The sequence below is a fragment of the Myotis nattereri genome (genome assembly GCF_964212035.1).
Source record: "Myotis nattereri genome assembly, chromosome: 3".
Lineage (NCBI taxonomy): Eukaryota > Metazoa > Chordata > Mammalia > Chiroptera > Vespertilionidae > Myotis > Myotis nattereri.
The window spans coordinates 200,278,209-200,399,786 of NC_138077.1; the positions used below are offsets into that span (position 1 = coordinate 200,278,209).

General features: G+C 50.5%; 6 protein-coding genes and 1 pseudogene across 14 annotated transcripts; 4 read left to right on the forward strand and 3 right to left on the reverse strand.

The window, feature by feature from the left end:
* Positions 1–4,928: 4,928 nt before the first annotated feature.
* On the forward strand, positions 4,929–11,163 carry ZNF683 (zinc finger protein 683; the record flags this gene model as incomplete). The annotated part of the gene is given in 9 exon segments (XM_081086101.1): positions 4,929–5,042; positions 5,911–5,929; positions 5,932–6,017; positions 6,059–6,113; positions 7,932–8,614; positions 9,463–9,591; positions 10,629–10,923; positions 10,926–10,958; positions 11,045–11,163. Coding segments are annotated over 9 exon segments (1,533 nt in total).
* A 1,317-nt stretch (positions 11,164–12,480) lies between these two features.
* On the forward strand, positions 12,481–41,402 carry CRYBG2 (crystallin beta-gamma domain containing 2; the record flags this gene model as incomplete). The annotated part of the gene is made up of 22 exons (XM_081087199.1): positions 12,481–12,587; positions 14,590–14,659; positions 16,175–16,902; positions 22,076–24,614; positions 25,007–25,054; positions 25,145–25,257; positions 25,405–25,534; positions 27,469–27,608; positions 28,435–28,561; positions 28,768–28,803; positions 29,141–29,277; positions 29,431–29,557; positions 29,856–29,995; positions 30,079–30,205; positions 30,684–30,716; positions 30,843–30,955; positions 34,955–35,084; positions 36,440–36,579; positions 36,954–37,077; positions 38,965–39,123; positions 41,058–41,217; positions 41,314–41,402. 22 exons carry the CDS (start codon positions 12,481–12,483, stop codon positions 41,400–41,402), a joined length of 5,517 nt encoding a protein of 1,838 aa, XP_080943325.1.
* A 750-nt stretch (positions 41,403–42,152) lies between these two features.
* CD52 (CD52 molecule) lies at positions 42,153–44,048 on the reverse strand. Its single transcript, XM_081087219.1, has 2 exons — positions 43,985–44,048; positions 42,153–42,607 (listed from the first exon to the last, which is right to left on the reverse strand). Exons 1-2 carry the CDS (start codon positions 44,036–44,038, stop codon positions 42,365–42,367), a joined length of 297 nt encoding a protein of 98 aa, XP_080943345.1. The 5' UTR covers positions 44,039–44,048; the 3' UTR covers positions 42,153–42,364.
* A 5,912-nt stretch (positions 44,049–49,960) lies between these two features.
* Positions 49,961–50,439, forward strand: LOC308516303 (large ribosomal subunit protein uL23-like; annotated as a pseudogene). Its single transcript has one exon. The product of its transcript is annotated as a large ribosomal subunit protein uL23-like (transcript).
* A 1,256-nt stretch (positions 50,440–51,695) lies between these two features.
* On the forward strand, positions 51,696–72,920 carry UBXN11 (UBX domain protein 11). 7 transcript variants are annotated; one of them, XM_081087206.1, is made up of 15 exons: positions 51,696–51,756; positions 55,167–55,269; positions 56,177–56,205; positions 56,798–56,896; positions 58,196–58,296; positions 58,747–58,801; positions 59,163–59,239; positions 61,576–61,699; positions 69,006–69,223; positions 69,427–69,504; positions 70,511–70,628; positions 70,751–70,854; positions 72,224–72,297; positions 72,368–72,508; positions 72,596–72,920. In XM_081087206.1, the coding sequence occupies exons 2-15, from the start codon at positions 55,199–55,201 to the stop codon at positions 72,768–72,770; spliced, it is 1,464 nt and encodes a 487-aa protein (XP_080943332.1). In that variant the 5' UTR covers positions 51,696–51,756; positions 55,167–55,198; the 3' UTR covers positions 72,771–72,920. The 7 variants fall into 7 exon arrangements, with proteins under 7 accessions (XP_080943332.1, XP_080943333.1, XP_080943336.1 ...); XM_081087207.1 differs by having other exon boundaries at positions 69,009–69,223; XM_081087209.1 differs by having other exon boundaries at positions 51,699–51,756; positions 56,180–56,205; positions 69,009–69,223.
* Positions 72,921–73,477: 557 nt separating this feature from the next.
* On the reverse strand, positions 73,478–76,041 carry SH3BGRL3 (SH3 domain binding glutamate rich protein like 3). The gene is made up of 3 exons (XM_081087220.1): positions 74,797–76,041; positions 74,032–74,199; positions 73,478–73,928 (listed from the first exon to the last, which is right to left on the reverse strand). Exons 1-3 carry the CDS (start codon positions 74,842–74,844, stop codon positions 73,863–73,865), a joined length of 282 nt encoding a protein of 93 aa, XP_080943346.1. The 5' UTR covers positions 74,845–76,041; the 3' UTR covers positions 73,478–73,862.
* Positions 76,042–76,265: 224 nt separating this feature from the next.
* CEP85 (centrosomal protein 85) lies at positions 76,266–111,092 on the reverse strand. 2 transcript variants are annotated; one of them, XM_081087200.1, is made up of 14 exons: positions 110,941–111,092; positions 101,494–101,571; positions 97,658–97,810; positions 93,622–94,316; positions 92,712–92,845; positions 92,173–92,290; positions 90,185–90,370; positions 85,824–85,976; positions 85,465–85,616; positions 84,061–84,172; positions 83,114–83,164; positions 79,960–80,067; positions 78,329–78,554; positions 76,266–77,968 (listed from the first exon to the last, which is right to left on the reverse strand). In XM_081087200.1, the coding sequence occupies exons 2-14, from the start codon at positions 101,546–101,548 to the stop codon at positions 77,808–77,810; spliced, it is 2,304 nt and encodes a 767-aa protein (XP_080943326.1). In that variant the 5' UTR covers positions 101,549–101,571; positions 110,941–111,092; the 3' UTR covers positions 76,266–77,807. The 2 variants fall into 2 exon arrangements, with proteins under 2 accessions (XP_080943326.1, XP_080943327.1); XM_081087201.1 differs by lacking the exon at positions 110,941–111,092 and adding an exon at positions 105,187–105,200.
* Between the last annotated feature and the right edge of the window lie 10,486 nt (positions 111,093–121,578).

Below are 121,578 nucleotides of genomic sequence, written 5' to 3' on the forward strand. Positions count from 1 at the left end.
AAGTCAAGGTGGGTGCAGGGGAAGTTGCAAGAGTCTTGAGGCCCCTTCTGCAAATGTGAGAGCTGACTCACCCTATCTCAGGATCTCTCCACCCTAGGGTGTGAAGCCAAAGCCAACTCATTGCATCTGATAGACTGGCAGCTGGGGACATGAGCTAAGTGGGTGTCAGGCAGAGGGAGGGAGGTGTCAACCACAGAGTAAAGTGAGGTGAGAGCACTGTGGACTGGGCTGAGCTCCCCACCCTCAGCCCTGCCCTTAGAGTCCACACACAGACCCTTAACCCTCTGGACCAATGATGGACCCAGACCCCCTCCTGGACTCCTTCTCTGGTGCCCTTCAGAAATATCCATGCAACAAAGCTCCGTGACCCACACACGAAGCTGGCGGGTAGCACAGCTGGCTGGCCTCAAGACTGGCATGGTAGTGGCTACAGATTGGAGAGTTTTTGAGGTTTTCAAAAAGGAAGTAAGGCTTCTGCCTGTAGTCTTATTCCTTCTCTTAATTACTTGACCAAGCCAGCCTGACACCTTGGCTATATCTTGCTTCCTGAACCCCCACCCAAAAATAATACGCCCTGATGCTTGTACATCACTTCCTATTTCAGCAACATCCAGCAAGCCTTCTGATAACTGGATGTAAGTTCCAAGGCCTGGGTCATGTTCCTATGGGCAATATTCCCAACAACTAGTCCAATGCCAGATGCATAGTTGGCAATCAAGAAATGTGTGAATGGCCCCAGCCACTTTTGCTCAGTGGTTAGAGCATCAGCCCTTAGACTGAAGGATCCTGGGTTCAATTCTGGTCAAGGGCACGTACCTCAGTTGCAGGCTTGATCCCTGGCCCTGTTCAGGGCATGTGGGAGGCAACCAATTGATGTGTCCCTCTCACATCGATGTTTCTCTCTCTGTGTCTCTCCCCTTCCCTTCCACTCTCTCTAAAAGTCAACAAGAAAAAATATCCTTGGGTGAGGATTACCAAAAATATATATAAATAAATAAAAGAAAGAAATATGTGAATGAACAAGTGAGTGAATGAATGACAGGCCCTTGAAGTGCTTGCAGGGTGCCGGATGCTAATTCCACTTGTTCGTTTCCCCAGTCCTTAACTTGGGTCTCGTCCATCTTGATTTTCCTGGGGGTCCTTTGGCTCCCAAAGGGAATCCAGACTCGACTATACCACAGTTGTGGCCCTTTTTACTTCTTCATCGGTACCCCTCCAGCAACTCTTCCCTGAGCTCTCCTTCCCCTCCGGGGATATCATAGCCCCAACTTAGGTTATGTGACTTTGAGTCCATCACTTTCCTTCTCAGAGTGTCAGTTTTCTTGTGTGTAAAGCGGGGCTAATTGCATCCATTTTGCAGGGTCATTGTGCTGACTGAGGTAAACAAAGCATGTCGAAGTGCTTGGCAGGGTTCCTGGCACGTGGAGAGGGTGGAGCGCTTAGAGCAGTTATTATTGTGGTGTGGAGACTGGGGAAGACTGCATTGGATGAGACCAATGGTCTCCAAACAGGCGTTAATGAACAAAGCAATAAAACGGAACGTAGCCCTAACCGGTTTTGCTCAGTGGATAGAGCGTCAGCCTGCGGACTCAAGGGTCCCAGGTTCGATTCCGGTCAAGGGCATGTACCTGGGTTGCGGGCACATCCCCAGTGGGGAGTGTGCAGGAGGCAGCTGATCAATGTTTCTCTCTCATTGATGTTTCGAACTCTCTATCCCTCTCCCTTCCTCTCTGTAAAAAAATCAATAAAATATATATTAAAAAACAACAACACCGGAACGTAGTTCTTCTCTAAAAGTGTGTGCTGCCCAGATTCTGGTCTCCCAAAGTGAGCCAGAAAGAGCCATCACAATTTAAACACTTTTAGAAAGTTGACTTGCAGACACTCGCCTACCTAGGCAAAGACTGATGTCCAATATTAACAATATAACCCACATTGGTCAAGTGCTTGCTATGGACCAGAGCTCGATGTGAATGATCTTGAGGAATCTTCAAAAGGACCCTGTGAGGCAAAAACTATTATTATCCCCATTTGACAGATGAGAAAAGAAGGACAGAGAAGTTAAATGACTTGCCATAAGGTCACAGAGCTAGGGTTAAATCCAGCAGAGCTAATATTCTTAACCACTCTGCATATTATCTCTGAATGGAGGTCCTTTCCAGTCCTGTGTGGAGCAGAGAAAAATTGGAGTCCACCAATAGAAGAATGCTATCTATTATGTCCATTCCTGCAGAAGAGTACTACATAGTCAAGAAAAAGCAGGAGGCAGCCCTAGCTGGTTTGGCTAAGCGGATAGAGCATTGGCTTGCAGACTGAAGGGTTCCAGACTCAATTCTGGTCAAGGGCACATGCCTGGTTGCAGGCTTGATCCCCAGGAGGGGGTGTATAGGAGTCAGCCTATCAATGATTTTTCTTTCATTATTGATGTTTCTATCTCTCTCTTCCTCTCCCTTCCTCTCTGAAATAAATTATATATATAAAAACCAGGAGGCAGATGTCTGTGTTCTGGCATGAAATTATGGCCATGGTAGATTGTTGGATAGGAAAAGCTGAAGAACAATATGCATCGCATAATTCTTTTTTATCTAAAGCAAAATTTAAAAGTCCATCTGCCTGTTCATAGGTTCATAGACAAATGTCTGGAAGAATAAACACAAAACAATTCCTTTGACCACTGGGAAATTGTGGAGGGGAGCTTCCATTTTTTAAAATCTCTATTTGTTTTATATATTCATGACTCACAAGCATGCATTTTTCTGTGTTCTTGAATTACCTCTTGGGGCATCCACACTCTATCCAGATTAGAGAAAGGATTTCCAGGAGAGGGAGATCAGAGATGGGACAGGAGCGGGAAGACGTGTGTTGCCTCCTGCCCTCTCCTCTGTGAGATCAGATTCCCGCTGTCTTCTCTGTCTCACCCAGGATCCTTCTGCTGCCTGCTCTCGTCTCTGCCTGTTCCTGTCCCTGCTGTCACCTGTCTTCCCTGTCATCCTCACTGTCTTCTCTGTCTCACCCAGGATCCTTCTGCTGCCTGCTCTCGTCTCTGCCTGTTCCTGTCCCTGCTGTCACCTGTCTTCCCTGTCATCCTCACTGTCTTCTCTGTTTCAGTTGGGCCCCGTCCCCGGAAGGACCTCAGCTCCAGCCTCTGAGCCCTCTCTGTCCCTCGCTTGCTCAGGGTTCTCTGAGAACCAGATAGCAACCCCCTCCCCCTCCTCACCCTCAGACACTGACATTACTGTGGCCCAGTTCACAGTGGCCCCAAAACCACTTTCTTTTTCTTTATTTTTTTTTAAAAGCTCATGGCTTTCTTTCTTTCTTTTTTTTTTTTTTTAATATATTTTATTGGTTTTTTTACAGAGAAGAAGGGAGAGGGATAGAGAGTTAGAAACATCGATGAGAAAGAAACATCGATCAGCTGCCTCCTGCACGCCCCCTACTGGGGATGTGCCTGCAACCAAGGTACATGCCCTTGACCAGAATCGAACCTGGGACCTTTCAGTCCACAGGCCAACGCTCTATCCACTGAGCCAAACCAGTTCGGCCCCAAAACCACTTTCAATGAATGACAAACACATGCATTTGGGCGGAGTACATCTCTATGCCCGTCATTTTATTATTCAGTCTACGGAGAGCGTTTGCTGCACATAAAGCACCTCTGACCCCTTGTAATAACTTGGTGTCCCTGAGGGGGCACTCAGCCACCAACTGAGAACCACTGACTGAGAGCTGAAACGTGACCTGAAAACAGGAAGGGACGCTCAATACGTCCCTAACGTGTTTCCAAAACAGAAACAAAACAAACGAACAACCATCACGGTGTCCTATAGAGTGGCCACGTGTAGATAAAGGCTGGTGGGCACCCCCCAGCACACACTTGTCAGATCTCACAGGCCCTAGACTGCCTGCCTGCCCCCTTCTTCCTATTTGTGGCAAATAAATAGGAAGTCAAATGTAGCACCTTCCCATCAGCTCTTGCAGCCACTGGGGCTTCAGCCACAGGCAGCGGCTGCCCCAGCCGCCAGCCCTCCCCCCTTCCCCAGCCAGAGGGGACCCAGAGCCAGGTGAAGAGCCTCAAGCAGGAGGCCCTCCGTTGGGGTGTTTGCTCTGAGGCCTGGGCAGGGCTGGAAGGAGTTGGGGAGGAGGGAAGGAGTCTGTGTTTTGGTGGGCGCTGGGGTGCCCAGGAGCACGTGGGGTAAAGAGGGAAGGGTAGTTCCTGCGGGAAGGGAAGGGCCTTGGGACATGTGTTGAGCTCAGGTGGCCCCGTGCTTTGCGACCTTCAGTGAAAGATGGCAGAGAAGCGAGGAGATGACTGAGCAGACAGCTGAGCTCAGGGCATCTTCCTGGCAGCCACGCTCTTAGACAGACCCTGGTGAGAGAGCTGAGGGGGCAGTCTGGGTGGCAGGGCTTCGGGACCTCCTTAGCGCCCAGAAGAGCTGTGTGGATGAGCGGATGCAGGGGCTCTGCTTGGTGGAGTTTCCCTTGGCGGGGAGCCTGTGGTGAGTAGTCATGGAGTCATGAGTCCCTCCCAGCATGGAGGAGAGGGGCTTCCCAGTGCCCTGTGGCCCCAAGGAGTCTGGACTATTCCCTCAGATCTCTGAGCTCACTTGTGAATAACCTTCATGAAGACCCTCCTCTCTCCTCTCTTCCTCACTCCTCACCTCTGATTGGCTAGTCTCCACTCGAGCCTCTTCCCGCACCTACCAGGAGCACATCATTGGCTTCTAAATGTCAGCACTGAGAGAGTCCTTACACATCAAATAGTCCAACCCGCCCATTTTGCAGATAGGGAAACTGAGGCCGGGAGGGCAGTGACTGGCTCAAGGTCACATGATGGTTTAATGGGAGAGCCAGCCCTGGAAGCCATGCCATTTGGAGGACCTTTACTGCTCACCTGTGACTGACTTGTCTTCCCAGCAGGTAGTGGTGGCATGAAGGGGGGACCTGCTCCAGAATTGGGTTGTTGCCACAAGACCGAGCCCCTGAGGAGTACAGGGAGTTCCCTGTCCCCCAGCCTGGACTTCCAGTCCTGCCAAGACGACCAGGTGAGGTGGAATCACAGCCCTGCTTATGGAGGGAGGGGACGTTAGGAGGAAGTGGGGGAAATCTGGAGGGACCTGAGTTCCCATTGTCCCCTGGTTCTGAGCACCCCTGCCCCAGTGCATCATGGGGATGGGCCCTTGAGGTGCCAGACACCCTCTCCTGTGCCCTGGGGGCCAGACTCTCCTGTGAGCCATGAGAAAGGGGCAGGGCCACTGGAGGCTTGGTTGTATGATTGTGGCCTTGGCCTTAGGACCCATCTTGTGGGGTTTGCCATCTTCTTTGTTGTTAATCCTCACCGAGGACATTTTCCACTGATTTTTAGAGAGAGTGGGAGGGAGGGGGAAAGACAGAGAGAGAGAAACATCAATGTGAGAGAGACACATTGATTGGTTGTTTCCCACACTCATCCCAACTGGGGCTGGGGATCGAGCCTGCAACCGAGGTACATGCCCTTTATTGGAATTGAACCCGAGACCTTTCAGTCTGTAGGCCGATGCTCTAACCTCTGAGCCAAACAGGCCAGGGAGGGTTTACAGTCTTGATGAGGATTTTCTTCAAGTTGTCCTTGGCTCCATTCAAAACAGAGTAGATGGTCTGAGACATGGTGGGACCAGGGTGGTTAGGAAGGGAGGTGGGAAGAATGCTAGGTAAGGGGCTCTAGGGGCAGCGGGAAGGTGATCCTGGGTAGACATGAAAGTCCCCGGGGAAAGGACTCTCTGAGTGAGGGAAAGGGAAGCCATTTGACTGACAGATATGGTGAGGGTGAGTGGCTCTTAGCTTCTCCTCCTGCTTTGGAAACCAAACTAGGGGTGGGATCATCCCAGGGACCCAGGAGTCACAGCCCCCAGCCCCTTGCCCCCTGCCCTCCAGGTCTTCCCAGCCTGCAGGCCGCTCCAGACACAGTGGACATCCATGGCCCATCCTGTGCCAGTTGGCTGTGCCCCCTGCCACTGACACCAGCCAGGCCTGCCCTGTTGGCCTGCCCCCGGAGCCTGGATCTCTACCTATTTCCCTGCAGCCGGCACCCCAGGGCATAGCCCCACAGGGCCTCAGAGAGGACTCCCAGAACACGAGTAAGTCCAGGCGCCAGGGCTGCACTTGGTGGAGGCTGAGGTGGGGGCGCTGTTAGGCTTCAGGGGGGAGGGGGAGGGGACCCAGTGCCACTGGTACGGACAGAGCCTCAGGCACCCTTGACGAGCACACTTTGGCCTGGAGCCCTGACCTAGGGGTGCCGGGGGCTCTCGAGGTGGTGACCCCTGAGCCAGAGGAGGTGGGCAGTGGGATCTGGTGTAGGCTGTAGGATGGCACCTGCCCGCCTCTTTGAGCCAGAGGGGTCTTTATCATGAGTGAGGGGCACTGACTGGGAGTTGGGGTGGAGTCCGGTGCTGCTCTTTTAGTGCAAAGACCTTGGGAACATCAATGAGGCCAGTTTCTTCTTCCATAAAAGTCAGCTCTCACTATCCCTATGTTCTAGGCTTGTTGCATTTTAATACGCCATTCCCTTAGGCCAGGGGTCCTCAAACTTTTTAAACAGGGGGCCAGTTCACTGTCCCTCAGACCGTTGGAGGGCCGGACTATAGTTTAAAAAAAAACTAGTCAGCTGTTAAGCAATAGGCAGGGGCGGCAAAAACACCCGGCGGGTCGGATGAATGTTTTCGGCGGGCCGCATGTGGCCCGCGGGCCGTAGTTTGAGGACCCCTGCCTTAGGCCACTGTGACCTCCCAGAGGGCAGGGACTGTGTGGTTGTGCACTTTATCCCTTACCCCCACCCCCTGTAAGAGCACGGAGCAAAATAGCTCAGTATAAAGCTGGTTGAGTGAATGAATGAGAATTCAAGCAGACTATATATATATATATATACACACACTAGAGGCCCAGTGCACGAAATTCATGCACAGGGTGTGTGTGTGTGTGTGTGTGTGTGTGTGTGTTCCTCAGCCGGCCTGCACCCGCTCACAATTCTGGACCGCTGGCTCCTAACCACTCTGCCTGCCTGCCTGCCTGATTGTCCCTAACCACTCGCCTGCCTGCCTGATTGCCCCCCTAACCACCCCTGCCTCGACCCCCGCCATGGCGGCTTTGTCCAGGAGGATGTCCGGAATGACGTCTGGAAGGTCATTCGGCTGCCCGATCTAATTAGCATATTACGCTTTTATTATATATATATATAGTTTTTACTTCATATCACTCCTGATTAGCTCCTACCTCACTGTCTGTTGTATCTCAGTCCCCTTGCAAAGCTCTTCTCTACTTACCTCCTAAATATTCACCTGTTCCGGAACTCAGTCCAGAGCCCTCTTCCCTTCCCTTCTCTCCCTCCTCCTCCCCTCCTCTCCTCTCCCCTCCTCTTTCCCTCTGCTCTCCTGTTCTCTTTAGCGTGGCACTGTGTGCTAGGACCTCCTGCGATGATGGAAATGTTCTATGCCCGTGCTGTCTAATATCATACCTCATACCTACTGAGCTTTTTTAATGTGGCTAGTGCCACCGAGGAGCTGAAATTTTTATTGTATTTATTTTAATTAATTTCAGTGTGGACACATCTCAGGTGTCCATTTTGGGCACAGCAGACCTAGTGTCATCCTCAGGTGATATCATCTGGGCCCCAGGCACCCAAATTTATATCTCCAGCTCAGACCTCGCCTTGACACTCCAACCGCCCACTGGACTGCTCCACGTGGTGTCTAACAGGCTTCTTCAGTGGTTTCCTGTCCCTAGAATTGTTCTGCACTGCACCAATACTGGCCGCTTTTCTTGGCAAGTGTGATTGCAGACAGGAAAGTCCAGCGAGAGGAAAGGTCTTGTCCAGTCGCCAACCCCAGGGGGCAGGCTAGATGGGAGCAGCACTTTGGCCCAGCCTGTGGGGCCCTGACTGGCTTCCCTTTCCTTCTCAGAGCGCCAGTCACCAGGGCCACATGCCAGCTCCACTGATGACGACAAATTCACAGCCACGTCCCATCTGAGCAGGGATAAGATGGGAAGCCAGCAGGAACGAGCTGATGAGGAGGCCCCCTGCCCGTCCTTCTCTCCCCACAACAGCTCTTCCCCAAACCCCTGGCAGAATGGAAAGTGCTCCAGCTCCTTGGCTTTCTGCTCCTGCCCCCCACCCATACCCATCTCCAAAGAACTCCCATTCCTCCTTCACCCCCTCTGCCCTGCATATCCACTTCTCCTGCCCCCACCTTATCTGTTCACCTATGGAGGCCCTTCTGTCCAATGCCACCCTTTCTTCATGTTGCCCCAAGATACCTCCTACCCCACCAGGGCTCTGCCCAGTGTGCTGATGAGTGTCAGTGAGCCTGGGCACCACAGCTCCTGGGGGGAGACCCTGCGTCCCTACCCAGGGTCCTCTCAAGCCTCTGTTCAAATCCCACTGTCCCAGGCCTCGATTCCAGGCCCTGGAGCTGCCAGGACCTACTCCCCAGCACCGGAGCATGCTGGCAGGGCGGCTCCAGCAAAGCGGGCCCCACTGGGCTCCCAAGCAGCCCTGCCTTACCCGCTGAAGAAAGAGAATGGCAAAATCCTGTACGAATGCAACGTGTGCAGCAAGAGCTTCGGGCAGCTCTCCAACCTCAAGGTACCGTCCTCCTGGGCTCCAATGCCCTCCCCCAATCCCCAGCATCCCAGCATCTTTTAATTTAATGGTGAATTTAGACCTTGATCACGGTCTCTCTCTCAGCATCTAGTGCAAAGTCCTTTCCTGAAAAGCCATTCTTTCTAGATTCCCAGTTATATCTCCTCGTGTTTGTTTGTTTGAAGTTCAGTGGGCGAAGGAGTAGGTCTCAGTGAGACCCATAGAACTGAGGACCAGCCTTTGTCAAGTGGAATCTCACAAACCAGCGCCCAGTACCGTTGGCGTCCACCAGGGGGCGACCATGGGCACACCTCCATGTCAGCAAAGATGAGCGCTATGCATAAGTTGGCATTGCTGAAGTTGAGGAAAGGTTATGATTATTGAGGGAGATGCCTTCTTGATCCTCAGGCATGAGTTCCCAAACTTTAATGAGCTTCAAACTACCAAAAGAGCTAGTAAACATGCAGATTCCTAGGCCCCAGCCCAGGGATTCTAATTCAGATGGTCATCGTGGGGCCTGAGAATCTACATTTTTAATGTTTTAATGTACTTCCGGATGCTGCTGATGCTGCTGGTCTGTGGACCACACTTTGAGAAGCACTGCTCAGGAGATACATTACCCCTTACCTGGCCTTCTGACCACTGCCACCTCCCTCCCTCAGGGCAACAGAGAGGGGGTACCTGGGGGATGGAAGAGAGGCCCTGAGGGGGGAGTGACAGAGAGGCAAGGGGCTTGAGAGGCCTTGATGCCAGAATGAGTTCCTGTGGAGATGTGGGTAGAGGTTCAGAGAGGACCCCAGGCCCTGCTGGGCTCTGGGCAGTTGGCAGCTTTCCTCCCATACCTGGCTCAGGTCCATCTGCGCGTACACAGCGGGGAGCGGCCGTTTCAGTGTGCCCTGTGCCAGAAAAGCTTCACCCAGCTCGCCCACCTGCAGAAGCACCGCCTGGTGCACACTGGGGAGCGGCCCCACAAGTGCCTGGTGAGACCCTTCTCCCCCCTGCACTCCTGCAGGCAAGTGAGGAAGGAGTTCCAGACCCCTGGGGGAGGGCCCTGTGGCCTCCATTCCCAATCCTCCTGAGATGAGGGCGGGGCAGGGAGGGAAGGGGAGGAGCATGAAAATGACCCCTCTGAGCCCCGAAGGGCCAGGAAGTAATATTGGAGGTCAGTCCTGGGGTCTGGGGTGGGGAATAGAGGTGTAAGTCTGTGCGGGGAGGATAGTAAAGGTGGGGGTGGATACCTATTACCTTCTTTCCAGTGCTGCTGGAGAAGTTAATGGCAGAATGTGTACAAAGCACACAAACACTGCATATAAATATCATCAGCCCCAGGTTGGCTCTCTCCCTCTTTGAGCCTCCACAGTCCCACTTGGGAGCTCAGAAGGGCAGGGACTCTTGCCCTGTTTGACACAAACAGAAAGGAAGCAGCACAGTGGCTGTGAGTCTGAGCCACGTGGGTTCAAATCCTTGCTCGGCCTCCAACTTGCTGTGGGGCCTGTGGCCAGTGGTCCGCTCCTCTGAGCCGCTGCTTTCTCACTGTCGTATAGGGGCTGCACTAGTACTTAGTCATGCTTCCTCAGGGTCCTGGGGAAGACTACGTGAGACCAATTCCTAGCATGTGGCTGCTCCCAGGAAATGTTCATTATACCCACGAAGCGGCGGCCCCACTCGTAAAGGTCGCATGTGATTATCTCGTTCAGTCTATCATACCGATGAAGTTAAGTATTAACAGTCACATGTTACCAATAAGGTGGACAAGGCTCAGAGAGCGGAAGTCACCCATACAAGGCCATGCAGGGAATTAAAGAACCAGGATACCAACCAGGTCTGCCTGGCTCCAATGTGCCAGACACTGTGGGTCCCAGGGTGGAATCCTGGGGTGGTGTGTGTGTGTGCTGGGGGGAGGGGGGGCAGCTTCAGAGTCTGTATTACAGGGAAGCGGGGAGGGAGTGGGGAAGGGGAGCAGAGATCCTGAGCCAGCTGGGGGGGCACAACTGATGCCAGTGCTCATTCCCTTCAGACGTGCCACAAGCGCTTCAGCAGCTCCAGCAACCTCAAGACGCACCTGCGCCTGCACTCAGGGGCCCGGCCCTTCCAGTGCAGTGTCTGCCCGAGTTGCTTCTCCCAGAACGTTCACCTGCAGCTGCACCATCGGCTGCACGCTCCACTGCCCTGCAGCCTGGCTCATACCCACCTACCTCTGGCATCTCTCACCTGCCTTGCCGGGTGGCACCAAGGGGCACTAGATCTTGTGATGGTGCCATCAGAGAGGCAGGTGGGCCAGGAAGCTGACAAGATTAAGGTGTCCTCAGCATCTCCGGGAAAGCAAGGGCAGCCAGCCTGAGCAGGGGTGTCAGGACTGCTCTGGGAGGGGCAGGGGCAGAGCGATTAAAGGATTTTCTCTATAACCAGCTGAGGCCTCTTGAGCTTCCACAGTGGAGGGGAAAGCCGCCGTGTATTTGCCAGACTTCACAACTCACCTGCAGCAGGTCAAGACAGGCAGGAAGAGCCTGTGCTGCCCACACATGGAGTGGGTGCCTGCAGTCACTACCTGAGGCTTGGGTTTGGGTTCTGCTCCCTCTTGGGACCAGGTCCTTCATCTCGGCTCACCGATGGACAGTCCAGCCTTCCAGGCCTCTGCAAGGTGCAGACTGTGCTGCCAAGAAGGGGCAAGTTGCTCTCTCATCTGTCCAGATGTCTGTCTGCTGTTTCCCATCGCCTCTTGTCTTAGTTCTTAGGAGGCCACGGTGCCCCTCAACTGGTTACTCCCTGCCATGCATGGCCTGTACATGCCAAGATTGAGCCCCCTGTGTGGGTAGATGGGCAGGAACACAGGATGTCAGTGTCCACCATGACCCAGAAGCATGATGTCCCATGTGCTAGGACCAGTCACCACAGAGGGCAAAGGGCTAAGGAGTGCTGGGCTCAGGGAAGGGGTAGAGGCCCTGCAAGGACTATAGGCAGAGAAGAACCGGCAAAGAGAGCCTGGGGAACTGGGACCCTCCTGCTGGCCTTTCTCTCTGCAGTCCTAGAGGATCCCCTCAGAGGGGCAAGGTGTCCCCTACCCGCACTCGAGAGTTACAGAGGCAGCAGCAGGTGGGAAGGCAGCAGCTGGGAGGCAGCAGGTCCAGGCTATCTCACAGCAAACAGTGGCTGTAATTAAACAACAATAGCTGGACATCTGCCAGCAGGGCGCCATTCCCAACCATGTGGGTTTCAGAGCGGTTTCCCCAGGGGTCCTGGTGGAGATTATGGCTGTGTCCATCTCCAGGACAGAGAACCGGAGAGCCCACCACTGCTGACAAGGGCAGGGTCGGCTTCAGCCCCCACCGGTAATCAAGGTCCCGGTTCCAAGCCCACCCAGTCACCGCTTTGGCCCCCCGCCAGGTGACAACCACGGGTAAGGCCCCGCCCAGTCGACGAGACCACGCCCATTCCAGCACACGGCCCCGCCCCTGCGTTCTAGCCCCTCCTTCGTGGGGGAGGGAAAGACCCTGCGCTCAGCCCCGCCCCCCGGCCCCAGCTCACCCCGATGCCTATTTCCCCGCCCTCCTCGTGTAGACCTGCTTCGGGGGTGGCGGGATCTGCGGGCCCTGGCGCCCCCAGGAGACCCCGAGGCGCGCGGGCAGAGCCTGGGGGAGAAGGGGCTCTGTCGCCGGGTCCGGGCGGCCCCTACAAAGCGCACTCGCTGCCCCCGGGTACGGGCAGCACCTGGGTGGGTCCCCGACGGCACGCGGGCGGGCGGGACCGCTGTTTGCTCTGGGGGCCGGGCCGGAGTAGGCGGTTCTCCGCACAGAGCGGATCCGGGTGGGCCCGGCGGCCCGAAGCGGTCAGGTGCGCCGACGTCCCGAGCCCGGGGCCTTGCCCTCGCCATGGCCGAGCGGCGCCAGGGCCTGGGGCTCCGCCTGGTCCGTCGCCTGGCCGGGCTAGGGGTGCGCCGGGGGAAGCGGACCCCGGAGGAGGCCAGAGCCCGGGATAGGTGAGGGATGGAGGAGGGCCGCGTGGGTGCTCTCGCGCGTGTGTGTGTGTGTGTAGCTGTCTGTCGGAGAGTGTAGTAGATATTAAAATACGCGTATGTGAGATGTGAGTGTCTCGGAGCATAAAAATGTGTCGATTTTGGATGTGTAAATGCGAAGACGGCCTTTATAAAGTCCCTGTGCTCTTTGGAAACTTTAAAACACCTTTTGCGATTTCCTTAAGTCAGGCTGCTTTAGCTTGACCTCCCTCCCATCTAGCCGCCTGCAGACAATTTCTTTACGGAGGAGAGTAAAGGCGATGCATGACTCCTTCCGCCTGTGTGGACTTTGATTCCCACATAACAGGCCAGTTCCCTCTGGTCTTCCTGAGCCTCTGTTAGGATTGTGACCGGCTCCTGAGTTGTCTTGGGCGGCACTGCACTTGCCCTTGTTGCCACGGCGAGGTTTTCCCTGTCATCCCAGGTCGCAATAGCAATCAGCCTCTCTTTGCCACTTGCTTAGTGGCTCACTTAAATGATCTCATTTCATCCTTACAGCAGCTCCATGAGACAGGTGTTCAGTGTGATTCAGACGTGGAAATGGAGGTTCAGAGAGGCAAAGCGCCCTGTCCACCACACGACTGGGGAGTGGCGGGGCTGGAGGACAAGCTTGGGCAGTCTGACTCCAGAGCTCACCCTGAAGCCCCGGCTGCTCTGTTGCCTTGAGAGACTGAAGGCCTGCAAGCCAGGGGGCCAGAGTCTGTCCTAGCCTCCGCTGCCACTGGCCATGTGACTCGGAACAAATGACTTCTTCTCTCCGAGCCCATTTGCTGGCAGCTGATGTTTGAATGGGAGGAAAAAGGGGCTGTGTATGGCTAGGAGCTGGAATCGAGGACCCCAGTAGCTCCTGGGCCTATATCCCAGAAGAGGGTGGGGTGTTTGTGTGTCTGTACAGTTCAGTTACCCAGCAATTTGTTCTGATCTTATCATGACACAACTGTTTTCAGCTCACCTTGGGAGGAATGGGGGCGTGGTGGAGGCAGAGTGAGGGGAAGGGTTTGTACTGCTCTCTCACCCCAAAGAGAGAGGGGAGGGGCAGGGAGGGCCTAGCCACCCTATGCTGGGAAGCCTGAGTGAGCTGGGGGGTGGTGCCCACACCCTGCTAGTGCCATGCCCTACCCCGCTGGAAGACACGCCCTCTCCCTTTACCCTGCCTGGCAGAAACCTGCCCTATAGGCCCAGGTGGCTCTGCCCCTCCCTTTCCCCACTTGAGAGGAGGTGGGATTGGGGCATGGGTGATTCAGCGGTGTGGAGGGCAGGGGAGGGACTGCGGAGGCTCCTGCAGTAGCAATGACACATCCCGTGTACGCACTTGGATTCAGTTCTCACAGTTGTGAGAATGGAACTGAGGCACAAGCCTCCGATTCCTGCTAGTTTCCCGGGGTGGGGGTCAGAGTGCATGGAGGAGGCAGCCAGCAGCCAAGGCACATCCTCATCTTGCCCCCCATTTGTGTGGTGATGTCCAACCAGCCTTCGGAGTAGGATGGTCCTAGTGTCTTACTCCCAAGGCTCATTAGTCATGTGATTCTAGGCTTCACCTCTCTGGCCTCCGTTTCCTTGCCTGAAAAATGGGGCACTAATATCCACCTCTTAGGGTTATTGTGAGGCTTAAGGGAGATCATGTAGGCACAATACCCAGTGCTAAGCCTGGCATAGGGAGTGCTTCAGCAAATGGCGAGCTTTTGAATTACAGGGCACTGTCGCTTTTCTGTATTCTGGCCCTGATACAGGCCTAGTCCCCACTTTTCTCCAAGCCCAGCCCTCTTTCTCTGTCTCTGGGGGTGGAGTGGACAGTTGGGGAAGGGAGCAGAGAGGAGGCTGCTGTACAAGCTTCCCCTTTCCCCAGATTTCAGGAGCTCATCCAGGCTGTGGGCTCTGAGAGAAGTGAGAGAGGCCGCTGGGTCAAGCCTTGGGGTGGGAGAGGAGAAGGCTACCTCACTCCCTTCCCCCTGTGCTTCCTTTTCAGGCCCTGGGGTGGCCAGAGTTGCCCTGACCTGGCCCAAGGCCAGGGCAGCACTAACAATGTCAGCCTCAAGGTAGGAGAGAAGGCAAAGGGGAGGCCAGGAAGGGGTTGGTGGGGGAGGGGCAGGCCCTGAGAACCTTGACTCGTAAGTCAGGCAGCTGGAGTTCTCTAATCCTCCCTTTGTCACTTATTCACTGGGTGAGCCAGGGCAGATCACTCCTCACCTTTGAACCTCAGTTTCTCCATCTGCAAAATGGGAACAATAATGCCTCTCAGGGCTGCTGTGAGACATGAGGTAATGGATGTAGAACATCCAGCATGGGGTCTAGATGCTCAGGAAACATGGGCTTCCTAACGCCGGGCCCCAGGGAGGCATGTAGGGTCTCCGCCTGTTCCCAGGACCCCCTTTTCCACACTTCCTGCTTTAGCTCGACCTCCCTCCCTCCCATCTTTTGTCCTTTTAACCCACTTCCGGGCATGGACCCCCCAGGGGTGATGCTGGGCCAGTGACTTAACCTTCTGGCCACAGTTTTCCCGTCTGAGCCAGGGACTGGGCAGCACGGGGTGTCCTCCACTTGGAGTTGGCTCACGCAGCCGTGTGTCTCTCTGTGGTCCTGAATACCATTAGTAATTACTCACATGTAATTGAGTACTCGTTATGTGCCGGTGCTCTGCATAGATTATCTCATGAAATCTTCACAGCACTCCCAGGAAGCGGGTACTGTTATTATCATGCCAATTTTACACATGGGGAAACTGAGATGCAAGCGGTACTGCAGCTAGGAATTGCAGAGCTAGGCTTCAAGCCCGGGGTGCCTTGCTCCAGGCCCCCACAGGAATCATTGTCCTCTACTGTCTCTTGAGGTGTTCAGCCCCTGGTGAGTGAAAGGCTGCACCTATTTCACAGATGAGTAAATGGAGACATTTGGGATCAAGGGTCCCTGCTAGAAGGAATTTTGACCCAGACTTGGCTCCTCTGTTGTCAGAGCATAAATACCTCCTTGAAAACTGGGTTTTGGGGTGGTGGGGGGGACAAAGGAGGCAGTGTCCTTATGGGTCTGGGATCCTGGGCCCTTTCCCCTCACCCCCACAGCCAGACTTGGCCCCAGGGGAAACAGCAGACACAGGTCAGGTGTGTCCCATTTTCAGGGGAACCCTCTTCCCTGACTCCCTCATGTCCCAGGTACATCTCTACGCCCAGGTGTGCCTGGGGATCTCAGGTGGAGGGTCCTGGGGAGGTGGCTGCAGGCAGAGGCCATGGGCGCTTGAGGCAGGCATGCCCACGAGCCCCTAATCCCCAGGGCAGCTGGGGAAGCAGCAGCTGACCTGAGAGTTGGGCCCTCGTGTGTGACTTTATTCATGTCGGTGTCTTCTCTGGGTCTCTTTCCTCACCGTAGAATGGGAGGCGTGAGTTGAGTGGGGAAGGGTCTTCCCGGAGCTCTGCCCCTTTGCCCAGCTCTCATGGCCCTGGCCGCCTCCCCTAGGACAGCTCTGCTTCTCCGGTGCAAGGAGGGCAGTCGGGGTGATGAAGTGCCTGGAGGGCAGGGGAAGATGCTGTCACCAGGCCGCTGCCTCTGCTTTCCCTCAGACCCAAGCCCAGAGCTGCTCAGAATGGGACCTTCAGGAAGGGAGCCGAGGTTCCTGGCTTTGGAAGCGACGACACAGCTCAGGAGGGCTCGCTCAGCCCCTGGGGCGCCTCCAGAGGCCAGCTGTGGGCAGCGCCTCTGACATGGCCAACTATCCCTCCATGGAGCTGGAGAGCCCAGCACTGGCAGCAGACCCCGCTGGTCCCAGGCACCCCTCATGCCCCGTGCCAGTGCCTGGGCATTTGGGACAGGAAACCCCAGACTGCACTTGCCTGCAAACCTCATACATGGCCCCAGAGGTCCCTCTGAATCCTGAGCCACCCAGCACCGTGGAAGACATGCCGCCCCGCCCAGCATCCTTTCCCAAGGCAGAAGGGGCAAAGGGCAAGCCTGCCACCCCAGGGCCAGCACTGCCAGAGCCAGCCCAGATCCTACCGGAGCGAACCTCTGCCAGGAAGACCCGCTACCACATCACTGTCATCCTGCAGGGGCGTGGGCTGACACCTGGGGAGGAGGGCGGGGAGCCCAAACCGGCCCAACCAGCTCTTCACCCCTTCTGCCCTGAGGAATTCAGGGCCTGGCTGGATCCTCCCCAGGGGCCCCGCCCCATCACGGGGTGCCCAACTGACCCGCCCCAGGAGCCCCGGCTAAGAGCCCCACGGCATCAGAAGAGCACGGCCCAGCAGCAGGAGATCCAGGCCCGCTGGTCACCTGGGTCCCAACACACACGGTGAGTACAGGTCTGTCCCCATGTGGGCCGGCCGTGGGAGGAAAAACTAGCCTGGCTGTCCTTTCTGGGGTCTCTGCCTCACCTCCAGACTTCTTCAACTCCAGGCCCATTCATTCAGCTCCCTGAGCATGAGCTGAAACTGCCATCCCCTCCCCACTCACCTTGCCTTCCTCTCCCTCCCCTCACCCACAGCCTACCTCCTGAACCCACTGCTGCTCTCCTCCCCCCTCCATCTGAGGAGGGGGAGATCCTTCATAAAGAGGCTGGGAGAGTGGTCACCTTCCCCTCAGCAACACCCACCACTCCCTGCTTCTGTTCAGGCGACCACAGAACCCACCTGGGAATAGGCACTAGCCAAGGTGCTGGGTGTCCTGGGGCAAATTGCTTAACCTCTCTGGTCCCTGAGTTGTCCAGTAGATTTTGTAGCTGGAGATGAGGTAGTTACAGGATCATGCTTTGAACTCCAGAGAGACGGGCTGCCGAAATAGCAGGGATGCTTATTAATAACACCTCAGTCGCAGCAATAATTACCTTCCAGGCTCTGTGTCAGCGGCCACAGGAACGGGCACTGAGATTCCCAAGCCTCGATTTTTATGTGTTTTGAAATGATTCTCCCAAATCTGCTTGGTGGGCTCAGTGGTGAAAGAGTGGGTTCCCTAAAACTCACCTGAGCAGGGGTGAATATGGCCCTGGGGCACTGGGCCTCACACGGGGCTCTGAGAAGTTCCTAATGTGGTGGCAGCTGTCATTTATGGTTTGTTTTCTAAGCATAATCCTGTTTCATCCTCACAACAGCCCCATGGAGTAGGACTGTTCCTGCTCCACACCCCCATGCCCTGATTACAATAGGAAACTAAGGCTCAGAGAGGTTCTACCACTTGCTCAACGTCCACTAGAAAGTGAGGGGCCTGAATTTGAATGCGGTGCCTGTGCTCTAATCATTGCTCTATCCTGCCTCTCACAGAGGCCTCGTTGGCCCTGTGCAGACGAGGGAAGGTTGAGTGTGGTTGCTGTGCGGACTCCAGGGTTTTCTCTGACCCTGTGGAGGTAGATCTGGCGGCATTGTGCCGGGATGTCCGGGACTCTGGATGGGAGGCAGGTAACTGGTCCTGCGGCAAGGATGAGGGAGATGGGGGAGCGTGGCTGGCTCAGATCTGCTCGGTATCCCAGCGGGGGAGAGGGCTGCCGAGTGAGGGAGGGGGTGGAGGAGTAGGCTTTGGAGAGAGGACAGAAGCAATAGGTTTAGCTGAGGGGCTGGGGCCTTACCTGCTACTCCCCGGCTATTTCTGGTCCAGGTGGATAATGACAGACTCTGGCGGGAGGCTAGGGTGCCCTTAGAGAGGAGGAAGCGGACCTCCAGGGACATCCTCCTCCCATGTCCCCAGGGTTTCTGGGGCAGGATTGGCGAATATAGGGGGTGGGGAGGCAGGACACAGTTGGGACTGCAAGTGGGAATGCTATGCATTCAAGGTTGTGTGTCTGTGTTTGACCGTAGGCTGTGAATTGACTGTGTGCGTGCATTATGAATGTGTGCCTGTGCCATCGTGTCTGTGACTGGTGTGTTGCTGTGTCTCTTGAGTGTTTGTAGCTCTGACTGTGTGTTTGACTGTGTGTGTAAGTCAGCATACTAGTAAGTGTCTGTGTTTTTGTGCCTGTGCTACTCCCTGGGTCTGTGCCGGTGGCTGGCTGCGTGTCAGTGTGTGCCGATGTGACGCAGCATGTGTTTGTGGGATGTGGGCCTGTAGACTGGTTTGGCCTAGTTTGGGGGTGACTCACAGGTAAGCAGGGAGAATCCAGGACTTGTTGGGTTAGACAAGGCTCTTTCCCACACTCCCCTCCGCCCCTTCCTCAGCCTCTCCCTTCTCAGCCCCACACCTTGTGTGGAGGTCACAGGTTACCCTGCCAACCAATTCACTTCTGAGATGGGATCCTGGAGAAGAGAGGGAACGGGCACTTCTGCTGGGCTGGGTCATTGAGGTGTGTCTTCAAAGCAAGGACAAAAAGGGGAGCTATATGCAGGCAGATTCCAGCATAGTGTGAGGAACATTCTAGCAGTCCTGGCTGTCCAGGGATTGGTCAGGTCAACTGTCAGATGGTGACCTCCCTAGCCCTAGAGGTGTGCAGGCAGAAGCGAATGACCGCATGCTTGTGGAATGAGTGTCTATCAGGGGTGTTGTCCAGGGGCTGGGCTGGGGTGAGAGAGGCATTGCATTCTGATTATTGGGAGGTCACTGACAATATCTAATTTGACTATCAATGGCTTCCTGTGAACCGGATTTCCTGTTGCTTTGCCAAAGCCTATGGGGCCTTCCAAATGTGGTTCCTGTTTTTATGGTAATTTGCTGACCCCTGGACTCCCTGGACTCTTCATGGGAAAGTTGGCTTTGGATGAACGGAATCAGGGACTAGGGCACTGATGGCGAACCTTTTGAGCTCGGCGTGTCAGCATTTTGAAAAACCCTAACTGAACTCTGGTGCCGTGTCACATATAGAAGTTTTTTGATCTTTGCAACCATAGTAAAACACTTAATATATTTGATATTTATTTTATATATTTAAATGCCATTTAACAAAGAAAAATCAACCAAAAAAGTGAGTTCGTGTGTCACCCCTGACACGCGTGTCATAGGTTCGCCATCACTGGACTAGGGCATCCCCTAGCACTTAGCATTGAATGAATGAATAAGTGAATGAGTGAATGAACAAATAAATGACTTAGAACCCTGGCTTTGCCCCTTACTATTAATGCCATTAGGGACAGGGAATCTCAGCAAATAGCAGTTGCTATTATTGTTTTTCAGAAATGAAGAGGAGACTCAGGGGGAGTGAGGGGGTGAAGCTCCATGTGGGGGAAATCCCAGCAAGGACAGGGGTTCTGTTAGAAGAAAGGGGGCTCCTTAGTGAGAACGGGGGAGAGGGTCAGGGCCTCAGTGAAGGGCTAGGAATCCAGGGCCTAGCGTGTCTGATTGTGTCCTGCTCTCAGGAATTCTGCCTGGGGAAAGGATTGGGACTCCATCTCAGCCCACCACCTTTCCCATACACAAGGCTTTTCTGGGGCCACTCAGACCCTGTCTCGGGCCAGGCCACATGTGTCATAGCTACCAGCGGTCCCTGAGTCAGGCCAGGCTTCCCTAGGCCTCAGCCCCTTTCATCTCTGCCCCTCATAAAACCTGAGTCACTGCTGGGGCCACCGGGCAGGGTCAAAGTTCTAGGTTCCACCAGCTTAGTAGAGAGGAAGATAGAGATGGGGGAGGGAAGCTGGGGGCATGGGTCCATTTCTGGTCTTACCTTCCTTTATAGGGTCTAAGGGATGCCTAGTGAAGGGGAGGAGCGGACCCGAAGACAGGTTGGGCCTGAGGCTGGGGATGAACAGGTTGACTTCACTGGTCCTTGGGGCCTGAGAATAGGATTGCCCTGGTCAGCTGCCCTGGTCAGCGTGACTTGGAAGTCAGAGTGGAGGCTGGATGGCCCCTCCAGGCCTGCTGTAACCCTCTTTGAAAGCACATTTCCAAACCATTGCATCTCAATTGGCCAGGTAAATACATAAGGGAGTTTTGTATGGTGATTAAGCACCCAGGGCTGGCATTCAAGACTTGCCTCTTGCTACTGTGTAACTCTGGGCAAGTTTCTTAACCCTCGTGAACGTTCCTCCTGCCCTCATCTGCTAAACGGGAATGTTTGTTCATAATTTACTAATACCGTACTCTTTAGGAGTTATCAAGTGCATGGAGTTCTTTTGAGGATTCCATAGGGCAATGGACGTAAAGGAGTTAGCAAGCTGTTTGGCACGGAGTAAGCCCTCAGCAGATGGCTGTTGTTGTTGCTGTCACTATTAAAACAGGTTCGCCAGAGAGTTCCTAGGGAGCTTAGAAGTCTCCTCAGACAGTTGTTATAATCACCCCCTATTTAATAAAGGAGGTAATGGAGACCCAGAGATCAAGGAGGTTCAGAGAAGAAATAAGACCTTAAAAGAGGGAAGGTAAGAGGTGCTCTGCGGGAGAGGACCGCAGGCACAGCTGGATGTGCTCAGAGCCTTGGCCTCGGGGCCAGGAGGGAAGATGCCTAGACATGGGCTTAGCTTCGACTTCAAACCCCGGCTTGCAATTTTGCAGGAGCATCACCCTGGGCCAGTCACTCCTCTTCTCTGACCCTTGGTTTCTTCATCTGTATGATGGGGGAAACACTCATAGAGGAGAACATTGAGGGAAAGTGCATGCAAGTCCAAGTGCTGGGTCCCGAGGAATTTCCCTAAGACCCACAGATGTACCCAGAAGGCCACGCTGCATGCGGGTGCTAGTACACACACGCACACCTGCTAGTGTTTGCTCACAGTTCTCCCAGGGGACACCCCGAAGTTTTTGAGCCAGCATTTTAGTTTATAAGATGAGTTTTTGTTCTTTCTCTCTTATTTTATCCTGACAATAACCCTATGAAGCACATACTCTTATTTTATAACACTAGAGGCCTGATGCATGAAATTCGTGCAAGAGTAGGCCTTCCTTCTCCCGGCTGCTGGTACCGGCTTCCCTCTGGCACCCGGGACCTCAGCTTCGTCTGGAAGGACATCTGGTCTGATTAGCATATTACACTTTTATTATTATAGATTTTGTGGGTTGGAGCCCTGATGCCTGAAGGGGAAGAGTGGCCACTCAGGTGATCTAGCTAGTGAGTGGCAGAGTCAGGGGAAACCCAGCTCTGCTCAAGGCCAACGTCTACCTTCCCTTCCCTTCCCTTCTCTTCCCTTCTCTTCCCTTCCCTTCCCTTCCCTTCCCTTCCCTTCCCTTCCCTTCCTTTCCCTTCCCTTTCCTTATAATGGCAGGAACAGGGTCAGAACAATTGCCTAGTTTTTAGCTTTCTGGTTTTCCAGTTTGGGGCTCCTGGAGGACTAGAGTCCCAGCCCCATCCATAGACCAGTGGGTCAGACCATATGCCTTTCTCTCCATCCAGGCTCAGGCCACAGCTTCACCCATGGAAGGACGGTGGTATAGGGGATCACCTGAAAGTGGGGAGAGGGCTGAGAGCATTATGCCCATTTTATAGATGAAGAAACAAAGGTCACATGACTTGCCTAAGGGTACCCACCCTGATCTTGGCAGAGGTAGTTATTCTGTACTACAGGGAGCCACCCGCACACCCTTGACCCTGTCTCTCTTTTTCCTGGCACCATCTGCAGGGAGCTGGGCCACAGGGAGCCAAGGACACTTCAGAACAGGTTGCTGGGGCCCAGCATGGAGGAGGCAGGTGGGCCCCCAGCTCGGGCCGAGGCCCGGGTGGTGAGTGCCAGGCTGACATGGCGACAGCGGCCCCCTGCCAAGGAAGAGGTGAGGCATCACTTTCACAAGGTGTCCCTGGTGTCGGAGGCCCGGATGGAAGCCCCCCAGGAGGAGATGTTTGAGTACAGCCCCCGTGGAGACAAAGTCAATGGCTTCGCTGCAAGGAGAGAAGAGACTGTGAATCATCAAGCCCCCCCGGTTGGGGCTGGTTCCAAGAGCTGCCAGAGCCATGGGCCCATCTTTTCCAAGAAGTACACACTACCCCCCAAGGAGAAAAGGCTGGTGAGGAGGCTGAAAGAGGCTGTGGACCAGTGTGATGGCAGCTCCCAAGACCCTAAGACTGAGCCACCACGCCTGGGAGCCATGGCCAGGACGGAGCTCTTGGTGCCCCTGCCGGGGCCCCGTGAGCCGAGCCCCCACCCATGTGTGAACCGTGAGGAGCGGCAGGTGACACGCACTGTGCGGACCACTGTGGTGGTAGGCGGGCATGTGGACCGAAGGGTGACCAGCTCTGTGACCTTGGAGCCAGTGCTCCCGGGCGAGGCCCTGCCAAGGGGCCGTAATGCTGTCCGGGCAGTGGTGGTGGGCCACAGGCCTGAGGGCTCGCCCAGCCACAGTCAGGCCCTGGAGCTGCTCAGTAGCCGGCTTCCCAGGCCCAGGGCTTCTGTGTCAAGGAGTCCAGGTCTGGGCAGTACAGAGGGCACAGCCCTGGGGCAGCTGCCTGCGATGGGGACAACAGAGCCAAAAGGCAGATCTGCCCTGGCCCCTGTAGGCATCCCTGAGGGTGCTCACCCACCTCAGAACCAAGAGGTCCCTGCAGCCCATCCAGACCCAGACCAGGGCCAAGCTCTGGGTGCCAAGGCCCATAAGGTCCCAAGGGTGCAGGGAGCCTCCAACCCCACCCAGCTCCCTCTCCACATCTCTCAGGGCCAGGCATTAGTACCCTCTTCTCCCAGAATCCAGATCCATACCCCCTCCCCGGGCCTCGACCACCTTCCTGAGCAGCCTGTGGTGCCCACTCACCCCAGGGCCCAGCCTGCTCTGGATCCCAAGGGACCCCAGGCCCTGCCCTCTGTAAAAAGGGAAGAGCTCACAGATACCCCTGCTGCCACCATCATGCCCAGGGTAAGGAATGAGGTTGTTACGGTCCCTGGAGAACCCCCATCCCCTACAAGAAGACAGGCTGTCTCTAGCCCAGACAATCTTTCTGCTCCATCTTCCCCAAGGAATAAGGTTGTTCAGGGCCCTGAAAATGTCCCTATCTTCTCCCTCACCCAGAAAGACATAGTACAGGGCCCTGATGTTCCTGCGGACCCCTCCCCCACCCAGAAAGAGGTTGTGCAGGCTCCTAGTGCTCCCGCTGCCGCATCCCCCGAACCAACCAAGGTTGTCCAGGGCCCGGAAGACAGGCCTAGCACCCAAAAGGAGGTTGTCCAGGGTAGTGAAGGCAGCTTTGGCGCTTCCCTCACCAAGGAAGAGCCTGCTCAGGGCCTGATTGCTCCTGCTATCCCATCCCGCCAGGAGGATAAGGCTGTCCAGGGCTCTGAAGGGAGCCCCGCCTCATCTCCCACCCAAAAAAAGGTTGTCCAGGGTCCTGCTGTTCTCCCTGCTCCCTCCTCCTCAGTGGGCAAGGTGCTCCCCAGCCCAGGAGGCCCCGCTGCCCCAGAGCCAATGGAAGCAGAGGCCAGCCAAGAGCCCCGGCTTATCCCGGGCTCCACTGAAGACAAGATGCTCCCGGAGCCATCGACGGAGGAGGAGGAGCTGGTCCTGGCGGCTGACCTGGAGATGTTCCTGGACACCCTGCGGAGCATGGAGCCCCCCGAGATCCTCCGCACCCACCGGCTGCCACGAGCCCCCCGCTCCTCCTACCTGGCCATGTACGCCACGCTGCCTCCGATCGAGGAGGACCAGCCCAGGCCTTGGGTGCTGGGACCCAGCCCCCAGGAGGTGCCAGCACTGGAAGAAAAGGAGGAGGAGGAGGAGGAGGAGGAGGAGGAGGAGGAGGAAGAGGAGGAGGAGGAGCAGCAGCCAGAGAACCCCTACCTGAGTGATGATGAGAAGCTCCAGCGCAGGCAGGAGAAAGCTGGGCCCGGGCCCTCCTGGGACTTCCTCCCTGCCAGGCCCCCCCAGGCCTCTTACTCGCCTCTGGAGATGATGAAGAAGCATGTCACAGATGCCAAGGGCTCCCAGCCGGAGCCAGGGCCAGAGCGGCAGGCGGGCACGAGGCCCACCTCCCGCCTTGAAGGCAGTCTTTTCTTTGGGGGTAGGGTGTCTGCCACCAAGGAGGCCCCCCCCTCGGAATCACTAGGCACAAAACTATCCGCTCTGCCTCCCCATGGGGCACCAGGGCTCAGAAAGGTGCCAGGACAGCCGCCCCTGCTCTACAGTGACAGGTCGCCGCCAGAGAAGCCCCCGTGCGCCAGGCCCCCTGAGGGCTGGGTGAGTGAGGCCGTGGGTGGCCAGGGAGGGTGCCAGGCCTCACCAGGGTTTGGATGGCATGAGGACCATGGTACTGGGGGGCAGAGTCTTCAGATGCAGAAGTTTGGGCCTGAGGTATGGCTTGGTGTGATCCTGTGCAAGCCACGTTTCCCTGTCCAAACGGAAGAGGTTTGCACGGTCGGTTCCAAAGACCTTAATGGCTCCAATCTCTTGGAAGCCGGAGAAGGGGAGTGATAGGGGGCCAGCTCCTGGACAGGGTGGGTTGGGACAAGTGTGGTGCCCTCTGTGGGGGTGGAGGCTAACAGGGAGGATGTGGGTTGCCTGGGATGGCAGGTGGTGGGAGGCAGTAAGCAGGCAACCTATTAGACTTCTTATCACTGCCTCCCTTCCAGAGCCCGGCATCGAAGACCCAGGGCAAGCTGAACACCAGGCCAGGAAAGGTAGGGGGTGGAGGGCAAGTGTGTGGGCGGGGCAGCAGGAGGCCGGAGCTCAAATCAGAGCCTGAGGACCCCCCTCTGCGTTTTGTCCAGGTGGTCCTCTTCTCAGAGCCCGGCTGCCAAGGCAGCAGCAGGGAGGTTTGGGAAGACATTGCTGATGCCTCCAGCTGGGCCCACGTGGCCTCCATAAGAGTGGTCCGAGGCTGGTGAGTGCAGAGTGCTGGGAACCTGGGGCAGCAAGCACAGCGAGAAGTGCCCAGCCAACCTGGCAGAACCCCCCTGAGCTACCCAGAGGTGCTGCCTTGTGGGTACATCCTCTCCAACCCAGTGACCCTGGGTCTCTGTGCCCACAGCTGGGTGCTGTATGAAGAGCCAGAGTTCCGGGGCCGGAAGCTGGTCCTGCCTGAAGGAGATGTGGAACTCAGAGCCGCGGGGCCCGCGTGGAGTGTCCACGGCATCGGCTCCCTCAGGAGAGTCGTCCGGGTAAGCGGGCTGTGGTTGGGAGCCAGATGTTGCCCTGTCCCCCTGGGCCCCGGGCCGGCCGTGAGGAGGGAGTTGGAATCTCAGGGACAGAGATTCCCACTCGTACTGGGTTGGGGGCAGAGGGGGTTTATTATGGACTCGCCTATAGATTCCAGACCTTGGAGTCAACTGGGGAGTGCTAGCCTGGCTTGGGGAGGCAGGGGCAGGCGGAGGCCAGGCCCCAGCGTGGGAAAGCAGCCTGAGGAAGTTTGAGCTGCCTCTGGAGAAGGACTCGCTAGAATAGCAGAAACAGGTGGGGTGGATATGGGTGCTCCCCTCCCCTCAGAGCCCAGGGCTCTTAAGCCCACAGTAAGACCCAAGGTGCCTTGGACAATTGTTCATTCATTGGCTCAAGCATGCTTCATAATGTCTGCTGTGTGCCAGCCCCCAGGCCAGGCAGTGAAGGCTGGAGGAGACTGACCTCTGCCCTGCAGGACTCAGGGTCAGGCTAGGGTCTCAGGGTGGGGTTCGAAGCAGGAAAACCATATAATCAGATTAGCAGTTGATAAACACCCCTCTGGCTGCCAGGAGAAGAGACTGGGTGGGGATCCCAGAGGCAGGAAGACCAGGAAGGGCTGTGATTTCCAGCTGAGGAGTGCTTCTGAATTTTGAGGGAGGGGGGTGTGGTTTGTAAAGGCATAGTTAATATTACAGTTTCATATTTGTAACGTGGTAGTCTACAAACTACCAAAATTAAGCTTGACAAAATCATCTTGGCTGCTAGGGAGAACCAGAAGAGAAAGCAGGGCCAATCAGATGTTTGTTTTGTTTTAAAAAATATTTTTATTGATTTCAGAGAGGAAGGGAAAGGGAGAGAGAGAGAAACATCAATGATGAGAGAGAATCATTGATTGGCTGCCTCTTGCACACCTCCTACTGGGGATCGTGACCTGAGTGGGAATTGAACCATGACCTCCTGGTTCATAGATCGATGCTCAACCACGGAGCCACGCCCGCTGGGCTGCTTTGTTTCGTTTTTAATGAGAGGAGGAATAACTCTGAGTCCAGAGCTATTGCAGCCCTCCTGGTAAGAGAATACGAGAGCTGATGATTCTTAACTAGGGCAGTAGCCCAACCATGCAAAGGAGGGGTGTTTTCAAAGCCTCTCCAGAAACACAGAAATGTTTGTGGACAGTTTATTGTGATCTTCTCACAATAAAGTCATCGTTGTGTGGGAGGTAATGAGGTACAAGAGAAAAACAGGGGCTTTGAAGTCAGGTGGACCTGGATTCCTTTGATTAATCCAGCATTGGACACTCAGTATATTCCAGGTCTGAACAGAGGCAGGGATCGTACATAAAAGAATGGTCAGTTAGACCTCCAGAAGCAGCTGTCCAGCTCGTCTACCCCTCCACCAGCTGGAAGCTGGGTTACCAGAGGGAAGGCGGAGGGCAATGGCACTTGGCAGGCTCTTGCTGAGAACTTTGGTCTCAGATCCCCAAGGTTCAGGGCGGGACCAGCATGGGCTTTGGTCTTGGGTTGTCTGGTCAACCTTAAGAATACATCCCAGCCAAACCGGTTTGGCTCAGTGGATAGAGCGTCGGCCTGCGGACTGAAGGGTCCCAGGTTCGATTCCGGTCAAGGGCATGTACCTTGGTTGCGGGCACATCCCCAGTGGGAGGTGTGCAGGAGGCGGCTGGTCGATGTGACTCTCTCATCGATGTTTCTAACTCTCTATCCCTCTCCCTCTCTCACTCTAAAAAATCAATAAAATATATTTAAAAAAAAAAAAGAATACATCCCAGTCTATCTCCTGGCTTCTGGGAGACAGTCACAAAGTTTTCCCAGAAGCCCCCCGGAACCCCGGCTGGGCAGACTTGGGGAAGCAGGTACAGAAGTGGGTAGTCTCTGAGGGGTGGTGCTTTACACTTCATTTTCCCACCCCTCTTCTGCAGGACTACATTACCCCAGAGATCAGCCTGTACTCCGAGGAGGGTCTCAAGGGGGAGCAAGTGAAGCTAACCCAGTCCTTGGAGGACCCCCATAGCCTGAAGAGGCCCCTGCAGGTGGCATCTGCCACTGTCTCTGCAGGACTGTGAGTCTGGGCTGTTCTGGAATCCATTTATCATTCGCTGTGCTGGGTGCTGGGGACACATAAGCAAAAGGAGACAGTTCCTGGGCTCAAGAAGTGCTCAGTCTACTGGTGGGGACAGGGAAATAAGCAGATAGCGGCAGTTCAGGGTTCCAGGAGGGGGAGCACGGAGCTGTGGGAGCACAGAAAAGCACCCCACCAGCCTGAAGTCATGGAAGCCTTCCAGGAGGAGGGATGCCTCGCTGGGAGGAGTTGGCCCGGAAGAATAGGTCCCTGAGGGCAGGGGCTGTGCGTGTATAGTTCACTCAGAGTCCTTCCTGCCTGAAGCAGAGCCTGGCATGGGATAGAGGCCCCTAAATATTTGTTGACTGAATGAACAGGGGAAGAGTATCTCTAGAAACGGGAACAACACTTGCAAAGGCCCAGAGGTGAGAGATCTCAGCTTTGAAAATTCAGTCTGGTCAGAGGAAGCAGCCAACGGGGAGATGTGAGGCCCAGGAGGAAGGCAGAGGGGCAGACTGAAGGGCCTCTTTGTGCGGCTGGATTGTGTTGTGAGGCCAACAGGACATTACTGGGGAACTTTAAGCACGTCTGCGCATGAGAAAGAACTCTCCAGCTGCTGTGTGAAGTGAGGGAGGGCCAGGCCAGAGGAAGGGGCACGGATGGAGTGGCTACTGCTCGAGATGATGGGGGCCTGAAGTGTCCTCCAGAGTCCCCTTGACAGAGGCCTCTCCCTCAAAACCTCCTTCTTCTCTCTAAACCTTCCCTCCCATCCACCAGCCTGTATCCCTGGGTATCTGGGGTTCAGCCACCTCTCTGCCTTCCCCAGGTGGCTGCTGTACCCCAAACCCTTCTTTGAAGACACTCCCTGCATCCTGGAGCCTGGAGAGTACCCCACCTCCAAGGACTGGGGTACATCAGACCCCAGCGTGGGCTCCTTGAAACCCCTGAGTTTGGTAAGGAGTAGGTGGCCCCAAGTGGCCTTGTCCTGCAGTCTGAGGGAAGAGGCAGGGCCTGGGAGCTCCTACTGGGAATGGGATTGGAGGAGAGGTGGGGGGTTGGCCATTTTTAGGAGCCTCAGGATCAAGTAAATCTTAGGCCACCAGCCCCATCTGCCTTCCCCCACCTCTGGGCTGGTGGCCCAGCTCTGTCTCTTCTGCAGGGCTGCCCAAGAGTGGAGAAGCCAGGGGAGCCCAAGGTAAGAGTCTGGGTTTCTGGGTCAAAAAGGGCCTTTGGGTGGGTTGTGTGTATGTGTGTGGTGGCTTTTGCGGCCTGAACTGGAGGACAGGAGAGGAGGGTCCTGGGAGCCACAAGCTGGGGCTTGGAGGACGGAACCTGGTGGATTCACTGGGAAATGGCTTTTGATGTGTAAGAACCAGAGGTCAGAGAAGAGATGGGAGTTAGGGCCCGGAGCTCCGTGAGGGCGTGGGAGGGCCTGGCTAGGGGCGGATGCTGGGCAGAGCCCTCCTGGGCTGGCTGGGTGTGTGTGGGTCCAGGTCCCTCCCCACACCGACACCACCATCCCCTTCCCCCAGGCTGTGGTGTATGAGGCCCCAGGCTTTCAAGGCCAGAGCTGGGAAGTGAGCCGAGACATCTACAACCTCCAGCAGCCGGAGGACGGCCGCAGCCCCCGCCTGGCCTCTGTGGGGTCCCTGCGAGTTCTTGGAGGCTGGTGAGGACCCGGGACCCTTCCTTCTACCTTGTCCTCCCCGCTGGCCTCTGCCCCGGGAGCGGGGAGTGATCTGGGCCGCCTGGGAGTGGGGGCAGCTGTCTTACACATCCAGGGGCCTCCTGTGACGGTCTGTCTGCCTCCGCCCTCCCCAAGCTGGGTTGGCTATGAGAAGGAAGGCTTCCGGGGCCACCAGTACCTGCTGGAGGAGGGGGAATACCCTGATTGGTCACACTGGGGAGGCTATGACGAGGCGCTGACCTCCCTGCGGGTCATCCGGACGGTAAGCAAGGGCAACTGGGCCATCCCTCTGCTTCCAGCCACAGCCATGCCCTCCCCCCTGACCCCCTCTGCCCTCCACCCCTTCAATTTGTCGAGAGAAGAATCCATGTTCCATCTCCCTGCTCTCCGGAGCGCCGGAAGTGCTCCCCAGATCTAGTTCTCTCCCTCCTGCTGCTTTCCCCAGGCCACACTGGCCACCTCGTCCCAAAGTCCCTTGGGTCGCCTCCCTGAGGTCTGGTCACTCCCGGGGGTTCCGTGGGCGGGCGGGCGGGAGACGCCTGACTGTCCCGGGGGCCCAGGACTTCGCGGACCCGGCCGTGGTGCTGTTTGAGGCCGTGGACTTCGAGGGGCACAGCGCAGAGGTGAGCGAGGCGCTGCCGGACGTGCAGCTGGCGGGACACGGCCCGCACACGCAGGCGATCCACGTGCTCAGCGGCGTGTGAGTGACAGCGGGCGGGCCGGGGGCGGGCCAAGCGGGGGTGCGGCTCCGCCCCGCTGATCCCGCGCCCCGCCTCCCTGCAGGTGGGTGGCCTATCAGGAGGCGGGCTTCTCCGGGGAGCAGTACGTGCTGGAGAAGGGCGTGTACCGCAACTGCGACGACTGGGGCGCGGGCAACAGCGCCCTCGCCTCGCTTCAGCCGGTGCTGCAGGTGCGGTGGGAAGGCCGGGCCCGGGGAGGGTGGTGCTTGGAGTCTGGGAGGCGCCCACCTCAGCTCTGGTCCCGGAGGGACCCTGCTCGGAGCTGCGCGGAGGGGGCGGGGCCTCCGAGGAGGGCGGGGCTAATGCAGATTTCAAACTTGGGAGAGCTAAGGCTGGGATTGGGAATTTATTTTATTTTATTTTTTTATTTTCATTGATTTGAGAGAGGAAGGGAGAGGGAGATAGGGACATCAACGATGAGAGAGAATCATTGATCAGCTGCCTCCTGCATGCCCCCCACTGGGAATGGAGCCCGCAACCCAGGCATGTGCCCTGACCGGGAATCCAACCATGACCTCCTGGTTCATAGGTTGACACAGCCACTGAGCCACGCTAGCCCAGCTGGTGTTGGGGGTTTTGAAACCAGAGGAACTGAGGGTAGCGGCTGGTACCCTCCTTAAGTTCTGAAATTTTGGTCTCTCCCTTCAGGTCGAGGAGCAAAATCTGCACTTTATCTCTAAGGTGAGGAGCTGGTGGGGCCCTATGCCTCCTCTTCCCTCAATGCAAATCTCTCTCCCTGTTCCCCATTCAACCCGCTCACTCCAACGCCCCTCCTTCACTCTCATCTATTCCCATCTCTGCCCTCAGATTCAGCTTTTCTCAGGCCCCGACTTCCTGGGAGACCACATCTCCTTCGAGGATGACCAGGCCTCTCTGCCCGCCTCTTTCCAGCCCCAGTCCTGCCGAGTCCACGGTGGCAGGTGAGGATGTAGGAGAGGGTGAGGGAGGAGGCTTGGAGGTGCTGGGGGTGAGTGCAGAGAGAGACAAGAACGCTGCCCTGAAGCGTTTCACTCAGTTTGGAAATCCAGGCTGCAGGAAGAGGGCCTTAAAACTAGAGGCCTGGTGCACAAATTCGTGCACCAGTGGGGTTCCTCGGCCTGGCCTGCAGGATTGGGCCAAAACCAGCTCTCTGACATCCCCCAAGGGGTCCTGAATTGTGAGAGGGCACAGGCCAGGCTGAGGGACCCTACCAGTGCACTACTGGGGCCGGGGAGAGATGTGGGAGGTTGGCCAGCTGGGGAGGGACCGTGGGAGGGCTCCAGGGCGTGTCTGGCCTGTCTTGCTCAGTCCCAATCAGCCAGACCCCAGCATCAAGCTAACCAACCAGTTGGAGCATCTGCCACCTGGTGGTCAGTGCACATCATAGCAAGTGGTTGAATGGCCTTAGTATATCATTAGCATATTACACTTTGATTGGTTGAATGGACAACTGGACACTTAGCATATTAGGCTTTTATTATATAGGATGATGTCCTTACTCTGACTTCCTTAAAATTAGCTATTCTGTCCCAAAGCATTCAATCTTCAACAAAGCAAAATGAAGTTTTAATGGAAATGTAAAACTACTAGTTAGTATAGTATAAAGAACCCCAATCTTGTTTCATCTATCCTTCTGCCTTTTTTTATTTTTTAGTGGGGTATTTAAAATTCTAGGCCCAACATAAAATTTCACAGGTAAATACTTCCACATGTATCTCTAATAAGAAAGGACCCCTCCCTCATACACACATATAACCACAAGTTATTATAGCATCTAATAAAATTAACAATAATTAATATCTAATACCCAGTCCATGTTTAAATTTCTCCTGTTGTCTCAAACAATGCTTTTTAAACTTGGTTTGTTTTTCTCAGGATCCAAGCAAGATCCACACATTGCATTGGGCCAATTTGGTCTCTAGTGTATAACAAGCCCCCCTGCTCTTCATTTTGTTTTATACCATTTATTTGTTTGAACAAAACCCGTAATTTGCCCTGTACGTTTCCTATCATCTGTATTTGGCTGATTGCTTCCTCAGGGTGTCTTTTAACTTGTTCCTCTGTGCCGCACATTTCCTGTAAACTGGCAGATAGGGAGGCTTGATGAGACTGAGGCTGTCAGATGGCATTGTGTACTTCTCATTGCATAGCATCCCGAGACCTGTGTCTGCTTGTCCCACTTTTTTTTTTTTTTCTAAATTCTCACCTGAGAGTGGGAGAGGGAAAGATAGAAACATCGATGTGTCTCTCTCACATCGATTGGTTGCCTCCTGTATGAGCCCTGACCAGGACCCAGACCGGGGAGGAGCCCGCAACCGAGGTACATACCCTTCATGGGAATTGAGCTCGGGACCCTTCGGGCCGCAGCCTGATGTTCTATCCACTGAGCCAAACTGGCTAGGGCTGCTTATCCCACTTGTAAAGATATTAAGATCCCAACATCATAAGATTTCCCATTTCCCATTCACCTAATGGTTTTAGTATCCATTGATGAGATCTACTACTTCTTTAGAAGTTACAAAAAGATGGTTTTCTTTTTCCTTTTTGTTAATCCTCATCCTAGGATATATCCTCCCCCACCCTCATCCCCCCACCCCTGTTGATTTTTAGAGAGAGTGGAGGGGAGGGCGAAAGACAGAGAGAGAGGAACATCATGTGAGAGAGACACATCAATTGGTTGCCTCCTGCACGAGCCCCAGAGGGGATCTAGCCTCCAACTGAGGTATGTGCCCTTTACTGGAATTGAACCCGAGACCCTTCAGTCCGTGGGCCAGTGCTCTAACCACTGAACCAAACCAGTTAGGGCCAAATGATGATTTTCTAATTTTTGCTATGCTTTCTACATATTTTAGCTGGAATACTAAGAATTTCCCTTTTCATCTATTTGTTTACCTATACAAAAAAAGGCAGTTTGATTTTTCCCAAGGACAAATGTTCGCCCCTTTCTCTTGATACATTTTTAGAATAATTTCTGAATTGGTGCCCTAGCAACCTCCAAAGCTGACCAATGAAGACTTTTTTTAAAGTATCTCTGTGAACTCATGGGTTTTTATGTATTTGAAACACTTCAATCCATTGGAGTCACTGTTCTTTTGTGTGCTAAAATTGTTCCATTTCTGGCAAACGGGAACCCCTACAAATGGTCTCCTGGGTTCTTTTCATATGATCCCAATAGTTTTTAAAAAAATAACTTCCTTGTTTTTCTGATACAATAAGATGCTCCAGGGCAATTTTGCCTTCTTCCCCCTCCCCCAATTTGGAATCAGCCATTTCCCAAGGAACTCTGGCTCCTTTTAGTAGGAAATACTATTTAGATACCAAAATCTGCATGCTAAATGTTTTAAAATTATAATATTAATATTACTATTAACAGTGAATGCTGTTTGAGGTTTTTATGTGGTTCTTTTTGTCCTCAGGACATTCACCTGTATCCCATTCGGCATGTAAAAAATATTGTATTTTTTGCCAAAACTGGTTTGGCTCAGTGGATAGAGCGTCGGCTTGCGGACTGAAGGGTCCCAGGTTCGATTCCGGTCAAGGGCATGTACCTGGGTTGCGGGCACATCCCCGGTGGGAGATGTGCAGGAGGCAGCTGATCGATGTTTCTCTCTCATCGACGTTTCTAGCTCTCTATCTCTCTCCCTTCCTCTCTGTAAAAAATCAATAAAATATATTTTTTAAAAAAATATATTGTATTTTTAAGATATCTGAAATCATGTGTGGATTTTCTGATATAAAGTTAGGTTCATTTATTTTATATTTATTTTAATCTTTAGGAATATTTCATTTTTATTTAATTCTGTTTTTAATTACACAACATATTTACAGTGTTCCTGTCCTTTCTCTCTGAAATTAATAAATATATATTTAAATATCTTTTTAAAAAATATACTTTATTGATTTTTTAGAGAGAGCGGAAGGGAGTGGGATAGAGAGGTAGAAACATCAATGAGAGAGAAACTTCATCAATCAGCTGCCTCCTGCCTGCCCCCCACAGGAGATGGAGCCCGCAACCTGGGCATGTACCCTGACTGATGGCCTCTTGGTTCCACGTTCAACCGCTGAGCTACACAGGCCGGGCTACATTTAAATATCTTTAAAAAACAACAAGAACAAAAAAAAAAGACATCAGCTTCTGTCTCTGTCCCTGCCACCTTTCCCCCTCCCTCCCCTATAGAAGATTATTTTTGGTGTTTAGTTTACTCATTCATTGTTTCATTTTGAAGATATAAGTAAATATACATTCATAAATTTACGTAAAACTTTCTAAGTCACTTTATATATTTTTAAGAGATCATCCTCACTCCTTTTTACTGCTATATTATACTCCACATTCTTTTCTTTTTTAAAAATTGATTTCAGGGAGGAAGAGGGAGAGAGAGAGAAACATCAATGATGAGAGAGAATCATTGATTGGCTGCCCCCACATGCCCCACACTGGGGATTAAGTCCGCATGTGCCCTTGACCGGAATTGAACCTGGGACCCTTTAGTCCATAGGCTGACGCTCTATCCACTGAGCCAAACTGGCTAGGGCTCTACTCCACATTCTTAGTGTATTCAACCAATCCCCTACTGATGGGCATTTGGGCTGCCTCCACTTTTTGCCATTGCAAACAGTGCTGTAATGAGTGTTCGTGTTTGCACGTGTCATTTTATGTTTTTGGAGGGGGTCCTTGGATTGATTCCAAGAGATAAGATTACTGACTAATTGTATATACGGTTTTGCTTGATGTTACCAACTTTCCCTTCTTAGGGGCAGCATACCTTCAGCCAGTCCCTTTTAAAGTCTGACCTTAGTCACTGCTGCTGCCGTGCCTGTTCGTCCTTGGCTTCCCCTCGGTCAGGGGGTCACGATCAAGCCTGCATCCTCTCTGCCGTGTCTCGGGCCTGGGCAGGCTCAAATCCCCACCCACTCATGTCCCACCTCCCCTTCCCCAGCTGGATCCTGTTTGATGAGAACAACTTTGAGGGCGACCAGCACATTCTCTCCGAGGGCGAATTCCCCACTCTCACAGCCATGGGCTGTCTGGCCTCCGCAGCCCTGGGCTCCCTCAGGAAGGTGCCCCTGGTGAGTACCCCTGTTCAGTTCCAGGCAGTCCCTGAGGCAGGGGGTGCTGCTGGGGGTGTCCCAGGCCTCTTCTCACTGCATGGGCTGTTGGGGCTTGGATCCTGTCTTCCTCAGAACTTCCCCAGGTCCCCCTAACCCCAGGGCTTCAAAGCCAGCTCAGCTTACTAGAGATTTATCGAGTACCTGCCCAGATAGGTCCTGGGAACAACGACATAACTCAGGCACAGCCCCACCTTCAGGAAACCCAGGATCACAAGATGGCTCTGCTGTCGTGCGGGGAGCAGAGGGGTGGGTCAAGGCAGTGGGGTTAAGACAGTGTAATACTGTTATAAGACAGGGGTGGGTCACGACAGTAAGCCAGAATAAGTCACGATGTCCCGGGCCAGATGGAGAGAAGTGACATGGGCCCCATTAAAGAGCTCAAGTCTGTAGGACTTGGTGACCAGCCCTGGGTGGGCCAGCAGTGGCAGCACGAGCCGAGCAGCTGAGGTTTACTGAACACACACCGTGCTCAAAGCCCATGCTCCCGGCTTTTTCAAAAAGGCTTTTCAGCCGGCCGGCATGGCTCAGTGGTTGAGCGTCAGCCTATGGACAAGGGAGTCGCGGTTCGATTCCCAATCAGGGCCCATGCCCAGGTTGTGGGCTCGATCCCCAGGGTGGGCTGTGCAGGAGGCGGCTGATGAATGATTCTCTCATCGTTGAGGTTCTCCATACACTGTATACTGAAGCATCCAGTCCTCACCACACCCGATACGGTTTGTTACTATTCCCATCGCCCTTTTCCAGATGTGGAAACGGAGGCACCCAGAGGTCATGTGACTTGCTCCGGGTCACACAGCTGGTAACAGGCAGGGCCAGCTTCTCCCTGAGGCAGCCCGGCTCCTGAGTCCGAGTTCTTTACAACTGCTCTCTGGGCTCTGAAGGCAGATAGTCCTGGTTCTGAAGCCCGGCTCCGGGGGTTTAATCTTCTCCAGCCTCAGTTTCCCCCCGCTAAGCAGGGATGATAACAGCACCTACCTTATAGGGTTGTTGAGAAGTTAGAATGAGATCAGGTAAAGTGCCTAGCACAGAACCTGGGATAAGCCTCAAATATATGAGAACTACTATAATTAACGGTATTATTCGTATACTATTCTTAGAAGTGCCATTTACTGGGGAGAAGGGCTGAGGGGCATTGGGGGGCCTAGTCTGGCACATGCTATACCTGAGAGCCCAGCAGTGTGCAGGAGTCAGGAGCTCTGTGGGGTGCAGCTCAGGAGGGAAGAAGGCCTGAGTACCCATCTGGGAGTCAAGGGGCTGAGTCTGGGGCCAGGGCTGCCATGGTTTCAACCTTTCCCAATGCCCTGGACCCCCAGCACTTTTCAGAGCCCTCCATTTTTCTGTATGGACTGGAGTGCTTCGAGGGGAAGGAGATTGAGCTCAATGGAGAGGTGCGGAGTCTCCAAGCCCAGGGTTTCAACAACCACGTGCTGTCCGTGCGGATCCAGGGGGGCACGTGAGTGGGTTGTGGGGAGGCACAGAGGGTTGGGGGCTGTTAGTAAGTGAAGGCTGGTTCCAGGTTTCTTCCCTGAGGGGACTCAGCGGGTGGGCTCCCTCCCAGCCAGGAGGGAGGGAGAGGTGGATTGAGGAGGGTCATTGATTCTCAGGCTGGGACCCCAGCCCAGGGGGGAAGGGGCTCTTCAGGACCCTCCTCTGCCCTGCAAACCTCAATCTACTTCCCAGCCTCCCTCTCTCACCTCGGGACCCGAACCCCAGGCAGAGGAGTCCCAGCAGCAGAGAAAGGGAGGTGGAGAAAGTTCTGACATTCGTGCCTTCTCCTCCCCCTTTCTGTCTGTCTGTCTGTCTGTCTCTGGCACTTGCTGGGCCCAGCTGGGTGCTGTGTGAACACGGCGACTTCCGGGGCCGCCAGTGGCTGGTGGGCAGTTGCGAGATCACGAACTGGCTGACCTACAGCGGGACCCAGAGGGTGGGCTCCCTCTACCCCATCAAGCAGGTGGGTAGCACGCCAGGTTGAGTGTGTCCATGACGGCCTGTCTGGGGGTGTGTCTATCTGTGTATTTCCCACACTCAGCATTTGTGTGCTTTTGTCACAATTTCGCCATGTCGTCCTTCCTCTTGAACTATTATCTACTTAATATTTTTTTTTCTAAATCAGCACCATTTTTTCCTACTCTGTCCTTATCCTAAGAAATAATAGTCATAAAATCATGAGTTTAATGTGGATGGGTGATTTTTCATTAATAGGAAATATAATAAATACATTACCACTAAAAAATTTTTTTACTGCCATTAAATTTTTTAAAAATATATTTTATTGATTTTTTACAGAGAGGGAGAGGAATAGAGAATTAGAAACATCGATTCAGCTGCCTCTTGCATGCCCCCTACTGGGGATGTGCCCGCAACCCAGGTACATGCCCTTGACTGGAATCGAACCTGAGACCCTTCAGTCCGCAGGCCGACGCTCTATCCGCTGAGCCAAAAACCAGCTAGGACCAAATTTTTTTTTAGAATATATTTTTATTGATTTCAGAGAGGAAGGGAGAGGGAGAGAGAGATAGAAACATCAATGATGAGAAAGAATCATTGATCGGCTGCCTCCTGTACGCCCCCAACTGGGGATTGAGCCCGCAACGTGGACATGTGCCCTTGACCGGAGTCGAACTCAGGACCCTTTAGTCTGTTGGCTGAAGCTCTATCCACTGAGCCAAACCAGCTAGGGCTGCCATTAAATTTTTAACCATAAGTTTATCCATGTAGGACTAAAAATTATCTCACGTAGTCCGCACACCTCACTTTGGGCAGCACTGATTCCCCAGGTCTGGCCATGTGTCTGATTTCTTACATGTGCGTTAATGCGGAGGCCGGGCCCTGGGTTCTGTGTGTGTGTGCATGTGCTGTCTGAGGGTGTTTCTGTGTCTGTGCAGTCATTTGTGTCCGTGTGTCTGTCGGTGACCTGTGGTGTGTGTGTTTATGATGACACGTGCCTGTGGCACTGTTGAGAGTGCGTGTGTCTTTGTGCGGGGATATTGTGTGGTCCCCACATTCACAGACTCTTAGAACACCAGTGCTAGAAGAAATCCGGAGACTCTCTCCAATGCCCGCATTTTGCAGGTGGGGAAAGAAAGGCCCAGAGAAGTGGGCAGGATTTGCTCTGCAATCTTGGGCAAGTACTGTACTTGCATGGACCTCAGTTTCCTCATCTGTAAAATGGGGGTCATACATACGATGGAGTCGGTTTGAGGACTGAAGAAAAATAATGTACGTTAAGTCCTTAGTACAGTGCTTGAGTGGGTAAACACCCAGCAGACACTAGCTGTGATTCTTATTCCTGTCACGGCCATCACCAAAATCCAAGGTCCCCCCCGATTTGAGGCAGAGCCTGACCTGATAACTGACAGGGCAGTGTCTGCGCCCATGGTTCCTCTTTAGTGGGGGCGTGTGTGCACTTCTGAATACCTACATGCATCCATCCTGTTAGCAAACACAAGTGCCTGGTGCGGAGTAGGCTGGGGGACCCGTGCATCAGTTAGGATGTGTGAGTCTGCATGGCTCTGAGTATCTGTGTGTTTGTCTCTGCTGCAAACTTCTGGGCAACCACGTGGACCTTGGGTGTATCCGCCAGCGTGTCCCTCTGCACACGTCTGTGGGTATCTGTGGACATGGGACTATATGGGTGTGGATGTGTGCTCCGGATGGGGCTTTGGATTTTGTGTGGGAAACAAGGGGAGACGTAAAGGTGGGCCAAGGGTGGTTTAGGGGCAGGAATGAGGGCTTTGGCAGTTGGGATACTGGAGGGTCCAGAATTATGGGTGTTGGGAGCCCAGGGGGAGCATCTCTGCCCTGGGAGCCCTGACTCTCAGCCCCCTCCACTCCCCAGCGCCGGGCTTATTTCCGCCTCTGGAATGTGGCACTGGAGGGGTTCCTGGCAGTGCCAGACCACGTGGAAGACATGAAGGCGGGCCGTGTGGTGGTTGCTGAACCTGGAGCTGGAGGTAGCTGCATCTGGTACTACGAAGATGGGCTGCTGAAGAACCAGGTACTGGTTTGGTGGCTGAGACAAGGACACCAGGGCCCCCGGCATTCACAGACTCACCGTGGGGAGTGCCAGCCCAGTCCGTAACAGGACCCCCCCGGGGTCGGGGAGACACACACTCAGACACCAAGACCCTGGGGAGTGGAGAATGCAGGCTGTGCATCTACCTCTGGGCAATTTATCCTCTTCTCTGGGCCTCGGTCCCTCATCTGCAAAACAAGGGCATTGAACCAGATGCTTCTAAGGGACTTCCCAGCTCTGACGTCCTGTGACAGAACTTGGATCCTAGTAATAACGATAGATTCACTCCACAAACATTTCCTGAGCACCTGTTACGTACCAGGCCTTGTTCTAGGTGCTGGCAATACAGCGTTGAGAACACAGAAACGACGCTTGCCCTCCTGAAGCGTACATCCTCGTGGGGAGTGGCAGAAACAACTTAAATGAGTAAAATATTTTAGCATCTTAGAGGATGCAACAGAACAGCGATTTTCAACCTTTTCATCTCATGGCACAGCATAAGCTAATTACTAAAATTCTGTGGCACACCAAAAAATATGTTTTGCTGATCTGACAAAAAATAGATATCATTTTGATTGATTTACCAACAAATAATAATAATAGTAATTACCTATCCTTTTTGCTCCAAAGTGACTTTTAAAAAAACAACAACACAGGTGCCTATACTTGTATATAAGGGTTTCTGGTATCAAGAATTGGCCAATCGAAGGCAACCTAATTATGTGGCCTGACCAATAAGATGCAACTCTATTATATGATCTATATATTTATGGTTTAAGGCAGGGCATTCACACCAGACGGCTATTGCTGTGTTGGCTTTGTCATTTTTTATTTGACAACCTAAGGGAAAAGAGGTCAGTGCCCCTGACTAAATAGTCAGGTATTGCATGCTTTAAAAATTCTTGCGACACACTGGTTGAAAATTGCTGCAATCGAGAAAAAAATAAATGAATAAAAGGAATAGAAAATATTGGCAGCTCTGACAAGGAGAGCCCTTTCTGGGATGATGACGTTCGAAGGAGGCAGCCATGCAGGTACCTGAGGGAAGAGTGTTCCAAGTAGAGGGAACTGTAAGTGCAAAGGCCCTGAGGTAGGAACATGCCTGGCATTTTCTAGGACCAGCAAGGCCGCCTGAATGACTAGAGTGAAGTGAGTGGAGAAAGGAGTAGCAGATGGTATCAGAAAGGGTATGGGAGTGCAGGTCCTTACAGGCTATTAAAGGGTTTGTCTTTGAGTTAGAATGAAAGGGAACACTATACACCAGGTGCCATGCGAAGCCCTTCACATGCACACCTCTTTAATCCTTAGGGCGGCGGTTCTCAGCCTGTGGGTCGCGACCCCTTTGGCGGTCGCACGACCCTTTCACAGGGGTCGCCTAAGACCATCCTGCATAGCAGGTATTTACATTACGATTCATAACAGCAGCAACATTACAGTTATGAAGTAGCCACGAAAATAATTTTATGGTTGGGTCACAACATGAGGAACTGTATTTAAAGGGCCAGAAGGTTGAGAGCCACTGCCTTAAAGAGTACTATGGGCAGCTTCTATTTTACCATCCGTTTTACAGGGTAGGAAAGCTGAGTACAGAGAATTTAAGTAAGTGGCTGAAAGTCACACAGCCCATCAGTGTGTCTGTGGAGGCTTGTCTGATGCTAAAGCCTGTGTTTTGGGAGGCAGTCGTGGAAGGTTTCCTGGAAGAACGAGTATTTGTCCAGCCCTTTTATGATTTCTCACCTTCACAACAACCAGCACTCAGGGATTCCCATCTCCAAGGAAACCAACGTTTAGGAGGATTAAGAGATTTGCCCATGGTCACAATCCATAAGGATGTAAAGCGGAGTGTGCCGGGGTGTCCTTCTCTGGTGGGGTCCCTGTGGAGAGGAGCAGTGCCTGATGACCTCCTGGGGCCTCAGGTGGCCCCCACCATGAGCCTGCAGGTGATTGGGCCCCCCAGCGCAGGCTCCAAGGTGGTGCTGTGGGCCGAGAGCCGCCTGCCCCGTCAGACATGGAGCATCAACGACTTGGGCCACATCTGCAGCCAGATGTTTGACGGTCGGATCCTGGATGTGAAGGGTAAGGTGGGGATGTGTGCGGGAGAAGGCACCTGCGGGCAGCGGAGTCCCCAGCTTGCTCTGACCATCTGTCTCCCCACCTCTTGCTCCTCCCCAGGTGGCCGGGGCTACGACCGGGACCATGTGGTGCTGTGGGAGCCGACCAAGGACAGGCTTTCCCAGATCTGGACTGTTCATGTGCTTTGACACCCCACCCTCCCAGGCCTGGAGGCTTTCTCCAGGATGAAATGTTTTTATAAGTGTTTGTTGCTATTGTTGTTGTGTAACATGAGTTGTTTTCTAATAGCCTCCTGGGTAGCCTCGTCTCTGTGCACTTGGTACTTGGGAGTGGGGTGAGGATTCCTTCACCTGCCTGGGTCACCCTGCATCCAGGCTGACTTCTTCCCTCCCAGCTTGCCTGGGGCTCAAATGTAAGGCCTCCCTCTGCCACCAGAGGGAGCCCTGTGTCCAGACTTACTAACTGGTGCGTGTGGACTTTTAAGCAGTTACCCCAAACGAGGTGTGCGGAGAACCTGCTCTGAGCCAGGTCTGGCACCCCTCTCACTTAGTGGGAACATGCATGGGGCTTTTGATGCCCCCCCCCACCCCCCATGGGGAGCACAACGACCAATTTACTTTTAAACAAGAAAGGAACTAAGGAAATGTGTGCCTGTGTGTGAGACGCAGGGGCTGTGGGGACACACAGGCACCAGCCCCTTGGCCCCGCCCTCAGGGAGTTCACAGGTCCAGGGGAGGATTCTGATGAGGAAATGTCAGGACTCTGCAAGGTGATCCCACGGGGAGGAGCCTCAGCATTTGGACTCTGGATCGGGGAAGTGGGGTGGGAGCTCCCTGGCACCACCTCCTGCTGATGGGGGCTTGAGTGGCTCCTCGGTGCAGTTGCAGACCTGGCGTTTGGGCCCCCCTGATGTCAATGACCACGCACAGGCCCCAGCTCCAGGTACAGGACAACTTTATTGACCCCCAGCTGGGTGATGCTAACACCTCCACATCAGTATCTCCCTGTGAAGGCCATTGCCCCCCAAGGAACTTTCTGTCAATTTCCACAACTGGTGGTCTCTGGTCTCAACCCCTCCCGAGGACTGGGGATGGGGAGTTTCTCTTGCCATGTCTCAGAGGACACAGGGTTGGGGCTGATGCCTGACGCCTCAGCTGAGGTGGAGGAGCTGGAGGAGGGTGTTGGTCAAGAAGATAAGGACACCGCCACTGCCCAGGCTGCTGAGCGCTGGGGCCCCGCCCTTGATTTTCTTGGTGCCGAAGGTGGTGGTGGTAGGCCTGGTAGTGGAGGTGGCGGCGGCGGCGGCAGCGGTGGTGGTGGTGGAGGCGGAGGAGGCGGGGGAGGCGGTGGAAGTGGTCGGTGCGGAAATGTTTTGCAAGATTCCGCTTTGTATCTGCAAGAGAAGTGGGGCGAGCTCAGGGGGCTTTTGAATCTCATGTTTGTTTAGAGACATATCCCCCACCCAATACAAGAGTCTTCACTTCTCTGTCCCATGATGATGACGTCTGCCACCAGTTCCCATGGAGACGATTGGCTGCTTCCTGCCTTGACACAGTCCCTAGCCCAGGGGTCCTCAAACTTTTTAAACAGGGGGCCAGTTCACTGTCCCTCAGACCGTTGGAGGGCCGGACTATAGTTTAAAAAAGAAACTATGAACAAATTCCTGTGCACACTGCCCATATCTTATTTTGAAGTAAAAAAAACAAAACGGGAACAAATACAATATTTGTATTTGCATGTGGCCCGCGGGCCGTAGTTTGAGGACCCCTGCCCTAGCCCACCTCCCACAGAACCTTCCTGTCATCTCCAGACCACCAGCTCCTCCAGCATGTGGAAGACAGGGGAGGCTGTGGCCCCCGGCCCCTGAGCTTACCAGTTGGGCCAGAGGCTTAACCTATCTGAGCCTCAGTTTCCTCATATTCTGAATGGAGAGAAGAGCACATTACAGTTGGGAGTTGGGGGGGGGGGGTCACATGGGAAGGCACCTGGCAAAGTGTGGGTGGGTGGATGGAAAGATGGAGAGAGTACAATTTCCTCCCTGAGGACATGGCCAGATGGTGATCACACTGTTCTCAATGCTTGACCAAGCTGCAGCTAAAGTTGCTCTTGATGGAGATTAAGCTGTTTTTGATGGTGCTCAAGCTGTTCTTGATGCCTGATCAAGCTGCTCTTGATCAAGAACTTGATGGCTCCCAGCTCTTACGCTGACTGGAGCCCTCCGGGCATGGGATGCTGCTGAAGCTGCCTCCAGGAACAGCAGCTGGTTTTGAGACTTCGCCTGTTTCTGGAGTGCATGATTTCTACCTTCTCTACATTCAGAACACCTAGGCTTCTCTCCCTGGGGGTTCCCTGCCTCCTCCAGAAAGGCTGAGGTTCCACACAAACATTTCCTGGCCCCTTCTAATAAGACCATTGCCCCAGGTTCCTTGTGGGTTGATGCCCCCCTCACTCGGGGCTGTCTTCCCAGGCCTCTAAATTCACCCTGATTTCACAGCGCCCCTTGGGTGCTCCCGTGTTCCTGGCACCCTGAGTGCTCCCAGCCTCAGTTACAGGCTTCTGTCCGGGGGCAGCCTCAGGTAGTCTGAACACAGCCAGAGGGCTGGAAGGCTGGAGCCACACCCCCGTCGTCTTTGGTTTGCCTGCTGGAGCCTTTCTGCCTCTGTTCTCACGGGAGAAGACGGGGTGCCCAGGGGTCTGTGTCCCTTCCTCCAATGCAGGCAGGTCTGGTGAATCTCGGGCAGTGGTGCCAAGGGCTGGGCGCTGCTCTTACCTGAATCATAATCAGGAAGCTGATGGTAAATAGGAGGAAGTAGAAGCCCTTCATCTTGGGAGGATCTTGGTAGCAGCTTTTGGAAATGAGCACGGGGCTGTCTGCAGGCTCCTTTTGGCTGGGCTGTTTTTGAACAGAGAGGCGGGGTGAAGGGGAGAGGAAGGAGGGCCTATGGAGTGGGGTGTTGCTTCCTTTACAGATTTCAGGGTTGAGGACACTGGGCCCTGGCTGATGTTGCATTCTGGGACCCAGACAACTCCCAAGGGGTGGGAGGTAGACAAACAAGGGGCAGCTGTGGGGCAGTACACAGGGCCCCGGGCTTGGAGTAATGCCTACTGGGGATTGAATCTTGGTTTAATTATCTATCAACTCTGCAACCCTAGGCCAGAAACTGTACCTTTCTGAGCTTTTAACAAAAGAACAACCATGGGATTAAGTGCAATATAACCCATTTAAATGTGTGAACACATAGTAAATAGTATATAATTTTTTTAAAAAAAATCCCTAGCTGGTTTGGCTCAATGGAGAGAGCAACAAGGTACATGCCCTTGACCAGAATCGAACCTGGGACCCTTCAGTCCACAGAACTTTATTTCTGCTCTGGCTGGTTTGGCTCAATGGATAGAGCGTCAGCCTGCGGACTGAAGGGTCCCAGGTTCAATTCTGGTCAAGGGCATGTACCTTGTTGCAGGCTCCTCCCCGGCCACGCAGGCAAGAGGCAAGCAATTGATGTGTTTCTCTCACATTGATATTTCTCCCTGTCTTTCCCTCTCTCTAAAAAATCAATGGAAATTTTTTTTAAAAAATCAATGGAAAAATATCCTCAGGTGAGGATTAAAAATAAAAATACTAAGATTGGGGCAGGGTACAGAAGCTACAAGAGAACGGGTTGGGATAGAATTAGGTTTCGCGGTAAGGTTGCATGTGGCTCCATAGGTTCAGAACATTCATATTTGGGGCTGGGGGTGGGATAGTAGATTTCTGTGTAAACCAAGGAGCACCGTATCAGTAATCTGGGCGTCTAGCTTCTAGTAGGCCCGTTTCCTTTCAGCCTCATAGCTCTCATTTCAACTAGGAAGACTATAATGATTATTTTGGAAGTTTCTTCAGACCTAGTATTTTGTGATTTGGGTAAAGAATATAGCAGATGGGTTGTTTGTGTCAATCTAGGATGGATGGAAGGGGGGTTAGTGGAGGGGCAAGCAGGTAACGAAACTTACTTGTCCCACTGACTTGTCCCACGTAATAAATGGTAGAGCTAGTCTCATTTGAACTTGAATCCAGGTCTGTCTGAAGCCACATTCGTGTATGTAACCTATGGGGCTGCCCAGAAGTCTCGATTCCCTGTCCCTTTCCATCCTGGAGGATCTAGATGTTGGCTCTGAAGGCCAGCTCTAACCTCACCTACTCTTTTCTTAGTCTGTTTTGTGCCTAATTTGCATACCAAATAGTAAAAGAAAAACCCCTCTCACTTCCCTTTGGGCCTCCTGTTGCAAACCTCCTGTCGCAAGCCTCGGAAAAACCTGAGTAGGACCTTAGGGGCCTCTAGCCCTGGCTAACAAGAACTGAGAATCCACTGGTGAGAGGAAGTCACGAAGTGCAGAGCGAGGGGGCAGAGCTTTCTACAAATGCATGGGACGAGAGGTAGAAAAACTATAGTTCAAGACCCACCAAGAAAAGGTAAATTCCCTCACTCCCAACTAGGCTTTGGGTTGGGACCATGAAAGATTACATCTGAGGAGTGAGAGTGAATAGGAAACAACTGCCCAGCCCTCACAGAAATGATAATACAAACAATTACATGGAAGATCCAGATCATGGAATTATCAACTAAACTCTCAAAGAGCAATGCTTGGTATATTCAAAGATAGATAAGACAAGACTGAGAACTGGAAATTGCAGAGAGGAACCAAATGGGATTTCTAGAACATAAAAATACAATAATAGAAATTAAGAACTCAGTAACCAGGTTTAACATCAGATTGGACACAAATGAAGAGAGAAGTAGTGAAGTGGAAGCTAGATAGAAAATATTACAGCATCATATATTTCTTAAGTGCCTACCATGGTTCAGGTACTGGTCTAGGCAATGGGTATATAGACGTGAACAAAAAGGCAGAGTTCCTGCGCTTATGGAACTGACGCTCAAACGGGGGGAGACAAATAAAAAATTATGGCAATTTGGGTTTCAATAAACGCTATGAAGAAGTCAAGAGGGCAATGTGAGGAAAGAGAAATGAGAGAACATATTCTAGGTAAATGTTTGGGAAAGACTACTCAGAGTAAGTGTGTTGAGACCTGCAGAACAAGAGGGACCTAAGCATGCAAAACACTCAGCCCACTCCCTGTCCCAGTTTCACAGTGTTCTTTGATGACTGTCCCCAAGGCCCATCACAGTTCCACAAAGGGCAGGTGCTTGATGTGTCCTTGAGCTCAGTGATGGAATGGAATACTGCAAGCGTGAAGGGAGGGGAAGGGGGTTGCAGCATATCTTACAGGATGATCTGCTTGCATTTTTTATCCCCACTGAAAGAGGGCTGTGGTCCAATGGCGCACACAGAGCTCTTCGAGGTAAATCTTCATCCAGCTGTCTGTTCATTCATCCATTTCAGGCAATTTATTGATACCTACTGTGTGTCAGGCAAGATGAATTGAGTGAGAGTCCCTTCCCTGAGGAGTTCACAGTCCACGAGGGAGACACATAGTGAAAAAAATCACAAACCTGAATAAGAAATGCTCTAATGGCCGCAGGACTATTAGGATGTAGAGTGTAATTCTGCTTGGGGGGAGTGGGAGTATTCATGGAGGAGGGAACATTTGAGCTAGTTCTTTTTTTAAAATTTAAATATATTTTATTGATTTTTTTTTTTTTTTTTTTTTTTTTACAGAGAGGAAGGGAGAGAGATAAAGAGTTAGAAACACCGATGAGAGAGAAACACCAATCAGCTGCCTTCTGCACACCTCCTACTGAGGATGTGCCTGCAACCAAGGTACATGCCCTTGACTGGAATCGAACCTGGGACCTTTCAGTCCACAGGCCGATGCTCTATCCACTGAGCCAAACCAGTGAGGGCTTGAGCTAGTTCTTGAAGGACTGAGGAGGACTTTCCCAAGGGGAAAAAGCAAAGGAGGATATTCCCACTGGACGAAGAGGCCTGAACATAGCATGATCGTTTCTGGAACATTGGGAAGGATGGAGGGCAGAACTCATAATATGAAGGCCTGAAATGTCATGCTAAAGGAGGGATTGACCCAAGGGGGCAGTGATGTGAGTGAAGAAGGGGAGGAAGGTGGGAGAGAGAGCTGTTTATTCTGAGGAAATGCATGAACTTAGAGAACCTGTCTGTCCTTTATTCACTTTTACCTCCTAAGCTGCTAGGTCCCAATAAACTCTTCAGTCCCAAAGGGGTCATGACTGATAAGGGTCTTTCAGGAAATGACCTAAAAGCAAAGTGGATTATGTTTATTCTCAAGAGTAGAAACTTCTCACTCCAGGGCCGGGATCTCCTACAGGTGGGAAAACAGGCCTGGAAAGATCCTCATTTAGGACCTCCCTTCTCCCAGTCCAGGACCTCTCTACCATTGTCAGGCAGTGGGCATCCACTGTGGGGCGGAACCAAGAAGAGGCCAGTGGCCACCATCCCAGAGGTCAAGGGATGAACTTGGAAGCTGGACAGATTGACCTCCAGTGTCCTCCCAAAACTCCAATCTGCTGTGAGCCCAGAGACCACGGAAAGATATTCAGAACCCTTTACATTGGGGAATAGAGAACTACAGGTCAGACTAATAAATATTAGATGAGGTCAGACTCTTTTGTTTCCTTAACTTTGTTTTTGGGAAACACCTTTTTAACCATAATAATGTGGCAAGGTCATGGTAAATTCAGTTTACACAGTAATCCTGTGAAGCAGGTTTTTATTAGAATCTCTATTACAGATACAGAAACTGAGGCTCAGAAAAGGGCAGTCGCTTCAGCAACAACAGCCAGCTAGTAAGTGACAGAGCACAGCCTCAGAGACTTAGGTTATGCTGGCCCATAATACAGTCTCAATAAATGGTAGCTATTATTATTTTCCAAATTTCTACAATGAAAATGCATACTTTCATAATAAGGCTCCGACTTCCCCCAATAAATGCTATTAAAATAAATAAATAAATAAAATGGCCTGCCAGGTTAAAGGGCTCCCTCACACAAATGAATGCTTGCTGAGTGCCTGCTTCCGGATATCACAGGGTCCTGGGTAGGAGGAAGGTATGTGGTAAAGCCTGATGCCTAGGTATATGCCAATTCATGCTTCCCAGTCCTGCTGGGTGGGGCAGGAAGCAGAGAACAGAACACAGCAGGTCTCATGGGGCAAGACCGCCCCTCCCTCCCGTCCCTCCCCCCACCCCCGATTCCCATGCTGTTGGTCCTTGCTGAAGGAACACAGCAAGGTCACAATATAAGGTTGCTAATCCCCTGACCATGGCTCCAACCCACCCGGAAACACTTGGCCCTAGGATGACCTCAAGTTTCTTATCTCACACATCAAGCCTCAGAGAATTTTCTCGGAGCAGCTCAGCAGTAAGAGAGCTCTCCCACCTCCAACTTCCGGTCACACTTTGGCAGTGGGCGTGTACCAGCTACAACTTGGCTTATCTTTGCCTGCCTGTTTCACTAAAGGGGGAGCTTCCAGACTCTAGAGACAGGCAGTTCTGGCTTTTAATCTACTTCTACTGCTTTCTATCTGCATAGTCTTTTTTAAAAATTGATTTCAGAGCCCTAACTGGTTTGGCTCCGTGGATAGAGTGTCGGCCTGCAGACTCAAGGGTTCCAGGTTCGATTCCGGTCAAGGGCATGTACCTTGGTTGTGGGCACATCCCCAGTGGGGAGTGTGCAGGAGGCAGCTGATCCATGTTTCTCTCTCATCGATGTTTCTAACTCTCTATCCCTCTCCCTTCCTCTCCGTAAAAAATCAATAAAAAATATATATTTAAAAAATTGATTTCAGAGAAGTGGGAGAGGGGTAGAGAGATAGAAACATCAATGATAAGAGAGAATCGTTGATTGGCTGCCTCCTGCACACTCCACACTGGGGATCCAACCCGCAAACCAGACATGTGCCCTGACCAGGAATCCAACCGTGACCTCCCGACACTCAATCCCTGAGCCACAGAGGCAGGACCTACCTGCATAGTCTTAAGCAAGCCACTTCATTTATCTGTGCTTCAGTTTTCTCATCTGGAAACCTCATAATGTTGGCATTGGGCACTTGGAAGGCACTCATTAATTGGTAGCTAGCTCCCTTCAGCCTCCAATTGGTGTCTCAAGAATGCCTCAAAGAGCCTGCCCTCCCCTGAATTCGGTAGATTAGACAGTCAACGCCGAAACCGGTTTGGCTCAGTGGATAGAGCGTCGGCCTGCGGACTGAGAGGTCCCGGGTTCGATTCCGGTCAAGGGCATGTACCTGGGTTACGGGCACATCCCCGGTGGGGGATGTGCAGGAGGCAGCTGATCGATGTTTCTCTCTCATCGATGTTTCTAACTCTCTCTGTCTCTCTCCCTTCCTCTCTGTGAAAAATCAATAAAATATATTTAATAAAAAAAAAAAAAGAAAGAAAAAAAAAGAAAAAAGAAAGTCAAATCCTATATAATAAAAGCCTAATATGCTAAGTGTCTGGTTGTCCAGTCAGCCATTCAACCAATTAAAGTATAATCTATATATATAAAACCCTAATATGCAAACAGACCGAACGGCGGAACAACTGAACAGCCGAACAACCGGTTGCTATGATGTGCGCTGACCACCAGGGGACAGACGCTCAACACAGGAGCTGCCCTTTTGGGGAGTGGGCCTAAGCCATCAGTCGGACATCCCTCGAGGGCTCCCGGACTACGAGAGGGCACAGGCCAGGATGAGTGACCACCCCCCCCCCCGTGCATAAATTTTGTGCACTGGGCCTCCAGTGGAAAATATTAAAAAGTGCGGCCTTTTTACGAAGATGGTGCCGAAAGCTAAGAAGGAAGCCCCTGCCCCTCCCAAAGCCGAAGCCAAAGCAAAGGCTTTGAAGGCAAAGAAAGCAGTGTTGAAAGGCATCCACAGCCACAAAAAAGAAAAAGAAGATCCACACGTCACCCACCTTCTGACGGCCAAAGACACTAAGGCTCCGGAGGCAGCCTAAATACCCTCGGAAGAGCTCATCCAGGAGAAACAAGCTTGACCACTACGCCATCCTCAAATTCCCCTGACTACCGAGTCAGCCATGAAGAAGATAGAAGACAATAATACACGTGTGATTATTGTAGATGTCAAGGCCAACAGCACCAGATCAAACAGGCTGTGAAGAAGCTCTATGACATTGATGTGGCCAAGGTCCACATCCTGATCAGGCCTGATGGTGAGAAGAAGGCATATGTTCGACTGGCTCCTGACTATGATGCTTTGGATGTTGCCAACAAAATTGGAATAATCTAAACTGAGTCCAGCTGCTTAATTCTAAATACAAAAATTTTACACTGAAAAATAATAAAATAAAATAATAAAATAAAAAGTGCAGTCTGAGACACACAGAAAGGGCTTTCGTGGTCGAGCCCATGTCATGGGTGCCTGAGATCGGAAGTCATAGAATCCCAGACCATCACAATTGAAGGATGAAGATGATGGCAGTTAAAAGCGGGAAATGTTTCTTTCTTTTTAAATACATTTTATTGAATTTTTACAGAGAGGAAGGGAGAGGGATAGTTAGAAATATCGATGAGAGAGAAACACTGATCAGCTACCTCCTGCACACTCCCCACTGGGGATGTGCCTGCAACCAAGGTACATGCCCTTGACCAGAAACAAACCTGGGATCCTTGAATCCACAGGCCGACGCTCTATCCACTGAGCCAAACCAGCCAGGGCGGGAAATGTTTCTTAAAACTTACTCTGCATGGATGTTGGGACAGGTACCTTGCATGAATTCTCTCACTTAATCCTCATAGAAACCCTGTAGGGTGGGTATTACCGCCCATTATATAGATTAAGAAACTGAGTAACTTGCCCAAGGGCACACAAGGCAGGAGCCAGTCCAAAGTCCATGTTCCATGCTCTTAACTACCTAGTTGCTCTATCTAACCCCTTTATTTTACAGATGAGGTTCAGGGAAGGGAAGTGTCTCACAGGAACTTTCACACAAAGGAACTATAATAGGAGCATCCCTTCAGAGCGCTGTCTGGTCAGGAAGTTCTCAGAGAAATTCAGATTTAAGAAACACTTACAAAGTACCTGCATCATTTCAATTCATACTCAAAACAGCCCCCTCCAAATACTGCACGGTTTAGAGGGGAAAACAGGCTCAAAGGGATCATTTACCCGCAAGTCAATTCAGCAAAACAAACAAACAAACAAACAAACAAAACCGGTGGCACCCTAACCGGTTTGGCTCAGTGGATAGAGCGTCGGCCTGCAGACTGAAGGGTCCCAGGTTCAATTCCGGTCAAGGGCATGTGCCTTGGTTGCGGGCACAGTAGGGGGTGTGCAGGAGGCAGCTGATCGATGTTTCTCTCTCATCGATGTTTCTAACTCTCTATCCCTCTCCCTTCCTCTCTGTAAAAAATCAATAAAATATATTTAAAAAAAAACAAAACAAAAAAACCGGTGGCATTTACGCACCCTCCTCCACCGCGGGCTAGTTGCGTAGAGACCCCGCCCCTCTCGAATTAGCCAATGGGAAGCGGACGGGCCTGGTCGCCTAGGAAACCGCGTGACAACAAGATGGCGGTGCCGCGGGCCGCTCCTCGGCCCTGCCTGGTGAGTCCCCGCCAGGGTCGTTTTGCCCGCGGAGTGCTCCACGCATGCCGGGACCTCGTCCCAGAGCACCGAGGGCCCCGCTATCCCAGCGGGCGGCACCCCAGCAGGCCCCCCGCGTCCTGGGAGCGGATCCGGGTCCTACCTACCATGGCCACGCGTGGAGGCGGCGGCGCGGCTCCCAGGGCGGGGTTAGGTGATGAAATTGGTCTCTCCGAGAGCACTATAAAAAATGGAAACCCAAATGTCCACCAGTCCATGAATGAATAAACAGATGTGGAATGTCCTTATGATGGAATATTATTTGGGGATCTAGGGAGTGCTGGCGTGCAGCTTGCGGGCCGACAGGCACTGGGGGCACCCGGACATGGGGGAGCCAACAAACAGGTCGAGTAGTGATGAAAGACGTCAGTCAAGCACAGTCTTGACTTGGGTCCCAAGGTGTAGAGGCAGAGGACACAGCTTTCCCCTCAAAGCCCAAGCCTTAAGGGGGAATCAGTGCAACCTTTAGGCGTCCCAGGCCTGACGAGGAAGACACAGTTTGCCCCCGAAAAGTCCCCAAGTGACATGGCTCTATCCTCAGGGACCCCAGGTCTGAGGGAATCGGAGACACAGCCCCGCGGTCCGGAGTGCCCAGACTGATGGGAAGATAGAGTCGTTGCTCTCAGGGGTCTCCTATAATCCTGGGAAAATGTATCTGGAGGCATTGTTGGATTGGCCTGGAGTGAGAATGGAAAAAGGGAAGTCAATTGTGGGCCATTGTGACAGCCCCAAAGAAGGGCAGTGAAAGCCCCGCTAGAATGGCCAATAGTGAGCATAGGAAGGAGCAGTTATGTGTGAGAAACATTGGAGTTGTACCTGCAGGATTTGGTACCCGATAGGATGGGATTAAGAGAGAAGGAAGGAGAGAAAAATTTTGTGGGGTTGGCTGATGAGGTCCCATTAAGAAGGGGAAAGATGTTGGGTGTGGTTTGGGGACCAGGTTCCCCCCCCTTTTTTTTTCTATGATTGCTTTATTGAGATATAATTCACTCCCTTAAAATGTAAATTTCAGTAGTTTCTAGTATATTCATAGGGTTGTGCAACCATCACCCCAGTGAATTTTAGAACTTTTCATCACCCATAGAGGACACTCTGTATACCCTTTAGCAGTTACCTCCCATTTACTCCACAGCAGCCCCTAGCCCGAGGCAACCACTAATCTACTTGGTCGCTATATGAAATGCACATTCTGGACATTTCATATAAATGGGATCATAACAATATGTAGTCTTCTGTGATTGACTTCTTTCCCTCAGCATAATGTTGTTGTTTTTTTTAATATATTTTATTGATTTTTTACAGAGAGGAAGGGAGAGAGAGAGAGAGTTAGAAACATCGATGAGAGAGAAACATCGATCAGCTGCCTCCTGCACATCTCCTACTGGGGATATGCCCGCAACCCAGGTACATGCCCTTGACCGGAATCGAACCTGGGACCTTTCAGTCTGCAGGCCGACGCTCTATCCACTGAGCCAAACTGGTTTCGGCTCAGCATAATGTTTTTAAGGTCCATTCACTTTGTAGCATGTATTTCATTCCTTTTTTAAAAAAATTGATTTCAGAGAGGAAGGCAGAGGGAGAGGTAGAAATATCAATGATGAGAGAGAATCATTTATTGGCTGCCTCCTGCACGCTTCACACTGGAGATGGAGCCTGCAACCCAGGCATGTGTCCTGACTCAGAATAGAACCGTGACCCCCTGGTTTATAGGTGAATGTTCAACCACTGAGCCATGCCGGCCTGGCCGCATCCCTTTTTTAAATTGTCAAATACTATCCCATTATAAAGTTATACCACATTTGTCTATTCATTCATTCATTGATGGACATTTGGGTTTCCACTTTTTAGCTGCTATGAATAATGCTGCTATGAACATGTCTACAATTTTTTGTGTGGACATAAGTTTTCATTTCTCTTGGGTATATGCCTAGGAGTGGAATCGCTAGGCCATAGGTAAGTGTGTTTAATCTTTTAAAGAAATGCATGCTGTTTCCCACAGCAGCTGCACCATTTACAGCCCCACAAATTACAATCCAATTTCCCTACATCCTCAACAAGACTTAATTTCTGTCTTATTTTATTTTTTCCAACACCATTAATTGCCTTTATGCCCTCTTCCACTTCCACCCACCCCAATTTCTATCTTTTTGGCTAGTTTCTTTTGAGGGGGTCATGGTGGTGAGAATTTGGAGAAAGAAGGGACAATCAGGTCTGGTGGGAGATTATGCAGGCCTGTTTTAGGGACTAAAGGCACAGTGCCTAGGGCTTATTAGCATAATGAAAATGCTCTAAAATTGATTGTGATGAAAACTCTGTGATATGTATGTTATTTTTGAATCCCATGGGTAACCCTCCCTGATGCTATTCCCATCCCCACTTTATACAAAGGAACCGAGGTGGGGGTTACACTGGTGAATGACAGAACCTGTCTAGAACCTGGATTCTTTTTTTTTTAATTTTTTAAAAATTTATTTATTGATTTTAGAGAGGGAGAGGGAGAGAGACACCCAGACACATTGATTTGTGTCCCACTTACGTATGCATTCATTGGTTGCTTCTTGTATGTGCCCTGACTGGGGATCGAACTTGCAACCTTGGTGCATCGGGGTGACACTCTAACCAACCAAGCTACCTGGCCAGGGCCAGCAGCCTGGCTTCTTGACCTCCCTGCCATGTGGACTATGTCTTGGTTGAGTCCTGCCCTTGGGTTGCCCCCCTCTGGCTCTGAGATGTTGGGGTAGCACCTTGGCTCTGGTGGGAGGGGACACTTAAACTTTGTGTTGACCAGCTCCTTGATGGATGGACGAAAGCCCCAGGCCTCTTGGGTAGTCTCATATCTGGGCTCTAAATCTGGGCAAGTGCCAGGCTCCTGGCACATTTCTGCAGCCTGCTCCACCCCCAATGCCTGTTCCCAGGACAGAGGCCTCTGGGCTCCAAGCAGACAGCGGGTCTCTGGGGGAGCGGGTGGATGCTAATCACAGGGTCCTGAGGCCCAGCTGCCTCCAGAATCCTCCGCAGGAGCAGTGGGAAGAAGTGAGGCGATCCCCCCTGGGTGGTGGTCCTTTCTGGGAACGTAACCAAGGAAGAGAGAGTTTCCCTTCCTGGTCCTGAGGGAGTGACTCCAAGGGCTGACTTCTTTTTTTATTTTTCCTTTGTTAATCCTCACATAAGGATATTTCCTCCTTTGCTTTTTTAGAGAGTGGAAGGGAGGGAAGGAGCGGGAGAAAGAGAGAGACAGAGATAGAAGAGAGACACATCAACTGGTTGCTTCCTGACCTGGGCCTGGGGATCGAACCTACAACCCAGGCATGTGCCCTTGACTGGGAATAGAACCCATAACCCTTCGGTCTGACTTCTTTTTTTCTACTCAGGGAGTTCCTGACAACTAAGATCTAGAAGAACTATGAGCTCACCTTTGTCCTCCCTTGGCAAGACCCGGAAGGTGCCCCTGCTGTCGGAGCCTGTGAACTCAGGGTAGGAGGCTGGGCCCCGGGCCCTTGGTGCCCACGCCCCTGCCTCCTCCTTGCTCCTCCCATGACAAGAAGAATGACTCCTGGTGTCTTGGGGAGGGCAATGAGGAGTCACGTAGCCTTCCCTGACCACCTGATCCTTCTCTACCTTCTGAGAGGCTCTCCGTTGTGTTAAGCGCACAGTGGGTTGTGCCCTCTAGTAAGGTTTGGGCTCCATGCGAGTAGCTTAGCAAACACTGGTGGTGCACCTGTTCTGGGCCCTGCCGTGTGCGGGGCTCTCGGTAAAGGGAATTCTTTACATCTGTCTAGCATTTTCATCTTTCCAAAGAAAATATATTTCCCCCCGAGAGAGGAAAGTAGAGGGAGAGATAGAAACATCAATGATGAGAGAGAATCACTGGTTGGCTGCCTCCTGCCCACCCCACACCGGGGATAGAGCTCATAACCTAGGTATGTGCCCTGACGGGGAATCTGTCCTGGTTCATAGGTCGACGATCAGCCACTGACCGAACCAAATAATTTTTTTTTAACTTCCTTGCTCTTATGAACAGCACTTGAATCATCCGCAGACCAAGGGGATCCAGAGAGGTTGAGTGGGAGGCCTGGGGTCCCACACCATTTCAAAGCAGAGCTGGGGCTGGGCTCCTTGACTACAGGACTCTGTCTTCCACCCAAGACTCTGCCCTCCAGCTCTTCCCATCCTTCTCCGCTGGGCGGAGGTGGATACCCTGAAGCCTGCTCGTCCCAGTGCCAGCGTGGGATTGGCGGGTGGATGTCCTCAGGAGGCAGAGGCCCACCCTCCATCACCTTCGTGCTTGGCTGGGGGCTTGGTGCCCAGGGCCTCTCCCCGATGACATTCCAGGGGGTCCTAACGTGTCTGTCTTCCTTCTCCTTCCTGCCCGGATTCCCAGAAGGCGAGGGATAAAACTCTACGGAAACGGTAAGTGAGGGCTCTGCCCGCATGTCTTCCTCACCTCCCGTCGGCCATGTCTCCTTGGGGTTGGGCAGATGGAGAGAGAGCATGGTGAAGACTTCTGTCAGCCAGAGCAGCTGGCCCAGCCTCGGTTTTACCGGCAGCTCCCACCCCTCCTGAGGGCAGGGCTTCCTCTGGGCAGCTCTCAGTAGGAGGCCCCACACCCCTAGCAGAGAGGTCATCCCTAACACTGGAACCCCTCCACCCACCTTGGGGTTGACTGGTGAGTGCTGAGAATCCAGAGGGGGCCAAACCCCACCCTCCTTCCCCAAACAGCCACCTCCAGCCCCTAATACCCGTTTCTCCTGGAACCCCTGTCCTCACATCACTACTCTGACTCCTGCAGGCTCAGATCTTTGCATCTCAACCCCACTCTTGCCCTCACCGTGGTCCCCCAGGAGCCAGGCTGGGAGAACTCTAGGAAGAGGCCTGTTCTCGTTGGATCCGTGCTTGCCAACATCCCGTTTTCTACCCTCATTTGTTTGGGGGGACAGAATCCAGGGCCCCAGCTTGCTCTGGGCCTTAGCCCCAGCAGTGACCTGGGCATCTGTGTCTTCAGAAGATGCAGTGAACGTGCTGAATGATGGACAAGGCTCAGAAGAATCGTTCTCTGTCCCTTCCTGCTATGGTGGCATAGGAGCTCCTGTGGGTAGGCAAGGTGAGAGCAGAGGCCCAAAGGGGTCTGGGTTCCCAGCAGCAGGAGAGGGCCCCAGAAGAGAGAGGCCCAGAGGGGCATGCACCTGCTCCCCGCCTGCTGGATCTGAGACAACTGTTCCCATTTCTGGCTGACCGTGGCCATGGGCCTGCCTCCCCAGACCCGTCCAGGGCTGGGTTTGGCATAAAGCTAAGTGGGCCCCACTCATAGCTCAGGAGGTGTGGCCACGCCCCAGGCCAGGCTGTGGCTAGTGCCTCTGGAGTGAACCTGGCTGGAGTCACCATCAAGTGTAATGTCAGTGTGTCTAAGATCCAGGGTCAGAGGAGTGAAGGGCCTGAGGGTGAAGCTCTGCCTTCAGCTATCTGCTTCCAGCTTTGCAGAGCTCTGGGCAAGGCCCAAAGTCCCCTAGGTAGCCCTCCTCGCCTGGTCCACACCATCCCCCGGGGGCTTGGTGACACTGCGATCATGTAGGTGCCTAAAGGGGGACGGGGCTCATCAGGGCACCTTTCCAGAGGAGGTAGGATGGATCAGGCCGGGCAGAGGGGAGACCTGCACACGGGTGCACACGGGAGGAGCTGGGCGGAGCGCTGGGCAGGGGCAGGGGCGGAGCTGGGAGTCTGTAGGAGCTGGGATGCAGTTAGAATCCTCCGCCAGCTGTGTATCTCAGAGAGGCAACTTCCTTCTCTGCGTCTCCATCCCGTCTTCTGTGAACTGGGCATGGGGACACCCCGGTCAGCACGTTGAGGTGAGGATTGGCTGAGGGGATCCTTCACCAAACACCCGTCCGCTTAAATGGTGGGGAGAGGGGAGCTGAGATGGAAAAGGAGGCAGCATGGGCCTGGCCCCACAGCCACTCGGTCACAAAGCCAGTGTCCTCCCAGCGGGGGACACTCCGTAGTAATCACAGCGAGCAGCTCCTCCACCTAAAGGGCTGGTCACTGCTCTCCGTTCACTTCTCTCCAGTGCCCGTGCCCTCAGGGCTCGCCTGTCCTCTCACCTCTGTGCACAGCAGCAGTCCACACGGTTTGCTGTTCCCTCCTCAGAGCAGCCGCTCGTACCGTTGGACAAATTACTGAATCTCTCTGTGCCTCAGTTTCCTACAGCAGCTCATTTCCTCAGAGGCATGTTGTCAGGATTGCACAGTTGACATGTGAAAGTGCTTGGAGTGGCCCCTCTGACCTAGGTGGCAGCTGTTGTTATTACTCTTATTTCCACTCCTGGGCATCCCTCTCCCCCTCCCAGGACCCCCGTACCTCAGCCTCTGCCCTAGGCATGGGCTCTAGGACCCTGTCTGGTTGGCAGCTGCTGGGACCCACAATGGGGAGCTGCTGAGCACCATGGCAAGGAAGGTGCAGGATCTGGAGGAGCAGGTGAAGGACCAGAACGACCAGATGCTGTCCAAGGTGGGACCCCCGTGGGGACACGGCCAGGGTCCAGTCTGAAGGGGGGGGGTCCAGGCTGGCGTGACCAATGAGGCTACTACTGCAGTAGGTCAGGGTGGGTGGGTTCTACCCTGAACTGCCCACACTGAACTGCCCAGTTGAGGGCCAGGTGTGGCCTGAGCCTGATGGGTCCCTGTGACCTGGGTAGAGAGGCTAGGGGTGTTCTCCACAGCTGGGCAAGGCCCGTAGACCTCAGGGGACCTCCACACCTTTCCCCACCTCGGTGGCACCTCAAGGGTCATCTGAGGTGCAGGAGCAGTGGTTATGCCAAAGGGGGGAAAGGGCTTTAAGCTCCCTGGTGCCCCCCCAGAGACACAAATTCCAGATCTTCCCTCTGGAGGGGGCTCCCTTGGGCTCTTGGAACCACGAGGCCTGCCTGCCCCCCACCCCCACCCCATCTTGTTGCTGCAGGATGAGAAGATACAGTCCCTCGAGGAACTGGTGGCGACCCTCCAGGAGCAGAAGAGTAAGAGGCTCTCTCAGGGGCTGCTCGGCCATCCTGTTGTACCTCCCCTGGGCCCCAAGGCCTGGACAGCTGAGCCCAGGGGGCAGTGATGCTTTTAGGATGGTGCCCTCCAACGCGGGACTGAGTCCCCGAGTGCAGGCGCAGCCTCAGCAGCCTCGCTTCAGGAGGGCGGCGACCTCCTCGGGGTCAGGAGGGCCGCCCTTGTCAGGGTCAGGGAGAGGGGCTCCAGGCCATTCTCAGGGGGTTCCCCGAGTCCTCAAGGGGCAGCTTCTTCAGATGACCCTCAGGGCAGAGCTCTGGCCCAGGCAGGCTGGCCGCCTCCATGCTGGGGCAGCGGAACCCCTCCCCATCTCTCCTGAAGGCAAGATGTCCCTGCAGCGGCAGGAGGAGCTGGAGACCATGTGCGAGCACCTGCGGCGGCAGGTCGGGGAGATGGAGGTGAGAGAGGCAGTGGCCAGGGCCGTCTGCCCTCAGGAACGGGGTCAGAGCCCACCTCTCTGGCCCCTCACCACACCCCGCGCCCGGCCCTGCTCTGGTTTCCCTCCGCAGGGCTAACCGGGAGCCAGAAAGGTGTCCAGGGTGGGGCACACTCCTTCCGGCCTGGGCTTCCTCTTCAGTTTCACCTTGAACCACACTCCCCTCCAGCCATGGGCCCTGACTCTGGTTCTTGGACTACACTGAGCAGTTTCTCACCTGAGGACCTTGGCCCATGCTGATCCCTCTGCCTGAAATATTTCCCCACCTCCCCCTAGCGAGGTTCCACTCATCCTCAGCCTCAAATCAAGGCAGGGCCCTCCCCCAGGAGCCCCTCCCCGACTGAGCAGGGCAGGCTGTGTCCTGTGCTTCCTTCTGCCTCATCTCTCTCCTCCCTCCCCCTAGGGGACCTCGAACTCCACCCTCCTGTCCATTGCTTTCGCCCAGGACCTAGCATGATACCGGCCATATGTGTTCACTGAATTGAACGTGGCATCTCAGTCACCCCGTGTCACTTTCCTTGCCCCATTCATACAGCAAGGCTCACACAGGGGGCACCCCCATGTCAGGGAGGGTCCTGGGGGAAATGATTTGTCAGGGCCCCACCAGAACCTCTCCCTCTCCCTATAGGGTTGGCTTCCAAAGCCCCAACCTGATTTCAGGCGGCAGCAGCAAACCCACAGGCCCTGCCGCAGCTGCGCGCCCTTCCCCCAGGCTGTTCAGACCTGGCTTGTGGGCTTCTCTGAGCAGCTGCCACAGGGCGAGGGTATGGCAGCCCCTCTGTTCATATCATTCGCACATTTATTGCTTCATTAACTTAACCAGCTCATACCAAGTATCCCCTATTTCCCAACCCCTGGGAGGTGGATGTGGTCCCGCCCCCATGAGGCTGAGAGTCTGGAAGGGACAGAGACATAGACAAGTGCACAGGAAGGTGCACAAGTGCACAGATCTGATGACATTGTTCAGCGGGTGACACAAGAGAGATTTGGTCCACTCTGCGGGTGACCTTGGGCAAGAGATCTAGAGGTTGTGAGGGGACCTCAGGGGAAGAGAATCCAGGCTGGAGAGATGAGCAGCTCCACCTCCCACCGTAGAAACTTGGCTCATGGTGGGTGGTTGTGGGAGCAAGAGGGAGAGCCAGACGAGCTGTGGGGATCACATGGCCGCGGGGGGCTCAGCCACAGAGCCGGTTGGATTCTGTTCTGCAGGAATGGGGAACCACAGGAAGGTTTCAGTTAGAGGAGGGGGTGGGGGAGAGGGGCAGGTAGAAGCTCAGCCCGAATTGTCCAGGAGGGAGCTGACCGAGGCTCGGACGCGGGTGGCAGCAGAGGAGACCAGTGGAGTGGACAGATCTGAGCTGCCTGCGGCCGTGGCTGAGGCCCAGGTGGGGGGTGCTGTTGGCCGAATGCAGAAGACCTGGAGGGGAAGAGGTGGGGCAAGTTCATTTTGAGATGCCTGTTCCACGTCTCAGTGGGGACGGTTGGAAATGTGAAACTGAAAAGGAACCGCCTGTGTTACAAAGAGGTGAAGCCGGAAATGTGCCCACTGGGTTTGGGGGCCGGGCAGGTTGGTGGAAGCTGCACCTGAGCCGTGGGCTGAGGAGAGAAAGGGAGATGAGGAACTAGCAGCAGGAAGTGTGGACAATTCAAAAGTTTTCCTGTGGCAGAGTTGTGAGACCCAGCCCTAGGGAGGCTGTGTGCGGGTGGCGGCATCCTCCCGGTCCTGCCCTCCACCCACTCAGGCCGGGTCCACATGGCTGCCCACCGCCATCATGGCTGCCCTCGGAGTGCTTGTGCCAGGCACTGTGCCGGGTACTTGATGTGAATTACCTTGCTGAGTCCTCCTCCCAAGCTTATTGGGCAGGTGCTGTCACCTCCGCTGTGTAAGGAGGACCCTGAGGCTCTAGGACAGTGGTTCTCAACCTTCTGGCCCTTTAAATACAGTTCCTCATGTTGTGACCCAACCATAAAATTATTTTCGTTGCTACCTCATGACTGTAATGTTGCTACTGTTATGAATCGTCATGTAAATATCTGATATTCAGGATGGTCTTAGGCGACCCCTGTGAAAGGGTCGTGTGACCGCCAAAGGGGTCGCGACCCACAGGTTGAGAACCGCTGCCCTAGGAGGTCACGTGGCTTCCCAAGTTTACAGCCACAAAGTGGCCAAGACCCCTCGCCCACCCCCTCTGCCCAGCCAGCTCTGGGAGCTGAGGCCTGAGGCCGGGGACTGGGCCGATGCCGCCTCTTTCCTGGAAAGGGACTGAGCTGACTGTGCCCCCGCATCTCCCCCTCCAGCGGTTCCTCGGTGACTATGGTCTGCAGTGGGTGGGCGAGCCCAGGGACCGTGAGGACTCGGAGGACATGACAAGCTCAGAGGATGACAGGGACTGGATGACAGCCAAGAAGTTCTGGAAGCCAGGTAGAGTAGGGGTGCACCCAACCCCTCCCACAAAGGGAATTCTCCAACAGCTTCCTTTGGGCCGGAAGCATCCAGAGGCCGGCTCATTCCTGCCCCTGCCTCCACGCACAGGTGCCCTGAGACACCCCACACCTCGCCCCTGACACCTCGGCCTCCATCACTGACCACCTAGCCTGCCGCCACTTTCTCCCTCTGGTCTCCCCTCAGACTCTGCTTGTTCATCTTTCAAAGGCCCAGAGACACAAGATGTAATAAGACCTCATTTTTCTCAGGCATCATAGTTTACAAAATGTCGTCCATCCAGAAGTTGTTGCTTTTAAAAGCTGGCCCTCAGTTCCAGGCTCAGCCCCCCCTTGGGCTCCCTTCCCAGGTTCATTCATAGCCAGACCATTGAAAGCCACCTGCTTCTATGGGACTCACCACTTTTTTATTTTTTAAATTGATTTGAGAGAGAGAAAGGGGGAGAGAGAAACATTGATTCGTTGTTTCACTTATTTATGCATTCATTGGTTAATTCTTGGTGTATTGGGATGACACTCTTAACGGCTCTAACCAAATGAGCTACCTGGCCAGGACACCAATTTTTTTAAAATCTATTTTATTGATTTTTTACAGAGAGGAAGGGAGAGGGATAGAGAGTTAGAAACATCGATGAGAAAGAAACATCTATCAGCTGCCTCCTGCACACCCCCCCACTGGGGATGTGCCTGCAACCAAGATACATGTCCTTGGCCGGAATCGAACCTGGGACCCTTCAGTCGGCAGGCCGACACTCTATCCACTGAGCCAAACCAGTTAGGGCACACCACTTTTTATTTAAAAAACATTTTTTGATACATATATACCAATATATATTTAAATTTTAGAGAAGAAGGGAGAGGGATAGAGGGATAGAAACATCTATGACAAACATCGATCAGCTGCCTCCTGCTGGGATTGAGTCGGCAACCTGGGCATGTGCCCTGACTGGGAATTGAACCGGTGACCTCTTGGTTCATGGTTGATGCTCAGCCACTGAACCACACTGGCTAAGGCCCCACTTTTTATTTTTAATTCAATTGCTAATATCTAGAGGGATTCTCCCCGTGGATTTGGGACTGGGACCGTAGAACGAGCTGGCCGTTTCTGAAAGCCAGGCCTGTTCTCTTCAGAGAACAGAAGGTTGTTGCTCCATTCGGCTCTTCTGCCAGATGAACACCAAGTTTTTCACTTATAGCAGCTTTTGCTCCTGGGATTCCCCTCCCGGCTCCTCTCCATCCCCCCCTCCACTGCCTTGTCCCCAGGTGTCAGCCTGCTCCCCCCCCAAGGGCCCCTCGGATCCACACAGCTGGCCTCTTGCCGGCCCTGCTGCTCTGGTTCTCCCTCCAGAGGTTGGACACCAGGTCCCATAGGCCTGGGCAGCTGGCCAGTAAATGGCGAGCCAGGGCATCTGTACTGGGGCTCATTCAAGTGTCCTAGAGCCTGGACTCCTGCCTCAGGGAAGAGGGCCCAGCAGGGGGGAAGCCTTGGGAGAGCTTGGCCTGGGGCTGGATGATTCACCCTCCCCACCCGCATTTGAGTCTCAAATGGATGCTTGCGGGTGCCTCAGGTATCAGCGCTTCAGGGCATTCGGAGACATGAAAGGGACAGTCCTGCTCTGGTCACAACAGGTATTGAGCCCCAGGGCTGAGAGCCCCAGTGACCTCTGAGCTCCTCACTATCCTCTTCCCTGACCCCCTCTGAGCTCCTCACTACCCCCTTCCCTGACCCCCTCTGAGCTCCTCACTATCCTCTTCCCTGACCCCCTCTGAGCTCCTCACTACCCCTTCCCTGACCCCCTCTGAGCTCCTCACTACCCCCTTCCCTGACCCCCTCTGAGCTCCTCACTACCCCCTTCCCTGACCCCCTCTGAGCTCCTCACTATCCTCTTCCCTGACCCCCTCTGAGCTCCTCACTACCCCCTTCCCTGACCCCCTCTGAGCTCCTCACTATCCTCTTCCCTGACCCCCTCTGAGCTCCTCACTATCCTCTTCCCTGACCCCCTCTGAGCTCCTCACTACCCCCTTCCCTGACCCCCTCTGAGCTCCTCACTACCCCCTTCCCTGACCCCCTCTGAGCTCCTCACTACCCCCTTCCCTGACCCCCTCTGAGCTCCTCACTATCCTCTTCCCTGACCCCCTCTGAGCTCCTCACTACCCCTTCCCTGACCCCCTCTGAGCTCCTCACTACCCCCTTCCCTGACCCCCTCTGAGCTCCTCACTACCCCCTTCCCTGACCCCCTCTGAGCTCCTCACTACCCCCTTCCCTGACCCCCTCTGAGCTCCTCACTATCCTCTTCCCTGACCCCCTCTGAGCTCCTCACTACCCCCTTCCCTGACCCCCTCGGATCAGTCCCCCCACCCTTACCCCCCACTGAGCTCCTCATCGCCCCCATCCAGTCCTGCCCTCTCTCCCCTTCCCCCCTGCCAGCTACCACCTCCCCCTACCACCCTTTCTCCCAAACCCCAGCCTCTTTGTTTATGTGGGAACCTCCCTCCCCTGCTCAGGCAGCCACACTGACTCCATGGGCTGCAGCAGCTTGGCTTGTCCTTGGGCTGCCTTTGAGGCCCTGGAAATGGCCTTACCTAGACCCCAGGCAGCCTATACTCCTCTTCACCCTCGCTTCCCCTTCAGGCCAGTGCCGTGTCCCTGAAGTGTCTTGTCCCTTTTCTCCCCTCTGAGGCTCAGCTTAAACAAATGCCCATGGAGTGCCTGCTCTGTGCCAGGCACTGTGCCGCCTGCAGCTGCCCCTGGGCATGTGGGAAGGGGCTGTGTGTTAGAGTCCTCATCGGTAGAATGATTGACGTCTAGGCCACCGAGAGCATCAAATGCCACAGTGCATGTGGAGTGTTCTGCTGGCTGACACTTGGTAGATGGACAATGACGGTTGAGCCAATTGTTGCTTAGCTTTGCGATGCCCCGGAGCGCTCAGCACAGTGCTTTGCCCATGAGCCTGGCATGTTCACACGCATGTGCTTGGTGCGTGGTGCCCGGGTGCCCAAGCCTGGATGATCAGAGCACGTTGGGAGAAGCTCACAGCGGTGCTCAGCAGCAGGGGCCAGAGATTTGGGGGTGGCCCTGGCCGAGCAGTGAATGTGGGTCAAGTCCCCAGAGCAGGGCGTGACTTGCAGGTTTGTGGAAATAGTGGGCCCATTTCCTGTTCAACAGTCTGAGGTGGAGACGGGACATGCTGGGCACTGCCTTGTCTTTCATGGCGGCAGCTGGTCCTCCCAGCGAAGGTGCGAAGAAAAAGCTCAGTGCAGGCCCACCACTCACCTGCTGATAGTGACAGGGTCTGGCCCTCCTCTGGGCTCTGTAGCCCCGACAATGGCACTTATCAATGCCATTGTCACCTGTCTCCTTCACTCAAGTATGGACCCAGGGAGGGCAGGACTCTGGGTATGGGCATAGCCATGGTTCTCTGGGCCTAGCATGTTCTCTGAGCTGCTGCTTGAGCAGCCTCTCTTGGCCAGGCCCAGGCTGGACGCTCTAGCCTGGGTTCAAGAAGTGTTTGGGCCCTGGCCGGTGTGGCTCAGTTGGTTGGAGCGTCCTCCTGCACACCAAAAGGTCACGGGTTCGATTCCTGGTCAGGGCACGTACCCTGGTTGCAGGTTTGAGCCCCTGTCAGGGCACCTGCTAGAGGCAACTGATTGGTGTTTCAATATCACATTAGTGTTTCCTCCTCTTCCTCTCTTGCTCTCTCTCTCAAATCAGTAAAAACATGTCCTCGGGTGAAGATTAAAAAAAAAAAGAAGCGTTTGGTGTGGTTGGAAAGTCAACCCAAATGACAACAGCCTGTGACACTTGTGACAAGGGCCAAGGGAGTGGCTCAGGGGCTTCAGGAACCTGAGGAACCGGGGCCCAGCCTCAGGGGAAGGGGCTTCCGGCAAGGAGGTGGTGAAAGAGCACCCTGAGCCCCGCAATGAGCAAGAGGATGGGGGCTAGTGACACAACAGCACCTGCCACTACTTCCTCAAACAGCCCTGTGCGGCGGGACTGTGATTGTTATTTTATAGACGAGGAAACAGGCCCAGAGAAGGTGGCCCACTGGCCCAGGGCCACACAGCTTGGAAGCAGTAGCCCTGCACTGTGGCTCCGGAGCATGCAGGGAGACCACACTGAGAGGTCTGGGGAGCCCAGGCTCTGAAGGTCCCCAGAGTTGGGCCAAGGAGTTTGGACTTGCTCTCCATGCCTACCTACGACCCTTTTTAATAAAACCATGGGCCCTCAAAGTTGAACGAGGCCTCAGAGATGATCTTGCTGCACCTCTCCTTGGAAAGGGACCCCAGTTAGCGGCACCCGATCCTGCAAGCTGCATGGCCCTGGGCATGTTGCCTCAGGAGGCCCCCTTCCTCATCTGCAGAACAGGAGTGGCGTACCTGCCTCTGGTGCTCGATGTGAACACAACACTGAGTCATTATCTCGGTAGACAGTTGGATTTTGTGGGTAGGATGAGGATTCCCATTATCTGTCCATTCCACGCAGAGGAAAGCTGCAGCTCAGAGAGGAAATGCCTCACTTGACCCCTGACCCGCCTTATCCCTGGTGACCTGGCTGCACTGGGTCAGCTTCTGCCTGCTGTGTGTTGGTTATGACAGGCTCTTCCTGTCTTATCCTCTCAGCCCTGCATTGCCCAAAGCTGCGGTTCCTCCTCAGGGACTCCTTGCCTCACCTGCGCCGTGTTTCACCCAGGACCTGCCCTGCCCGCCCTGCTTTCACTTCTCCACTCACGAGCCCACGGGCTGAGACATGTTAGAGTGATTTTCTCAGCAAACTTTTCTTTTCCCTCTCATTATTTCTTTAGAGATGTTTTTATGGATTTCAGAGAGAGGAAGGGAGAGGGAGAGAAACATCAATTCTAGAGAGAATCATTGATCGGCTGCCTCCTGCACACTCTCTACTGGGGATCCAGCCCCAAACTGGGCATGCGCCCTGACTAGGAATCCAACCATAACCTCCCGGTTCATGGGTCGATGCTCAACCACTGAGCCACACCGGCGGGACTCGCTCTCATATCTTCTTAGCATCCTCCCCTGGGCTTCTGCCTGCCTCTTCCCTGGCAAACACCCCATGTCCTGTCAGCTCCCAGAAAAAGCCCTCTGGTCCCAGGAGGCAGCTGGATTATCAGGCAGTGGATCTGATGGTCCGCCTGGCCCTGCTTGGTGGGGTCTGCTTGGGCCAAGTGGTCTTGGCCTCATCTTTCTAGGCCTCACTTCCCCCCCTGTAAGAATATAGAGACCCGGGAGACGTTGAAGATGAGCTTTTCTGTTGTCATTTGTAGGTTTACCAATGTGTTCTGAGAGTAGTTGTTAAAGGAAAACAGCGTCCTGACATGGTTCTGACTCACAGCAGGGGTGCTGTGTTCTGTGAGTTTTCCTTGGGAGTCTCAGGGACTCCAGGACGAGCCAGAGCAGTGCAGCCCCTACAACAGTAGGGAATGTAAGGAGAGGGAGGGGACGGACACCAGGAGCCTACTGTTTCAACAGCACAAAGGCAACAGGAAATGGCCACCCACATCTGTACTTCCCCCGGTGTAGCCACTGTACCACTGTGGGGAAGGGAATTAGGTCCCCGGAGCCCTGACCCACATCCTGTGGCAGGGTGGCTGTCCTGGTGAAAAACAGCTTCCAAGAAGGCCCAAACAGTCACCGTTTGGTGAGGATTGCACGCTAGTAGTGACTTACTGGGGAACCAGGTCCTTTCAAGGACTGAGAACAGGCCCCTGCCTTCTGCCCTTTCTGCTCTGGCACCTGTCCTGGGTGTCCCACCGTCCCTTCTGCACCCTCTGACGCTTATGCACAGCTGTATGTGCAACACAGTGTTTCAGAATAGGAGGCCAGAGCTTCTGTCAGCTTCTCAGAGGGTCTGTGACCCAGAAATAGTTGCACAACTCACGATCTGCCCCACATCTGTTCTGCCCAGCAGCTGTTTGGACATCTTCCTTAGTAGCCATCTGTCCTCTTTTTCCTCATAGTGCAGGTGGGTGAGAGAAACAGACCCTAGAGCAGTGGTTCTCAACCTTCCTAATGCCGCGACCCTTTATTTAAAAAAAATATATATTTTATTGATTTTTTTACAGAGAGGAAGGGAGAGGGATAGAGAGTTAGAAACATTAATGAGAGAGAAACATCAATCAGCTGCCTCCCACACACCTCCTACTGGGGATGTGCCCGCAACCAAGGTACATGCCCTTGACCGGAATCGAACCTGGGACCCTTCAGTCCTCAGGCTGAGGTTCTATCCACTGAGCCAAACCGACCAGGGCAGCCGCAACCCTTTAATGCAGTTCCTCATGTTGTGGTGACCCCCAACCATAAAATTATTTTCGTTGCTACTTCATAACTGTAATTTTGCTATTGTTATGAATCGTAATGTACATATCTGATATGCAGGATGGTCTTAGGCGACCCCTGTGAAAGGGTCGTTAGACCCCCAAAGGGGTTGCGACCCACAGGTTGAGAACCGCTGCCCTAGAGTCAGCCCCTCCTCTAACTTGCCTGGGGGCCTGGGGCAAGTCATTTTTTGTCTCTGTGGGCCTGTTTCCTCATGTGTAAAACGGAGATAAATAACCCCTGCCTCATAGCCTCTGGGTTGGCCCGAGGTCCATTTTTTTGCAAGGTAGCGCTGGTAACAATAGCTAACATGGACAGAGTGCTTGTTCCCAGCTAGTCCTTACATGGTCATCTTCTTGGAATCCAGCTGCTAACCCAGCACCTGGACAGATCAGATCCTGCTCTTGCCACTTACTCTGTGCTTCCCTAAGCGTGCCATCAATCTTCTCTAACCCTCAGTTTCTTCATCTGAAAAATGGGGCTGATTATAGCCCTACAGCACAGGGTTGGGAGGAAGAGAGAATGGGATAGTAGATATTAAACTCCTAGCACGAAGTATGCACTCAATAGCCCAGCCCAGCCGGCGTGGCTCAGTGGTTGAGCATCGACCTATGAATCAGGAGGTCACAGTTCGATTCCCGGTCAGGGCACATGCCCAGGTTGCAGGCTCAATCCCAGTGTAGAGTGTGTAGGAGGCAGCCAATCAATGATTCTCTCTCATGATTGATGTTTCTATCTCTCTCTCCCTCTCTCTCTGAAATCAATAATAATAATAAAAAGTATGTGCTCAATAGAAGATAGCTATTATTATCTAGTGTTAGTTGCCCCTCCTCCTCCCCAGGTGGTCACTTGAGATGCTAAAGCCACTGCTCATCATGGGAGAGGGCATGGGAGCCAGGGCTGCTAGGGCACATGGCAGCCAAGAAGAGAGGCTCATGGGTGTCTGTCCTCTCTAGCAGCGGATTCATTGGTGCCCCCTGAAGTGGACTTTGATAGGCTGCTGGCCAGCCTGCAGGACCTCAGTGAGCTGGTGGTAGGCAGTGACACCCAGGTGACACCCATGCCCGGTGGAGCACAGCTCCATGATCTTGAGCCCATCCCACTGAAGCTGTACCGGAACGGCATGATGATATTTGATGGGCCCTTCCGATCGTTCCATGATCCCTCCACACAGGTAAGAGTTGGGGGAAGGGAGGACAGTCCTCTGGTGCTCCCCGCCCTGTTCATCACTAGTTGGAGATGGGGCCCAGTTTACCTGCTGTGGGCACTCAGTCCTATGCAGAGCCCCCACCCCCACGTCTGCCAAGTCCTGGGCCAGAGTATGATCCACCGGGTAAGCCTGAGGCCCAGTCCTTACCTTTCCTCTCCCCGCTATAGAGCTGCCTCCGAGACATATTGGACGGCTTCTTCCCTGCAGAGCTCCAGCGCCTGTACCCTGATGGGGTCCCCTTTAAGGTGATGAGCTGCTTCTCCTCAAACCAGTCAGCTACTCCCTAAGTGGGGATTTTGGAGGTGGTGGGGATAAACAGTTTCCTCAGGCATCACCCAGTCTGAGTCTTGAAGCAGATGCCCCACTTCAGGGGACCCAATCTGATGAACTTCAGGAAGGTGAGCCTGCAGCCGGGCCGGGGAGGGAGTGGGGAGGCGGCCATGGCCACAGTTGACATAGCAGCAGCCAAGACAGCCAGTAGCTGAGCAGCAGGCAGTGCCCCCCTGCTGGCACTCTGAAGGCACAGTCCTCAACCACTGCCCCTCCCCCAGCATTTGGGACAACTTGACTGCCTGGAGTCCCTGAGGAGTCTGTGCAAAAGTAGCTGGGCTCCCCCTAGAGGCTCCGGGAGCCATCTGATTGGGATGGAAGGTAGTGCCATTGTGGGGGGAGGGGCAGGGCAGAGGACTATATTGGGGCTAAAGCGCGAGATGGAGCTGGTCCCTGCTGGTGTGTAAGATGAAAGGCGCTGTGATGGGAGCACATGTCCCAGAGGGTGGTGTCAGTTCCACAATGAGAGCATGTGAGGGAATGTGTACCACCATGGCTTGGAAATAGTGGGAGTCATGATCCGGGGTCCATGTCAAGACAGGGGCTCAGGAGGTGTGCCTGCATGGGGACAAGCGAGGTGATATGTGCAACGATGGGGTCTGCACTGCAAACTATAGGCAGCAAAGGCTTTGCCCTGTCCTAACACCCTCATCCCTCCCTGCAGGCTCCCAAAAGGGGCTTCTGAAGAGGATGTCAGGACTGTGGCTCCAGTGAGGGCTTGCAGGAAGGGCCCATATATGCAATAGCATGAACTACAACTCTTGCTCTGCCCCAGAGCCTCAGTTTCCATACCTGTGAAATAAGGGGTTCCATCAGACTATCCCTTGGGCCTATTCCTGGGGCCTGGGCAAGCAGGGATAGGGGTGGAGCCAGCACTGAAGATCTGGTCCTGCCGCCGCTGTCTCCCTTCCTTCTTGTCAGGTGAGTGACCTGCGCCATCAGGTTTACCAAGAGGATGGGCTGGACCCATTCCCAGGTGAGGGCCGCGTGACAGGCATGCAGAGGATTCGAAAGCCCTCAGTCATGGTGGAGCACCCAGGTGAGGCTGGCCCTGGGGCCGAGCCAGGCGGCAGGGGTGCTGTACAGGACAAGGTCCAGGTGGCCGCCTCCATCACCACTCACAGTCCCTCCCTGTTAAGGCTTCCACTGCCCGCCCCACAGGTTCCAGGATGACTCCTGAGAAGTTTCTGAACAAGCTCCCCAAATTTGTGATCCGTCAAGGCGAGGTGATTGACATCCGGGGCCCCATCCGGGATGCCCTGCAGGTGAGGCCAGCCCTAGCTCCCCAGACACACACACACACACACACACACACACTCTCTCTCTCTCTCTCTCTCTCTCTCTCTTGTTTAAAGGCAAGATTTCCTTTTTTTTTTTAAGTTGATTTTAGAGAGAGGGAGAGAAACATCGATCAATCGCCTTCAGCATGTGCCCCAACCAAGCCACACTGGCCAGGGCACCTCCCCCAGTCTTTTGGGGGCTTTACCATCAACCCTAGCCCAGCCTACCAGAGCAGTGTTTTGTGTGGAGGCTCAGACTTAGGGGTCCCGGAGGAGGGTCTAGATGGAGAGATGGGTGTCTCAGATCTGTCCCACTGTCTTCTAGAAATTAGTTGGTGAGGGCTCAGGATGGACTGAGAGAGCAGCTGGGTTGGCAAGGGTGTGGCTGTAAGAGGGGAAAAGTCAGAATTTAGGCCAGAGGTGGGCCCAAGGCCAAGCCTGCCCCCTCAAGTTCCAGCCCAAAATAGCCAGTTCAGTTCTGGAGAGCCCTTCTGGGCCCTCACACTACTCATCTTCCTCTCCTCACTCCCAAGCCTGCTCCTCCTCCTCTGCCTCCACCTGTGACAGGTAGCAAACCTCAGTTTCCCCAGGACTCTCTACCTCCTTTGCCCCACATTGCCAAGTCCCATCTGATCTGTTGGTCCCCAGAACTTCTCCTGAGTCCATCCTTCTCTCCATTCTCACGACCCAGAATCTCTCTCCCACTCAACTGCAGTGGTCTACCCCCCACATCCACTCCTGACCTGCCAACCATCCTCCCCTAAGCAGCCTCCTTTTAAAAATGTAAACTGATCTTGGCTTTTTATTGAACCCTCTGGTGGTTCTTGGGCCTTTTTACTCTTCCCCCACTCCCCACTCCTAACCTTTTCTTTCTTCCAGTCCAACCTGGTTCCCAGCTTCCGTCCCACAAACTGACACTTCCCCAAAGTATTCTCTCCTCTCAGAAGTCTCCCCTGACCTGGGGACCTTCCCATGCTGTCTGGAGTCCCCTTGGCCCCTTCCCTCTCATAGGACTCCTCTTCCTCCAGTCACAGCTCAGGTGTCATTTCCCTAGGGAAATCTCCCCTGACCCACGCTGGCCTCAGCACCCAGCCAGGTCATCATCGGTGTGGGGTTCTGTCTCCCCCACTAGACTTAGGGACCTCAAGTCTTCCTGGGGGGATGATGGGGCAGTGTCCCAAAGCTTCTGTTCCATTGCCTCTGCTTGCACTCTCTCTCACACAGAACACCCCCACCTCTCCTTTAGGCTCAATGGTTTAATCAATTCCCCGTCATGAACAAGCCCCCTCTAGGGGTAGGGGTGGGTGGGACTGGCAGGATTCAGGGCTCTGTCCACTCCATCGATGCCTTCCAGAACTGCTGCCCATGGCCTCTCCCGGTCCAGGAGATCATGGTGGAGACGCCTGCCTTGGCTGCTGAGCGTAAGAGGTGAGGGCAGAGTGGAGGCGAGAACCTGGGGGTTGGGCTGTGGGGGCACTGAAGGCCTCTGGACCCGCAGGATCCAAGAGTCTCCGGAGTCGCCTGAGCACCCGGTCTCCATGCTGCGCATCAAGTCTGAGAATGGCGAGCAGGCCTTTCTGCTAATGATGTGGCCTGAGGACACTGTCGGTGATGTGAGAGCCCTGCTCGCGCAGGCCAGGTGGGTGCGGGGCCAGAATGGCGGATGCAGTGGGTCTCTGGTCCCAGGTCCCACGACCTGACCTGATCTCTTCTGCCCGGACCCCAGGGGCATGGACCCAAATGCCTTCGAGATCTTCAGTGCGTTCCCGCCCACAGTCTACCGCGAGGACGGGCTCACGCTGCAGGCCGCCGGACTGGTGCCCAATGCAGCCCTGCTAATGCGGGCGAGCCGGGCCCTGCCGCCCGCCACTGGACCCCAACCAAGCCCCCAACCCAAATAAAGCGCCCGTCCCCATACCAGTTGCTTCCTGAGGCTCCTCTGTGGGGCAGCCCCTCTGGGCACCAGGGAAGGCTGGGGCCCAGCTGGGTCGGGGAGGGGGCGGCGCCGACCGGCCCTCTCAGTAACTTGAGCCCCAGCTGGCAGGCCTGGCTGCTGGGTCTTTGTCCTCTAGGTTCCTTTCTCCATAGAAGGGTTAAGTGGATCCAGCGAAGGGAAGGCGGGCCCCAGCATAGGCTCAGCTGGGGCAGCCAGCAGATCCCTGTACACAGATATGCACAGAACCACAAGCGGGTGGGGACACTTCAATACTATGCACAAAGGCACGGCTCCCAAACTGGCAGAACTACAGCTGTGTACCCATTCCCATGACACAGCCACACTGAGCCAACCACATGGCCCAGCCACATTACTGACAGACATGCAAATGTGCACCACACACCAGGGCACAGGTGTGTCATGGACCATCACATGCATATGAACTGGAAGGGGACCCACCCACAGTTTCCAGAAACCATTGGTCCACACAGGTATGTGTGTGCTGGACACATCCAAACACATGCACTATCACGCACAAGTGCCACACGGGGGTACAGCTCAACCAACCTGCCCTGCCCACAGGAGCACAGCCTCAGGAGACTTACACCTACCCGCCTTGCTCAGAGCAGGAACTCAGGATGTCTAGGCAACACCAAACAGACAAGACACCAATGGAATGGGACATTTAATTGTCTCTAGGGTGCTCCCAGGTTGGGGATTGCGGGGCCTTTGGCAGAGCCCAGGCTAATGGAACCAACAAAGATGCCCATTAGCCAGTGCCAGGCAGGGTGGCAGTCCCACGGCCAGGTTGAGACAGCCAGCACTTGGGCTGTTGCTTAAGACAATTTCTGAGACTACTGGGTCAGGAATGCTGCCTCTGAATGAGGAGAGGGGGCTACAGTTAAAGGGAGGAGGAGAGGCTTGGGATGGGGGACAGGGCTCCGAGGGCAGAAGGTGCGGAGTAACAGGGAGTTGGTCACAAGGTCCTTCATGGCCCACAATGGCTGGGGGCTGGGGAATGTGGGGAGGGAATGCGGTTGGCCAGCCTGGGCTTGGCTCAGGCCAGTTTCAGGAACTCCTCCAGCGTGTTTTGTTCCACAGCCTCCACAAACAGCTCATAGTCCTGGGGGAGGGGATGAGAGAGGTGGTCACCTGAGTGCTGGAGCTGTGACTCTGGCCGGAGTCCATTTATAACACCCCCCCACCCCCAACCCCCAGGCCCATACCCCACAGTACTGGTCTCCATTAACAATCTGGGGTGGGGTGGCCTTGGGGTTGCCCGCCAAGGCTCGCATCTCATCCCGTAGGGCGTTGTCCTGGGAGATGTCCACTAGCTTGTACTGGATGCGCTTCCCATCCAGGATGCGGGTTACTTCGCTCTGCTGGGATTTGATCTGGGGGCAGAAGGTGGGCAGGGGTTATGAGCAAGCTGGAGGGCTTGGGGTGGAGGAAAGGAACCCTGGGCAGACAGGGAGTGTGGCTAGGAGCTTTTGTCCCCCTGTCCTGACCACTGGGACTTTTGAGGATGAGACAGGCTTGCGGTGGTATGGGATGAGAGAGGGACCACCAACCATGGCGAGGGAAGTCAGAATGAAGGGAAGTGGGATTAAGCTCAGGGTGGGTAGAGCCAGGAGCTCAGCGATGGGGAGGCGGTGTCGGCCTGGGTAGAGGCTGGTAAGGGACCACCCCTCCCTCCCCAGGTCCACGCGGGTAAAGAAAAGGGCAAGATAAGGACGCGGTCTGGGTCGCCTGGAAGGGGGTGCAGAGAATGGGCGTCCGAGTGACGGAGGATGGGCGTGGGCGGCTCACGCTGGGGCTGCTGAAGCCCCAGGATGCGCGATGAAGGCTCTCACGTTGCGGCCGTGAGGCCCGTGGTGGGAGCCGACCCAGGAGGCCGAGCCGGAGCTCCGCGGCCCCCGCCCCGCCCTCGCCTGGGGGCGGATCCCGGCGCCCACGCTCTCCCCCGGAGTGGGCCCCCGGCAAGCACTCACTTCGCGTGACCCGGTGACCGACGTACTGTAGACTCGCAGGCCGCTCATGCTGCGGGCGGACGGACTGGCGGAGGAGCGGTGGTGGCTGCAGCTGCACGGCCGGGAGACGCTGCTGCCGCTCGGGAGCGGTTTCCTTCCTGCTCAGCCCGCGAGTCACCGCGCTCGGGACCAATGAGCGGCGCGGGCAGGGGCGGGGCCGGGGCGGGCCTGCGCCACCCGCCCAGCTCACCGCAAGTCCCCTCCCCCCTCAGGGCTGGGCGCTCCGGGACCCCGTCCCACGCTGGACTGCCGGCTTTGGCCTCTCTCTCCTCGGGGCTCAGTGTGAGGCTGGGGAGGGCCCCGATGCTGGAAAGGCCGCCTCCACAGCCTCGCCTGGCTTTGCCGCACCCAACTACCCACCCCCGGTGCCACGACAGCGCGGCGCGGCTCTGGGCTTTGCACTTTGAAGGCTGTTTTCAAACCTAAAGTTCCCAAGCTAGGGAACCCGGCTCCGAGGGGCCCTTTCACAAGGTCCACCAGGGGACACCCAAGTATGGCTAACCCCTCAGGATAGGAGGCGCACCAAAGCTTTGCCCCAAAGTTCCTCTCCCCGCATGGCATGCAGGTTTAGACAAGGAAGGGTGGGGGCAGGAGACAGGGCCACACCCTCAAGGAGCCAGATGGAGGCCAAGAGGCTGCTAGTTCTGGAAATAAGTTAGTGTCAGGGCTCCTTGTTAAAGACCCACAGCTGCCCGAGCTCCGTGTGTCTCGATGGATAGAGCCTCAGCCTGTGGACTGAAGGGTCCCCGGTTTGATTCCAGTCAAGGGCACATGCCTGGGTTGCAGGCTCCATCATCAGTAGCGGGCGTGCAGGAGGCAGACGATCCATGATTCTCATCATTAATGTTTCTCTCTCCCTCTCCCTTCCTCTCTGAAATCAAATACAAATATTAAAAAAAAGAAAAAGACCCACAGCTGATTTTGAGGTAACCCAGCTCAACCCCAACTCCAGCTGCAGATGGCACTCTGAAACCACCCCTACTCTCAGGAAAAACTCAGGGAGCTCAAAGGGAGCGGATTCCAGGAACCAACCCAACTTTGGAGACTGCTATCTGCCTGGGCTTGGGCATGTTGCCCCTGAGCAGTCCCCCAAGGAAGGCAATCCTAGCTCCCCGAAGCAAACAGCACCCTGTCTTGCTCTGGGGAAGCCACTTCCTCATGGCGGCAGTTGACTTCCTCTCTCAGAAGATTACTCCTTCCAGTGGCAAATCTGCTCTATGATTCACGGCAGCTTTGCCCAATAGAAAGTTGTGTGGGAAGAGATCTAATTTTTCCCGTAGAACAACAGAGAAGTAGAGATACAGACACGAGGCTGGACCTGCCAACGGTCCCTCCTTGCTGTCTGAGGAACTTGGCTAACCTCCCCAGGCTTTGGCTTCAAAAGCCAAAATAAGGGGTGGAGTAAGGGACTGTGGTGATGCAAGGCAATGGAAAACTGAGGAGTCTGTAAATTTTTATTTTGTAATCAAAATAGGCAATACAAACCAGCTGACATAACAACAATTCATATAAATAACTGCTTATAAACTTTACGAGGAAAAATACCCGTGAGCATGGTGGCTGGGCTTCCAACACAGGGTGGAGACCAACCAGGCGGTTCTGCTTTCAGGAGAGGAGGCAGGAGCCCAGAGGCTAAGGGGATGGCTGGGTGAGGCTGCTCTGAATGGAAGGGATAAGTCACTCCACAAATAAAACACAATTTGTAAAAACACTTAAGGAGTCTCATTCAGACCCAGGAGTGAGGTCTAGGATATCACCCTGACAGCACAAAGCTTAGCAAGGACCTCATGTTTGCTCTTTGAGACTCCTATAAACTGTTCAGTGTTCCCCACACCTACACATGACCTCCACTGGGCTGGGCTCCAGCTCTTGAGGAGGCCTGGGGCCAGATGGGCAACCAGATACAAACAACTGTGAGATGCTCCTTAAACGAGGAGGCAGGAGAAAACGGAAAGCAGAGAGTTCCAAGGCCCCAGAGAAACAAATAAAAAACCCAGAAAACACTGAAAACTATACCTTAAAGCTAACCTGTATTGGGTACTCCGAACTCTCGAGGAGCCCAGAGCAGGAAAGGGAACCCCCTCAACAAAAGAGGCACAAATTAGGGCTGGGCATTGGCCCCAGCCCCAGGGTGAGGGGATGAGCAGCTTGACTGTTGACCTGTGGTATTTTGGGGGAAATCCTGCCTAAACCCAGAACCACAGGGAAGAGTTTGCACTCAAAATCCAAGAAGGGGGCTACCTGGGTGACCTGAAAACCAAGAAGGGAGCCCAGGCCACAGGGCAGCTGGAGAGGGGTCACCTATAAAATGGCAGATGGAGGAGCCCGGGCTATAACCCCTAGGCCTCCAATTACAGTGGGTACTATGCTAACGAATAGATCACCCTGAGGTGTCTGTGAGAACAAGAGCCCTGAGAAAGCAGCAGTGGAACTGGACCTAAGCAAGCCCAGAAAGCCAGCTCAGCTCCCAGGAAGGCTGGTGCTGGGGCCTGAGAATTCTTAAATGGCCACTGTTACTGGTACTCAGCCTTTCCAGGCCCCTCTAATGAACTCTGGGCAACAGCAGGACCAAGGAAGGTATGGAGTGGGAATGAATGTGGATCCACCCCAAAGGATGGAGAAGGGAAGTGAGCAGCCTGCTGCCTTTGACATCAGCCTGGGGCTGGGAATAGTCTGTGAAGACTTACCAGGTGACCTGAGAAAGTGAATTAGTAACTCCCCCTCACAGTATGAATCAAGATGACGGGACAAATGCAATCCAACAAGGCAAAGCCAGCGTGTGACAGGGCAGGCACAGTTCCCTAGTCAGCCCCTGGCCCCAGATCAGGCTCTTACCTCCCTTCTACACCTTCTCTCTGGGAATAGCAGCAAACAGGAGGCAAGAGATTGTCAGGGCAGGACCTGCTGGACTGGGCTGTCAGCACACCAGATCCTTCCTTGGGGAATACAGCCTGTCCCACGCCCAGCATTCCTCATTGCGTGACACAGTTTTCTCCCATGTCCTGGGCATATCTATCTGACATGGTGGTCCTTAAATCCTCGATGTCATGGCGCAGCTGTTGAACCTCTTCTAGTTTCCTCCTGATTACATCCGGCTTCTGTAAATCTAGTGGAATCCCTGGGTGCTGTGCAGCTGGAGGGGAGAGCATTTTGAGAGAATGTTAGTTAAGGGAAGCTTTCAGGTGGAGGGAGTAAGGCCCATGGTCTTGAGAAACAGCACTTTTAAAAAAGCAGGTGGGGATAGTGGGCTGAAAATTTGCTGCCTAAGGGCCACTTTTTGCTTGTCCTGTGCCCAGGGACCCCCCACAAAGACGCCTATTTCCAAGACAGATTTTCTGAACATCCCCTTTACAAAACACAAACTCTCAGAGGGCAGTGACCAAGCCTCCATAGCCCTGTTGCCACGTTACCATAAAGATGGGAAAGGTGGATGAGGATGAGAGAATGAAAGCCATTCCCCTCTCCTGGGTCCCAGACTGGTCTGAGGACTCACAGTGAATGCCCAGGAGCAAGGAGAGATTGGGGTCATGGCCCTGGGCCCTCTGGGTCACAATGCTACAGACAGCTTGCAGATCTTGAAGACAACTGGCCAACTCCTGGTGCAGCTCAAATGCCAGCTGGGCCGTGTCTGGTGAAGATGGGCACCCTGGTTGAGCTTGGCGCAGGTGTTCCTGGAGCGTCAGATTCTTTTCAATCAGGTCCTGGTTCTGTGCTGAAAGCTGAGTGGATAGATGGACAATATTAACCCAGGTCCAGAGAAAGGCAGTGTATCTGTACCTGAGTGTGGATATACATATGTGTGCAGGGTATGAGTCAGGTGATGTTCCTCCTCCCCATCCCTACTTACAGACTTAGCACTCCTACTCCCTTCTCGATTCCAGGCCTACTTCCTCCTACAGGCAGGCCAGGCCCACAGAACTCCCGAACTGGAGAGGAAACCACTCCCCAGCAGACTCTGAGTCATCAGCCTCCAGGTTTCTGTTCAGGAACCAGAGAAGATACTCCCGCCCCTCGGAACTTTATCTGAAGCCAGTCCCTCAGCCAACACTGTTAGCCAGGCTATTAGAGAAGGCTTAATGTGAACTGTGAAATCTGAGGAGACACTGGTTTCAATCTCTCCCTGCCACCCTGACAAAAGTGGCCACCAGCCAGTCTGATCAGAGGGTGTCAGAGGAATAAAAGAAGTAATAAAGACATGACAGCTAGTGGACACTGGGTGGGGAGCTGGAGAAGCTGGGGACCTGGAGAACACAGTGCTGGAATTTATCCTTCCTTTTCGGACCTTCACTTCAGTGGAGCTGGGCTCACTACACAGACCAGTTACTCACGCATTACCTGTGTCTCTTTCCTCCTTTCACCCTGAACAGCTTAACCCACTCTGCTTCCCTCCCTATCTCTGTTCTAAAGACACTGAACAGTTCCCCTTCCAATCCCAGCCCTTCACCCACAGTGAACCATGTGACAATCCTTGCAATGGCAGACTCCTTCCTAGGTCTTGGCCATTGATCTTGGTTGTCCCCCAATGATAGCTGTTTACTCCATGAGGACCACCAAACCCTCAGTCTTCTTGAACCCTTCCCTTCCCAACTCCACAGATCTGTGGCTGTAGAAAGACAAAGGGAGAATGACATTCCACATACAAAAAGCATTCCTGCCCTGGCCAGTTTGGCTCAGTGGATAGAGCGTCAGCCTGTGGACTCAAGGGTCCCAGGTTCGATTCCGGTCAAGGGCATGTACCTTGGTTGCGGGCACATCCCCAGTAGGGGGCGTGCAGGAGGCAGCTGATCGATGTTTCTCTCTCATCGATGTTTCTAACTCTCTATCCCTCTCCTTTCCTCTCTGTAAAAAATCATTAAATATATTAAAAAAAAAAAAAAAAGCATTCCTGGGTAATTTTTTTTTCCCCCCTGGGTAATTATGGCCACTCTAAGACAGGCTTAGGACCTTTAATATAAAGGATGATGCAATGTCCCTTTTTATTCCTCTGCCAAAAAACCCCCCAAAAAAACAAACAAAAAACAACCACAAAAAACCGTCAGCAGGCACCTTTCAAACATGGGAGCTCATGTGGGAGTAGGGATGGGAAGGGTACACAGAGTACCAGGACTAGCTGATGCTGCTCACCTCTTTCACAGCTGTGCGAAGCTGCTGCAAGGCTGTCTCCCTCTGCTGGGCCTCCTCTTTCAGGGCTTGGCTTGTTCCTTCTTCTTGAGCCACTTGCTGCTCTAGGCTCTAAATTCGATGCAAGGAGTGATGGGAGAACACACCAGGGGTAACAGGTCTGGTTCAGACCATATCACCTCTGGCCTGGACTATATAGTAAAGCCCTACTCTGCCCACACACTGCTGCTAAGAGATTTTAGAATAGCCCTGATTGAAACCCTCCTATAGCCAGTGACCATGTACAAAATAAGAGGCTACTAGTTCCTCAGCAGGGAATTCCAGGCCAGTCTAGCCCTTACCTACTGTTACAGCCGTATCTCTTTTTACCCTCCACACAACCTCCACTTTAGCCACACCTACAGAATAATTGGCTGGCCTTCATCCCCCAAGGCTCCAGCTTCAATATTGTTACTCATTCCTCTTCCCCTTCACCCAGAATTCTCTTCTGTTCTGCCTGTCACCCAAGAAACCTCCTCCAAGGCCACCCAAGCTTTCCTCAATCTGCAAATCAGATTCAATTCATCATAACCTCACCTTGCTACTCATACCGCCTCAGAGATCATGAGTGCCTTTGCTGGTTGTGCACATGATTCCTCCCTCCACTAGACCATTACTTTCTTTTTTAAAAAGATTTTTTTTATTGATTTCAAAGAGAGCAAGGGAGAGGGAGAGAGAGATAAAAACGTCAAAGAGAGAAAATCATTGATTGGCTGCCACCTGCACACCCCCACACCAGGGATTGAGCTTGCCACCTGGGCATGTACCTTGACTAGGAATCTAACTGTGACCTTCTTGTTCAAGGTCTGAGCCACGCCTGTTGGGCAAACAATTACTTTCTTGAGAGCAGGGAACATCCATTAGGTTGAATTCAATGTTTGCTGATGACTTACTGTGACATGCACTAAGGCTACTGAAAAGAATGCCAGTCTTTAAGGAGCTCACAGTCCAAGCCCCTCACAATATTGTTTTAAATGCTTTTACACAGATGAGAAGGGGTAGGAGAACACTCCCACAGGCATCAAATCTAGACTGTAATGTATGTGTGTGGTGTGTGCATGCAGGGGTAGCCAGAGGGAGGAAAGTATATTTATTATATTCTGCCTCTTATTCTATTCATTCTATTTCAATTCCCCCCTGATTTTCTAACTGATTTGAACAAATACAATATTGTAAAAATCTGAATTTTCCCATTTGTATTAATAAAAATATGTAACTTCCCAGGGGAATATCTCATCACTATGAAATACCCAATGTAACTATCCTGAACCCACATAATTCCAGCAAATTCATCTAATAATTTGAGAAGTCTCATCATGTCTAAATGTTCCCTTTAACATGTTAAGCTTTTGCAACCTTTGTGGAACATAGGGTTCCAGAAAACATAGACATTAAAACTCTACTAAAAACGCAAGATTTTAACTATATTTGGTTTGACTACATTCTAATAGGACTTGAAATATGAATTAGTGAACTAAATAGGCATCGCCTGGCCCACAAATGGCAACGGCGGGATTGCAGCTTTTGTTGCTCCTCAGAGTGTGTTTTATTCATTTTAGTGTGAAACCTCTTTCAGAGTCCACAGAGAACCTGAGTGAACCTGCTTTTCCTAGGATTTCTTAGAGAACCCAATTAAGGACATGCCCACTCTGACCCAAGATTGAAACCAAGAGTTCTCTTTGATTTTTCCTTATTCTTCAAACCACTATATTCTGACAGTCACCGATTCCTCTCAGTTTTACCTCCTAAAATTCACAGAAATGCCAGGTTCCTTCACCATCTCTCACTAGAACTTTCACAACAGTTCACTGGCCTCCAGCTTTGCCTCTCTCCCAAGAGCAATCTTTTTCCATAAAAAGCCTGAATTGCTAACTTAACCACACCACACTCCAATTAAATGCTTTAGAAGATTCCCATCACCTACCTAAAGAATAAAAGCCGCCTGGCCAGTGTGGTTCAGTAGTTGAGTATCGACCCATGAACCAAGATATCCCCAGTAGGGGGATGCAGGAGGTAGCTAGTCCATGTTTTTCTCTCTATCCCTCTCCTTTCCTCTCTCTCTAAAATCAATATATTGCCCTAGCTGGTTTGGCTCAGTGGGTAGAGCATCGGCTTAAGGAATGAAGGGTCCCAGGTTCAATTCTGGCCAAGGGCGCATGCCTGGGTTGCGGGCTCAATCCCCAGTAGGGGGCATGCAGGAGGCAGCCGATCAATGATTCTCTCACCATTGATGTTGCTCTCTCTCCAGTGTGGCTAAGTGGTTGAGCATCGGATCCATGAACCAGGAGTCACAGTTCAATTCTGGTCAGGGCACATGCCTGGGGTGCAGGTTCCATCACCAGTAGGGGGCGTGCAGGAGGCAGCTGATCAATGATTCTCTCTCATCCCTGATGTTTCTCTCTTTCCCTTTCCCTTCCTCTCTCTGAAATCAATAAAAACATATATTTATTTTTTAAAAAAGCTAACTTAATTGGAGAGACAAACTCTTCCCATACCCCAGTTCTCCATTCACCATCTTACTTCAACAGTATCACACTAGCCAAGTGTATTCTATATTTTTCATTAAGTATACTATAGAACTATCAGAGAGCTGTATGCTTTTAATTTATTAAACTCTGTGTGTATAAAAAATTTATTTGCGTAAATGTTTAAAGTTAAAATATACTCTTCTAGTGTTTAATAAAAAACAAACAAAAAAAACACACCAGTATCACACTGCTTGCAGCTCCATGTGCAAAACCCTGCTGTTTCATGCCTCCATGTTCCTACCTGTGCTGTTCCTTCTATCTGGAGCTCCAATACCATCCCTTCCAGCTCTACCTCTCTGCCTGCCTAATTCTTCCTCCTCCCTCAAGGGTCATGACCTCCAGAAACCCTTGATCTCCTCCTCCTCAACCAACTCTTCTATGCTAACCTAGGGTAACATGAACATGGCACTCACCGTATTGTGCCGAAACCCTTTCCCAACAAGATTGTAGGCTAAAAGCACTGATTGGATCTCATTCTTGTTGTATTCCTAACACTGAACAGATTGGATGGCAGAGAACAGAACAGTGTTGGCTGAATTCTAGAGATTCCATTAAGTCCTGCCCACCATATCCCAAGGACTCCAGCTCACCTGTACTTGTGAGTGTAACTGGCCCATCTTCTGCTGTTGCTTTCCCACAATCTGAAAGGCAAAGTTATCAAGGAAGGCTATAAGCACACGTTGATGTTGATGTTGAGGTAGGAGGCAAGTGGGCAAGAGGCTAAACTAGGACCTGTGGTCTGGCTATTAGCTCTACTGGCTACAGCCAGCCAGACAATAGTGAGATCAGGGTGAAGACAAGTTAACTCTACCTACAGAAATACAACCCAGATTCCTTATCCGATAGCTAACCAACTTCACACTCCTGTGCTCCAGTCACACACACACAAATGAGTGCGGACTTACTACTGGGGGTGAGAGACAACCTCACCCTGGTGACGGAGGGCCAGTGGAATTAACTGTATATATAGCCAGCACACATTCTTGTTCTTTGGTCAAGGACATGACTAAAAATCCAGGTGAACAAAACCGGTCTTATCCAGGGCTGTGATGGTTGTTACGTATAGCCTTCTCACACTGAATGTTGAAGGAGAGAACCTGAATAGGCCCAGTTTCCTGTTCTTTGAGACCTCAGGTATTCTCTGAACTATTTTTGGGTCTTCTTTTTTGCTGATCTGTGATCAGTCTCACCAACAGGCCCTGGACTGCTCCTCTGCTGAATTAGGGCCACATCAGTGGTCAGATCTCTGTCCAGTGCCAGAGATTCTGCAGAGGGCCGGAGCAATGAATGAAGTGCACCATTTTGGAACATCCAGTCTGAATGTTCAGAGGCATGTCCTCCCCTCACTTTCTTACCTGTCATAAGGATGAATACCTAAATGCAAACTTATTATGCAGGAGTGACTTCTCGGAAAAGAGGGAAAGGCTCTGGGTAATACAGATGGCCCAGGGCCAGAAATTCATGGTGCCTTCCCAAAACACAAATTTCTCTTTCCTCTTAGCCTACCACCTGTTACAGCCTGGATACCCTCAATCACCTTTCGGAGAGAATCACATTCCTTCTGCCAGGACTCCATTTCCACCTTTGGACCTTCTTCCTGTTGGGCTGGACCTTCTCCTTTGGCCTCCATACACTGCTTATCTTGCAGGCTGAAAGACAGTGGCCTCTTCAAGAAGTCTGAAGTCAGAGGGATGTGGCTCTGACTCCTGATCTGCTTGTATGTTTGGGACAAAACACTTAGGCCCTTCTGAGCCACAGCTGAGGATAACATCAGGTATGTTGTAATGGAAGGTGTGCCACCCTAAAACTACTTAGTCTATATGAGTTCCCTTTATTAGAAGCCAATATCTATACCAGGGGTCCTCAAACTTTTTAAACAGGGGGCCAGTTCACTGTCCCTCAGACTGATGGAGGGCCCGACTATAGTTTTAAAAAAAACTATGAACAAATTCCTATGCACACTGCACATATCTTATTTTGAAGTAAAAAAAACAAAACGGGAACAAATACAATATTTGTATTTGCATGTGGCCCGCGGGCAGTAGTTTGAGGACCCCTGATCCATACAATGGCCACCTGCCCAAGGCTTCTATTCTTTGTTTTGATATCTAAAAATAAACACTCATCACATGTATTTAGATTATAAAAGTCATACATGTATACTGTAGAACTTTGGAAAACACAAAAAAATCTCCTGTTTTCTTGGTATACATAGTTTGGGGCAGAATCAACTTTGTCCCCTAACTTCACTTCTGACTCCAAACAATGGTCTCCCCTAATGGATCCCCACAGTCACTTTCATCATGGCCCACCTGCTAAGATAAACAACAGGGTCACTGTGGTATATTAGGATGAAAAATCCAATCCATCCCATTAGAAACTGGATTTGATCCAAGAAGCTGTTGAAACACAGCCATCACATTTTCAGAAATTGCTATTAATATGGATGAGGCTCCCAAGACACCCTGAGAGTACATTATGCTATTTTGTTTTGTTCTCAGAACCTGTTGTGGCAATCAAGAGCAACCCCCAGTGCGGAGAAGAAACAGATTCTGCTGGTAGTCTTTAGCTTACAAGGTTCAAAATGTGGATAACTCTCCAGTTCTCAGCACCAGGATCTACTTTTGCAAATATACAGACAACTTATTTCCCAGTTTATAAAGTGCTTTCATTCATTCAACACAAATAGTCAAGGATTATTATCCAGCATTGTTATGGCAGGCACTGAGCTGGACCCTTCTAAAGCATAAAATGATAAGTTCCCACTGTACTATTATATCCCCCAGATTCCATTTCAAAGACATAGGTCGTTTTTCTATTATTCACACTCAAATGAAACGAAGCTTAGAGAAGTAGAGATTAGAGCAGTCACACAACTAGTATGCGGTAGCCAGGACCAGAACCTAGCCCTCCACTTCCTCAACCTCACAGGGATATTTACCTATGTCCAGTGGGGAATTCTGCTTCTGTCTGTCTCAGGCTCTCCAGGTGAACCTCCTTCTTTCTGCAAGCTGCCCGGGTCTCCTCCAGCAAATTCTCCAACTCAGTCACTCTCTCCTGCAGCTCTGTGATCTTCAACTCAGAATCCTTAAGCTGAGAGACAGGATTCCATGCTTAGGTCAACAAACTAAAAAAGACTGTCTGGGTCTTATAAAATTTACAGTCCAGCTGTGTCTTGATATGACTGGGGATTTTCCTTTCAGGAAACCACGGGGTAACTGCGTACAGCAGAGGCGGAGAAAGTCCCCCTGGTTTGGCCACTCCCTGCTTGCCCCAGGTACGCCCAGACATTGCTGCTACCTGCTGGCTCTGCTTCTGATGGTCTTCCAGGGTGGGCAGGTCAGCCAGGTAGCGCTCCAAGGTTTCAATACGCTGCTGCTTCTCCCGGTTCTGCTCGGATTCCTTCTGGCATTTCTTTTTCAAATTATTGATATGTTTATCACGACCCTTGACCTAGGGAAAGACATGTCTAGAATCTATCTCCATCAACTCCTCCAGGAACCTGAACATGAACTTTTTTTTTTTTTTAACTGACCATTGTCTCTGTTCTTAGAGCTGTAAATATTTTTCTACTACAATGAAGGCAGGAAGTGGTTCAAATTTTACCATTTGAGATTAGGGCATAAAGTGCAGAGTTAACACACCTGAACTTTCCAATCAAGGACAAGGAAGAAGAGCTCCCTGGGCTGTTTTCAAAAACTGCCCAAGTACTTCTGCATAATAAATAATCTGTCTGGCCCTAGCCGCTGTCCCATGCATTCCAGTTTGATTCCTGGTCAGGGCACAAATCGCCAGTGGGGGGCATGCAGGAGGCAGCAATTAATGTTTCTCACACAGATGTTTCTCCCTCTCCCTTCCTCTCTAAATAAATCAATAAAAATAAACAAACCAACAAAAAAAGTCAACAGAGGAGGAGACAAAGTGTATGAGAAATTTCAATATATTTTCTGAAGATGAAAGTGGATGGAGGGATAAATGACTTGGAGCAGAGGAGTTATACTCTGCAGTGGGAGTTAACATTTAGAAAACAATGTGCCCTTCACAACTCCCAGTAATCTCTGTACTGAAGGCACCAGGTACTCCTGAGGCAGGTTACAGCCACAGACCTGGAAAATAGGGGGATTTACTGCAAGTCTATATACAGGTTAGCTGGATACCATCCTCACCCTAGGTTTCCCCAACAGGAGGATGGAGATTTAATCTCTGGAGAAATCAAATGAGAGATTCCAGACTCAGGAATATCAGTCACAGCAGGCAGAGTGTGAAGTGGTGGGTTGAAAATAAGTACAAGTAAAAATCAATGTACAGAACGGTGAGACTCTAAACCTCATCTTGTTCTCAGTATCAAGAACCTAACAGCTAAAAGCATTCTTGCTCCCAGCTGTTCCATGGAACAGGCTGAAGATTCTTTTCTAGAGAGAGGTAAGACATTCATACTTATATTTGAGGGTTCCCAAGAGAGATGACAGTTTAAGTCTGGACATACTATAGACAAGTCTACCAGGCAACTACCATGAACCCAGAGCTTCCATCCATCTTTTAAATACTTCCTTTTATTCAAGGATCACCAAGACTCTAACTTGAAAGTCACCAAACAAAATAAAAAGCCCTGAAGGAAACAAGAAACACTATAAATAGGTGCAGATATCCCAAAAGGTATAATCAATATAATAAAAAAAATAAGCTAACTGCATCCATGAAATAAAAACAGCATAAGCCCTAGCTGGTTTGGATAGAGCATCGGTCTACGGACTGCAGGGTCCCAGGTTCGACTCAGTCAAGGGCACATGCCCGGGTTGTGGGCTCAATCCCCAGTGGAGGGAATACAGGAGGCAGCCAGCCAATCAATGATTCTCTCTCATCACTGATGTTTCTCTCTCTCTCTCCCTCTCCCTTCCTCTCTGAAATCAATAAAAAAAGATATTTTTAAGTAAATAAATACAGCAAAAGAACGAAAAAAGAATACTATTCATATATGTAGAGGTATATTTCAGGAGAAAGAGAAGAGTTGAGGATGAATACCTTTATGAAGTAGACTAGGCACAGAACTACTAACTTTTATTACACTTATTGGTATTTGATTATTTACCTTAGATACTTGTATTATTTAGATTAAAAGTTTCTTTTCAATATATTTTTATTTCAGAGAGCTAAGGAGAGGGAGAGAGAGATAGAAACATTAATGATGAGAGACTCATTGACTGACTGCCTCCTGCATGACCCCCACTGGGATCGAGCCCACAACCCGGGCATGTGCCCTGACCAGGAATTGAACCGTGACCTCCTGGTTCATAGGTCAACGCTCAACCACTGAGCCACGCTGGCCAGGCTAAGTTTCTTTCATAACAAGCCTCTCAAAGTCCTTGTTGTACCAGAGGCACCAATATCACCTGGGAACTTGCTAAAATGTAGGCTCTCAGGCCTCTTCCCCTTCCAGAACTACTGAAGCTGGATCTGCATTTTAAACAAGATCTCCAAGTAATTTTTTAAAAATATATTTTTATTGATTTCAGAGAGAGGAAGGGAGAGGGAGAGATAGAAACATCAATGATGAGAATCATTGACTGGCTGCCTCCTTCACGCCCCCTACTGGGAATCAAGCCCACAACCTGGGTATGTGCCCTTGGCCGGAATCGAACCTGGGACCCTTCAGTCCCCAGGCCAGTGCTCTATCCACTAAGCCAAACTGGCTAGGGCCAAGTAATTCTTTTTTATTTTTCCTACTCCTAACCGAAACTAAGTTACTCTTAACCCTAGCCATATACCTAAGCTCAATTAAACCTAACCCTAACACTAAATCATACCTAACCCTCTTAATAACCCTAATACTAAACCCTAACCCAAAACTTATCTAACTTCTTCCACTAAGTGAAACCCTAACCTTATACCTAAACTCATCCCTAACCCTAAAACTCAACCCTATCCCTAACTCTAACCCCAACCCTACCCACTATTGCTAACCTCAACACTAACCCTAAAACTAACACAAAAGCTAACCTGATGTTTAACCTCAACACGAACCCAAACTCTACACTAACCCTAACCCTGACCCTATCCTAACTAACTCCATACCTAAACTTCACCCTAACCGTAACACTAATGCTAACAATATACCTAATCTTAAACTTAATCCTAACCTAACCCCAACACTCTATAAAATCCTCTTCATAACTCTAACCCTAACTAAAATCCTAATCCAAACCTATACCTATCCTCAACACTAATCCTAGACTGAACTCAACTCTCTATCACTAACTTTAACCAGAAACATAACTTTACTATCTTCAATCCTAATCCTGTCCCTAAACCAACCTCAACCCTAATACTATATCTAATCCTAACCCTGTACTAAACTCAACCCTAATTCTAACTCAAAAACCTAATGCTATACCTAACCTCAATCCTAACCCTATACTCTTTCATACCTAACTTTAATCCCATATTATACTTAACCCTCTCTATAACCCTAATATAATCCTAACCCTAAACCTGTATCTTAACCTTATCCTTAATCTAATTCTAATACTAACCCTACCAATATACCTAACCTCAATCCTAAACTTAATCCTAACACTAACCTTACACCTAAACTCAAACTGAAATCCAACCTTAACACTAACCCTATCTCTGTACTAAACTTCAACCCTACACTGAACCTTTACCCTAAATCTTACCCTAATCCTAGCAGTAACTTAACCCTATATCTAACCTCAGCCATAACACTAAACCTAGCCCAACCTAACCCTAAACCTAAACTATACTTAATTTTAACCTAACTTAACCCTAAAACTAACCATATACGTGGGTCAACTCTAAACCTACTCTAAGTGACTCTTAAGCACATTAAAGTTTAAAGTTTAAGCACTGCTCTAGTTGATTTTGATGTAGATGGTCCAGAACTAAACATTACTAAACTGCCCCCACCCCCAGAACATCTGCATTAGAGAAAGCTGTGAATAGAACCAAAATATTTTAAATCAGCCCTGGCTGTGTTTCTCAGTGGTTAGAGCGCAGGCCCATGCTCCGGAGGTCGTGGGTTCAATTCCTGGTCAAGGGCCAGTACCTGGGTTAGCTCCCCGGCCTGTGTGGGAGGCAACAAATCAATGTGTTTCTCTCACATCGATGTTTCTCTCCCCCTCTCTCCCCCTTTCCCTTCCACTCTCTCTCTCTCTTAAAAAAAAAAAAAAGAGAGGGGAAAAAAAAGATTTTAAATCAGCTCCTTCTATGACAACCAAGCTCATTCAAAGACAATTCTAAGAGTAATAGCAAAAATGTAAAAACTCCCAAGCTGGCTGCACACATGGAATTCTTCTCCTTTTTAGGTAGAGTGAAGAGAAACCAGGCTGAATGGTGCAAATTTACCATAGGTATTTAAACATCATGCAATGGTATCATCTGGTATGACTGCTCAGGCCGGTTTTCCACCTACGTCACCTGGTGGCCCATCACAACCTGGGGCAGTAGGTTTGTGGAGATGAAAGAAAGAAGGAGCTCCATTTCTAGCAGACCAGTCCTGCATGAGAAGTCAATGCAGGGTCTGACCCAATTGGCTGGCTTCCCCTGGTTCCAAGAATGGGGCCAGAAACAGCTTAGAGTTTGGCAGGAGAAGGCTGACTGTCAACTCCTTTGTGAATTAGAGAGCTATTAGCTCCTTAGCTCACCCTATCTTCCTGTTTCTTCCCCTCCTCTGAATGCTTCTGCAACGCCACTCTGAGAGACTCTCTGATGAGTTGGACTTCAACTTCTGAAGCAGAAAGTTTCCTTTCAAGCTCGATCTTTTCCTTGTTCAAGGCTTCTGTCTTCTGCGCAAACTGCGCACGTAAGAAAGTGTTCTCTCGTTGCAATTCCTGCAGAAAGATTCTCAATATACCTATTCCTTACGCTTACAGTCCCATGTAATTTACTTATCCCAGCAGACTTCATGGCCAAATATTATCTTTCTCTGAAAATTTCAAGCAGTGCTTCTCAGAATGTGATCCTAGGACTAACAGCATCAGTATCACCTGGGAATTTGTTAGAAATGCACACTCTTGAGCCCAATTCCAAGACCCACTGAATCAGGAACTCTGGGGTTGGGTCTTAACAATCTATGTTTTAAAAAGCCCTCCAGATCCCTGGCTGGAGTGGCTCGGTTGGGTGTCATTCCGTGCCCCAAAAGGCTGCCAGTTAGATTACTGGTCAGGACACACACCCGAGTGGTGGGCTCGATCCCTGGGAGGGGGTATGCAGGAGGCAGTCGATCTATATGTCGCTCTCACACAGTTTCTCCCTCTCTTTCTAAAGATCAATTTAAAAAATCTTTTTAGAAAAGCACTCCAGGTGATTCTGATGCACACTCACATTTCAGAACCACTGCCATAAAGCAATACCTGAGGAGTTATAGTATCATAGAAGGAACACAGGACAAGACACCAAAAGACCTGGACTCCAAGGGCTCAAGGCCAATTTTTTCATCAGTAAATTAGAGAACTGAACTAGATTTTATCTAACAACTAGAGGCCGGTGCATGAATTCGTGGACGGGTGGGGTCCCTAGGCCTGGCCAGTGATCAGGGCCTGCTAGCCGGAGGGGAGGGACCATGGGAGGTTGGTCGCCAGTGCCCAAGGAGGGAGCCAGCCCTGGGCCCCCCTGGGAAATGGGCTGTGTCCGCCGCCACCTACCCCCAGTTCCCCGTCCCAGCCCGTGGCCTGGAGGCCCCAGCAGAGTCAGGAGAGGAGGCCACGGTCACCAGGCCGGGTTTGGGAAGAATGGACTCCGCCCCACCACCGTGAGGTTCCCTGCCTCCCCCACTCCTCCTTCGCTCTCATAGTGACTGGTCAACCAGTCGTTCCAGTCATTCGGGCGTAATGGCTGCTTAGGCTTTTATATATATAGATTTGATTCTATAAGATGGAACAGTCTAGCAAGCCCACTAGGTGGCAAAACCAGTACTATAATCTGTCTATATCCATCACTCAAAAGCCCAAATTGCAGAGACTCTTAGCCAACAAAGCTGGCTTTTTCTAGAGCAGGGGTGGGCAAACTTTTTGACTCGAGGGCCACAATGGGTTCTTAAACTGGACTGGAGGGCCGGAACAAAAGCATGGATGGAGTGTTTGTGTGAACTAATATAAATTCAAAGTAAACATCATTACATAAAAGGGTATGGTCTTTTTTTTTTTTAGTTTTATTCATTTCAAACGGGCCGGATCCGGCCCGCGGGCCGTAGTTTGCCCACGGCTGTTATAGAGTCATTGACCTCAGTGAGGATATGGCTTCCTTCAGTTGTTCCTAGACATGGAAGATAAAAATTAAAATGGCTCTAAATACACCGTTATATCTGCCTCTCCTTCCATTGGCCAGGGCTGGTAGATTAAGACCTCAGAACATCACCCAACTCTAGGACCTTACAATGTACCTTGCTCTGCCTTCCTTTTCTCCCAAGTATATCCTGACACCAAAGCATCTGGACTTCCACCTGATTCTATCCTCAAGCCTTTTCTGCCCCCACATGGGCAGGACAAGAGATGCTTTAAATTAGGATGTTTACTCTTTGAGGAAAGGGACACCTTACATCACTTGGTTTCTTTTCTATTTCCTAACAGTGCCAAGCATAGCTAAGATACTAAATTATGACAAGCAGAATGCCAACCCAACTGCCAGTGCTTACCTGCAGCCTCAGCAAGCAGACATCCCCAAAGGGGGCAGGGCGGCCCAAAAGGGCACTGTGGACTTGTAGTTCACTCTCTCGCACTTTCTGCTCCAGCTGAGAGATGTGTTTCTTCTGTCTGCAAAAGCCAGAAGAATAGGGTCCAGGATTCTAACACTAATCAACTTGCAAATATAAGCCCCCACTTTCCTTAGATGGGTACATCGATGCTATATAAGCAAGGACCTTAGATTCTGGGCAGTACTATTTTGCTGGAGGAGAACAAATGAGAAAGCTGACTGAGGGGAAATGAAGAAAGATCAGCTACAAAGAACCCGCTGCCTGCTTTAGGCACTCCCAGAGCCCCCGCAGATACACAATTAGTCTATCACATTTGTCAGCTAGAGGACTAGGCTGCTTATCAACCTAACTCTACCATGAGGCAAGGAGTAAACATAAACAGAGGGGAATGTACTGCCCTTGAGGAGAATTCATTAAGTGTCCTCAGTGGGGGCTGAGAACAGAAGCTGGTCTATGGTAGGTACCCTATGCTCTCTTACTTGTCAATGAGGAGTTCCTTTTCCTTTAGAAGGTGTTCATTACTGTTCAAGATGCTGACCAACTGTGCTGGTTCTAACATGGGCAGTGAAGGAGCAAATGCAGCAGGATGGTGGCAGGTGGCTCCATTCTGAAGCTGAAAGACAAGCAGGACCAAAGGGGCTTGATCTTGACCCACAGGCACCTAAAAACACCTGAGCAATATCCTGGGTCTGTAGTCAAGGCTCATTTTGGCTCAGACTAAGAAGGCCCAGTGTTTACGAAATAATTTTAGCTCTGATGCATGACTGGAAAGAACCTGCCAGGGAGACTTCTGCCAACTGGACACAGCTCAGAAAGGCTCTAGTTTCTAAGAAAAGGTCAGTTATCTTTTATTATCTGGCAACAGAAGCAAACCAAGAGCTAAGATGTCCTCAGCAACTTGGAAGAAACAGTATATTCAGCTTCTTTCCTTCCCACTCTTAAGTAGCACACGGACTTTTTTAAAAACATAAAACAGGTATAGTGGAAAAAGCATAGGGGTTCAAAGACCATTTTTAAACCCTAGCTCTGTCACTGAACCAGCTTTGTGATCCTGGGCAAACTACTTATTCTAAGAACCTAGTAAATTTCTACATATACCTCATCAAGATGCTATAAGGATTAATTAGATTCTGTAAGTAAAAGTACCTAGCCTAGTGACTTTTTTGGGTCTTCTCTTGTAACCCTCTACTTTGGAGAACCTATCTGGTGTTTCATTAGACCACCAACAGATTCAATGGCATCCACAAGCCTTCATTTCTTATCTATAAACATTTTCCCTCTTTCTTACAAATGTTTTCTTTAGAGTCAAAACTTAGAAGACACAACCTATACAAGTTCCAAGATCTGTACCGAACCCCAAAATCCAAGGAAAGAAGCCCCTCTACCTACCTGCATTTGTTCCATCTGTAAACGAATCAATTCCAGATGCTGCCGACAAGTGCTGAGCTCACAAGACCGCTCTCGAGGATGCCAAGGGTCAGAATTTGGCTGCCACACCTGAGAGGATAGAGGCTTGGAGAGCCCAGGAGCAGGCTGGAGTCCCAAAGGGAGCAACCCACTGCTGCTAGGATGTAGTCCATTCCGCTCACATACCACACCACTGTCCGGGGTCTTCTTGGTCTCAGGCAACCCTTTGTATAATTCCTTGTTTGGGTCGGTTCTTAGGTTGTGGAAGTGGACCCTGTAGCGAGGATCTGAATAAAGTGTCTCCATCACTGCTGACTGATTAAGGGTAGATTCCATACTGGGAATATCAAACTTCCTCATCTCTTCTTCTCTTTCATGGCCCACAGCTGGAAACCAAGACCGCTCAATTCCATTTTCTCCAGCAGTACCACAATGATACATGAAATCTCTAGATAAGCCTGGAGAATGTTTCATTCCACCGAGGTCTCCATTTCTTGTCATCCCCACACTTTCAGCCAATCCTGACAAAGGGATTTTGGAGGAAGAGGGTCTGGCAGGTGTAGAATTTGGCTTGGCAGGAGAGGTCCCTAAAGTAGAAGGCATCACATGGGCTGTTGGAATGGTCACGTGGCTTTTGATGGGCTGGAAAGACGGACTGCTATTTGAGCTGCAAAAATCTGTGGAGAGAATAGTCTTCCATAAGTCAAAATCAAAGCAGCAAGGTTTGTGGAGTTGAGCTGCTATGTCTGATGTTCTCTGCCTATCCTGAGACCAAGGAGAGAGGCATTATCATCACAAATATCAGGCAAAAAGACACGATAGCCTAACTGGGAGATGTGTGTTCTAGGTTCTCAAATGCTATTCACAAGGTAAATCAACAAAAGGCAACACTGGATTCACTTTCAATTTATACTCTATTCCTTGTATTTTAATAGAAAATCTTGCCAGTCAACAAAGCTGAAAACTGAACTTAAAAAATCAGCCCTAGCTGGTTTGGCTCAGTGGATAGAGCACTGGCCTTCAGACTGAAGGGTCCCGGGTTCAATTCCGGGCACATGCCTGAGTTGTGGGCTCAATCCCCAGTAGGGGGCATGCAGGAGGCAGCTGATCAATGATTCTCTCTCATCACTGATGTTTGTATCTCTCTCTCTCCCTCTCCCTTCCTCTCTGAAATCAATAAAAACATATTAAAAAAAGAAAAGAAAAAGAAACTTAAAAAAACAATCACTTACTTAAGGGAAATGGATTAGGTCCTACTCTTCTGGGAGCTGGGAACCTCTAAGCTATAATCCAATCTAATAAAAATATCCTTTCCAAGATCTGCAAGAATCCTCTGTGACCTCCAAAAGCTCCCCAGTGAAGGTGAGGAATGAGTCTAAACCATCTGAAGAATAAGGCAAACTGGACAGTGCCGCTCTATATCCAAGGCAGGGAATACAGCATCGAATCCAGATTCTGTTCTTTCTCCCACACACCAGAAGCGACTGCCTGGATATGTGAAGTTATTCTTAGTAACTCTCAGGTTTCATTCTCGCACAGTGAGCATTCTCAAGTGGGTACACACTGAAATGCTCGAACTTGTATTTTGCCTTTCACTTACCCCTTTGTATCCAACTGTGATTTTTTTCCCTTTTCCCTCAGACTGGACTTATGTTTCTTTTAGCTCCTTCCTACTCTTGGAAGACAATTCTTATTAGCCCTGCCATAGAAGGTTCATATTTCCAACTTTTAAGCGCTACTCTGAAGAAGACTACAAGGTCACAGTACTAATATGCCAGGGTAGTGGCTACAAGAAAACAAGAAAGAAAACATACCTGTTACCTTACTCAGGCAGAAAAGTGAGTATGGGAAAGGAATATAAATGTCTTCCCTTTTCAATTATGCCCAGTACTCTTTTCTAAACCAAGCGCATCTACCATGGTAAGAGTGGACTACCAATCTGTTTCTTTTTTTCTTTCCATCCACCAACAAAGAACACACTCAGCTACCAAGGACAGATACTATAACCTTTCCTAGAATTATATGAGTACAGATGAGCGACCATCTTCTCATATGAGTTTGTAAGCAGCTCTTTAAAAACACAGGCAATGCCCTAACCTGTTTGACTCAGTGGATAGAGCATCAGCCTGCGGACTCAAGGGTCCCAGGTTCGATTCCGGTCAAGGGCATGTACCTTGGTTGCGGGCACATCCCCAGTAGGGAGTGTGCGGGAGGCAGCTGATCGATGTTTCTAACTCTCTATCCCTCTCCCTTCCTCTCTGTAAAAAAATCAATAAAATATAATATGCGTTAGTCTCTCAGGACCAAGAGAGAAGGACATTTCAGTCAAAGGATGTCTTTGATGTCCCACAACTTAAATATAGGACTAGTCAACAGGTAGACTGGTGATGATGAAGACTTCCAAGACCAGCCTGGCCGGTGTGGTTCAGGTTTGAGCTTCGGCTCATGAACCAGGAGATAACTGGTTCGATCCCAGTCAGGGCACAAGCTCAGGTTGTGGGCTCAATCCCCACTAGGGGAAGTGCAGAAGGCAGCCAATCAATGCTTCTCATCGACGTTTCTCTTTCTCTTTCTCTTTCTCTCTCTCTCTCTCTCTCTCTCTCTCTCTCTCTCTCTCTCTCCCTCCCTCCCTCCCTCCCTCCCTCCCTCTCCTTTCTTCTCTAAAAGAATAAAGAAAAACATATTAAAAAAAATAAAATAGTATGTAGGTTGTGAAACATTTCAATAGTGAATATTGTTTAAATTATTTTTTTTTAAAAAAAGGACTTCCAAGACTAGGAAGCTCTCTACTTAAAATCCTCCATAACACCCATCCAGTGTGGCTCAGTGGTTGAACCCTGATCTATGATGTCATGGTTCGATTCCTGGTCAGGGCACATGCCTGGATTGCAGGCTTGATTCTTGGTGGGAGGCGTGCAGGAGGCAGCCGATCAATGATTCTCTCTTATCATTGATGTTTCTATCTCTCTCTCCCTTCTTCTCTAAAATAAAAGAATTATTTTTTAAAATCCCCCATAACAGCATAATAGTATGCACTCTCACTAACAGTTCCTGCTCCAAAAATGTAATTTTGGAACAGAAGAGAGGGACTGCTAGGAAGGGCTGCTAATATGTTGAAGTTAGTTAACACCTCATTCCATTCTCCATTCACAGCACCACTCTCTCTCTCAAGACTCACCAAATTCAGTTTTGAGCCCATAACCCCCAAAGTAGTAATGCCAAAGCCCAAAAGGTACTAACTGACCCAGGAGAATACAGTTTTTCTAATTTCCTGGTGAGTGTGGTCCACCTACGGATGACAGAAGTGAAGTCTGTCTGCATTTGTCACTTGTCTATTGGGTTTGTTTATTTATATTAAGGAAACTGCCTGATTCTTACAAAATACTAAAAAGTAAGCTGGACCTGAAGTATGGTTTGCGGTTCAGAACACTTCGAAACAAAATGACAGCACTTATTTTTAAAAGGGTCACTACCTTGCACAATTTTCAAAGTCTTTCAAAATTTAGTATATGGGATATGTTGTTTTTATTTAGAGAAGTCTGGCTTTTACCTGAGCCTCTTCCCGAAAACTATTAGCCATTTTTTTTTAACCACCTTGAAAGCCCTCTCCCATGCATTGACCAAATGGAAATAATAAGGCTTTTTGCAGCAAAAACAAAACAAAACCCAAACAAACAACAAAAAGACAGGTGGGACAGGGCCAGATCATAAGAGAACTGAGGCCTCTGAATTTTATCCTGTAAATAATGGAAAGAAGTGAGGATTGCAGAAAAAGGAAACTATGAAATCAGGCTTTTAGAAAGATTAATCTGGCAGTAGAGGAAAGATTAGACGTTGTTTGCGATAGGACAAACAGTAGAAATTGAGAGAAGGGACCAGCTGTGGGAAGCATGGAATAAGAAGTATTAGGCAGACTTAGTGGACTGACTTATGAATGTTCTGGAAACGACAATACACCTGGCATACAACCTGAAAGTGACAACACATATTGGTAATCAAATTATTAATCCAAACTTACCCTCTGTCATGTCTGAGCATGATGTGCCAATGGCTGTGTCCCCACTGTCAGTAACACTGGAACAACGGCTGAAGCGGCTCCGAAAGGCCTCCGAGATAACTGGAGTCTGCCATTCACAACCCAGAGAACTGCTTTTCTTAATTACAATGGAACCTGAAACAAGTAGCATTTCTACCTTTAGAGTGAATCAGCTGATGCAACCCCACAAGACTCTTTTTAAAAAATCACTGAAGCCCTAACTGGTTTGGCTCAGTGGATAGAGCGTCGGCCTGCGGACTGAAGGGTCCCAGGTTTGATTCTGGTCAAGGGCATGTACCTTGGTTGCAGGCACATCCCCAGTAGGGGGTGTGCAGGAGGCAGCTGATCGATGTTTCCAACTCTCTAGCCTTCTCCCTTCCTCGATGTAAAAAATCAATAAAATATATATTTTTTTAAAAATCACTTAAACTTGTGAGAAATAGCAGCATCCCACCCCCTTCTCTCTCCTGTGCCTATTTCAGCAACTCTGAGTTTGTTAATTTTAAATGGAAATAGCATGAGAGGTGAGAATGTTCAAAGACAGAATCAAGACCTACCAGGAATCCAGGAGTACTGAGACAGAAAACAGTAATATTTGATAGTAGCTACCATTTCTGAAATCTAGAAGCCACAGCACTTTATAAACACGATCTCATCTACCTATTTACTGAAAAGTATTATCATATTAACACCCCTATTTTACAGAGGATAGAACTGAGATTGGAACCTAGGTTATTCTAATCCCAATACCCACATTCTTCCTTCTTACAAGGTTTATCAACAGGTGCTGTTAGCCTTCTGGGCAAGACAATGTATAAAGGATGATTTAGCATTCCTGGTCCCCATCCACTAAATGCCAGGAGTAGCCCCCATCCTTCCATCATTGTGCAACCTGAAACTACCCTGTATGTTTCCAAATGCTCCCTATGGTAATAGGAAAACCACTGTTTGACTAAACCACAGTGCCCTCATGAGTAGGGTGAATCCAGATCAAGGTGAGTCTTAAAAGTCAACCTGAAGAGCTTTTGAGAGCAATGCAAAAACAAACAAACAAACAAATACCCCAAACCAACCAACCAAACAAAGTTTCTGAGTGGGTAAGATATAAGATTGATGAAATTTATTTGACTTTACTAACAAAGATTTAAATTCAAATTATTTATTTTAAAAAAAATTTATTTATTGATTTGAGAGAGAAACAGATTTGTTGTCCCACTTAGTTATGCATTCATTTGTTGATTCTTGTATGTGCCTTGACTGGGAATTGAACCGCAACCTTGGCATATCAGGACAATGCTCTAACCAACTGACCACCCAGCCAGGGCTCAAATTATTATTTTTTTAAAACCACTATAATTTTTCTAAATTGTAACTGATGACCCATGTAAAAAAACAAACAGAAAAAAGCAAAAACAACAAAAAACAAACAAAAAAAAGGTAATGGCAGTTATTTAATTCATGTGTTTTCACTTAATTGATTGAAGTATCAGAGTTTAAGATGAAATCAGAAAATATGGTTCTACAGATTCTCTGATCTAGTGTGAAGCCAATAATATTTGAACACAATCATCTTATTCCCTTCTTCCAAGCCACCTAATTCCTTCTACTTTTGTTCCTTTTTGAGCTACCATTACTTCTGCATTCTACTGAAGGAACCCTAATTTTACCTAAAGACTCCTTTTATCCTTTGGGTCACAGTGAACTGTCTGATTTGAAAGAATCTATATACATGCAGTAATCTGTAGTAATCTTTTTTTTAAATGAAAGTCTTTCATTAATATTTATTTTTTTAGAGAGAGGAAGGGAGAGAGAGAGAAACATGAATGTGAGAAACATTAATTGCTTGCTTCCCGTATATGTCCCAACTGGGGATAGAACCCACAACTGAGACATGTGCACTGATCTAGAATCGAACCCACCACCTTTTGGTGTACTGGATGACGATCCAACCACAATGGTCAGGGCATGTAATAATCTTTAATAAAAGACATAACCAACAATCAGATCTTCTGATCAGCGTAAGATTAGCCAGTGTTAACTATACTAAATTAGTGTAATACTAGCCAGAAGCAAAGAAATTTGACCTCTTGGTCAGTCTATCTAGTGTTACCTCTCTAGTCAGTGTAGTTTACCAGGCCTTTTGAAATAGTAAAAATTGATTGAGGACCTGTATTACCATGTTCCTGGCCTCCTACTAGAAACCACTCTCTGTTATTGCCTTTACTAATCTTCCATTCCTCACCACTAACCACTTTTCTCATGCACCCACTCCATATATCAATTCTAAAGACATATTTGCTAAAATAAAAGTATGTTTGGTGTATAGAGGCTTATGCTTATTTCAAAATTAAAGTTTGAAAGCTGAAGTTTTCTTGTGTCATATCACATACCATCAGTAGCATCCTTATCAAACTTTAACCATTATTAATGAAATGAAAAACTATTGAAGACAAAACCATAAAAAGAAGTTGAGCTTTCTCAGGAATTGCTACATTCCAGAAACTTGCATTATACACACAATTGTTATAAGAAACTAGAGGCCCAATGCACGAAATTCGTGCAAGAGTAGGCCTTCCTGCCCTAACTGGTTTGGCTCAGTGGATAGGACGTCGGCCTGTGGACTCAAGGGTCCCAGGTTCGATTCCGGTCAAGGGCATGTACCTTGGCTGCAGGTACATCCCCAGTAGGAGGCGTGCAGGAGGCAGCTGATTGATGTTTCTCTTTCATCGATGTTTCTAACTCTCTATCCCTCTCCCTTCCTCTCTGTAAAAAATCAATAAAATATATTTTTTAAAAAAAAGAGTAGGCCGTCCTTTCCCCGGCACCAGCTTCCCTCTGGCACCCAGGACCTGGGCTTCTTATGGCTGCTGGCAGGCACCCAGGACCGGGCCTTTGCTCCGCCCTGGCTTGGTCCAGAATGACATCCGGTTTAATTAGCATATTACCCTTTTATTATTACAGATTGTACAATCCAGTCTAAGACAGTGCACGGCACATAAGGATGTTCAAATAGTTGCTGAATGAATCTTAAATTGATTCAGCAAATGCTTTTCAAAGTGCTTACTATATGCAAGGCAGCATGCCTAGGCAAACAGAACAACTATCTACCAAATGTCTGCTTTGAGGCACCGTGGGATTTTAAAATTAAATAAAATAAGACATACCCTTAATTGAAGGAAATGTATCCTTTTCTTCATAAATACCACAGAATTCAAAAAGTTATTTTTGGAATGCTACTTCCTAATTAAATGTACCATATCTAGTTAATGTGTATTGTGTGTATATATTTATATAGGTTTAATATATATACTTAATACATCCTTTTAGTATATCTGAGTTTTCAAAATCTTGTCAATCCATTCTAGAGACAAATTCCTGAGTGTCCTGTGACAATACAACTGAGACTGTTGGCATTCAAGAAGAATTCCAATCTTTGTGGGCTAGCAGATGACTGACCCACTCACAAAACTACAAAGACAGCATAGAGCACAGTAATTTATGCTGTGTTTTTCTGATTTCAAATAGCACTATGTTCCAAAGTCATTCTGTTCCAATCCTTTATGTGTCCTCCTGTCTCAATCAATCACGTGGTCTTGTTGTAAGCGCTGTACGACCAGACATAAATAGTCTTGGAGAGACCTCTTTTTCCTTTCAATATAGCCCCATGTTATTGAACTCAATAACAAAACCAACAATTAAATATTAATACCAGCATTTCAGCAAATATTTGCTTACTCAGTTTGTCCTTTAAAGAAAATTTCTGTTATAAAATAACAGCGCAAAGGTCAGAATTTACCCAGAAAACTTTGACTACTCACCTGGTGAAGTGGGATGAGAGTTTCTCTCACTTGGATATTTTTCCTGCATGGCCATCAACACAGTTATTTGACCCAACTCTAGAATGAAGGAATAACCAGTCAGATCTCTCCACTATCTTTTAATTTCCCATAACTCATTCCCATTCAACTAAAACAATCAAAATCATACAGAGGATGCAAGTATTCTTCCACATGTTTACTCTTAAGGATACTTTTTAAGGCAAACCAATTCACAATACTCCACCCCACTTTTCTTCCTAAAGCAAGGAGAAAAAAACCTAGACCCAAAGAGACTCCCAACATTGATCTTATATGGTCTTAGAACCCCTTCAATTGTTGCAAAAATTAAAAATAATATTACTTTTAATTAAATTTTGCCATGAATCATCTTAGCCATGGGGACAGGATGGAAGGATGGGGTGGAAAAAGAACTAATTAACCAAACCAACAATTAAGTATTATGGCTTCAATTATGATTAACATAAAAACAAAATTCCCTTATTCTCCCAGTAATCACATGATGCACAAAGATGGACAGAATTCTTGGTCATTAGCAGAACCCCAGTCCTTAGGTGGGAACATGAGGATTTCTTCTCATTTCTCCACTCCTTAAAATATTTATATTTACTCTAATGTAGGTTCTGAGAATTCAGGAGAAATCTGATTACTATCTGTATAAACAAAAGCTTTAATTAACTGTAATAACTGCAAGTAATATCTTATATTTGCATAATACTTGAGAGGCAGTACAGAGAATTGTTTCACAATTTGTACTCTATTTCTCTATAATACTCTTTAATACTTTATTTTATTGACTTTTTTTTTCTTTTTTGAGAGAGAGGAAGGGAGAGAGATAGAGAAACATCGATGTGAGAGAAACATAGATGGGCTGCCTCCTTTTGGGGATTGAGCCCGAATATTGGACATGTGCCCAGACTGAGAATCGAACCAGAGACCTTTCGGTGCATGGGAAGATGCCCAACCGAGTTACACCAGCCAGGGTTCAGAGTATGGTCTCTTGATCAGACAGCTTGGGTTTGAAGTGTGACTTAGAAATTTATTTGCTTTATAAGGAGGGCAAATTTTTTTAATATCTCTGCACCTCAGTTCCTTCATATAAAAATGAAGATAATGATAGCACCTAATTCATGTTAATTCTTTTAAAATTAACTTACAACAGTGCCTGACACATATTAAGTGCTTTGTTAAAGTTTTTTTTTAATTATACATGTCAATAAAAGTGGCAGTTTGGTCCCTGGAGGATAAAGTATAAATGTGGAAACTTTGAATTCATAAGAGCCTACAAAGAGTTTGGGACAAACTCTTAGAAGTGAATTTAAAACTTTGGAGGGAAAAAAAAGAAGCTATATGGTACTATTTCTATAATGTACTTCACTGACCTCTACAGTTTTCTTTTAGTAACAGCAACCAAACCCTCACTAATTCACTGCATTTACAACAGAAATCCCAGGTCTTCACATACTGATTAGAAGTTTTGTTCAGTAATAAAAGCTTCAATTTATGGCTAGTATCATTCAATGTGTTAATGGTGAAACAGAATGATTAGATTAGCTACCTACTAGTGATATCAAACAATCAATATCAAAATCCTTTTTTTATCCCTTTCTTTTTTCTTTTTTTTTTTTACAGAGAGGAAGGAAGAGGGATAGAGAGTTAGAAACATCGATAAGAGAGAAACATTGATCAGCTGCCTCCTGCACACCCCCTACTGGGGATGTGCCTGCAACCAAGGTACATGCTCTTGACCAGAGTTGAACCTGGGACCTTTCAGTCCGCAGGCTGACGCTCTATCCACTGAGCCAAACCGGTTACGGCTCATCCCTTTCTTTAAAGTAGAACAAAATGATAGGCCCACTGGATTCTAAGATCTTTTCAAATTGATATAAATTAAAAATAGAATGACAATGGAACTTTCAGTTAACAGATTCACTCCTAGGTATATAATCTCTTCAAAAGAAATAAAAATATAGGCCCATAAAATCTTGTATATGAACACTCACAGCAGCAAAATATATATATATATATATATATATATATATATATATATGTATATATGTATATGTATATATATATATATATGTATATATATATATACACACACACACACACACACACACACACACATACATATATATAAATAAGTAAAACTAGAGGCCTGGTACACAAAAATTTGTGCACTGGGGGGTGGGGGGGTACCTCAGCCCAGCCTGTTCCCTCTTGCAGTCTGTGGAGGGATGCCTGGGATCTAATCCCGAAGCTGGGCTCCCCGGCAGAGAGCACCAACTCTGAGAAAGGTACCCACATAACATCTAGCTGTGAAAAGCAGCAGGGGACATCTTTCCCACATAGACATCTGCCTTACCTAGGGGGAAGACAGTGACACACCCTATTGAAAAACATCTTGCCCTGAGGCCACTTAAGAGATTAAAAGTAACAACCTCCAGGCAGAAGCAACTGCCCCACCCTGTTGAAAAAACTCTCGTCATACCTGAGGATGATTGCCTGGGGACAATTCAAGTCAGAATCCTATTAGTCTGTGGACAGAGGCGGTCTATGGAGACTTTGAATCTTTGTCTGATATAATTAGTCAGAAATAGCCGTTAACACTGTCCTGCACTAGACATTGAGAGGTGTAGAGGATCTACCTAGTACACAGTCATAAACCCAGACAACCAAAATGAGGAACGAACAACCCCCAAATGAAAGAACTAGGGAATTCTCCAGAAGAAGAGATAAATGAAGCAGAGATAAGAAATTTATCTGTAACAGAATTCAGAGTAATGATGTTAAAAATGCTCAACAGTATAAAAAAAAGATATAGTAACTATGAAAAAAGAACAGTCTGAGATAAAGAATGACATAACACAAATAAAGAATACATTGGAAGGAATACACAGCAGATTAGGGAAAGCTGAGAATCGAATCAGTGAATTAGAAGACAGAGTTGAAAATACCACTCAATTAGAGAACCAAAAAGAAAAAACAGGAGGACAGCTTAAGGGAGCTGTGGGACAAAGTGAAACATAACAATATTAGAATAGTAGGTGTTGAAAGGGTGAGTCATCGCGGGGCCTACATGGGCCGGCCGCCGGGCCCCATGAGGCACAGCCTGACCACACTGCTGGCGGCCTCGGGCACTGACTCCCCAGCCCACGGCGGTAGCCCGGAGCAGGCCACCCGCCCGCCGCCCCTGGACTGGACCCACGCGGCAGCGGCGGTGGCGGGGCGTGTGCCCTTGCCTGAGGAGGTGATCGCCGGCGCCCCCGGGGACGAGACGGAGGATGTGGACTTCCTGTCTGGGCTGGAACTGGTCGATCTGCTGGACCCCCGGCAACCGGACTGGCCCCTGGAGCCCGGGCTCAGCTCGCCCTTGGGGGGGCGAGGACTGCGCCCTCCATCTTGCCCTGGGTCCTCCATTTTTGGGCAGAGCCATGTGCTCGGCGGGGGCTTCTTCCCGGAGGCCCAGGCCTCTGCTGGCCACGCCCAGGATTTCTCTGGACTAACCAATGATAATCAAGGGAAGTGCACGCCATCAATATGACCACATCCTGTGTAACAAGACCCGACTCGCGCCTGGCCAATCGGCGGGGCCCACAGTCCCCCCACCCCCCGCCCTTACTATAAAACTCACAATCCCATCAGGCCTCGCTCTCTCGCGGCCACTGGGCTTACCGTTGTTGCATTGGTGAGTGTGGTCGGGGAGCCGAACTAGTTCGAAATGAAGAACTCTTTGCTTTTGCATCGGACTCGCTGGCTCCCTGATGGGCTTTTTGGGAACCTTGAAATCTGGGCACAACAGGTGTGCCAGAAGAGGCAGAAAGGGAGAAAGGAATAGAGAAGCTATTTGAAGAAATAATGGTAGAAAATTTCCCTAACCTAGTAAAGGAAAAAATCACACGAGATCAGGAGGCATAGAGAACCCCAAACAAGAAGAACCCAAAGAGACTCATGCCCAGACACATCATAATTAAAATGCCAAAAATTAAAGACAAAGAGAGAATCTTAAAGGCAGCAAGAGAAAAAAAAACTGTTACCTACAAAGGAGTTCCCATAAGGCCGACATCTGATTTCTCGTCAGAAACGCTACAGGCCAGAAGGGAATGGCATGAAGTACTCAAGGTAATGGAAAGCAAGGATCTCAGAGCAAGATTACTATATCCAGCAAGGCTATCATACAAAATAGATGGTCAAATAAAGAGCTTCCCAGACAAAAAAAAGACTAAAGGAGTTCATCACCACCAAACCAGCATTATAAGAAATGCTTAAGGGACTGCTTAGAAGAAACAGAGAGAAACCTAGCCATACAGAATTAAAATGGCTATAAATGAGGGGTATTAAAGTCCCCTACTATGAATATATTTTTGTCAATTTCTCTGTTAAAGTCCTCTAGAAGTTTTTTGATATATATATTTAGGTGCACCTATATTGGGTGCATAAATGTTTACCAGGGTTATATCCTCTTGATGGATCGATCCCGTTAATATTATGTAGTGACCTTTGTTGTCTCTTGTGATGGCCTTTTCAATAATAACCCTGAATGCAAATGGATGAAATGCTCCAATCAAAAGGTGTAGGGTAGCTGAATGGATACAAAAACATGACCCAACTATATGCTTTCTACTAGAGACCCACCTCAAAAAGAAAGACACACATAGGATGAAAGTGAAGGGATGGAAAAATTTTTTCCCATGCAAATGGAAAAGGAAAAGAAAGCTAGAGTAGCAATATTCATATCTGACAAAACAGACTTTAAAATGAAGGCCATCACAAGAGACGACATAGGTCACTACATAATACTAAAGGGATCAATCCAACAAGAGGATATAACCCTGGTAAACATTTATGCACCCAATATAGATGCACTTAAATATATATATATAAAAAACTTCTAGAGGACTTTAACAGAGAGATTGACAACAATATAGTCAGAGTAGGGGACTTTAACACCCCTCTGACTTCCTTGGATAGATCTTCCAGACAAAAAGTTAACAAGGAAACAGAGACTTTAAAGGACACACTAGATCAAATGGATTTAATAGACATTTATAGAACATTTCACCTCAACGCAGCAGAATATACATTCTTCTCAAGAGCACATAGATCATTCACAAAAGTATGGAGTTTCCTCAAAAAATTAAAAATTAAAAATGGAACTTCCATTTGTTCCAATAATCCCACTTCTAGGAATATATCCCAAGAAATCAGAAACACCGATCAGAAAGCATATATGCACCCCTATCTTCATAGCAGCACAATTTACAACAGCTAAGATATGGAAACAGCCTAAATGCCCATCAGCAGATGAGTGGATTAGAAAACTGTGGTGCATCTACACAGTGGAATACTACACTGCAGTAAAAAACAAGGAACTCTACCATCTGCAACAGCATGAATGGACCTGGAGAGCAACATGCTAAGCGAAATAAGCCAGTTGGAGAAAGATAAATATCATATGAACTCACTCATCTGTAGAATATGATGAACAGTATAAACTGATGAACAAAAACAGAGCCAGAGGGGAAAACAATACACTAGAATATAATAGAAGTAATCCTGTTATTTGCAGAGTTTTAATATTTCCTACAACTTTTGTGATATCATACTATGTTAGTACAGTTTTGGTAACATTATTATACTTAAAACCCTTTTATTCTTGAAATATTAATGTTTATTGTATGTAATCCTATATAATAAAAGGCTAATATGCAAATTGACCAAACGGCAGAGCAACCGTCACTATGACCCACACTGACCACCAGGCACAGACGCGCAACACAGGAGCTGCCCCCTGGTGGTCAGTGCACTCCGATGGGGGTGTGCCACTCAGCCAGAAGCCCTGAGCTGGGCTGGAAAGTGCAGCGGCGGTGGTGGGAACCTCTCCCATCACCGCAGCAGTGCTAAGGATGTCTGACTGCCGGCTTAGGCCCGCTCCCCGCCATCAGTCAGACATCCTCTGAGAGCTCCCAGACTGCGAGAGGGTGTAGGCCAGGCTGAGGGACTCCCCCTCCCTCGAGTGCACGATTTTTGTGCACCAGGCCTCTAGTATTATTATATGTAGGATCATTTTTCTTGAATAATTGGTTTTTATTGCATGCAACATTATCATATTTAAAATCGTTTTTCTTGAGATATTAATGTTTATTGCATGTACCAATATATTTAAGATAATTTTTCTTGAAATATTAAGGTTTATTGCATGTAACATTTAAAATCGTTTTTTCTTGAAATAAAAAAAAAACTGAAAAAAAGGAAAAATAAAATAAAATAAAAAGAAATGAATACTACTGTCATGACAAGTGAAGAAAGATTACACCATAAACCAGAGCAGAGAGCAAGGCCATGGGATGGGAAGGAAGTTTCCCAGAGAAAGCGATGACAGGGCCAAAATCTGTAGGTTAAGTCAAAGCAAAGAACTGGAAGACTTGAAACACAGCACCCTCACTCTCCAAACTTCTCATTTCTAAGCCTGATGGTTCCCAACCTGAATGTGGAACCCAGACATCGTCCTGGGCAGAGACTGTATCTACTCCTCCAGTTACCTATTGCACCTGTTGCCTCCACCCCGCAATGCGCACCATAATCAACCTCAACACATTTTGCTGAAAAGAACTGAAAGCAACCTTACAAGTCATGCAGATTGCCTGAAGTATTTTAAACATACAGTCTAGCCTGGCTGGTGTGGCTCAGTGGTTGAGCATCAACCTGTGAAGCAGGAGGTCATGGTTCAATTCCAGGTCAGGGTACATGCCGGGGTTGCGGGCTCACTCCCCAATATGAGGTGTGCAGGAGGCAGCCGACCAATGATTCTCTCTCATCACTTAAGTTTCTATCTCTCTCCCCTCTCCCTTCCTCTCTGAAATCAATGAAAATATATTAAAAAAATAAGTACAGTCCACAGGCAAAAAAAACAGCAACAATAAAGCACTGATACATGCTACAAAATAGATGAACTTTGAAAACATTATACCAAATGAAAGAAGCCAAACACAAAAGGCCTCATACTGTATGATTCCACTTATATGCAATGTCCAGAATTGGTTGCCAGGGACCAAGAGGAGGGCCATGGGGGAACAGGGAGTGAATGCTAATGAACATGGGGTTTCTTTCCAAGGTGATCAAAATGTTCTGGGATTAGATAGTAGTAATGGCTGCAACAACCTTGTGAATATACTAAAACCACTAAACTATACACACATAAAATCAGATTTTATGATATGTGAATTACATCTCAAGTAAGAACTCCCACAAGGAGTAAACTAGTACATAAAAAATAATTCTGACTTTTTCCCACTAACTTCAGAAGTAGATGGGCTACTGGTGGAAATTTTTAGAACTACTGAAGAAGAGATTTCCTGAGATAAAATCAAGAGAAATAAAGGTATGAGAAGCAACACAAACAATCCATTATACAGCCAGGAAAAGTAGGAGTGAATGGAAACAGAAAAAAAAGCACCCAATATTGATGGCTTCTATCTTCAAAGCCCTTTAAACTACAGAAATATTAATTTATTCAATAAATTTAACATGTGTTCAGTGCTTACTACCCATCAAGCACTGAGCTAAACACTCTGTAGGTATCATGTCTTATGTTTAATGCTCACATCAAACCTATGAGGTAGTTACCATTATTATGCTCATTTTCTGGATGAAGAAATAAAAATTTAGAGAGGTGAAGATCAGATGGCTAGGAAGAGGCTTCACAGCCAGGACTGTGCTCTAACGCTATAGGAGTCTAATCAGCATTCTCTCTGTGTACGACAAAGAGAAATAAAGGAAATCCTAAGGCACTACAAGTTGAAAGTTCTGCCTCAGATACAGCCAGATTTGCTAGCCCCAGAGCAGTAAGGAACGGAGATAGCTCATATAATTTCTTCACTTTGCCCCTGATAACCACCCAGGCTCTATTTCCCAAGCTGCTACCCAAAATTAAATTTTTACTGTTGTAAGTATTTCTCCCCTTGAGGAATTACCATCTTAGTGTGGGACGTCGCACTAGGCAGCTGTTGAGAGAACCACATCAAGAGAGGAGAGGATTTGAAGGGATACACAGACAGCTGACACAGACACATTAAGAATCTCACACCATCACACTGCTTTCATGGCCTTGATAGTTCATTAAATCAAGTTGGCTAAAGAGAAGCCAAACCATTGCCAAGAAGTGACCTCGACAAAGAACAGGTCCTGAAGCACACACAACAGCAGACCATTATGGAACAGACAAGGCCCAAGGGCAAGTAATGAGGCCTGGCTGTCTTCCTCAGCCTCGTATCACCACTCCTCCCTACCCAGCACACTAGTCAATTCATCAATCAAAACCTACCCAGTGCCTACTATGTGCCTACCTCTACACCACGTGGTGAAAATAAACGGGAGCAAAAGACAAACAGAGCCCGGCCGGCGTGGCTGTGGCTGTGGCTGAGCATCGATCTATGAAGCAGAAGGTCAACGTTCGCCGGGCCGATTCCCGGTCAGGACACATGCCCGGGTGGTGGGCTCCTTCCCCAGTGGGGGGCGTGCAGGAGGCAGCCGATCAAGGATGCTCGCTCATCAATGATGTTTCTCTCTCTCCCTTTCCCTTCCTCTCTGAAATCAATAAAAAATATTTTTTTAAAAAAAGACAAAGAGCTCTGATTCTCCCAGTTTATTGTGACGGAGCAAGTACTAAGTACCCTCTATTGAACAGATAAGTTTTCACTCACTAAACGCCAACAGCGCCTCCTGGTCTAAAGCAGAAGCAGGGTTCCTCAACCTCAGTGCTAGTGACATTTGAGGTCGGAAAAGTCTTGGTTGGGGAAGGCTGTGCCGTCACGGTAGGATATTTCGCAGCACCCACCCTTGACTTCTAACCACTAGGTGCCAGGGGCAATCTCTGAGGTGAGATCATCAGAAAATCTCCGGACGGGGCCAAAGACCCCGTGGGGAGCAAAACGGCCCCGCTCGGAAGCTCCAGCCGAGAGCCCTCACAGGCGCTCCCGGCCCCCCAAATCTATTCATTCTTCAACTCTCAGCTCAAACTTCAGCAGGAAAGGCTCCCTGCCCTTGCAGGCTACATCCGCAACTTGGATTCCGTCTACTTTCTCCCGGGACTGCGCGCCGCCTGAGGGCACGGACCCTGCTTCCCGCCGTGCAACTGGCCCGGGCCTGAGGCCCTTCACTCAGGCACAGCGACTGCTGTGGCGGGAATGACGACGGAGCAGAAAGCCAGGCGAGAAACTCCACGGGGCGTGTGGGGGGCATTATTTTAGGAAACCCAGCTAAGAGACCAAGGCAGACGGCGTCGGTGCTGTGCGCATGCGCTCCCGCCCCGCCCCGCCCCCCCCCCCCAGAGGCAGATAGGTCGTGCGTGTCTGAGGCTTCCCCAAGGCTCCCCAAGGTGGGGTAGGGATTGTCAACCCGACGGACGTCCCCGAGGGGAGGAGGACTTACGTGGGCCTGAAAGCGGGCGGCGAAATACCTCACTCAGGGACACCAACTGCGGCCACCACGTCGGCCACCGGCTCCGAATCCCTCCCTCGCTTCCCTAACGGCCGTTGCACGCCCGCCTGGCCGCGCGCCTCAGAGCGCGCCTCCCTGGCCCCACCCCTTCTGCGCGCCTGTGGCCAATCAGGAGCCGGGCCGCGCCGGTGTCCCGCCCTTGCACGCTGCCCTGGGTTCCGAGAGCGGACGGATCCTTCTGCGCATGACCCCGCCGCCCCAGCCAGCCCGCGGGTCCGCCCCTGGCGCAGGTCTCGCCTCTGGGCGGAGTCCGGCTCCCCCGGGCTGGAGTAGCTTGCTGGGCATGGGGCAGATGGAGAAGCTGGCGGCCAGGACAAATCTTTCCAGAATCCCATTCAACCTGCCCTTCCCTCCTCCCGTTCCCCACTCCTGAATGGTACTCCCACCTGAAAATAGGGCGTGGGTCACTGCTCACACGTCAGGGTTAGGGCTGCTGCGGCTGGGGTCGGGGCTTGGGGTCAGTGGTCAGTTTGTGACCAGGACTCAGGTTGAAGGATCAAGCTTGCCTTCCTACCCAAATTCAGTCCCCAGGAAAAGGAACTAAGTTCATTGCATTAATAGATATTTAAAAGTCATACTTGGAAATTGTTTAAAGAAGGAACAAAACCATCAGCCGAAGGATAGTGAAATCCCAGGGTGTCTGGAAACCTGACTTAGGAGGGAGAGACATTAAAAAGCTGTGTGATTTTTTTTTTAACTTTGAAGAACCAGACTAAAGAACTTTAATTAATGGATCAAATTCACTCTAGAGAGTGGTTCTCAACCTTCCTAATGCCGCGACCCTTTCATACACTTCCTCATGTGGTGGTGACCCCCAATTTCATTGTTACAAATTGAACATAATTAAAGCATAGTGATGAATCACAAAAACAATATGTCATTATATATGTGTTTTCCGATGGTCTTAGGCGACCCCTGTGAAAGGGTCGCTCGACCCCCAAAGGGGTCGCGACCCACAGGTTGAGAACCACTGCTCTAGAGGAAGGAATCTGGGATGTGCTCCAGGGTTCTATCAGCGCCCTCATATTTTTAGAATATAGAAGGGCCCTGGCCGGTGTGGCTCAGTTGGTTGAGCATCCTCCCATGCACCCAAAGTCCCTGGTTTGATTCCTAGTCAGAACATATGTCCAGGGTTTGGGACTCGATCCCACATTGGAGTGCGTGCTGGAGGCTGCTGATCATGTTTCTCACAGAGATGTCTCCCCACCCACCCCCCCTCCCGTCCCATCTCCCTCAATGGAAAAAATATCCTTGGGTGAGGATTAATTAACTAATTAAATAAAATACGAGCAAGAGTTAATGCTTTTGCCAAAAGGGCTATTTAAAATCTACTCCAGACCTGTAAAGTTAATATGATTTCCCATGGCAGGATAGGCCAGTACCCTGGACCGCCGTCCTACCCTTCCCTCCCTAGTCCCACCCTCAGGGTGACCGCTTAGCTGGGCGTCTGGCTCCCTGGGCAGGCAGTGGCCACAGAGCTGCAAGGTGGAGGCTGCAGCGATGGCCAGGAACCCTCCCTCCCCCAACCTGAGCTGTGTGTTCACCGGCTGGCCGGCCCGAGCATCTCGCTGCTAGTCACACAGGGTCACTCGGCTGTGCAGGTAGAGCCCATTGCTGTTGAAGGCCAGCATCACCTCCAGAGAAGCCTCTGTTGCCCTGCAGGCCCCAGAGCATCCGGTTGCTGACTGGCCAGCTGTGGGGAGACATAGCATCACCCATTGCTAGGAGCCTGGGCTTGGGGTCCTCAGTGTGGATGGACAAACATTGATTTCCCTTTATGTGCTTGTCCCTGTGTGACTGTAGATGCTGGGTCTCTTGCTGAGAACTTTGCATACATTATTTCGTATCAGTCCTAGAAGAAAGACAATACTTTTGCCCCCTTCCTTCTCTTTTTTAAAAACATATTTTTATTGATTTCAGAGAGAAGGGAGAGGGAGAGATTGAAACATCAATGATGAGAATCATTGATCGGCTGCCTCCTGTATGCCCCCTACTGGGGGTTGAGCCCGCTACTGGGCATGGGTCCTGATCAGGAATTGAACCTTGACCTCCTGGTTGATGAGTCGATGCTCAACCACCAAGCTACATTGGCCGGACAACATTGTTCAATTTTTACCTTGTCTGATTAAGGTGCTGCTCCAATGAGCATTGGTTCATTGAATCTTCACAACTAATCTGAGTAAAGACTATTATTTCTATTAAGCAAATGAAGAAACAAAGGTTTAGATAGGGGAAGACATCTATTCAAGGTCACACAGCAGGAAGTGGTCCATCAGACCCCAGAGCCCAGTGTCTTCTTTACCATGCTGCACTATCTCACAAAAATACAGCTTCATTCTCATACCTGAGCCAGCCACTCTGGAGAGAGAGAGAGAAGGGCCCAGCTCAGCACAGAGCCTTCCTCTTTTCCCTGGGCAATGGGCAGAAATAGGTCCATCACCTGATACCCTTACATTGCATCCTTGACTGTTGTCAAAGGTCTAATTCAGTAAACTAGTGACCCAACCCAGGTGACAGGCTCTTCATTCCCACAACCTAGTTCTGAGGAGGCACTGACCCTTGTCCCCAACCCGGCCCCGGTCTTGCACCCACTCCTTCTGCACCCAACTTTCTTGAAGCTCTGTGCAGAGATAAAGGGATTGCAATAGGACAGAAGAGCTGGCTGGGATGCATGGAAAGAGTAAGGGGATCTAGGTTCTAGACCTGGGTCTATTACTGACTCACTGTGTGATTTTAAGGAAGATCCCACCCACCTCAGTGCCTCCATGTCCCCCTCAGCACAGTGAAGGACTTGTGCTCCGCATTGGAAGAGCCCTCTATACTCTGGTGACCAATGGGTCTGTTTGCTACAAAAGTCCAGGCTGAAATAAACAGATGTTTGCTATAAGGGTTTCCATTTTTTATTTGCAAGGAGAGATGTTTCCATTGGATCTAATTTTGTTTTGTTTTTTTCTTCCGTGTGGTCAACCAGTTGTCTCTGCCTCCTTACAGAAAAGTCCATCTTTTCCCTACTGACTTGCCATGCTATCTGTCATTATGTATCTAGATGGATTTTCATTCCCTTTCTTTCATTCCACTGGTTCACTTGTCTATCCCTGCACTAACACCATGTTATGTTACTGTTACTTTAATGTAAATCTTAGACTCCCATCTTGTTCTTCAGAATTATCTTGGCCATGTGGTCCTTTTGATTTTCCTTATATATATTAGAATCTGCTTATCGAGTTGTGATTTTGATGGGAATTATGCCACAATTGTAGATTTGGGAGAATTGACATCTTTATGATACTGAGGTTTCCTGCCCACAGAAGCTCCTTTGAGAAGCCATGGAGTATGGCCTGGGCTCTGAAGTCAGACCTGTGATAGGATCCTAGCTCTGTGATGGGGACAAATCACTTCATGTTTCTTTTTTTTTTTTTATCCTTTCTTTTTTTATTTTTTATTAAATCTTTATTGTTCAGATTATTACATTTGTTCCTCTTCCCCCCCCCAACTCCCCTCCTTCCAGTTCCCACCCCACCCTCCGCCCTCACTCCCCACCCACTGTCCTCATCCATAGGTGCACGATTTTTGTCCAGTCTCTGCCCGCATCTCCCACACCCCTTTCCCCCCGCAAGAATAGTCAGTCCATTCCCTTTCTATGTCCCTGATTCTATTATAATCACCAGTTCATTCTGTTCATCAGATTATTTATTCACTTGATTCTTAGGTTCACTTGTTGATAGATGCATATTTGTTGTTCATAATTTGTATCTTTACCTTTTTCTTCCTCTTCCTCTTCTTAAAGGATACCTTTCAGCATTTCATATAATCCTGGTTTGGTGGTGATGAACTCCTTTAGCTTTTCCTTATCTGTGAAGCTCTGTATCTGACCTTCAATTCTGAATGATAGCTTTGCTGGATAAAGTAATCTTGGTTGTAGGTTCTTGCTATTCATCACTTTGAATATTTCTTGCCACTCCCTTCTGGCCTGCAAAGTTTCTGTTGAGAAATCAGCTGACAGTCATATGGGTATTCCCTTGTAGGTAACTGAGTTTCTTTCTCTTGCTGTTTTTAAGATTCTCTCTTTATCTTTTGCTCTTGGCATTTTAATGATGATGTGTCTTGGTGTGGTCCTCTTTGGATTCCTTTTGTTTGGGGTTCTCCGCGCTTCTTGGACCTGTAAGTCCATTTCTTTCACCAGGTGGGGGAAGTTTTCTGTCATTATTTCTTCAACTAGGTTTTCAATATCTTGCTCTCTCTCATCTTCTGGCACCCCTATAATTCTGATGTTGGTACGCTTGAAGCTGTCCCAGAGGCTCCTTACACTATCTTCGTATTTTTGGATTCTTTTTTCATTTTGCTTTTCCGTTTGGGTGTTTTTTGCTTCTTCACATTTCAAATCTTTGACTTGATTCTTGCGCTCCTCTGGTCTGCTGTTGGGAGTCTGTATAATATTCGTTATTTCAGTCCGTGTATGCTTAATTTCTAGTTGGTTCTTTATCACAACATCGAGGGTCTCATTAGATTTCTTGTAGATCTCAATAAGTTTATTGGCGGCTTCTAGACAGTTCTTGAGAGACCTTCAAAGTGTGGTTCTGAACTCTATATCCTCCATTGACAATTTTGTCCTTTTTCTTTGTCTCCGCATTTTTTATGCTTTTTTGGTGCACCCCCTAGTGGTCTTTGTGCGCAGTCTTGTTGTAGGTAAGCCTTGATTGTTGTAGTTAATACTGGGGGGATTTGACCTCCAGGCCAACTGGCTGTGAGAATCAGCTGTGTCTGCAGTGGGAAAACTTCTGTCCTCTGGGGAGGTGCTAATCTAGCCTTTGCCTGAGGCTATCTGGCAAATGGCTCTGTGCAGGGCTTGGGCGGGGCAGGGCGCATGGAATCAACAGGGCAGGCGGAGCGAGCAGTTATGGCTGCTCTCAGTCCCGTCCCGAGAGGCTCTGCCTCTGAGTTCCAGCAACCGCTGCAAACCTCGGAGAGAAAGCTGCCCTCGCATTCCGACCGTTCTGACCGATGCCAGACAGTCCTGCTTCTCCCGTTTGAGTCTGGGTCCCTAGAGACTCGCCCAGAACTGGAGCTCAGGGCCTGAGCCTCCCTCCCGATTAAAAACGACAACCGCACCCTCAGCCACCAGCCCGCTCCGCGCGCGCACCTCCGCACCTTTGTATTTTCTGCACTGCGCCTCCTCTGAGTCTCGGTATGCTGTTCTCTTTCCTTCTAGTTGAAGAATTTCCCCTCAGCCAGCCTTCCTGTGGTTCTGGGTGATGTCAGTTCTGTCTTTTAGTTGTATTTTTGAAGTGGTTGTTCGAGGCAGCAAACTCCGGTGTTTACCTATGCCGCCATCTTCCACTTCATGTTTCTGAGCCTCAGTTTCCTCAGCTGTAAAACAGGGATGATAATAGTACCCACCTCACTGATGGTCATAAGGATTAAATGAGATAATGCACGTGAAGAACCTAGCATAATGCTTAGCATATACTTGGTGCTCAACAACTAGAACCTGCTAATAATTATCCCCTTCTGCTCCTCTTACCAAAATTGCTATCTGCTTCCTGGATACTTCTGTTCCTGGAAAATGCCATGGACTCATGGGAGTGATGAGACATGCAATTTGCTGCCACCTCCCAATATCTTCCCCAAGAGAGGGCAGCAGGTGTCTGAGCTCCTTCGCCCTCAGTTCTAGGCCAGCTTGGGAGAAAACTAGCCTGCTGAAACCCCAAGCTATTGGTCCAGTCCAGATGGGAAGGACAGACAAAAAGGGGGAGATAGCTGAGATGACAAATGGAGGAAGTAGATAGACAAAGCTAGCATCCTCAAAGAAGATGGATGAGCAAAGCCAGAAGCCCCTTGGAGGTCATCCCATCATGCTCTTGTGTCCAAACTCATTGGTGCCCAAGCCTTTTAGACAATTAAAGGGTGGGGTGGAGGATGGCTGCGCTCACATTATAGGATCTTCCAGAGGATGCTACCTGATCTTATCTGATCTTCCACCACCTTCTTCCCCTCTCTGGCCAGCCAGACAAGGAGAAATGAGAGTCCCCAGAGAAGGATAGATGGAAAGGGTGAATGTGGATACTCACCAGGCAGATTGAGGGCTCGATCTCCAGTAAATAGCAGCAGCAGCAAAAGCCACTGGCTGCCCATAGCTCTGCTGGTTGATGATCCTGGAGGGCACTGGAAAGCGTCCTGGCCTAAACATCAGCTCCAAGATAGTGAGGCACTGCTTTCACTGGGGCCACCTCTCACCTGCCTGCTGAGTGTACCACCCTGTCCCAGGTTTCCAGACTTTTCCCCCCAGAAGATCCCAGAGGGCTTCTCTGTAGTGAAACCAATGCTGATGGGAGGGGTTTGGAGGGTAGAGTTTCCCCATCAGCTGCAATCATTGAGTCTTTGGGGATGCCCATTTAAGTTGATGAATATCCCCAAGGTCCCTAGTTGTCAGTCTTTGCTAAATAGCTGGGCAGAACTCTGGGCCTTTCAGCCTTCCCCTCAACCCAACACGGAGGAACCTGAGTCTCAGTGATGTGACTGATTTCATTGGCCTCCCCACTCCTAGGCTAGAGCGGGCCATTTGATGTTGGGGCTGGAAACCAATCTCATCCTCTCCCCATTGCACAGATGGGGAAAGCAGAAAACAAGGCCCAGTGACTTGCCTAAGGACCAGAATCCTGTCCTCCAACACAACTCTTCCTGTTGCCCGTGACGGCCACAGCTTTCTCAGACTCTCTGCATTGCCTAAGTCTGGAACCTGCTATGGCAGTAAATGGTGTCTGGTTTGTCATTCTCCGTTGCCCCAAGATGGAGCTTCCTGTACCTTCATGACTTGGTCAATGGTGACCCCATTAGACTAGAATTCCCCAGAATGAGGACCAGTCTCTTCTGCCTTCAGACAGAGGGGTAGGACTGTCTCCTGCGTCAGGCAGGGGCTCCCAACCACCAAATTTTAGGTCTCTAAGCACATGATTATATCTTTACCATTTAGTCACAGTTATGTAGGGTGCAGATTCTCTCTCCCATTGGACTGGAAGCTCTGGAGGGCAGTCGGTGACTTTCCCATCAGACAAACAGGCTATTGAGGGGCAAGATCAGTCTTGCCCATTAGACCTGGAGCAAGGTTGCCCCAAGGTGTTGGAGATCCACAAATCAGACACATTGATCCCAACATAAAACTTTATTGTCAATACACAGATGCCTAGCCTTACTGGCCTCAGCTTTTTCCTCTTAGTTCTTGGGCCCACGGAGGCCCCATCTAGTTCTGTCCTAGAGCAGGGGGCCAGGGGTGCCCCTACTTAGGCCAAATCCTGGCTGCCTTAGCCAGCACCTTCTTGCTGTAGGGCTCCCACTCTCATCCAGCGTCCTTCTCCATCCTGGCTCCTCTGGACCTGGAACTCAGGCACAGGCCCTAGAGAGGCCACCACTACCATAGCTCCAGGCATCACCCCAGGTGTAAGGGAGAGGATGTGAGGCAGGGGGTCCCGCGGGGGTGAGGCCGACGGAGTCCTAACGAAGCATGCCCGACTCTGGAGATCAGGTTCAAGACACAGATCTGAACTTTATTGTTTAAGTACAGGGACATATATAACATTCCAGACCAATCAGAAGTTTACAACATCCTTAGGGCAACCAATGGTAGGAAAGATCAGGGTACTATGTAGAGGCTCTAGGGGGCTTGCTCAGGCAGGCGCTGCCACTTCCCGGTGTGCCGAGGAAGCTTGTGTAGGCGGAGTGCACTCACGCCATTGCATCTGCCACTGTACTGAGATAAATCTCCTGAGCTCTCCCCACATCTCCCCCTTCTTTTCTTATTAGCGCCTGTTGGACGTGTATGATCATGGCTTGCTGGGCACTTAGCTTATTGAACATGTTGTATAAACAGCGAAATAATACTATTCCTATGACGAATCCTACTATCATGACTTCCCAAATGAGGAGGTTGGCTGGATTTAGCCAGGAAGTTAGACGGTTGAGGATATCACTTAAGAACCACCCTTGTCCCGGGGCAGTCCCATTATTTAGAGTCCACTTAAGGAGGTTAGGGCTACTAGTATCAGCCCATACTGTCCCGTTCTATGGCAATGAGACCAGTTCCGCTCCGTCACCGGATAAGTCCACAGAACAGTCAGACACTTGGACAGCGGGGAACTGTAGGCTGTTGGCGCTGACAGGCATGAGCACCCCTGGATGAGGTATGGCCGCCCATACATGTTGTGCTCGCGCCTGAGAGTTCGCTGTTATGATGGCACACATTAATAGGAATAATGTCCTTTCTGACGGATTGCCTTCTGGTGCCATGCGTGCAGCTTCTTCTTGCAGGGCCTTCATATCACCCCAGTGATGGGGTGAGCTCGTCGGCGTCTTGGTCGTCTCCGCCGTCGGGGCTGGTTGTCCTCTATGGTCAGGTCCTCCATTTCCTCTACCGGGGGTGATGGTGGTGGTGGTCTACGGCTCATCGCTGGTGGTGCAGGGTTTGATGTTACGGGCAGGAATCCACGCGGGATTTTTCTCACCTTCTGGAAAAACACAAGCAAACCCTCTCCCTTGGGTTAAGAGTGGGTCGGGGCCCTTCCAAGCCTCGGTTAGTGGATCTCTCCACCGGACCAAGGGGAGAGGTGTTGGTACGTCTCTGAGACCTCCCCAGTGTTTGAAAATGGGAGGAAGACCGTCAGGGGCAAAATGAAAATAATTGAGAGTTAATAAGGCCTGTTGTAATAGTTGTTGGGGCGTGCCTGTATTTCCCCCTTCTTTTTTCTTTTTGAATCTGGGTTTTTAGTTCTTTGTTTTGTTTTTCTATTATGGCTTGTCCCTGTGGGTTGTATGGTATGCCAGTAACGTGCTTGATGTTATGTTTCGTGAGGAATTGCTGAAAAGCCTTGCTAGTGTAGTAGGGACCATTATCTGTTTTAATTTCCTAAGGGAAGCCTAATGTTAAAAATGCTTCCTTGAGGGTTGCTATTGCGTGGCGAGTTTTTTCAACTGTGTGAGCCTGAGCATACGTGGCCCCAGAGCAAGTGTTAATGATTATATGTACATATTTGAGCCTACCGAAGCTTGGAATATGGGTCATATCTGCTTGCCATAAGGCATTGAGTTGGAGCCCCCGGGGGTTGACCCCTTGTGGCTGGAGGGGGCCTAAAGGCGATAGGGGGCCACAGGCTTTGCATGTCCCCATGAGATGCTTGCAGCTAGAGAGGGTTAAATGAGGAAATAGCTTGTGCAAGCTAGCTGCCTGTATCTCTGGATTGTTTTTCCTCTTGTCTTCATGGCTGGAGCATTTCTGATAATTTTTCTCTGTTGCAGGAATCCACATGGTCTTGGAGTTGTTTTCTGAAAATATATAAACGTATTCTCGACCAAAGGTTAATAAAGGAAACTTTACTTGGAGTTCTATTTATTTTTGCTTAAATGAATTTCCTTTGGCTTATGTTGACACCACATAGGTTTTTCATGGGTGTTTTGCTGTTAGCATTACAAATGAAAAATTTTTCTAGATGTAAATTAGTTACAGGATATCTTTTTTTACATGGTATTTTCCCACTATCCTCTCTTTTTTATTTTTTAATATTAGGAGGTTTTTGGAAAATTTATAATGCAGTCTAGATAACTTTAAATTTTATTTTTTTGCATAAAAATATGACTGCTTTAGGTTCATTGCATGTTAAGCAATTTTTCCATGAAATGAAAATTTTGGTTAATACTTCTTGAGCCAATTTTAATTAATCTGAAAACTTGACTATTATTTTACTGTCAAATTTAATATTCTAACAACAATCTTAGTTTACACTGTTAATATTAATGGAAAGGATTATTTTGCATTTTTTGAGAAGGCTTTGAGCATTCCTGGTGTTAGGCTGGATTTAGATATAGGGAAGCTGCTGTTAGCCAAGTCTCTGTTATCTGGGTGATTTATGGTACTAGCTAGCTACTATGAGGCTTCAACCTCAGCATGAACAGGGATAAGTTTGCCTGCTAGCTGCTAGGGTCTTCCCATACCTTAGATAAGCAAAATCAACAAAGAACTCTCTCTCCATGGCAACGGCTCCCCCCCACCCCCTTTTTTTTTTCTCTGCTGTAGCTGTGGGGTTAACATTCACAGGAAAGAGTCCAGGGGTCTTTAGCTCTAAGGACTTCTTTGTTCTATTTCTCTGGCTACACAAGGATTGATATGTCCCCGTCCATGGATTATTATCTGTGTCTCCCACGAAAGGGTTACTTGGGGACCGCTGGGCAGTTAAACTTTTTGTTTGTTCTGCAAGGGGAGCAAGGGAGTGACTCTGGCAGGCAGCCTCCTGGTGAGACTTTCCTGCTTTCTCCTCGCTAGAGGTTTTTTCTGTCTCAGTTTCAGCCTTTCTTGAGCTTTGAGAAACTACTTTTTGCTTGTTGAAAACAGCCCAGGAATCGGGGGGGGGGGGCAGAGGGCTTACTACACGCCCCCCCAGCCTCTACCGAGGCTGAAAGCGCCTCAGGCATTGGTAGCGGTGCCTGAGGAGGCGGGGGTGGCAGCGGCTCGGGTGGGGCCCCGTTAGACAAGCTAAGATAGCTAGAACCGCTGGTGTGAGGGAGAGAGGGAATGTCTCCCATTCT

What these genes read in the sequence shown, in the direction of transcription:
- CD52 (XM_081087219.1), bottom strand. Translation starts at nt 44,038, where the DNA reads ATGAAGGGCTTCTACTTCCTCCTATTTACCATCAGCTTCCTGATTATG. An exon ending in GCTTCCTGATTATGATTCAG is followed by an intron (nt 42,608 to 43,984) that starts GTAAGAGCAGCG and finishes CTTCTCTTGCAG; the next exon opens with ATACAAAGCGGAATCTTGCA.
- UBXN11 (XM_081087206.1), top strand. Translation starts at nt 55,199, where the DNA reads ATGAGCTCACCTTTGTCCTCCCTTGGCAAGACCCGGAAGGTGCCCCTG. An exon ending in GACCCTCCAGGAGCAGAAGA is followed by an intron (nt 58,802 to 59,162) that starts GTAAGAGGCTCT and finishes TCTCTCCTGAAG; the next exon opens with GCAAGATGTCCCTGCAGCGG. An exon ending in GCCCTGCTCGCGCAGGCCAG is followed by an intron (nt 72,509 to 72,595) that starts GTGGGTGCGGGG and finishes CCCGGACCCCAG; the next exon opens with GGGCATGGACCCAAATGCCT.
- SH3BGRL3 (XM_081087220.1), bottom strand. Translation starts at nt 74,844, where the DNA reads ATGAGCGGCCTGCGAGTCTACAGTACGTCGGTCACCGGGTCACGCGAA. An exon ending in CGGTCACCGGGTCACGCGAA is followed by an intron (nt 74,200 to 74,796) that starts GTGAGTGCTTGC and finishes TTCTGCCCCCAG; the next exon opens with ATCAAATCCCAGCAGAGCGA. An exon ending in ATGGAGACCAGTACTGTGGG is followed by an intron (nt 73,929 to 74,031) that starts GTATGGGCCTGG and finishes CCCCTCCCCCAG; the next exon opens with GACTATGAGCTGTTTGTGGA.
- CEP85 (XM_081087200.1), bottom strand. Translation starts at nt 101,548, where the DNA reads ATGGCCATGCAGGAAAAATATCCAAGTGAGAGAAACTCTCATCCCACT. An exon ending in GGAAGAAACAGGAAGATAGG is followed by an intron (nt 85,977 to 90,184) that starts GTGAGCTAAGGA and finishes GTCTTTCCCTAG; the next exon opens with GTCAAGGGTCGTGATAAACA. An exon ending in ATCAGAAGCAGAGCCAGCAG is followed by an intron (nt 85,617 to 85,823) that starts GTAGCAGCAATG and finishes CCTGTCTCTCAG; the next exon opens with CTTAAGGATTCTGAGTTGAA.